Source organism: Sus scrofa, chromosome 6, assembly GCF_000003025.6.
Source record: "Sus scrofa isolate TJ Tabasco breed Duroc chromosome 6, Sscrofa11.1, whole genome shotgun sequence".
Taxonomy (NCBI): domain Eukaryota; kingdom Metazoa; phylum Chordata; class Mammalia; order Artiodactyla; family Suidae; genus Sus; species Sus scrofa.
The window spans coordinates 135,468,071-135,589,966 of record NC_010448.4 but is presented as its reverse complement, the minus strand read 5'-3'; the positions used below and the strand labels follow the sequence as shown (position 1 = coordinate 135,589,966).

Here is a 121,896-nt window from a genome sequence, read left to right as displayed (position 1 = left end):
TGTGATCCCCGGCCTCACTCAGTAGGTCAAGGATCTGGTGTTGCTATAGCTGTGGTGTAAGTCGGCAGCTGAAGCTCTGTTTTGATCCCTAGCCTGGGAACTTCCATATGCTGCACGTGTGGCTATAAAAAGGAAAAAAAAAAAAAGAAATAATAAGACAATATTAATATTAACAAACTTTATACCCTTCACTCAATATCTATCAAATAAATACAACATCCAAATTACACATTTTTAAATCATTTTTATTGAACTAATTTTAATAATGCTGTTTTAGCTGGTGGCAGCTGCCCCAAACCAAAACAAAGCCACTGTGAATGCTATTCAACATTCTCAAAGTAATCCAGTTTAGTTTTGTACTTGGAATATAGTTAAACTTTTGACATCACATAATCAAGCAAATAGCAGTGCATACTATATTATTCAAAAAGACTTTATGCAGGTTTCATTTAAAAAATCATTTGCAAGAGGCTTAGACTTCAGCTTTATCAACAATCTCATTGACAGTCTATACTTCATGCTCTCAAAACAAAGTGTCCTAAAACTAACTCTAAGTTTTTTACTGATATTAAGATTACTAATCAGGGTTATAGGAATTGAAATTTAATATTTTACAGTATAGGAGGCAATAAATTACTAATATCTGCTGACACAAATTCCACTCAAACTAAATACATCCTTGATACATTCAAAAAGACATCTTGTAAATATTAATATGCTAGTTTATATGCTGCAGTGCAAAAGAAGTTGACACCCTAACAGTTTCCTGAGCTTTAGGAAATTAACATTTTTCTGACTACAACTCTCAATTTAAAATAGGCTCTTTATATTATAAGAAGCCATGTCAAAACTATACAATTAAATCAAGTTTTTGAAGAACTGAAAAGATTGGTCAGAGTTATGATCATTTAGGATAATGAAAAAGTTTTCAAAGCAAAAGTATTTACAAAGCTACAAAGGATTCATGGGTTTATATGTAGTATAAATATCAAAGATAACCAACTCATTACCAAATGATCACAATTACCCCTTCTCTTTCAAAAATATTACACCAAAAGACTTTACGGAAAGTTATCTACCATTAAATATACCAACCTGTAGAATACTATACATTTGAACACATTCTTTCAAAATGCCCAGTAAGAAGGAATAAAAGATAAAATATTAAAAATCAAGAAAATAAACATGCTTTTAGGAATGTTTTTGCATGACTATATGTCAGAAGATGTGAGAATGATTTCTCATCAGACCTCTATACCCTCAAAATTACAAAGACCGAGTTTCTACTTCAATTTTTTCTTCTGCTTGTAGGACATCAGGATCAACATGAACAACAGGAGGCCGCAGGATGACTTCAGGCCCTCCACCATATATAGACTGTAGAAAATTCCACGTTTCTTCAGAAATCTGACCAGAATCTGCCCCTAAAATTAAATATATGTAGAAAGAATAGTATTTACAAACTTACATATTCATATTGGAAAAACCTTCACAATGTACCCCCAGCACAAATCTTGTACCAGTATAGTAACTGAGAACTTTGAGAACATGAATCTTCACACTACCAGCTCATACTGTCACAAGTTGCAACACTATGGTCTGCCTTAAAAAGTCAGAGATCCTTGGGAGTTCCTGTTATGGCTCAGTGGTTAACGAGCCCGACTAGTAACCATGAGGTAGACTAGTAACCATGAGGTGGCGGGTTCAATCCCTGGCCTCGCTCAGTGGGTTAAGGATCCAGCGATGCCATGAGCTGTGGTGTAGGTCGCAGACGCGGCTCAGATCCCACACTGCTGTGGCTCTGGCGTAGGCCAGTGGCTATAGCTCGGATTCAACCCCTAGCCTAGGAACCTCCTATATGCCATGGGAGCGGCCCTAAAAAAGACAAAAGACAAAAAAAAAAAAAAAAAAAAAGTTGGAGATCCTTTTCCCTTGCCCCTATAAACAGCCTTAAAACCTTTCTTCAGATAAAAATTAAACACTGACAATTTTTCCACTATCCTACTTCATATATGAATTACATCACTGAACTGGGTAAAAAAAGTGGCAGAGGAGGCTAGTCATGATATATTCTTGACAGTGACAAATCACTAACAAATAAAGGCTTAAGTATTAGTCAAACTTACCTTGCCTAAGTGTGACATTGCCACATTTGGTGATTGCAATTTTAGTGTTATCAATAGGACCTGGAGGATCTAAGTCAAAAGGAAAAACAAATAATCAAAATGTATACTTTTTAAAGAAATGCACCAAGAACTGTGCCTGAAATAACTGAAAGATGTAACTGTATAATCAGATTATTTTTAGTCAGAGTATTATCATTTTTGCCATGCCCACAGCATGCAGAAGTTCCTGGTCCAGGGATGGAAGCCGTGCCACAGCAGCAATATCAGATTCTTACCCACTAGGCCACCAGGAAAGTCCTTAGTTAGATTTTTATAGTCAGTTAACTGTATTCTTCTTTTATTGCTTTTTTATTTTTTAGGGCCCCACCTGCAGCATATAGAAGTTCCTGCTAGGAGTCGAATAAGAAGAGCTGCAGCTGATGGCCTACACCACAGCCACAGTAACACCAGATCCTTAACTCACTAAGCAAGGCCAGGCATCGAACCTGCATTCTCATGGATACTAGTCTTAACCTGCTGGGCTATGCAGGAATTCCCTTGAACATATTCTTCTGAGTTTCTTCCTTTTTGGGTCTTAGTTCTGCCAAAACAGAACCAGGAAAGAAGGTGAGAGAAGTCCTCTCACTCACCATCCAAAATGTAACAGAAATGATTTCTTGGAGTTCCCGTCGTGGCGCAGTGGTTAACGAATCCGACTAGGAACCATGAGGCTGCGGGTTCGGTCCCTGCCCTTGCTCAGTGGGTTAACGATCCGGCGTTGCCGTGAGCTGTGGTGTAGGTTGCAGACGCAGCTTGGATCCCGCGTTGCTGTGGCCCTGGTGTAGGCCGGCGGCTACAGCTCCGATTCAACCCCTAGCCTGGGAACCTCCATATGCCGCGGGAGCGGCCCAAGAAATAGCAACAACAACAACAAAAGACAAAAAGACACACACACACACACACACACACAAAAAAGAAATGATTTCTTAACTGTCCATTGGGGATTACAGGTTAAAAGGCACTTTTTATGCTAAATAAGAATAATTCCTTTGTAATTTAAAAAGAAATTATGCAACTCTTCAATTAGTTTAGAATGTCATTAAACTAAAAACAATAAAAAGCATTGTAAAATGAAATGTTAAAATGCATCTTTTTTTTTTTTTTTTGTCTTTTTGCCTTTTCTTGGGCCGCTCCCGTGGCATATGGAGGTTCCCAGGCTAGGGGTCTAATCAGAGCTGTAGCCACCGGCCTACGCCACAGCCACAGCAACGTGGGCTCCGAGCCGCGTCTGGGACCTACACCACAGCTCACGGCAACGCCGGATCGTTAACCCACTGAGCAAGGGCAGGGACCGAACCCGCAACCTCATGGTTCCTAGTGAGATTCCTTAACCACTGTGCCACGACGGGAACTCCCATCTTTTTTTTAATATAAGGAAAAAAGCTTTATTTGTCTTTCCTTTGAAAGTACAGTGAATGTTCATTATCAAAAACTGGGGGAAAAAAAGGCACAAGAAAGAAAAAAAATACTATCATCTCAGTACAGAAAGATAAGCAAATTGTTTTAATCATCTTTGTGGTCTTTCTGCCTTTGCATACAGTTGCCTTTTTTCTGTTTTAATATAAAGTGTTCAAACTACACATACTGCATTACAATCTTTTCATAAATCAAGAATAGGAGTTTCCATCATGGCTCAGAGGAAACGATCCTGACTAGCATTCATGAGGACACAAGTTCAATTCCTGGCCTTGCTCAGTGGGTTAAGGATCTGGCGTTGCCCTAAGAGTGGTATAGGTTGCAGATGTGGCTGGGATCTGACGTTGCTGTGACTTTGGCATAGGCCAGCTGCTACAGCTCTGATTCGACCCCTAGCCTGGGAACCTCCATATGCTACAGGTGCGGCCCCAAGAAGACAAAAAAAAAAAAAAGAACATCTTATTTTTAAATTAAACAGTTACACAAATTATTTTTAAAGCCCACATAGTATCCCATTTTAACAGATAAAATAATTTAGCCAATCTCATTAATTTTTTAAAAGCATGCTTCATTTTATTTTTTGCTGTACCCACAGCACAGGGAAGTTCCGGGACCAAGGATGGAATCTGCACCACAGCAGTGACAATGCCAGATCATGAACCTGCTGAGCCATCAGGGAACTCCTAACCAATCTTATTGTTGGGAGGATTTTTTAAAATTTTTTTCAATGTTAAGGTTGCAGATTAATTTTATTCAGTTATTTTATTCCTGCCATGGATATGCCGTAACTCATGAAAAAGTTAAAAAAAAATTAAAAATAGGGAGTTCCTTGGTGACTCAGCAGGTTTAGGATCTGGTATAGTCACTGCTATGGCTCAAGGTGCTGCTGTGGTACAGGTTGTATCCCTGTCTTGGGAACTTCCACATGCCACATTCATGGCCAAAAAAAAAGTAAATACATAAACAAATAAAAAATAAAAATAACCAAAACAGATAAACCAGAATGTACAATCCTTGAGGGCAGGAACCTTTTTCTCTCTTGCTCATTAGTATAATCGCAAGTGCACAGAGATATTCAAGAAACATTTGTCAAATAAACAAAAAATCTGCAAAAAAAAAATTCTTTTAAATACTTACCTCCATCTTTACCCTTCACAAAACTTTCCCATTCTCTAAACCACTGCATACTGATGCAATAAAAAGTAGCTGGCGAGTCCTCCTCTTGGAATGCTCTGTTGAGCTATAGGGGGGAAAATCAGTTATCTAAAGTCTAGAATTTGCTTTGTAGTAAAACAATACAACCATTCTATACTTCCGCATCTGGTAAGGCCAATTCCTCACAAAGAACACAACAGATGTACATTGATGCTAAGTTATGTTGATACTAGGATACAGGGTAACACCTATTAAACAATTCTAAGTTATAACTTAAAATTTAGTACACACAAAAGGGGCATAAAATATTAGATAAATGAAAACGGTCAGGGTAAAGTCTTCACAACAATAAATACTGCACACATTTATTAAAAATCTGATGTATAATTCTTATTTAAATATACTATACCCACTGTCTACATCTTACTTCTATTCACTTAAGATATTGGTGGCCATGTTGCTATTATAATGTTGCAATGAATAATCTTGTACATATCATTTCACAGATAATAGACATATATAGAATAAATTCTCAAAAGCAGTGGGACAGTCCTTTTTTTTTTTTTTATTCTTTTGGCTGTGCCCATGGTATGTGAAAATTCCTGGGCCAGAGATTGAACCTGTGCCATAGCAGCAACAACCCACTGGATCCTTAACCCGCTGTGCCGCAAAGGAACTCCAGTGGGATAGTCTTTGAGGATGTTCCATTCTCTCCTCTAGTCATAAGGCCCAAAGAATGGGTATGTGACTTAATCTAGGCTAACTACTAGAAATGGAAATCTTCAGAGGAGTAAACTAATGATTGGAATGGAGTAATTCCAATGTCAATTTGTTGGCTATACTGGAATACTCATGGTTCCTGAACTTGTGAAAGTTTGGTTATTCAATTTTTCTTTTCAATAAATTTCCTTTTTTGTTTAAATTAGTCAATCTGACTTCTACTACTTTCAACTAAAGGAACCAAATTGATTAAAAAATTGATATATGTATATATAGAGAGAAACAGTAATGGAGCCTGAGGAAAATGAAGAGTATGTGAAGGGAGTTTCCTTTGTGGCTCAGTGGTTAACAAACCCAACTAGGAACCATGAGGATATAGGTTCAATTCCTGGCCTCGCTCAGTGGGTTAAGGATCCAGCATTGCCATGAGCTGTGGTGTAGGTCGCAGACACGGCTAGCATCACACGTTGCTGTGGCTGTGACATAGGCCAGCAGCTACAGCTATGATTCAACCCCTAGACTGAGAACTTCCATATGCCTCAGGTGCAGTCCTAAAAAAAGCAAAAAAAAAAACAAAAAAAGAGTATCTGAAAATTATCTAATTGTAATACTGTGAAAAGAAAGTGAGACTCCTGAAACAATGCCATGATGGGTAATTAAAATGCCCACGGTACATACTACCTACAGACAAAGGCAACTAAGTTCCAATCATTTCTCTCCCATAATCAAATCTAATCCAAACTCTACTATTGTACCAAGATCCCTTGGTACAATAGTAGTTTGTTAACTTAACAAAGTTAACAAAGTTTAGAGTTTGTTAACAGCCCAGAATTACCTCCACGATCTGGCCCCAAGATTGGACATCATATTCTAATACTTTCCCCCTCATTTATTCACTTGTTATCCTAGAATCAAAGAGATATACTCCTGTCTCTCAAAACTGTTGCATGGCTATCCATCTTTTTACAGACACCTCTGAGCATCTCCCTCATCTCCTTCAACTCTTTGCTTAAATATCACCTTTTCAATGAGGCTTTTCTTTTTTTTTCTTTTCCAGGGCCACACCCGTGGCATATGGAGGGTCCCAGGCTAGGGGTCTAATCGGAGCTGTTGCTGCTGGCCTATGCCAGATCCTTAACCCACTGAGCCAGCCAGGGATTGAACCTGCAACTTCATGGTCCTAGTCGGATTCGTTAACCACTGAGCCACGAAGGGAACTCCTCAATGAGGCTTTTTCTTTTATGGCTGTGCCTGCAGCATGTGAAAATGCCTAGGCTGGGGATCGAACCATACCACAGCAATGACAATGCCGAATCTTTAACTGCTAGGCCACAAGGGAACTCGTGGGCCTTTTTTTAACTGAAACAGATTATTTTTCCATACAGGTTATCAGGAAATATTGAGTATAGTTCCCTGTACTATACAGCAGTTCCTTGTTGGTTATCTAATGGTTATCTATTTTATATATAGTAGTCTGTATATGTTAATCCCAAACTCCTAATTTATCCCTTCTCCCTCCTTTCCCCTTTGGTAACCATAAATTTGTTTTCTATGTCCGTGGGTATATATGTTTTGTATATAAGTTCATTTGTATCTTTTTTTTTGATTATACATATAAGCAGTATCGTATATTTGTCTTTCTCTGTCTGCTGATTTCACTTAGTATGAAACTCTCTAGGTCAATCCATGTTGCTGTAAACAGCATATTTCATTCTTTTTTATGGGTAACATTCCATTGTGGGAGTATGTACACACACACACACACACACACACACACACACACACACCACCTTTTCTTTATTCATTCATCTGTTGGACATTTTAGGTTGTTTTCATGTCTTAGCTACTGTAAGTAGTGCTGCAATGAACAGTGGGCACTGCAATGAACACTGGAGTGCATGTATCTTTTCAAATTACAGTTTCTCCTAAGAGTAGAATTGTAGGATCATATGGTGACTTTTTAAGGAAACTCCCTCCATACTGTTTTCCATAGTAGCTGTACCAACTTACATTCCCACCAACAGTGTAGGAGGGTTCCCTTTTTCTACACCCTCTCCAGCATTTCTTATTTGTAGACTTTTTTTGTTTCTTTTTGTTTGTTTTTATCTTTGTAGGGCTACACCCTTGGCATATGGAAGTTCCCAGGCTAGGGGTCAAATCGGAGCTGCAGTCGCCGGCCTACTCCACAGCCACAGCAATGCCAGATCTGAGCCACGTCTGCAACCTACACCACAGCTCATGGCAACACTGGATCCCCGACCCACTCAGAGAGGCCAGGGATTGAACCTGTATCCTCATGGATCCTAGATGGATTTGTTTCTGCTGCATCGCAGTGGGAACTCCTCTTATTTGTAGACTTTTTGATGATGGCCATTCTGACGGGTGTGAGGTGATACTGCATTGTGGTTTTGATTTGCATTTCTCTAATAATTAGTGATAATGAGCATCGTTTCACATGCCTGTTGGCCATCTGTATGTCTTCTTTGAGGAAACGTCTGTTCCGGTCTTCTGCGCTCAATGAGACCTATCTTGAATCACCGTTTGGTGTCCAACTACCCCCCCATTGCCCCCCAAGTCACTGTACTCCTGATCCCTCTTATCCTGTTAGATATTTTCTTTTCCAAAGAACTCATCCCTTTTTGATATATCATGTCTTCGTTAATGCCTTCTTTTACTGACCGAGGGGTCCAGTCACTGCTCGATCCAAGCACACCCCTTAGTGCTTGCTGCCTAGGTCGATGCAGGGGGCAGAGTGCTGAGGTCATTATTAGTACATGCCACTTCCAAGCTTAAAGGCTGTGTAGTCATTTCCTGTGGCATCTGGTTTGCTCCTCTAAATCATATCTGCTTTTGATGTTTCAGAAATGCCACTTAATTTCTAGTCTACCAAGGGTACTTATTTTTGTGCTCTATTAGTGTTATTTTTATATACTAACACATTGCTTTGTTTAAAAAAAAAAAGGCATCAGTGGAATAAGATGAAAACCATAGTATTATAAAATAACTTGCAGGAGTTCCCATCATGGCGCAGTGGTTAACAAACCCGACTAGGAACCGTGAGGTTGCGGGTTCGATCCCTGCCCTTGCTCAGTGGGTCAAGGTTCCGGCATTGCCGTGAGCTGTGGTGTAGGGTGCAGATGCAGCTCGGATCCTGAGTCGCTGTGGCTCTGGCGTAGGCTGGCAGCTACAGCTCCGATTCGACCCCTAGCCTGGGAACCTCCATATGCCTCGGGAGCAGCCCAAGAAATGGCAAAAAGACAATAAAATAAAATAAAATAAAACACCTCTGACACTCCAAAAAGTTTCCCCCATGCCAGTCTGCAATCAATCCCTTCCTCTCAGCTCAAGGACACCACTGATCTACTCTGTTTTTCATTTTTTAGACTTCATAAAAATGGAATGAGAAATTACACAGCCATTTTTATGCTTATCTTTCTCTTGGCATGTTCCTGAGATTCATCATATTGCTGCATGCATCAGTAGTTCAGTCTTTCTTGTTGCTTATTAGTATTCCATTGCATAGACATACACATCTTATTTATCCATTTGCCAGCTGATAGACATTTCAACTAGTTCCAGTTTGGGACAATTATAAGCAAAGTGCTATGAACATTTGCGTACAGGTTTTTACAAACATAAGTGTTTATTTTCTGGAATAAATACCAAGGGGTGAGATTGCGAGTCATGTGCTAAGTGTCTGCTTAAACTAGAAGAAACTGCCAAACTGGTTGTCATTTGACATGTAACATTTTATAGTCCCACCAACAGTATTCATATGAGAATTCTAGTTGCTCTATATTCTTGTCAGAACTTGATATTGTCCACTTCTTTATTTCAGCCATTCTAAGAAGTGTGTAATGGTATCTCACTGTGGCTTTAATTTGCATTTTACTAATGACTACTGATAGTGTCCCCCTGCATGGGCTTATCAGTCCTATCTTTAGAAAAATGTCGATTAAAATCTTTTACTTATTTTTTTTTTGTCTTTTTGCCATTTCTTGGGCCGCTCCCGCGGCATATGGAGGTTCCCAGGCTAGGGGTCTAATCAGAGCTGCAGCCACCGGCCCACGCCAGAGCCACAGCAATCGGATCCGAGCCACGTCTGCAACCTACACCACAGCTCACGGCAACGCCGGATCATCAACCCACTGAGCAAGGGCAGGGACCGAACCCGCAACCTCATGGTTCCTAGTCGGATTCGTTAACCACTGCGCCACGACAGGAAGTCCCTTTTACTTATTTTTTTTAATTCTTATTTTATTTTACTTCTTGTCTTTTTTGTCTTTATAGGGCTGCACCCGTTGCATATGCAGGTTCCCAGGCTGGGAGTCAAACTGGAGCTGTAGCTGCCAGCCTACACCACAGCCGCAGCAACGCCAGATCCCTGTCTCGTCTGTGACCTACACCACAGTTCATGGCAATGCTGGATCCTTAACCCACTGAGCAAGGCCAGAGATTGAACCTGCAACCTCATGGTTCCTAGTCGGATTGGTTTCCACTGTGCCATGACGGGAACTCCTCTTTTACTTTTTTTAAATCAAACTATTCATCTTCTTGAGTTGTATGAATTCTTTGTATAGTGTGGGTGTAAGTTGCTCAATGATACATGATTACAACTCACACTGAATTTGAGTCTACCTTTTTTTTTTTTTTTTGTCTTTTTGTCTTTTGAGGGCCACACCCACGGCATATGGAGGTTCCCAGGCTAGGGGTCAAATCGGAGCTGTTGTTGCCGGCCTACGCCAGAGCCACAGCAACGCCAGATCCGAGCTGCGTCTTCAATCTACACCGCTGCTCATGGCAACACCGGATCCTTAACCCATGGAGTGAGGCCAGGGATCGAACCCGCAACCTCAGGGTTCCTAGTCAGATTTGTTTCTGGTGCGCCACAACAGGAACTCCAGGAGTCAACCTTTCCAACTCATGATGTTTCTCTCAGTATCATCATTCATGGTCTTACTGAGTATTTCATCTGCTGAGATAATATCCCACATTACCTGTGATTATGGAACTAATTTTAAACAAAATAAATGAAGAAATGGGCTCACATCCATAGGATTCACTGCCTTTACCATGTGGAATCACCTTAAAGTTGCTAGCCTATTGAATACTGTTTTTGTGGCTGGATGGCAAAACTCTTGAGGGTTTGGTACTGTCCTATATGAGGTGGTACAGGCTCTAAACTGGAAACAACATAAGGTGCTGTTTTTTTTCAAAACCAGAAAACGTGAGGCTAGGTACCAGGTAAAGGAAGTAGGGGAGTTTAAGTTTATTACTTCCAACACTCACAAAAGCTTTGCTTCTCATTGTCACAATTTTGGCCTCTACTAGTTTGGAGGCTACTAGTTTCCACAGAGATACAAGAATGTTTTTACTGGACTGGAAGATGAGACACTCCTCTGGCCATTCTGGGTTCCTCATGACACTGAACCAAGAGGCAAAGGGGATAGGGGGAGTTGTGGGGCTACATAAAGTGTAAAATGACTACTACCCAACAGGAATAAGGAGGATTATGTCTGAAAACCAGATTATATCCACTGTTTTAGTTTCAGAGGGCTGTTACAACAAATTACCACAAACTTGGTGACTAAAACCAGAAATTTATTCTCTCAAAGTTCTCGAGGCCAGAAGTCCAAACCATGGTACAGGCAGGACCATGCTTCTTGTGGAGACTCTAGGGGAGATTCTGTTCCTTGTCTCTTCAACCTTCTGCTCCTTGACTATATACTCCAATCTCTGTCTTCATATAGCTTTCAACTATTCTCTCTGTGAATCTTTTCCCTCTTTATAAATTTTCATTTAGACTTAGGGTCTGTGCAGATAATCCAGGGTGATCTCATTTCAAGATCCTTCATTATATATGCAAAGGCTCCTTTCACAAATAAAGTCAATTCACAGAAATTCTTTTGGGGACACCACCATTCACCCTACTAAAAGCATCATTTAGCATTTCCACATTCAGAGAGTAAAAGCTAGTAAAGAAATCCAAAACAGGCAAAACCACAAAGAGCTCAGACTCTTTAGGAATGAAGGTTTGCATTACTTTCCCAAGTAAACACAACCAACCAGCTGAAGTGCTGGCTGAGAAAAGACGGAATATAGAATGGGTAGCTATCAGCTGTAGACACATATTTCTTCCTTGCCCCATGTACATATCTGTAAACGTGAACTAAATTTGTTAAAAATTACTAGTTTTATTTTTTTCTTTCATTCCTGTACTATTTCATAGAAGGTATGTTGTTAGTGGTTAATCTCATGGTCCATCCTTTAGATATAGAATATAAAAGGGAGATAGTGACTGAATTGACTGAACTAAGGATGAATGGCCACCATCCAGAAATGCATGTCATGACTGACGGGACTTAGGGCCTCCCAAGTTTAGGGAAAGGGTAGGTGCTGCATGTACTGGTACATAAGCTAGCTGCCTCACGTTGATGCCAGGCTCCTCTGCTTAGTCTTTTCGCAGTAAGTACTTTGTCAGGAATAAGTTGAAACTATGCTAAGAGTCCATTCCTCATCAATCTTTCACTTTATTTATATATAACACTATGGAAATAACATCTATTTTGTTTAAAGAGTTATTGTGTCATTATAATTTATTTTGAAGCTCAAATTGCCCTAAATTTGGCAAGTAACAGTCCCTTCAAATTGGCTTCTGTGTAATTTGACACTTTTTCATCATTCTTCAAAAACTTTAATTTTTGGCAAAGTAAGAAGTTTCAAGCTTGTCTTGTAATTCCCCTGCCCTGGTCCTTAAAGTAGCCATTTTTTCAACAACGGCTGGCTCCTTTTACTAGAGAAAGACGTTTAGAAGCTAGATTTGATGAGAGCTAGGTATGCCTAATCAATTTTAGTGGAGTTATTACTGCTCCCAGGCCCTTTCAGTAACAGAGTTAGGAAATTAATTTATGTACATCATTTGTTTCTATATATGTGTACACATACACACATTTACTTTTGTATGTATCACTGTGAGTTTACAAAGATACCTACAATTTCAATCCACTTTAGTTTTCTCTCCATATTTGTAACTTCTTTCTCTGACAATGAGGAACCTGGCTCTGATTATACTTATATTATTTGATCAATTTTGCATATGGAATCAATCCCTCAATTCTACCACTGTCACTAAGTGGTGCCCCCTCACCACCAAATCTCCAGCCAACATGGGTATTCATTCTCATCTTGCCTGGGCTCCAATACCTTTGACAACACCCTATACAGAGCTTTCTTTACTGGCCCTGAAGTCTGACTCTGGGCCACCTTCTTTTCTGGACCTGAAACCCCACCCTGGGCCAGTGCCCCCCCCTCCTACCTCTAGTATGGTAGCCTACTCTTCCTTCTAGATTTCTTGCAAGTCAGCCATTGTCTTCTTGGTCTTCACTGCCTAGTCCTTTTAGTAGTTATTTAAGTCTTTCATCGCCTGTATCCCTACTGTACTCAAAATACTCAGAATGGCTTTTGTTGATCAAACCCTAGTGGATATAGCCATTAGCCATTTATTTAAGCATTAAATGGAATGAATTATTTTTAGTATTCAACTAAAAGTTGCTAAAAATAATTCATTCCATTTATTTAAGCATTAAATGGAATGAATTATTTTTAGTATTCAACTAAAAGTTGCCTCCTTAGGAAGCAAATGGGGCTCAATCACAATAAATACATCCATACTTATACCATAATACCTTCTTATGTATGTGAAAATTTCTTCACTTTAGGCATGAACACACACACAAACCAACCAACCAACCAATCAACAAACCTAAATCTATGAAGAAAAAGTGTGCGTGAAGAGAAGCACATGTCCATAGCATGGAATGTACTGTGTTCATATATTATGTCTGCTCAATAACTTCTCCCCTTCTTTAATTAAAAGAATCTTGGAGTTCCTGCTGTGGCAATGGGATTGGTGGTGTCTTGGGAGCACTGGGATACAGGTTCAATCCCCAGCCTGGCACAGTGGGTTAAGGATCTGGCGTTGCACAGCTGTGGCTAAGGTTGCAACTTCTTTGGCTCGGATCTGATCCCTGGCCCCGGCAACTCCATACCCCAAGGGGCAGCCAAAAAAAAAAAAAAAAAAAAAAAAAAAAGAATCTCAATTTTCTCTTAGACTATAATGTTGGTATGAACATCAATGAACATGCTTCCTAGATGACCCAAACTCACTCTACTAGGATTCTCTACTAGGAATCTGAAAAATAGGAGTTCCCGTCGTGGCTCAGTGGTTAATGAATCTGACTAGGAACCATGAGGTTGCAAGAAAGTTGCGGGTTTGATCCCTGCCCTTGCTCAGTGGGTTAAGGATCCAGCATTGTCGTGAGCTGTGGTGTAGGTTGCAGATGCGGCTCGGATCCCACGTTGTTGTGGCTCTGGTGTAGGCCAGCGGCTACAGCTCCAATTAGACCCCTAGCCTGGGAACTTCCATATGCCACAGGAGCGGCCCTTGAAAAGGCAAAAAAAAAAGAATCTGAAAAATAGTTGGAGCTATATTACTGACAGCAGGACTTTGGAGAGACTTCTTGCTACCTAGATAAATGGATCTATATTAGTCTTTGGCCATAAAACATTCTGTTCTTCTTACTGATTCTGTGACCGACTTCCTGTTGCCTGCAATCAAGGAACGCCTCATAATATATTGACTTTGTGGAAACTAGGCAAAAATACAGAGAGTTCCTCAAGACAATATTACATTTTACGAAGGGGTAGAAGTAGAGAATGCAATCTGGGAAGATGCTTTTAGAAAAACCATTAACTTCAGGAAACCTATCATTTACCACTTTGATAAGCAGATTTCTTGCCAGTGGCAATACATAAAACAAAATTTATTGCTAATCCATAAAAGCAAAAACCCACAAAGGGAGAACTTAGCTCACTAGAACTATAGTGACCCTGACTGGGGGTCTCTCACTGCTATGCATCCAGAACACTTAAAATCTATTACAACTCTTTCATCCAATCATTTCATTAACATAATATAGTTCTTTATCTTATCAGTTCTTTATCTTTATCCTACATCATTTTTATAATTTAAAAAGCATCACTTTTTTTACCCGAATAAAAATTTCCAATTCAGTTTTTCTTCGTTTTTCAATTTTCTCTGCCTCAATTTGGCAAGTGTGACAAATGTACAGATGGTTGACAGCTGGTCCTCCTCCATACCTAAAGCATGAAGAATTTCATAATTATGAGCATTGTGAAGAAGGTGATGTCCTAGGAAATGTCTCTAAGTCTTAGTAAAATGTGAAAAACAAATTATCACAAGGACTTGATTTTATGTTTATCGGAGTCAATGACATTATCTGTTTATTGACTTGCTTGCTTTATCTATATGTCAGGTTTCCCTTATAGCTACATTTGTTGCAAAATATGTTTGAGGCAATAACAACATAAAGTAAAAGAACTGGCTTTCGGGAATTCCCGGTGCAGTTGTGGCTCGGCAGAGATGAACCCAAGTAGTATCCATGAAGATTCAAGTACAATCCCTAGCCTCACTCAGTGAGTTCAGGATCCGGTGTTGCCATGAGCTGTGGTGTAGGTCGAAGATGCAGCTCAGATCCTGCGTGGCTGTGGCTGTGGCTGTGACATAGGCCGGAAGCTGTATGACCCCCTAGCCCAGGAACTTCCATGTACCATGGGTGTGGCCCTAAAAAGACAAAAAATCAAAACAAAAACAACAAAAAAACACCAAACCTGCTATATAGGTTATCCCAAATGTTCTGAGGCAGCATCAAAACCAGGTCTTCAATATAACTAGCTTTTCGTGGAGGAACACCTGAAAAAGTTTAAATGAGTCTTCTCATTCTTAAATTCTTTCATATTACTTTAACTGATTAATCATTGGCATTTTCCTATCATTAAAACCCTCCCCTCAAAGGTTAAAATTAAGTATAGCATAGCTTATGTTCCTAAAGATTAACATATTTCTTAAAACAGAGAAAAATCAGTTAATCAAGATCTTCAAGTATTTAACTAACATAAATATTTACTAAGCCTTGACTACATGTTGGGGCAAACCAGAGATAAAAGACAATCTTTCCTTCATGGAACTTATGAGTTAGCAGGAGAAATGAAGCATTTATGTAAGTAACTATAATAAGAGGCAGGCAAAGATAAATGCCATGAGAGATCTACAGGGAGATCTGGAACAGGAACAGACTTAAAACTAATACAGCCAATCACAAAGGCATAAGTTATATTTAGCAAATAACTACATGAGGCTTTTTTGTTAAGTCCCAACTACATTTTCATAATTAGGAAAAGAGCCAGATACTCATTTAGACAAAAGGGATAAGAGCCATGTATACAATTGGAACTGAATGTCTCTCAGCTGAGAAAAATGATGTGTGATAGAAATGCTCGCTGTATCATAATTGGCTGATCATGCACCTGTCTCTACTATTAAACTAGTGCTTTGAGAATAGAAACAGTCTCTCTGGTATTTTCAGACTTTAGCACAGAGTTTGGAACAGGCACTCAATAAATATCTGTTCTATGAAGAAGCTATACAGACTGCTTAAAATTAGAAGAAAAAGCTAATTTCTGAAACCATAGTGAATTAAACACATTTGAATTGGAATGCAGATGGGGAAATAGGAAATAAATGGAAGAGCAAAATTCTTGGCTCTTTCCTTGTTTGTAAATTATTTAACAGAAACTCCCACCATTACTTCCATTACAGAGTTCCTTACCTCCATGAATACAAAGAAAATCATTATTTGAAATAGGGCCAGGTTCAGCAAAAGTCTTAAATTTATTTAGCCACTGACGAGAAATGTAAAACTGAAGGAGACTTGGTTCCATTATGTTCAACAAATTGGATATCCTCCGCCTCTCTTTTTGTGCTTCTTCACTGCTCTTCCTATTAAGGACAATAATTCATTAAATTAAATATGCATTTTATTCCTTTAAATTATTAAGTGTATTTTTCTGCTTCCTTATTAGATTTAGTAAACATTATTAATACAGTTATCCCTCTGTAGCTGTGGGGAGATTGGTTCCAGGATCCTTGCAGATAACAAAATCTGTGGATGCTCCAGTCTCTTAAATAAAATGGTGAAGCATTTGCATATGACCCAGGCACATTCTCTCAACAGATTTAAATCTTCTGTTGATTACTCATGATATGTAATACAATGCAAATGACATGCAAATAAGGTAAATACAATGTAAATGGTATGTAGATAGTTCCTGGTACACAACTTGAAGTTCTGCTTTTTGGAACTTTCTGGAATCTTTTTCCCTCCCCAAATATTTTCAATCTGCAGTTGGCTGAATCCTCAGATGCAAAAACCATGACTATGGAGGGTGGACTGTACAGTGAATCTTACTAGGTCTTAAATATATACACTTGGTTTCACGTCTTCCACCTCCCAACCATATTATACACACCTAAGGGTGATATTACATCTTAACTACTGGTATCCACATAACTACCGATACGGAATAGATATTCAAATGTTTGTTAATAAACAATAGGTAATCTTCTTTCCTGTTTTAGTACCTAGTACAATCTTTTATAATACTTCCTTTATAAAAGCTATTTTAGGAGAAAATTTGATACTTAATTCCTACTGTCGGTGCCTAACTTTTTTTTTTTTAATGAAAACCAATCTTTCTAAAACAAAATATATTCTTGGCTCTTCGACTAAATGATTTAATGTATTTCTTAACAACTGATCATTCTGCATGCAACCTTTCACTTTATTCTACTTAAATAATGAGATAAGATTAAAATAATTTCTAACCTTTACTCAGTAATCCATTTTGAAAGTCTTAAAGTCACCATTAAGCTTAATCTGAAATGTTCTTTCATATTTGTCAAAATAGCCTGCCCTTGAGAGTTACTGTCTCACCTGTAGAAAAGAACATAAGCTTCTGCATTTTGTACAGTAGATTCTGAAACTTCAGTGACACTCTGATCATCGAATTCATACCAGAGATTATTTAAATTGTTTCGGCAGTAGGCAATATAGTGTCCACCTGAATTTAAGCAGAAAGAATTTAAATAATTTGAGTAATACAAAATCAACGAAAGAAATGAAACTAGAGCACTCCTCACACCATGCACAAAAATAAACTCAAAATGGATTAAAAACTTAAACATAACACAAGGCAACATAAAACTCCTAGAAGAGAACATAGGCAAAACATTCTCTGACATCAACTATATAAATGTTTTCTTAGGTCAGTCTCTTAAGACAACAGAAATAAAAACAAAAATAAACCAATGGGACATAATCAAACTGACAAGCTTTGCACAGCAAAGGAAACCATAAAAACAACAAAAAGACAACCTACATACGGAATGGGAGAAAACAGTTTTAAAGGATGCAACTGACAGGGCTTAATCTCTAAAATATACAAACAACTTACACAATTCAATAGCAAAAAAACTAACAACCCAATCAAAAAATGGGCAGAAGAACTGAACAGATATTTCTCTGAAGAAGATATACAGATGGCCAACAGGCACATGAGAATATGCTCAACATCACTATTTATTAGAGAAATGCAAATCAAAACTACAATGAGGTGCCACCTCACACCAGTCAGAATGGCCATTATTAATAAGTCAACAAATCACAAATGCTGGGGAGGGTGTGGAGAAAAGGGTATCCTCTTTCACTGTTAGTGGGAATATAAATTGCTACAACCACCATGGAAAACAGTATGGAAGTACATCAGAACACTAAATATAGAACTATCACGTGACCCAGCAATTCCACTCTTGGGCACATATCTGGACAAAACTTTCATTGAAAAAGATACATGCACCAGTATGTTCATAGCAGCACTAACAGACAAGCACAACAGACAAGACATGGAAACAACCTAAATGTCCATAGACAGATGAATGGATTAAGAAGATGTGGTATATACACACAATGGAATACTACTCAGCCATAAAAAAACAAAATAATGCTATCTGCACTAACATGGATGGAACTAGAAACTCTCAAACTAAGTGAAGTGAAGTTAAAAAGAGAACTACCATATGATATCACTTATATCTGGAATCTAGAATATGGCACAAATGAGCCTCTCTACGGAAAAGAAACAAACTCATGGACTTGGAGAACAGACTTGCGGTTGCTGAGGGGGGAGGGGGAAGGAGTGGGATGGACTGGGAGTTTGGGGTTAGAAGATGCAAACTATTGCATTTGCAGGGGATAAGCAATGAGATTCAGATGTATAGCACAGGGAACTCTACCTAGTCACTTGTGATGGAATATGATGGATAATGTGAGAAAAAGAATGTGTGTGTGTGTGTGTATGCACACATGTATGTATGTATAAAACTGGGTCATTTTGCTGTGTAGCAGAAAATTGACATAACATTGTAAATCAACTACAATAGAAAAAACAAAAATCTTAAAAAAATTAACACAAGAATGGAACATAAAACTACTTTTATATCCTCGGTTCCTGGCAGATATTGAGATATAGCAAGAACTTTGTTCGTATTTTATTCCAATATGTATCCCCACCACCACCACCAGAGGAAAGGAAAATCAGGACAAAGAACCTCATTTTAAAAAATCCAGTGTAGGAGTTCCCACTGTGGTACAGTGGGTAAGAGAATCCAACTGCAGCAGCTGGGATCACTGCAGAAGCATGGGTTCGATCCCTGACCAGCAAAGTGGGTTAAAGATCCAGTGTTGCCACAGCTGCAGTCCAGATTCAATCCCTGGCCCAGGAACTTTTATATGCTATGGGTGGGGCTGTAACAAAACTAAACAAACAAAAGCCCAGTGTAAAAACAATCAGGTTAAAGTCATTATTTAACTTTACACAAACTATAATTTTCAGCATTTCAAACTTCAGAGTAAAAGTATTCAACTTCCTAAAATTTCGATAGTTTTCTTTTCTTTTTTTTGGCCGCACCCATGGTAAATGGAAGTTCTAGGACTGAATCTGAGCTGCAGGTGCAACCTATGCCACTGCTGTGTCGACATCCTTAATCCACTGCACCCAATGGGGAATTGTACCCATGCATCCACAGCAACTTGAGCTGCTACAGTCAGATTCTTAATCCCCTGTGCCAGGGGAGGAACTACTGACATGTTTTCAATAACCAAAATAAAATAAAAATAAACAATAAAAACCTACCTTTACATTTTTTTTCTTTTGCTCAATCAGCCTTATTTAAAGATCAGTTCAGATGTTTACCTTTCTAAAAAAGTTTTTATTTTTTTATTTTTACAGCTGTACTTGCAGCATATGAAAGTTCCTGGGCTAGAGGCTGAATTAGAGCTGCAGCTGAGACCTACACATCTGAGACCTTCACTGCAGCTTACAGCAATACCAGATCCTCAACCCACTGAGCGAGGCCAGGAACTGAACCCGCATTTTCCCAGAGACAACACTGGGTCCTTAACCCTCTGAGCCACAACAGGAACTCCGACGTTTACCTTTTTTTAAAATCTAAAAACATGTCAAACTTTTATACTTACTACTTGCAGTTCCATGGTGACAAATGACTGACAGGAGATCATAGGTAACAATTTGAGTTGGACTATCTTTAGCAAGAAATGGCTGAAGATCCAGGCCTTCCAATGGAAATGAAACATGGGTACTGATTTTGGTGGAAAACATCAATTCATGTCTGAATCTTTTAAGATGGATGCACAAAATCTTTTTAAAAGAGAAAGGTAGGATTATTTAAAATTCTATTGTTTTATACACTAAATAAAGGAGTCTATTAAATATACATATGGTCAAAATTAAACATTATCCTTCGATTCTGATAACCTGATTCCAGAGATGTTACAATGTGGAAATGATGAAACATAGTACTTTCTAAGTTCGTATCTACTGGCTTTTCCAATTTTATACTTTATACCTGCAAGACCCTACAGTGTTGGATTAAACCATGTTCAATACAGTTTTACTGGTAAAGGCACTTACTTAGTATGCAACTCGGCATTTAAAAAATGGATAATCTTAATAAAGACAGCAACTGGCCAATGGAACCATTCTATTCTTCAACCAATGATAAAAAAATTTACTACACTGTGTTATGTTAATGCCTTATATTCCTACCACACAAAATAAACTGAATTGTGATAAAGCCCATACCTCAGGAAACTTCTGTACTTTACAAAACTTTACTCCATTCCTCAACCTAAGGGGTAAAACAAGGAAACCAATTTTAATAAACTTTTTCCCATATGTATCTACAAAACCTTTAGTATTTTCAAATATATAGTAAAACCTTTTAGAAAACGCAAAGATATCAGACAAAAAGTGCTCACTACTGTCTTATATGCTACTAATTTAAAAATGTATATACTAATAAAACCCTGGAATCCCTTACTGTAAAAAGTCATATAAATTAAGATTATTAGGGGAGGAGTTTCCGTCACGGCTCAGAAGTAACAAATCCATGAAGATGCGGGTTGGATCCCTCGCCTTGCTCAGTGTGCTAAGGATCCAGTGTTGCTGTGAGCTGTGATGTAGGGTCGAAGATGCAGCTCAGATCTGACATTGCTGTAGCTGTGGCACAGGCTGGCAGCTGTAGCTGCAATTCAACCCCTCGCCTGGGAACTTCCATGTGCCACAAGTGCGACCCTAAAAAGGCAAAAAAAAAAAAAAAAGATCATTAGGGGAGTTTGCCTAGCATGCATGTTAAGGATCCAGTGTTGTCACTGCAGTGTCTCTGGTTGCTGCTGTGGTGCAGGTGCGATCCCTGGCCTGGGAACTGCACATGCTGTAGGCACAGCCAAATTAAAAATTTAAGATTTTCAGTAATAAAAATGTAGGGAGTTATATAATTCTTTGATGAAAATAGTCTACTATCTATGGCCTGGCTATACCTTTATAACATTCAGATATCAAGTAAAACTGGGTTTAAAAAAAAAAACAAACCCAATTTCATAGAATTGGCTGAGTCAGGTCAATTAAACACACACACACACCACACGTGTGTGTGTGTGTATACAAAATTTTTGTATGTATATACAAAATTTTTTTTGGCTGCTCTATGTAGCGGCTTTATGTGGTATCTGTTCCCAGACCAGGGATCAAACCCAGGCTATAGCAGTGAAAGAACCAAGTCCTAAACACTAGACCACCAGAGAACTCCCTATGACCTTTCTTCTTAAATATAGAAACAAATAATTTGAGATAAGTAATTTTTAATAATTAAAAATTAGTAATTACCAATAATAATACACATTTGACAGACCTCTACTTCGGATTTTAGGGTAGATGCAAGTTCTTTTTTTTATTTGGCCATCCTGTGGCATATAGAGCTCCTGGGCCTGGGATCAGATCCTAGCCACAGCTGTGAACTAAGCTGTAGCTGCGGCTACACCAGATCCTTAATCCTCTGAGCGAGGCCAAAGATCGAACCTGCATCCTCACAGACACTATGCTGGGTTCTTAAACTGCTGAACCACAATAGGAACCCCAAGATTCTAGATCTTATTAGAAGGCTATTATTTTTCTATTAGATTCAGAAAAATTTTCCAGTTCATTCTACCTCAAACATACTTGCTTTCAGTTCTCCATTTACTTTTCTTTTCAAACTCATCACCAAGAAGACTTTGGAGCCTGAACTTGGAATTTCCTCGTGGTACAACAGGTTAAGGATCTGGCATTGTCACTGCAGTGGTGTGGGTTCAATCCCTGGCCTGGAAACTTCCACATGCCACCGGGCAAAACAAACAATCCAAAAGCCTGAACTTGCTGCAAGATGGAAAAAGGTGGAGCTCTCTGGTGGCCTAGCAGGTTCAGGACCCAACATTGTCACTGCTGTGGCACAGATGAAATCCCTGGCCCAGGGGAACTAACACATGCCAAAGAAACAGCCGAAAAGAAAAGAAAAAGAAAAAGACAGCTAGTGACAAAATCAAACTTTTCTTAACTGTCTTCTTATTCTGCTCTTATACAGCAGGTAACATTAGAGATGGTATAACCTTTCTGAATTTTACACAGATTTGAAACTATGTACCTTTATAGTCACTTTCACTTTGTAAATCTAGCCTGTTAGCATGGTAACCTGTATGAGAATACTGCTATACTTATGATGACAAAATTAATCTATGTAATGAAAATGTATATTATATGACGTAGTCCATATTTACAACATACTTGGAATATGTTTTATGCAAACTTACATACTTATATCTCAAAATACACTTTCCCATCTTAGCTAGTCCTATCAAATTTGTTAAATGTTTTTTTATCTGATTTGTTTTACAGAATAACCGGATTCTTTATTTTTCACTAAGACAAAGCTTCCCGGCTTAATTTTTCTAAGTAAAGTGGGAAATTAATCCCATATGCCCAATTCAAATAACAAGAAAACAACCACTTAAGATACAAAATGTGTACTTTCTGCTGTGGTGCAACGGGATTGGCAGCATCTTAAGAGCGCTGGGATGCAGTTTTGATCCCCAGCCCATTACAGTGGGTTAAGGATCTGGCATTGCTTTGGCTTAGGGTGCAACTGCAGCTCGGATCTGATCCCTGGCAGGAAACTATATATGCCTCAGGGCAGCCAAAAAAAGAAAAAAATAAAATACAAAATGTGCAATTAAAAGCACTGCCAACAACACTTACTTTTTGCATTTTTCACAACTGTACATATTGTCACCTGAAAATAGAACAGATCTGGTCATTCCTCTCAAATTAAAAGCAAGTTGTTTTTTTTTTTTTTTTTTTGTTCTGCAATTCTTCAAGTTTGCCACATGCTGACCTTGGAGCACAGCAACACAAGGCTGACTTTTTTCAGTCTCTGCTCAAGAGTCAGGGCATGATGCTTATCCTGCCTACAACACCCTTCACTTCCCTCTCTTTTTGACCCTGAAGGCCTACCTGTCCATTTATTCACTGAACAAAATCTACTGACTGCCTGTTATATGTCGAAGCAAGATGCTGACACATAAAAGTAGTGAAGAACCTTAAATACTTGGGAGGAATTCACAGACCAATCCAGATATAGAAGCCAGTGTTTTATATTGGCTGAATTTTCTTTTCTTTGAATCCCAGAGCAGATTTAAGCCACTTCAAATACCATATTGTCTAGTACTATAGGAATTTGTATAAATTGTTTTAGGATATGATTTATAGTATTTATATTTATATTGCTATGGTAGAAATTGGCACTGTGGCAATATGGGCAAGTACTATTTAGGCTGCCAGGAAACTTAGCTTTTATGAATACATTTTATATTTAGCCCTAGTAGCATTTTAGATAACCCACAACAGTTTAGTCATAGATGAAAACTATTTCTTATTTCTTACCTTTTAGTTCATCTCTGGCGAAGAAGGCAGCAAGACAATCTTGCAAGGTTACTACTGGACCCCAAAACCAGCTAGGGACACATGAGACAACAAACCTGAAACATTATTGACAGAAAAAAAAAAAAGAAGGAAATGTTCTGCCAGTACAGCAGAAACAGCGGTTTTAACAATCAATTAATACAAACAAAATACATACATACCTCTTCACATATTCCATGAAAAAAGCTATCCACCCTTGTGGAGCATATGCTTCACCACATGATCCTGCTTTGACTATAGACGTTGGATGACTTGATGAATGCAGCTTAGCAAGGTCTTCCTTGCCAGGGATAGGCAAGGATAGATCTTGAAAGGTCTCGAGGGTTACAGACACCTAAAATTGTTTTGTTTTAAGAACAGGATGAAAATAATCCAGCACAAACATTTGAGGATAGATTCTAGATTGCAAAGATCAAAGCAAACTATAAGAAAAAACAAAAAAATCAAACTGCTTTTATAGTAATTAACAATAGCAAAGATAATAATAACAAAAGCAAAATTGCTCTGTACCAGGTGCTGTTCTAAATTTAATCTTCACATAAACCATATGAGGGAACTACTATTGTCCCCATTAGCTGAGGACAATGAACCAAAGAGAAGTACCTCACATTCAGCCACTGAAGCTTGATGATAGCTGTTTTGTTTTATTGTTTTTTGGTTTTTTTGGTCTTTTTGCCATTTCTTGGGCCGCTCCCTCGGCATATGGAGGTTCCCAGGCTAGGGATCCAACTGGAGCTGGAGCTGCCAGCCTACGCCAGAGCCATAGCAACGCGGGATCCGAGCCACGTCTGCGACCTACACCACAGCTCACAGCAACGTCGGATCCTTCACCTACTGAGCAAGGGTAGGAATCGAACCTACAACCTCATGGTTCCTAGTCGGATTCGTTAACCACTGTGCCACGACGAGAACTCCTGATGATAGTTTTTAAATGTAGTCTTAAAAACAAAATGTAGGAGTTCTCTTGTGGCACAGCAGGTTCAGGATCCAGTGTTGTCATTGCAGTGGCTTGGGTTGCTGCTGTGCTCGGATTCAATCCCTGGCCTGGGAACTTCCACATGCTGCAGGTGTGGCTGAAAACATTTCAGGACAATCCCATCTAAATATTTAAATAGCAAAATAGTCTATAGTAAAATGACCCTACTGAAAGCCCTTAGATTTGACTTAAGATTCTAACACACTAATTGAAAACTTACTTTGGGGTTTTTTGAGATACGTCATTCTACATTCATTTGAATTGTATTTATCACTGTACCGAAGTAAAACCATTCTTATGAAAACCTCAAAGAAATGCAGTAATCATGAGGTATTAGGAGATCTCATGATGGCTTTAATACACACTCTTGTGTATGAATCTGATACTATTTTTGTGATCTGAGCCCTAATCTTAACGTGGGAAAATATTTACAAGCCATACCACCAAATCCAAAAGACATATGCACAGCCTTGTGCCTGTGAACAATAACAGTTTCCCAGCATACTAATTACACCAGCCTTGGGAGAATAAGCTTGTGTTACCAATTCTTGTTACTGAGCAACATTATCTCCTTTATATGTGAACAGAGATGAAGCACTGAGTTAACTCTTCCTGCTAATGCACAGCTGTCAAATGACAAATCAAGATCTATCCCTAAAAAGTGTGTTGCTATTACTTCCAAAAAACAAGTTCTACACCTAGAATCAATTTATACTTATGTAAACCTAAAAAATACATGTATAATCATCAATAGCAAGGAGAAGGAATTCACTTTTCACACCATTTTGTCAAATTTTTTTAAAAAGCATTTGATGGAAATTTCCCTCATACTCACCCTATCACAAGTCAGACACTGCACTGAACTAATGATTGTTCCATCAAATATGTCTGAAATAACACTTCGGTATTTCTTGTGCTGTTTTTTTCTCTTTGGAGATGATGCAGATTGAGCTAGAATTGAAAAACAAATACAGAAAAAAAAATTTTTTTTTTAATCAAAGTAGTTCCTTTACCATTTTTTTTTTTCCCGGAATCTTTAACAGCCAAATTTACTATGCTAAAGAAATTTGTCAAAACACTTGTCAAATGCAATACCTTAAGACAAACAAACAAAAAGCACATTCCCAAGAGAAACCATGATGAAAGAGAAAGTGTTCAACCTCCTCATCTTGACTACAAACGGAATAGTTTTGCTTTTATTTATTTGTTTTTGCTTCCAACTAATGCTTTATTTGAAGAAAGGATTCTATTAAGTTTTGAGAGTTCTTTATATATTCTGGATACAAGCTGTTTATCAGTTATGTGATTTGCAAATACTGTCTCCCAATCTTATCTTTTCATTCTCTTAACAGTGTCTTTTACCAAGGAAGATTTTAATTTTTTCTCTTATGGATCATGCTTTTGTTGTCACTGATGTCTTGAAAGAATTCTAACATGAGGTCATGAAGACTCTTATCAGAGTTTTATAGTTCATATTTTATAATACTGGAATGCTCATGCACAAATGGTCAGAATGTAAAATGATACAGCCACTCCAAAAAACAATATATTAAGTGACTATAAAACTACCATAAAACCTAATAACCCCACACCTAGGTGTTTACCCTAAACAAAATTTATGTTCATACAAAAACCTGTATACAAATATTTATAGCAACATTATTCATAATGCCAAAAACTGGAAAAAAATTCAAATATCCTTCAGTGAGTGAATACATAAATAGTAGTATAGGCATATGATGAAATACTACTCAGTAATTAAAAAAAAAAACTATTCAGACATGCAATGTGACTATATCTCAAATGCATTACACTAACTGAAAGATGGCAGTTTCAAAAGTCTACATACTGTATGATTCCACTTATATGACATTCTGGAAAAAGTAAAACAATAGGAATAAAGAACAAATCAACAGGGCCAGGGCTTAGGTAGGGCTAGTAGGATGGTCTAATCACAAAGGGGTAGTAAAAGAGAATTCTTTGGGGTGTTGGAATGTTCTACATCATTTGCGGTGGTAGTAATAAGAATCATGCATGTGTTAAAATTCAGAACTCTACACCAAAAGAGTAAATTCTGTTGTATGTAAATTTGTGCCACACACACAAAAAAATTTTAAATCACGATTGTGTAAAACTATGTTGTCGGTTTTATTTCAAAAAAATTTTTACTTCCATTTGTTTTTAATTTTTATGATTTTTTATTTTTCCATTATAGTTGATTTATAGTATTCTGTCAATTTCTACTGTACAGCAAAGTGACCCAGTCATATATATATATATATATATGTATATATATATATATGTATGTATATTCTTTTTCTCACATTATCCTGTATCATGTACCATCACAAGTGATATAGTTCCCTGTGCTGTACAGCAGTGTTGTCAATTTTAAAAGCTTGAATAATATTTCATAATCAACAATTTAAATTATCAAAGCAAAGGAATCTGAATAACTGAAACTTCTACCTTTTTTGTGTGTGGGTGCCAATCCTGGCCACAAATTGCCTGATTTAGGAGGGCTTGCTGATAAACGTGGATTAACACCTTCATTTGATGGGAGGATCTGTGGTGTAGACAGGTCATTCAAATGGACATCAGTAATATATTCTGTAATATTTAAAATTTGTATTATTACCTTAAATAGTAAAATTATTCCACCTGTCAAATAATGTTAATTTAAAATTTTCTTCATTTGAGATTTTGAACACAATTCACATTAATATATGTTAGTGAAATACTTGACAGATAATAGGCTTGCTAAGGAGAAGTAACAGTGATTTCCCCCCAAGAACTCAATTAATGTTTAGAACACATTACTTTGTAGGCAATTCAGAAAGTGTGCAATGGATATATAAAGCCAAAGAGGATCATATTTGTCCTAATTTAGTATTTAAAAACCAAGAGCTATTTAGGACACCTTTTAAGTTAAAAAACCACATGGGAGAAAAAGAGATTATTCTCTCAAACGAACGGTAATCAAAATCTAAAAGGCAATTTAGGGAGTTTCTGTTGTGGCTCAGTGTAACACACCTGACTAGCATCCATGAGGATTCGGGTTTGATCCTTGGCCCTATTCAATGGGTTAAGGATCCAGTGTTGCTGTGAGCAGTGGTCTAGGTGGCAGGATTTGGCATTGCTGTGGCTGTGGCTGTGGTGCAGGCCGGCAGCTGCAGTCCGATTCCTAGCCTGGGAACTTACACATGCCACAGGTGGAAAAACAAAAAACAAAAAGAAAAAGAAAAGACATTCAGACATAAAAAAGTAGTAAAAAAAAAAAAAAAAAGTATAAATTATTCCACATGCCACAGGTGGAAAAACAAAAAAAGAAAAAGACATTCAGACATAAAAAAGTAGTTAAAAAAAAAAAAGTATAAATTATTTTTTTCTGTGATAGAAGAAAATAAACCCTTTTGTCAGAAAAACACCTTTGGGGGAGGGCAGGGATCAAACCCATACCACAGCAGCGACCCATGACATTGTAAAAACAATGCTGGATCTTTAACCTACTGCACCACAAGTGAACTCCAAAAAAACACCTTTTTTAGAATTAAATTATGAATCAAGAAGAATATAAGCTCTATTAGAGTTATCTTGATAGTTTGCTGCTGAATCCCTAGTACATAACATACGGTCTAGGCCAAGACACTGCTCAAAAAGTAACTAAATGAAGAAAAGACAACTATTCATAAGAGACCCTGAGACAATGATTTCAGGGATTTTTTCCAGATAATGCAAAATAAATTGTTTTCATTACTCATTATCTCAACCATAACTAAAAGCAGACTGCATAATAATATTGAGGGAAGAGAGAGGAGGAGACTCACTCTAGGCCTTTTGGAGGGAATAAAGTTAATGTGATTTAGGCCAAGGATTGGCAAATGTTTCCTGTAAAAGACCAGACAGTAGAAATTTTAGGTTTTTCGTGGCACATATGGCCTTTGTCACATTTTTCAATCAGATCTTTAAAAAAAGTAAAAGCTCAGGGGAGTTCCCATTGTGGCGCAGAGGAAACCAACTAGCGTGCAAGAGGATGTGGGTTCAATCCCTGGCCTCACTCAGTGGATCAGGAATCCCGCATTGCCATGAGCTGTGATGTAGGTTGCAGATGTGGCTTGGATCCTGTGTTGCTGTGGCTGTGGCTCCGATTCAACCCTAGCTTGGGAACCTCCATATGCCGCAGGAGGTTGGAAAAAAAAAAAAAAAAAAGTAAAAGCTCAGAACCCTAATCTAGTTCATCAATCAGTTACTAATTATAATAATAAACTGCCATGGAACAATAAAAAAAAAATTATGTCTCTTAATCAGGCTTTACATGAGGAAGGGCTAGACAGAAGTCTAGGCTAAGTCTTTCAATACTGAAATTTCACATTTATCACCTAAACAGCTTCTAAACATATCTAAACTTCTAAATCTAAGGTCAGTGTAACTTAAGAGCCTAACACATTTTCCTGACTAGAAAGGATTTATGCACTGTACATGGATAAACCACAATTATTCCTGTGGTTAAGAAAATATTTTTCCTCAAAAAGAAAAAGTCTGGGATTCATTCAAAAATCTCAATATATGGGAGTTCCCATTGTGGCTCAGTGGTTAACGAATCCGATTAGGAACCATGAGATTGCGGATTCGATCCCTGGCCTTGTGGCGTTGCCGTGAGCTGTGGTGTAGGTCGCAGACATGGCTCAGATCCTGCATTGCTGTGGCTGTGGTATAGGCCAGCAGCTACAGCTCCGATTGGACCCATAGCCTGGGAACCTCCATATGCTGTGGGTGCGGCCTTAGAAAAAGCAAAAACAAAAAAAAAAAAAAACAAAAAAAACACCTCAATATATATGTTTAATGGTTCCTACTCTTCAGTAATTACAGAAGATAATTTTTTTCCTTTAGCCAAACCCAGCATGTGGAAGTTCCTAAACCACAAATCGAACCTGTGCCACAGCACTGACAATGCCAGATCCTTAACTAGGCCACCAGGAAACTCCCAGAAAATAAACTTTTTATGTTCGTCTGCCACCACTTATGTATTTATTTTTTCTTTCTTTTTTTTTTTTTTTTTTTTTTTTTTGCTTTTTAGGGCTGTACCCAAGGCAAAAGGAGGTACCCAGGCTAGGGGTTGAATCAGAGCTGTGGCTGCTGGCCTACACCACAGCCATAGCAATGCAGGATCTGAGCTGCGTCTGCAACCTACACCACAGCTCACAGCAACGCCAGATCCTTAACCCACAATCCCTGAGTGAGGCCAGGGATTGAATCTGCATCCTCATGAACGCTAGTCAGATTTGTTAACCACTGAGCCATGACAGCAACTCCTCATTATTTCCTTTTTATGGCCACACCTGTGGTGCACAGGGAAGTTCTTGGTCTAGGAGCCGAATCACAGCTGTAGCTACAGGCCTACGCTATAGTCACGCATCTGCAACTTATGCTGCAGCTTGCAGCAACAACGGATCCTTAACCCATTAAGCGAGGCCAGGGATCGAACCCACATTCTCATAGAGACTATGTCGGGTTCTTAATCTCCTGAGCTACAATGGAAACTCCTGTCACTTATTTTAAGATCAGAAAATCTGAACCTTTGATGGTATTATTTATGTGCTTTGAAGAATTAAATACCACATTAAATCAAATAAGTAACCTTATACCGACTACTTAGTACCTAACATGACTCCAATCAGTGGCAGCAATCTAAATCTAATCGTCTACAATTTGGGTTATTCTGCTATCTTGCAGATCCCAACCTAGCCTGCTTTAAATGACATCAAAACTCATATGCAAATATTGCTAAACTCTACTAGTTTTAAAGCCCAGAAGTGGAGTTCCCTTCACGGCTCAGTGGTTAACAAACCCGACTAGGATCCATGAGGATGAGGGTTTGATCCCTGGCCTCCCTCAGTGGGTTAAGAATCCAGTGTTGCCATGAACTGTGGTGTAGGTCACAGACGCAGCTTGTATCTGGCATTGCTGTGGCTGTGGTGGAGGCCAGCGGCTGTAGCTCCAGCTTGGCCCCTAGCCCAGAAATCGCTGTATGCCAAGGGTATGGCCCTTTAAAAAAAAAAGGCAAAAAATAAAAAATAAAAGAAATGATAAAAACAGCAAAAAGTAAAAAATTTTTAAAAATGAGATTAAAAAAAAAAAAGCCAAAACTAACATGTACTTAATGCCCTGTTTTTCTAAATTAGTATGGTTGAACTATAATACCATATACTACACAAAAAATATTAAACTAAAACTATTGCTTATCCTATTTAATTTTTGTTATGTTAAATATAAATTGTGAACATTAACTTTTAAATTAAAAATGTGTTCCAATTTTAGCCACTTGTCAAGCTGATTCCACCACCCTTCCCACCCCTCATCAGAAAATGGTAACATTACAAATATAATCTTAAGTACAGACACATTTTGCATCTTTGGTCTACAAACGAAACACTGTCATCTGCAAATTTTAAAAATTGTCACCTGAAGCTCTGCCGTGTATTTGCACTTTGACAGTTTCCTGGCTGTTCAAGTCAACTGTTTCAGACACAGAGTCTCTATCTTTATCTAATTCTCCTTCAGAATTTACTTTATTAATCTTATTGCACATCTTCTCTTTTTGCCAATCTTTCAATATTTCTGAATTGTTCTCATCATCCTGAATCAACATTGTCGTTTCATTATTATCTTCAGAAAAGCTTCTACAGCCATTTTCATTTTCGGCTTTATCACTGCTGTTACAAGATTCACAGGACTGAAAATCTACGTCTGATTGGCTTTTGTCTTCTTCCATGGTCTCCTCAGTTGTTACAGTTTGAAGATTCTCTTCTACCTCCATGACCTGTTCTTTCAATTCTTCATGAAGCAGATCCATTAAACATCGAAGGAATTCTTGAGCATCCTAATACGTAGGAAAACAAAATGGGGTTAGCAACTGATTTCTAAATGTATAGCATTATACTGAGGAAATACAACTCTGTTGAATGTAAGACATTTGGGGATAAGAAGCACTAAGTTCTAAAAAGTTATGTAGGATTTCCCTGGTGGCACAGTCTGGTATTGTCACTGCTGAGGCTTAGGTTGCTGCTACGGAGGGGGTTGGATCCCTAGCCTGGGAATTTCTGCCAAAAAAAAAAAAAAAAAAAAAGAAGTTATGTAAATAAAAGTAATTAAAAAACTGAAGATGATCTGGAGGTCAGCTTTTAGTATTGCTGCCATTTTAAAAAACTGGAGGAGTTCCCGTCGTGGCTCAGTGGTTAACGAATCTGACTAGGAACCATGAGGCTGTGGGTTCGATTCCTGGGCTTGCTCAGTGGATTAAGGATCTGGCGTTGCCCTGAGCTGTGGTGTAGGTCACGGACGCGGCTTGGATCTGGTGTTGCTGTGGCTGTGGCATAGGCCAGCGGCTACAGCTCTGATTCGACCCCCTAGCCTGGGAACCTCCATATGCCGCAGGAGTGGCTCTAGAAAAGGCAAAAAGACAAAAAAGTTTAAAAATTAAATAAATAAATAATTAGAAGAGTAAAGTAGAAAGAAAATATGGGTTTGCCTCATCTGACAATCAGAATGCAGAGAGATATCTTAAATTCAATGTAAGTTTGGCTTAAAATTTAAGATTTATGGGGAGACCCCGTCGTGGATCAGTGGTAACAAACCCGACTGGTATCCATGAGGACATGGGTTCGATCCATGACCTCCCTCAGTGGGTTAAGGATCTGGCATTGCTGTAGTCTGTGGTGTAGGTCACAGGTGCAGCTCAGATCTCAAGTTGCTGTGGTTATGGCGTAGGCTGGCAGTTATAGCTCCAATTCGACCCCTAGCCTGGGGACTTGCATATGTTGCAGGTATGGTCTTCAAAAGTCAAAAGAAAAAAAAAGTTAAGTTTTATGCAATTTGTACTATACCTCAAAGAAAAATCCTTGATCAACCTGGAATGTTTATTGAAATACAAATCTGTAGGCTCCATTTTGTACCTACCAAATCACAGTTTCTGTGATCCAAGAATTTGCACCAAAAAAATTTAACACATATTGTTTTTTAAAAAAGAAAAATACGTGAGGGCCAGGTATTAATATGAAAAAATATTACATAAAGTTATAATAATTGAAACAGCTATTGGTATCAATTAAAAAAAAAAAATATGGAGTTCCCGTCGTGGCGCAGTGGTTAACGAATCCGACTAGGAACCATGAGGTTGCGGGTTCGGTCCCTGCCCTTGCTCAGTGGGTTAACGATCCGGCGTTGCCTGAGCTGTGGTGTAGGTTGCAGACGCGGCTCGGATCCCGAGTTGCTGTGGCTCTGGCGCAGGCCGGTGGCTACAGCTCCGATTCAACCCCTAGCCTGGGAACCTCCATATGCTGCGGGAGCGGCCCAAGAAATAGCAACAACAACAACAACAAGACAAAAGACAAAAAAAAAAAAAAAAAAAATACAACTGTGGATAATGGTATGAAGGTTCCTCAGAAAACTAAATATAATAAGAGGTTAAAGAGGTTACTATTCTTAGTAAATAAATACATATAGTTGGTGACCCCCAAAAATAAATATACAAAGTAAAATAAACCATAAAGGAAGAAATACAAATAACTATATATTCTTTCTTTTCTTTTTTGGCTGCCTTACAGCATATGGAGTTCCTGGGCCAGGGATCAGATCTGAGTGACAGTTGCAACCTATGCAGCAGCTTCAGCAACACCAGATCCTTAACCCACTGTGCCAGGCCAGCACTGCAGAGATGCCACCGATCCCACTGCACCACAGGGGAAACTCCCACAATAACTATATTTACACCATAAAGCATAATAGCATTCTGCAAATGTTTTAGAGATTAATATTATGAATATAAAACAATAAAGACTTACTTGCTGAGAATAACCCCGAAATGTTGGATTTACAGTTTTAATTCCCTGAAACAGATTAGTAGGCACAACAGATCCTGGCCTGAGGAAGAAAACATTTTTTTTAATGAGAAATTTGTGATTCTTAGTTTTTATTTTAGAAATCAGTGATTAAGAATTCAAAGAGTGAAACTGAGAAGTATCTGTGTTTAAAAAAACCATTCTGAATTTCTTAACATTATGCTTCAAGGCTCATCAAATAGCTTATTTCTAATGTTTTTGATGAAGTATACTTTACTGTTCTACCCCCTAATGAAATGACTGTGTTCTACTACATATTTTTCAAAAATACTTCTAATTACTTAAAATTCCTGGGATAATTAAGATAATTACACACTATCTAAATAAAAACGTAAAACCAGCCATCAAATAAGGAAAACAAAAATGAAAAGCAAACCAGATGTGAGATTTAATCACTTATAATTCTGTACTATAACACTTCTGAAGCTTAGTAAAACTTCAAGACTACTAAGTTTACACTATAGTTTCAGGGCAAAGAAGCAAATATAGAGCAGTTAAAGCTAGTTCTAGCTAGCTTTTTAAAATTAGTTCTAGTTCTGGCTGTACAGAGAGGAACTTAAAAACATTAGAGCTTGTGTCAGTACTAATACCCGATTGGGATAAATGACAATGGAGGATTCTGGATCTTCAGTACTAGAGATGTGACCCAAAAGAACTCATTAAAATCATCCTTTTTACCTAGTATACTGAAATCACAGTAATAACAAATTTTTGTTTAACTTAAGAGATACTCTTTAGTAGAGAATCAAATGTCTCAAAGAAAACTGGGACACCGAGGGAATTTCCACTGTGACATCATGGGATCGGCAGCATCTTGGGAGCACTGGAATGAGGGTTTAATCCCCGGCCCGGCACAGTGGGTTAGGGATCTGGCATTGCCACAGCTGTGGCTTGGGCTGCAACTGTGGCTGGAATCTGATCCCTGGCCTGGGAAATTCATATGCCCCAGGGTGGCCAAAAAGGAAAACAAAAAACAAAAAAACTCAGGCACTTAAGAATACAAGAATGTTGGATTTCTCCTGTGGTCCAGCGGGCTAAGGATCCCATCAATGCAGCAGCTTGGGTCACTGCGTGGCATGGGTTTGATCCTTAGCCTGGGAACTAACATAGGCCGTAGGCATAGGCCCCACCCACCTAAAAAAATCTAAGAATATTAAAGCTTTGGTGAGTGCTTTCTAAGGAGTAAGGTTGGGCAGTTCTTAGGAACCAATAAAAGCAATTTTCTGAATTGTTCTAATACAGAATAGCAAAATATTATAGCAAACAATTATCTTCTAATGCTACACTTCCAGCAAGTAAACATAAGCAGAAAAATAAAATTTACACATCTCTATGGTCTGATTTTAGGATTACGAGAATACTTGAATTAAAATTCAAAAGTTTCATGGAGTTCCCATGGTGGCTCAGTGGCTAACAAATCCTACTAGGAACCATGAGATAGCGGGTTTGATGCCTGGCCTTGCTCAGTGGGTTGAGGATCCAGTGTTGCTATGAGCTGTGCTGTGGATTGCAGACTCGGCTAGGATCCTGCATTGCTCTGGCTGTGGCACAGGCCGGTGGCTACAGTTCTGATTGGACCCCTAGCCTGAGAACCTCCATATGTTGCGGGAGCGGCCTAAGAAATGGCAAAAAAAAAAAAAAAAAAAAAAAAAAAAAATCAAAAGTTTCAGTAACAGAAACTTTAGCAACTCAACATTTTATCTCCAGCCCAGATGCTCCATTTGGATGTTCAATTTCAAATGTAATACGCCCCAAACTGAATGTCTCAAATCCGTTCCTCCTCTATAAATGCACCCGCAAATATTTAATATTTATGATATTCATTGTAAAATATAATAAAGAAAATAAACATGGTCAGTACATACCTGCTTTATGCCACAGTTCTGTCATCAGTTTGAGATAACTTTTACAAATAGCTGGTTTCTTATCTGTTCGGGCTAGTCCTCCACAATCCAGAAAAAATTGTGTCAAAGGTGGGCTATTAAAAAAAAAAAAATGTTAGACTGGAATCAAAGCTTCATACTGATTACTGATGTCTAGTCATTCACTGAACTGACAGCACATAGAGCCCTGTACCTATTATTTCTTTGCTCCCTTTCACAACTTCACATTAATTTCTTTTTTTTTTTTTGTCTTTTGGCTATTTCTTTGGGCCGCTCCCGCGGCATATGGAGGTTCCCAGGCTAGGGGTCCAATCGGAACTGTAGCCACTGGCCTACACCAGAGCCACAGCAACGCAGGATCCAAGCTGCGTCTGCAACCTACACCACAGCTCACGGCAATGCCGGATCCTTAAACCACTGAGCAAGGGCAGGAACTGAACCCGCAACCTCACGGTTCCTAGTCGGATTCGTTAACCACTGCGCCACGATGGGAACTCCACATTAATTTCTTTAAATCAGAAATGACCCACCACAGAGTCCTCATGCTGCCAGATCCAGTTAATACCTTTCATTTCCCTCTCAGCAGCATTTATCACAGGAGATGTACCCCCTTTTCTTGACCAATGTAATGTATTTTCCTACTTTTCTTCCTTATATTTTTAGGAACTCTTTTTCTTCTTTACTGCTTCCTGCTGTTACCAGACACCTAAACATCAGAGTTCCTCAGGACTTGATCCTAGGACCTCGCCTCTCTTCTCTGGGTGATCATCCACAGAACATTCCATCCTACCCCTACTTCACAGGATTAAGAAAAAAGAAAACTGGAATTCCTGTTGCGTCTCAGTGGGTTAAGGATCTGGTGTTGCCGTGAGCTGTGGTGTAGGTCGGAGACGTGGCTCAGATCCCACGTTGCTATGGCTGTGGTGTAGGTCAGCAGCTGCAACTCCAATTCAACCCCGAGCCTGGGAATTTTCATGTGCCACACGTGCAGCCCTGAAAAGACCGGAAAAAAAAAATTACTCAATAAGAAAGAGGAAATAATTTTTCAGGAATATTTACCAATTTAGGTTTTATATAATCCAGATAATTTTCTAAATAGGGGCATTTCAGAAAGGGGGGTGCTTTGTATTGAGAGGAGTGAAGGAAGAGGTACAGCAAGGGATTTATGAGATCCTTTGGCTAGGAGAATTGAATAGAATTGTTAACTCTTTCCCGTATTACTATTAACGCGTATTTCTTTTCTCTACTACTCCTCTTTCTCTGAACATACTACAGTGGCATGGTTTTCTACTCCAAGAGTAAATTTCTTTCTTTCTTTCTTTCTTTTTTGCCTTTTCAAGGGCCACTCCCTCGGCATATGGAGGTTCCCAGGCTAGGGGTCAAATCAGAGCTGTAGCCTTGGGCCTACGCCACAGCCACACCAGATCTGAGCCTCGTCTGTGACCTACACCACAGCTCACAGCAACGGCGGATCCTTAACCCACTAAGAAAGGCCAGGGATCGAATCCGCAACCTCATGGTTCCTAGGTAGATTAGTTAACCACTGAGCCATGACGGGAACTCCTCCAAGAGTAACTTTAAAAAACTATACTGACAAAACAAAACTAATTTATCTACTTACCAATTAGAAAGAGCCTGCAAAGCTGCATTCATATAACAAGTATTTCCAATATTTTTCAAACCTGTAAGACCTATTTAAAAAATCATGTCATCATTCAATAATGTAAAGACCAATTTTATGAGTGTTTACCAAATATGTAACTAGGTAACTATTATGGTTCCCAAACTATGTTAAGGAAACACAAAATACACTATGGAAATATAAATAGCAATATAAACAACTCTGAGAGGTCAGACTTATACCTGTTAATTTTCAGATAATTGATTTAAATACATACTTAAACAGTTAAAATTTCCTTATATCAACCATAAAACAGAAAAATGTGTACTAAATTATATACAGATAGTTTATACTAAGAACTGAGGGCTTTAGTAAAGTGAAACCAGAAAAAGCAAGGATCATGCACAGTTGGCAGCTTACTTTTTTCACAAATACAGTTTTATGAGGCCAAATAATAAAATTAGAATTTTATTCCAATTATCATCTCATCACCTCTAGATTTTGAAATTTTCACACTGTACAGCTTCCTAAAGAAATGAGAGGTGGCATACAAAGGAGTGTTACATAGGAGAATTACTTTACCTCTTGCCTTAAGTTCATCTTCTTCTTCTACCTCTATGTCCAAATCATCAAATACAGCAACCAGAGGAGTTTTTAATGTTGTGTTACTGGGTATTTTAAAGTCCTTGATAACAGAAAAGACAGCAGGCTTGAACAGACCCTTAAGTTAAAATTAAAAAAAAATTTTTCTCATATATATCCACACTCTAAATATTAAGATTTTTTTTTTCTTTTTATAGCTGCACTTGCAGCATATGGAAATTCCCAGGCTAGGGGGTCCAGTCAGAGCTGCCGCTGCCAGCTTATGCCACAGCTTGTGGCAATGCCAGATCCATAACCCACTGAGCAAGGCCAAGGATCAAACCTGCATCTTCAGAGAGACGGGCTATGTTGGGTTCTTAAACCCACTGAGCCATGACAGCAACTCTAATATTAAGATATTTGAAGAGAACTCTAAGAAATCAAAGTATTACCAGTTAGAATAAAATTTATATTTACACTTTGAAAGTAATAAGGATCAGAGTTCCCGTTGTGGCACAGTGGAAACGAATCCGACTAGGAACCATGAGGTTGAGGGTTCAATCCCTGACCTCGCTCAGTGAGTTAAGGATCCGGTGTTGCTGTGAGCTGTGGTGTAGGCCAGCAGCTGTAGCTCCGATTCAACCCCTAGCCTGGGAATCTCCATATGCCGAGAGTGCAGCCCTAAAAAAGCAAAAAAAAAAAAAAAAAAAAAATCAAATTCAGTGAGATCCAGCTAAAAAGACCTAAGTGCATATCCTACATTTTCAGATTTTTCTAACTTTCTATAGAAAAAAAAAAAAAAAAAAAACCACACCAACCTATCTGCAGACCTCTAGAGTCTCTCCTGATTCTTGTTACTAAAGTTACTTTGCATCCTTTAATGCATGGGAAGTAGTTTTAAATAGTAAAAAAAAAAAAAAAAACAATCCCTGCAATATTAATTCCTGAGAATTGGATTAACTAAATTGCATCTGGTGACTTGTTGGTTACATGCTAGTACCAACTGTTTAAAAAAGAAAAAGGAGTTCCCTTGTTGTGCATAAGGTTAAGGATCCTGTGTTGTCACTGCTATGGCCCAGGTTGCTGCTGTGGCACAGGTTCCATCCCCGGCCTTGGAACTTCTTCATGCCAGGGTACAGCCAAAAAGGAAAAAAAAAAAAATTAGACCTTGCAAGTCTTCCTCTAATAGCAGATGATCAAAGTACACTAGATCATGTAGCAACAATCAGTGGGAAGAAGAAACTGAAGAGCAGAATGCACTTAGCATGTGTCCTGGTTATCCAGCTTACTACAGCCTCATTCCTCTTCTACAAAGCATGTATATGCACTTACACCCACTTTACCTTCCTGGCATCTGCAGATACCAGACATTTGGGTAGGCCCAATATTCTCACTTTGTTGTACTGAAAACAGAGCAGTACAGAGGCTTGAAGAAAAAAAATCATTCAAAATCTTACCTCCTAGAAAATTCCTTGAAAAATCTTAATGACACCTGAATGTTTTCCAATATTGTTATTTTATAATTAATGTGCTGCCGGATTGGGTTCAAATGGCATATAAATTTTATACCTCTAAAGAAATCTGTACAAATAACTTTTCTTCTGAGTAGTTTCCTCAACAGTTGGGATCATTAGGAAGTTGCAACATGAAATTAAATTCATGCCTTTTATGTTATAAATATAACTCACCAGAAAATTATTTACAAGCCATCGGAAAAGTATCAGCATATTTATTCAACCAGATTCAGCATTTGTTTTATACATATGTATGCAATTATAATCTATTCAGGTGGAAATGGCAACAGACAGCTGTTCTTTTTTTTTTTTTTTTTTTCTTTTTATGGCCACACCTAGGCATATGGAAGTTCCCAGACTAGGGGTCAAATTGGAGCTGCAGCTAAGGCCACAGCCACTGTCATGACAACACCAGATCTGGGCTACATCTGGGACCTATGCAGCAGCTTGCAGCAACACCAAATGCTTAACCTACTTAGGCCAAAGATCAAACCCACATTCTCAGAGAGACAGCATCAGGTTCTTAACCTGCCGAGTCAAAAGAACTCCTAACTTACTTTTCTCTAGTCTGTGATTATAATCCTCTCAATGCGTATTTTCTTTTTTTTCTTGGCCGCACCCTGCAGCATGTGTAAGTTCTCAGGCCAGGGATAGCGTCACAACAGCAACCCAAGCCACTGCAGTGACAATGCCAGATCCTTCACCTGCTGCATCACAGAACTCCTCAATGTGTATTCTTCTTTGTGAATTATCTGTACTTATTCTTTTGATTATTGCCCTGATAAAATTATCAGTTCCTCATGTGATTAAATTTTTAATTGTCACATTTTTTTAATAGTGTAAGAGGGCTCAGGCAAACTTTTCTTTCTTTCTTTTTTTTGGGGGGGCTGACCCATGGCACACTGAAGTTCCCAGGCTAGGGGTCAAATTGGAACTGCAACTGCCAGGCTACTCCACAGCCACAGCAACGCCGGATCCTTAACCCACTGAGGAAGTCCAGGGATCGAACCTGCATCCTCAAAAAACACAATGTTGCGTTCTTAACCCGTTGAGCCGTAATGGGAACTTCAAGCAAACTTATTTTCAGGGCATTAAAAAAAAAAAAATGAAAAAATCCAAACACATTTCTGAATGATAAATAGGTATCCATGGGACAAACAGTAATGATCATGATTTATTAAATAACTAGTTATTCGATCGAGAAACTAAATATGTAATAAGTAAACCCTGTCTAAAATCTAGTCCCTTTAAGTTACATAATGTGTGAAGCAAGCAAATTTATTATCACAGATCTGCCATCAGAATGTGATATAAAGGCACAAGAGAAAAAATCCAAAAGAATTGATATAAAAAAAAACACAATTATGGGAGTTTCCGTCATAGTGCAGCAGAAATGAATCTGACTAGCATTCATGAGGACCAGGTTCGATCCCTGGCATTGCTCAGGGGGTGAAGGATCTGGCATTGACACAAGCTGTGGTGTAGGTCCCAGACATGGCTCGGATCTGGCATTGCTGCGGCTGTGGCATAGGCCAGCAACTACACCTCCGATTTGACCCCTAGCCTGGGAACTTCCATATGCCATGGGTGCAGCCCTAAAAAGACGAAACAAAACAAAACAAAACAAAAAAACCCCAAAAATTATGGCAAGTTCCCTGGTGGCCGGGGTTCCATTCTTCGTCTGGGAACTTCTGCACGCCACAGACACAGTCCCCCCCACAGCCCTGCCCAAAAAACAAAAACAAATCAAAACCCACAATTACAGAAATGTGATTTCTATAAAACACATGAGGAAAAAACTCACTGATGTGTTAATTAAACCATATGAAGCATATGATCAGAATAAGTTAGAAGCCAATTTTTCTTCCTCTTTTTTTTTTTTTTTGGCTGCACCCATAGTATACAGAAGTCCAAGCCAGGGATTAAATCAGAGCCACAGCAGTGACATTGCTTAAGGACTAGGCCACCAGGAAACTCCAGTAGGGTTCTTTTTAAATTTCAACTATATAACACATTTTTTGGAGTTCCCGTTGTGGTTCAGTGGAAATGAATCTGACTAGTATCCATGAGGATGCAGGTTCAAGCCCTGGCCTCACTGAGTGGGTTAAGGATCCGGCATTGCCGTGAGCTATAGTGTAGGTCATAGACATGACTTGGATCTGGCATGGCTGTGGCTGTGGCGCAGGCCAATGTCTACAGCTCCAGTTCGACCTCTAGCCTGGGAACCTCCATATACCATGGGTGCAGCCCTAAAAAAGGCAAAAAAATAAAAAACAAAAAACAAAAACACAAAAAAACCTACATAACAAATTCTGAAATTATTACCTGAAAATATTTGATATTTTAATTATTTAGATTTATATTATTACCTGGACACTATTTTCCTGTGTTTGGTGAAGCGGTTTTACATGAGGCAATGAAGGCTGAGTTCCTAATTTCCTATCCAAAAATACTTCTTTGCTACAAGCATAACACCATACTCGAAGAGTAGTAAGGTTCACAGTTAGATAATGTTTTGTCTCCTGTTATATAAATTCATGGGAAAGGGAGAAGAGGAAATAAAATTTGTTACAGTTGAAAATATTTCAAAAGATCATAGAAGATAAACTGTTGATCTTTGATGAATAATAATATACTCAAGAGAAGATTTAAACTAGAGCACACAAAAAAAATTTAAACTGCTAAAGCATAACGAATTGTAACAATATCTAAGTCTACTCCAGAAGTTATTCTATTGTCATTTTCACCACTATTCATTATAAAGATAAATATGAGTTATTATAAGACTCTGCTCTGCAGTTAGCAAGTAATTATAATACAAGAAAATAACTGACAATATCAGAGTAACTATTCTAAGAGATCAGAATGGCAAAAGAATGGAAATGACGTGAATCAAAGTATAAACAGCTCAAGCAAAAATGAACATATGATCTTGGATATATGACACTCCAGCCTTTTTGCCAAGTGAAGTTCTGCAAGAGGATAATGCCCTACAGAAAATGATTTGAGTAACTATTTTCTCAATTCTCCCAAGAATAGCACCACCATTCTACATGCCCCAAAGAGAAGTAAATTAACTATGAACAATGATGCTTAATAGCCTTGGTGTAGTCAGACTTGATTCTCTTGATGAACCCTGGTTGAGAGACAGCTGATGCTGTCAAGAACTGTCAATATGAAAAAAATTCTTCCTCAAGAAATTCATAGTCTATAATGGGAGTTCTAGCTAAAACTGTAAAAGAGGCATGCCAGAATTACAGAGGAGCAACAGATAACCAGGGTGAAGTAGAAAGGGGACTCCAATTACAAGGATGTACAGGAAAAGGTCATAGGAATAGAGCCTTGAAGTCAGCCAGGCACTGTCATAAGCCTAGGTATCCACTCTTCAACTTCCATATCCTCCTAATATTCAGGCTATTACCTCCACATATCTTGGGGTACACTTCTTAAATCACTACTCTCTTAATTACAACCTCATTCTAATATTGCTTTTCTAAGGAATTCCTCTCCCCACCCCTTTATAAGCTAAGGTTTAATTCATCATTTTTTTTTTAAAGGGACAAAACTTTAATTTACAACTTGAATTAACCATGTTGTATTTGCTTTCCTTCCCTTTCCTTCATGCTCTCACAAAAAAAATGTCTTGCACGAAATTTTTCTATATACATACCTGAGAATGAATGGTGCTGTGATCTACTTGTGATTCACCACAGCCAACATATGAACATCTATTCTATAATGATTACATAAAAAAGGAAAATAAGTACTTTATAATATGTATATTTACAACAATAGTATTACAATTGTATTTACAATACAGTTTTGATCACATGTTTTAATTTAATGACTAAATGACTTCCAAAGTCAATTTATTTTAACCAAGAGTATTAGGCACAAAAGAATATAACCAGAATATTTCCAAGCTAAAAGATATGTCACCGCTAATAAAAATCAAGTGTAAAATATTCTGGTCATTCACTAAACTGCAAAAGCACCACAGGGTAAAACCCATAGTCTGAGGTCTAATTTTTATAATCAATAATGATCTTTTTGAAGTAGGTTCATTTATGAAATCCTTTAAGTGTATAAAAAAACTTCTAGTTATCCTTATTCGAATATGAAGTTATATAATATCAAACTTAGAGAAGAAACATACACATACCTCCAGACATGCCCAGAGGTTTGGTCCTCTGACTTTACAATCCTGACAACAACCCTATGAAATGAAAATCACACAGAAAACATTACCATTATATTAACCCAGCCAAACACATATGTTCACGAAGATAATACATAAAAAACTGAGATTCATAAACATAGAATATTGCAGTAATTTATAAAAAACACATTTAGGAGAAAAATGATTATGATTTTTTAAAGGCAGGAAAAAAGCCCTCTATCTTACATGAGATTTTTGTATTAAATCTTCTTTTGTTATTTCACCAACTGAATCCAAATGTGGACAATGACTTCGAAAAGCTGACATTTTGTTAGAAATGTTTTCCTGTTTCTCAAGGCTTTCCAAATGAGGTAATACCTATAAGAAAATGGCCAGAAAAGTTAATTTTTAAAGTGCTAGTATTTTTTAAAATTATTAAAATAAAAGATAAAATAAGGGGCATCCATATGAACAAATTTGCCCTACAAAAGAGTCTACTCTCAAATATACCTAGGTTACTTTCAAAACGGAAGTTAATTTCAATGCAGAAAATTTCTCTACTAAGTAATCATTTTACTAAAATTGATAGCTGTAAGTCAATTTAAGTTTGTTTCTCCATTACTTTTGCCAATTTTCCCCCTTCCTTCCATTTCTCTTTTTAGAGGTAAATAAAAGGGAAAAAGTAAGGTTATTCAACTTAAGCATTTTTAATCTCTTATTTTTCTTTTAAAAAGATTAATTCTTAGGCTAGAATAGGAATTGAAAGGAAAAAAATTCAAATGGAAACCTTCATTCTCACACTTAGCAGCAGCCCCTACTGATGGTATAAATGAAATGGTTTGGTATCCTAGCAATAAACTAGGATAGTCACTTTATATCAGAGGTTCTCAACTACGGCACCCCTGACACTTTAGGCCAGATAATCCTCTGTCGTGGAGTGTTGTCTTGTACAATGTAGGATATTTAGCAACATTCCTTCTACTCACTAGATGCCAAAATACCCTCACTACCACTCTGAGCTTTGATAACCAATGTCACTAAGTAGTATAAGATTATGTTCTCTAGGGGACCAAGTCCCAGGTTGAGAACCATATATCATGTGATCCTTTCAACAACCGTGAGATAGGCACCAATATTATTTTCATCTATATAAGTCTAAGAGGGGAAAACCTCGCTGAGACCACATTATTAATATCTGGCAAACCTGGAATAAATCCACCTATTTATCTCATGCGTAAGAGTCAAGGACTCTAAAGTCAAACAGACCTGAGGATACCAGTAAGTGCAGAATGTTAAACCTAACTTACCAGGTATTTTAAGGATTAAATGTGGTAGTACATGCGTGTAGCACATAATACTGCACATAACACAAAATTTTATTAGGCATTTTGTGCCATCCTTTATACAGTTTTTTTTATATAACCAATAGAGTTTCACACCTCCCTCTACTATGAGACAACCAGTTTTAAGACTGAGGTAGTTCCCTAAGCATTTATAATTTTCCTAATATTTTTCAGGAGTTTCCTTGACTCCATTAAAGTAAACAGAAGGTGGAGTTCCTGTCGTGGTGCAGTGGAAACGAATCCAACTAGGAACTATGAGGTGGCGGGTTTGATCCCTGGCCTCGCTCAGTGGGTTAAGGATCCGGCGTTGCTGTGAGATGTGGTGTAAGTCACGGACATGGCTCGGATCCTGCACTGCTATGGCTGTGGTATAGGCCGGCAGCTGTAGCTCCGATTTGACCCTTAGCCTGGGAATCTCCATATGCCTGGGTATGGCCCTGAAAAGACGAAAAGCCAAAAAGCCAAAAAAAAAGTAAACAGAAGGCAAAGTATCTTGCAATCCCAATACACTGAACTTCTTCTAAAACATCACAGTGTACTACAACATTATAAAATTTTACCTATCTCCACTGCAAGCCTTATGAACCACAGAACTAATATATAGCATTCAAGGCATAGATTGTCTTACAAATGGTTTAAGTGAGTGGCTTCCAAGTAAAAGTCTCAAGTCCAATTCAGTAAGAATTTCCAGGTCTTCTCTGGCCTGCACATTCTTACTTATTTATTTACTTTTAGCCACACCCATCGTGTGTAGAAGTTCCCAGGACAGGGATCAAACCTACATCACACCAGTGACCTGAGCCACTGCAGTGACAATGCCAGATTGCATCACAAGGGAACTTGAGGACTGCACATTCTTATTAATAGGGCATTTCATGCCCTTCATTCATCTTTAGGGTTTGAGAACATCATTTGGGAAAAAAAATTAAGGAAGTTTCCAGAAAAAAAAAGTTATAAATATGCTGAAATATTAACACAATAGTAAGCACATTAAACAAAAGGGTTCTATAACATCAAATCAAACAGTTAAGTCCAATAATTACTGCAATGTACAAAATACAAGAAGAATCACACTGGGATATTTAATACTGAATAAGTTTTTATCTCTAAATATTAAAATACTATATAATATTAAGTATGCCATGTCCTGACTTTCAGAGCATGAAGTTAAACTTAAAAAAATTGCGAAAGAGGAGTTCCTGTCACGGCTCAGCAGAAACGAATCCAACTAGGAACTATGAAGGTTCGATCCCTGGCCTTAGCCTCAGTAGGTTAAGGATCCGGCATTGCCATGAGCTGTGGTACAGGTTGCAGACATGGCTTGGATCTGGCATTGCTGTGGCTGTGCCATAGGTCGGCAGCTGTAGCTCCAATTAGACCCCTAGTCTGGGAACCTCCATATGCCACAGGTGTGGCCCTAAAAAAAAAAAAAAAAAAAATTGTTAAATGGAACTACAACAAATAATCCAAAAATGTATATGGAACCCTAAAAGATCCAGAATTGCCAAAGCAATCCCGAGGAAAAAAGACAAAGCAGGAGGCATTACTCTCCCAGACTTCAGACAATATTACAAAGCAACAGTAATTAAGACAGTGTGGTACTGGCACAAAAACAGACATGCAGATCAATGGAACAGAATAGAGAGCCCAAAAATAAACCCAGACACCAATGTTCAATTAATCTTCAACAAAGGAGGCCAGAATATAAAATGAGAAAAAAAATCTCTTCAGCAAGCAGTTTTGGGGAAACTGGACAGCTGCACGTAAAGCAATGAAACTAAAACACACTCTCATACTATGCACAAAAAGAAACTCAAAATGGCTTAAAAACTTAAGAATAAGACATGACACCATAAAACTCCTAGAAGATTACATAGGCAAAACAGAGTCTGACATGAATTATACAAATGTTTGTAAACAAATGTTTGAATTAATTTGTATAATTCATGACTGAATGACTATTTAGGTCAGTCTCCCAGGGCAATAGAAATAAAAACAAAAACAAGCAAATGGGACTTAACCAAACATACAAGCTTTTTGCACAGCAAAGGAAATCATAAAAAAGAAAAGATGACCTACAGAATGGGAGAAAATAGTTGCAAATGATGCAACTGACAAGGGCTTAATCTCCAAAATGTACAAACACACAAAACTGAACAACAAGTCACGTCCAGGCCCAGACGTGACTTGGATCCCGCGTTGCTGTGGCTCTGGCCGGTGGCTACAGCTCCGATTTGACCCCTAGCCTGGGAACCTCCATATGCCACAGGAGCGGCCCAAGAAATAGCAAAAAAAATAATAATAAAAAATAAATAAATAAATAAAATGTGGCAAATGAACCATCCATACAACAGAAACAGACTCATAGACATAAATAGAACTGAGGTTGCCAACGGTGGGGGTAGGTGGGGGGAGAGGGATGGAAGTGTAATTGGGGTTAGCAGTGCAAACTATTATATTTAGAATGGATAAGCAATGAGGTCCTGTTGTACAACAGAGGGAACTATATCCAGGCTCTTGGGATAGACCATGATGGGAGATAATTTAAGAAAGAGAATGTATATATATGTATATCTGAGTCACTTTGCTGTACAGCAGCAAATGGCACATCACTGTAAATCAATTATAATCTTCTAAAAGGTTAAAAAATTTGTTAATATTTTCCATTTTAAATTTACGTATGGGGGAAGGTTTCCTACCCACTTCTCACTTCTTTTTGTGGTTAGATATCTCTTCCCTCTTCCTTCTTATCCAATTACTTCCACTTCCAGCCATAATGGAGTAATAGAGAGACCAGGTATACCCTCTCACCTTAAATAACTAACGAACAAGACAAAAATATATAAAATAATGGTTTTCAGTAGCCAGACAACAGGGAGTGCAAGACAGATTCATAAGAAGATAAAAACTACATGAGTGCCCCAATTTACTGCCTGGAGAGAATTTCTAGGCCACAGTACAGATAGAAGAAAACCCAGAGAGATTTTGGTGGTCTCTTTGAGTTGAAGAGACAGAATTGAAAATTCAGGAGGCCAAAGTTGCAAGAATTTACAGGGCAGTGTAACAGAAGAACTGAACAGAGAGCAAGTGAACTCCAGAGATTTGTAAAGGGCTTACCATTAAGTTTTCTGAGTACTGATGAGTATGTTAATATGATTAAACTACCCTAAGCAGGTGTAAGAACTCCTGGAAAGGAGCCGGTATAACAATTCTCAAAACCAATACAGACCCGTTTTTGTTTCCACCAGTCAGCATTAAATGATTTCATAATACAAAGAGAATAAAAGAGAGTACTCAGGAGGGTACTGCCTCAGTATTGAGGAAAAAAAATGATCCCTAGACTACTTTAGTTCTGCTTTCAAAAAGCTCAAAAGCAAGCATTACAGGATCAAACTGTTCCCAAGGAATTTAACTGTGTCCAGAACAAAGAAGAACATTTAAAGGAATGACAAAAACCAGCACCTGACAAGGCAAGAATCAAAATGTCTAGCATCCAATCAAAAATTATAACACATACAAAAGAAAATCTGACCCACAGTGGGGAGCAAAAAAGAGGCCCAGAATAACACAGACAATAGAATATAGGTTATATACGTTAAGAAGGGAGATGAAAGACAGAAAAAAGACCCAAATCAAGTTTCTAGATGTTAAAAAAAAATATGTATGAGGTGGAAAATTCAATGGATGAGATAAAAGTAGGTAAGACAATGAAAAACAGTAATGAACTTAAAGACACAGCAAAATAAATTATCCAAACTGAAATAGAAATTGAGAAAATTAAATACGAGCATCACTTAGCTAGGTGGAAAAGTCTAAATGTGATGAAAGCTGAAAACCTCTAAATTGAAGCAACACAACCTTGAGGCACAAGATAAACATAAGAACAAATTATACCATGGCATAGCAAGAACAAGTTGCTGAAAACCAGTAATACAAAGGAAATCTTAAAAGCAACCCCCAAAGACCCATAATGTATACTAAATACAATGTAAGCCAGAAGGCACAGGAGCAACATCTTTATGGTTTACTGAAGGAACACTGTCAACCTAGAATTCCTTACCTAGGAAAACATCTTGCAAAAACAAAGGCAGGAGTTCTCATCATGGCTCAGAGGTAACGAACCCGACGAGGATCCATGAAGATGAAAGGATCCAGGATTGCCAGGAGCTGTGGTATAGGGCTGGCTCAGATCCAGTGTGGCTGTGGCTGTGGCTGGCAGCTATAGCTCCGATTCAACCCCTAGCCTGGGAACTTCCATATGCAACTACCATACGGAAGACAAAAAAAAAAAAAAAAAAAAGACAAAAAAACCCCCAAATTCTTTAAACCTACACAAGCTGAAAGAATTTATCACCAACATACCTGTACTGTACAACTTGCATGTATGCTTCATTATTTTTCCATATTCATATAGATCATACACAAATACAGATAAAGAGACATACATGGTCATCTTTGTCAACACTTTACAAGCCATCCCTTTAGGTCAAATATTTCATGGATACACATGAAGTGCATCTACACATGGATGCATACACTGCATAAATTATTCAATCGATTCTTCTAATAATAGACACTTTGTTTTCGTATTCTGCAATTAAAAAATCCATGTAGGGAGTTCTGTTGTGGCGTAGAGGATTAAGAACCCAAGAGAGTGTCCCTGCAGATACAGGTGCAATCCCTGGCCTCGCTCAGTGGGTTAGGGATCCAATGTTGCCACAAACTGTGGCATAAGTCGTAGATGCAGGTTGGATCCTGCACTGCTGTGGCTGTTGACAGAGGCCTGCAGCTGCAGCTCCAATATGACCCCTAACCCAGGAATTTACATCTGCCGCAGGTATAGCCTTAAAAACAAACAAACGAAACAAACAAAACCCAAGTTCCTGTTGTGGCTCAGTGGTTCAAGAACCCACCTAGTATCCATAAGGATGCAGGTCTGGTTACTGGCCTCACTCAGTGGGTTGAGGATCCAGCGTGGCCAAATCTGGCACTGCTCTGAATGTGGCCTAAACTAGCAGCTGCAGCTGATTTGACCCCTAGTCCAGGAACTTCCGTATGCCTCAAATTCAGCTCTAAAAAGAAAGAAAGAAAAAAAAAAACACATATAATGGATGGGCCATTGTATTCATATTTGTATTATATAGGCCAGTTTATAAACAGATTTTGCAGGATTACTTTCCAAAAATGCTATAAGAACTCACATTTCCACTCATAAGGAAATACCATTTCTTTCACAGTAACACCATTTTCTCTTCTAGCAATAGTTTTTTTTTTTCACTTTTGTCATTTGATGGGCATATTGTTATATTTCACTAGTATTTTATTTTGTTTTATTATTATTATTATTATTATTATTGTCTTTTTGCCATTTCTTGGGCCACTCCAGTGGCATATGGAGGTTCCCAGGCTAGGGGTCGAATCAGAGCTGTCTGTAGCTGCCAGCCTACGCCAGAGCCACAGCAACACAGGATCCGAGCTGTGTCTGCAGCCTACACCACAGCTCATGGCAACGCCGGATCCTTAACCCACTGAGCAAGGGCAGGGATCGAACCCGCAACCTCATTATTCCTAGTCGGATTCGTTAACCACCGCACCACGATGAGAACTCCAATATATTTCACTAGTATTTTAATTTGCATTGCCTTGATGCACCTGGCTAGTTCAGTCAGTAGAGCATGAGATTAATTTGCATTACCTTGACAACCTGTGAAATTGAGTGTCTTTTCATGAATTTTATAGCCTTCTAGATTTGCCATTTTATTAAATTCTAAAGACACCACTGAAAAACTGTTAGAATAATTCAGTAAAGTTGCAGGATACAAAATTAACATATAAGAAATAGAAATTTGTTGCTATATACTAACAAAAAATGATCAGAAAAAGAAATTAAGGGAGTTCCGTCATGGCACAGCGGAAAAGAATCCAACTAGGAACCATGAGGTTGCGGGTTTGATCCTGGCCTCACATAGTGGGATAAGGATCCAGTGTTGCCATGAGCTGTGTAGGTTACAGATGCGGCTCAGATCTGGCGCTGCAATGGCTGTGATGTAGGTGGGCAGGTGTAGCTCCGATTCTACCCCTAGCCTGGGAACGTCCATATACGGCTGGTGCAGCCCTAAAATGACAAAAAAAAAAAAAAAAAAAAAAAGAAAGAAATTAAGAAAACAATCCTATTTACAACAGCATCAAAAAGTAACTAGGAACGGAGTTCCCACTGTGGCTCAGCGGTTAACTAATGTGACTAGGAACCATGAGATCATGGGTTCGATCCTTGGCTTGCTCAGTGGGTTAAGGATCTGGCGTTGCCATGGGCTGTGGTGTAGGTCACAGACACAGCTCGGATCCCGCGTTGCTGTGGCTCTGGCATAGGCTGGCGGCTACAGCTCCGATCAGACCCCTAGCCTGGGAACCTCCATATGCCACAGGAGCAGCCCTAGAAAAGGCAAAAAGACAAAAAGACAAAAAAAAAAAAAACTAACTAGGAATGAAGGAGGAAAAAGAACTGTATTCAAAAACTATAAGAAAATGATGAAAAAAACTGGAGGTGACACAAATAAATGGAAAGATATATTGTGCTCACAGACTAAAAGACTTAATATTGTTAAAAGGACTTAATGTTGCTAAAAGATACCCAAGGGAATCTACAAATCCAAAGCAATCCCTGTCAAAATACCAAAGGCATTTTTCACAAAACTAAAAGAAGTAATTCTAAAATGTATATGGAAACGACAAGACTCCAAACAGCCAAAATAATCTTGAGAAAGAACAAAGCTGCAAGTATCATGCTCCCTGATTTCAAAGTATATTACAAAGCTACAGTAATCAAACAGCATTATACTGGCATAAAAACAGACACATAGCTCAATGGAACAGAACAGAGAAGTCAAAAATAAAGCTATACTTACATGTACAGTCAGTTAAAATGTCAAAGGAGGCAAAAATATACAATGAAGAAATGACAGCCTCTTCAATAAAGGGTGCTGGAAAAACTAGACAGCCACATGCAAAAGAGTCTAACTGGATTACTTTTTCACACCATATACAAAAATAAACTCAAAATAGATTAAAGACTTAAATGTAAGACCTAAAACTATAAAATTCCTAGAAGAAAACATAGGCCTTACACTCTTTGACTTTCTTAGCAATATTTTTTTGAATAAGTCTCCTCAGGCAATGGAAATAAACAAGTGGGACTACGTCACACTAAAGTTTTGTTTGCTTTGTCTTTTTAGGGCTGCACCTGCAACACATGGAAGGTCCCAGGCTAGGGGTCGAATCAGAGCTGTAGCTGCTGGCCTACACCACAGCCACAGCAACACCAGATCCTTAACCCACTGAGTGAGTTCAAGGATCGAAACTACATCCTCATGGACACTAGTCAGGTTCGTTACCACTGCACCACGACAGGAACTCCCCCAAAAGTTTTTGTACAGCAAAGGAAACTATCAACAAAATGAAAACTCAACCTACCAAACAAGAGAATATATTTGCAAACAATATATTTGATAAGGGGTCAATATCCAAAATATACAAAGAACTCCTACAACCCAACATCAAAAAAAACCAGTCTGATTAAAAAATAGGCTTTTAAAATTTTTTTTAGTTTTTTCAGTTTTTATTTTATAGTTTAGTTTTTTAGTTTCTAGTTTCTAGTTGATTCACAATGTTGTGTCCATTTCTGCTGTACAAAGTGACCCAGTCATACATATCTATACATTCTTTTTCTCATATTATCTTCCATCATGTTCTGTCACAACTACCACATGTTCTAACACAAAGACTGGATATAGTTCCCTGTTCCATAGAGTAGGATTTCATTGCTTATTCATTCTAAATGTAAGTTTGCATCTACTGATCCCAAACTCCTAGTCATTCCACTCTATTCCCCTCACCAGGCAACCACAAGTCTGTTCTCCATGTCTGTGAAAAACAGGCATTTTAAATAGACATTTTCCAAAAAAGACTTAACAGATATCCAACAGACACATGAAAGGATGCTCAACACCAGTGATCATCAGGCAAATGCAAATCAAAACCACAACAGGATATTACAACTGGTCAGAATGGCTATTTTCAAAAAGCCACAAAGTGTTGGCAAGGATGTGGAGAAAAGAGAGGCCTTATGTACCATTGGTGAGGCTGTACAGCCACTACGGAAAAAAGTATGGAAGTTTCTCAAAAAAATAAAAACTATCAGGATTTCCTTAGTGGCTCAGGCAGTTAAATATCTGGCATTGTCACTACTGTAGCTCTAGTTACTGCTGTGGTGGGGGTTCATTCCCTGGCCTGGGAACTTCCACACGCCACAGGTACAGCCAAAAATAAAAAAAGCTATCATATAATCCAGCAATTCCACTCTGAATTTTAATGAAGAAAATTAAAACACTAATTCAAAAATATATATGTACCACTATTTTTTCTTTTTTTTTTGGTCTTTTCTAGGGCTGCACCCACGGCACATGGAGGTTTCCAAGCTAGGGGTCTAATCGGAGCTGCTGCTGCCAGCCTAAGCCAGAGCCACAGCAACTCAGGATCCGAGCTGCATCTGCGACCTACACAACAGCTCCTGGAATGCCAGATCCTTAACCCACTGAACAAGGCCAGGGATCGAAACTGCAACCTCATGGTTCCTAGTTAGATTCATTAACCACTGAGCCATGACGGGAACTCCAAGTGCACCACTATATTAATGCAGTATTATTTACAAAAGCCAAATCAGGAAAGCAACCTAAGCGTCCATCAAGAGATAAACAGATGAAGATGTGATGTATATAAACAATGGAATATTACTCAGTCATTTAAAAAAAACAATGAAATCTTGCCATTTGCAATAGTATGGATGGACCTAGAGGGTATTACGCTAAATGAAATAAGTCAGAATGAGAAGGACAAATATTGTATGATTTTACTTATATGTGAATCTAAAAAACAAAACAGAAACAGACTCAGAGACACAGAGAACAGGTGGTTGCCAGAGAGGAAAGGGGGGAATGACAAGAAAAAAGTAACTGTGTGAGGTAATGAATGTTGATTAGCTTATTGTAGTGATTACTTCACAGTATACTTTTATATGAAACTGACATTGTATGCCTTAAATAATACAATTTTTGTCAATTATGCCTCGATAAAGTTCAAAATAGATTTTAAAAAATATGACCGTACATGTGAGCATTGTTTCTGAGCTCTGTTATTCCATTAGTCTACATGCCTTGGTGTCAATATTATTATTAACTTTCTTATCATATACTTCTAGCTCTAATTTTTATATAATCAAACACAACTCTTCATTTCATAACAGCTCCTAAGTTTCTAATCTTAAGGTTTCCTCCATCCTAGTTTACAGATCTAAAGCTGCAGAATAACTTTAATTTTTTTTCTAATAAGGCGCTACTCTACCTGGAGTTTAAGACTGGAATCCATTTTTTTAAATTGAAGTATAGTTGATTTACAGTGTTATGTTACTTTCAGGTGTACATACACGTATATACTCTTTAAGATTCTTTTCTCTCATAGGTAATTACAAAATGTTAAGTGTAGTTCCTTGTGCTATACAGTAGGTCTTTGCAGGTTGTCTATTTTATATATAGTGTGAAGAATTCAATTGTATTTTCTTCCAGATGGGCAAGCATTTGCACTAGCCCCATTTATTATATAATATACTAATTTCCCACTGAACTGTAATACCATCTTCACAATTAAAGACTCTTCAAAAGAGGAGTTCCCGTTGTGGCTCAGTGGTTAACAAATCCGACTAGGAACCATGAGGTTGCGGGTTCGATCCCCTGGCCTTGCTCAGTGGGTTAAGGATCTGGCGTTGCTGTGAGCTGTGGTGTGGGCTGCAGACGCGGCTCGATCCCAAGTTGCTGTGGCTCTGGCGTAGACCGTTGGCTATAGCTCCAATTTGACCCCTAGCCTGGGAACGAACCTCCATATGCCACGGGAGCGGCCCAAGAAATGGCAAAAAGACTCTTTAATAGAGGGTAAAGATTTGTCTTTTTAGGGCCGTTACTTAATTTTACTGTTTTAATTTTTTTTTTCTTTTTTGGCTGCCCTGTGGCATATAGATTTCCCAGGCCAGAAAGCAGAACTAAGCCACAGCTGTGACACACACCATAGCTGCAGCAATGCCAGATCCTTAACCCACTGTGCTGGGCCAGGGATCAAACCCATGTCACCACAGAAACAACAACAGATATTAACCCACTGTGCCACAGCGGGAACTCAAAAGCAATCATGAATATAAAGGTGACTGTAAGCATCCAAGTCACGATCCTTAAATTAATGGTTTTGCCATTGGGATATTTGTAGAATTTCCTTCTATTCTTAATTTACTTCCATTTTAAAAATTAGAAATGGCCTTTTTAAAAATTACAGTATAGGAGTTCCTATCATGGCTCAGTGGAAACAAATCAGACTAGCAACCATGAGGACACAGGTTCGATCCCTGACTTCACTCAGTGGGTTAAGGATCCGGCACTGCTGTGGCTGTGGCGAAGGCCGGTGGCTATAGCTCCGATTGGACCCCTAGCCTGGGAACTTCCATATGTTGAGGGTGCAGCACTAAAAAGACAAATAAATAAATAAATAAATAAATAAATATTGAAGTATAGTTGACTTACAATATACATTAGTTAGACAATGTCTTTAGGAGTTCCCTCTGTGGCTCAGTGGTTACAAACCTGACTAGTATCCATGAGGGTGCAGGTTCAATCCCTGGCCTCACTCAGTGGGTTGACAATCCAGCATTGCCGAGAGCTGTGTGGTGTAGATCACAGATATGGCTCAGATCCTGCATTGCTGTGGCTGTGTAATAAGCAGGAAGTTGTAGCTCCCATTCAACCCCTAGCTTGGGAACTTGCATATTCTGTACCTATGGCCCTAAAAAAAAAAAAAAAGGAAGAAGAAAATGCCTTTTTAGCAGCTACTGACGACTTACCATAGTCTTGTTTCATTGTTGATATTATATTAACAGATTTGATACTAATGATGTTGTAATATACTCTATTGGGTCAAAATTATGCTATCTTCAATAGCCTTGAGTCAATTTTACTAATTTCTATTTATATATTACTTTATCTAAATGTATATTTACAAATTATCCATTTATCTTGATTTTCAACTTTGGCATCATGGCATAACATGTAATATTCTCCAGAAGGTTTGCATAAGATTCCATTAAGTTTTCTTGTATTTGGGTATCTATGATTTTTTTCCTTTCTCATTCCTAAGAGTGCATATTTTTACTCTTTTTTAAAAATTTCTTTTTCTTCTATACGAGGTTAATCTAAGTCATTGGTCCTTCAAAGAACCAGCTTTGGGATTTATACTGTCCACTGTTTTTGTTTTTGTTTCTGACTCCATTAATTAGTGTTTTAGCTTTAATCCCCAGGTCCTATTTGGTTTTATTTTCTTAATCCCTAAATATGGGTGCTGAATTATCTTAGTTTTATTTACTAATGCAGGATGATATCTTCTCTAGGATACCAATATAGTAAAAATTAAGAACATTCATGACAGCACATTTTATCTGGATATAAACATCCAGTGTAAAAGCCTTGAAGGTTATGTACTCGAAATACTGCCTCAGAGAGAAGAGGAAAGGGGGACTAAGAAAAAAAACTAAAATAAGTTTTCTGTTCTGCTATTAACTTTCTGGTATTTAACCAACTTAATGAGAATTATTCCATGCAAACAAAAGCTAACAATTTGTATCAAGGCTTTTCACTATTAAATACAACACTACCGAAATAGAAGACCCTTAACGTTCTTTCTAGTTTCCTAGCTTTACTCAGTTAATTTACTATGGTAACAAAATCATTCTTTCATTCCTTCTTTTGATAAAAATTTATTGACAATAGGAGATTCAGATATAGCAGGGTAAGACAGCAGTGGTCCTTGGCTACTTTGATTACCTCTCAAAAGTGTACACCAAAAGAAAGGAGGCATGCGTGCTTTCATTCTGGTCTGAAAATGTGTTCAGGGGAGAAAGATACTAGACATTAGAAAAGACAGGCACATGAAAGCAGTAAAAATAATAACAGCTATATATGAAAACACTACTTGTTCAAATGTAGATCCCACAAAACTCTGAGACTCCTATAGAAGCTTATGGCTCACAGGTTGGAAATTACCAGGTAGCTCAAAAAATTTCAAACTTTGCATGGAAATTGAGCAATTTGACCTCAATTTGTCTTTACCTTTGCCATCTTTTATCAGGCAACTTTTCTCTCCAACTACCCTGTCTGGACTATCTTTTCGGGGTTTTTTTGGTTTGCTTTTTTGGTTTTTGGTTTTTTTGCTTTTTTAGGGCCGCACTCGCGGCATATGGAAGTTCCCACCCAGGCTTGGGGTCAAATCGGAGCTACAGCTATTGGCCTACACCACAGCCACAGCAACGCCAGATCCGAGCCACATCTGCAACCTATATGGCAGTTAACAGCAATGCAGGGATCGAACCGGCATCCTCGTGGATACTAGTTGGATTCATTTCCACTGTGTCACAACAGGAACTCATGTCTGGACTATTTGAAATTTCCTCAGCCATAATGATGATAATAACAACTTAAAAAACCTTCCAGATTGAAATTATTGCATTCATGCTGTATGATGTACAATTTTTTTGGGGGGGGGCAGCACTCAATTACCCTTCTGTAAATTCAGAACTGCTTCTGACGATATTACTTTTAAGGGGATGGGAGGCTATCTTAGCAGGACAATCTCCAAGTTTCAGGTCCCAAATTCTGACCCTGGACTTCCCGTGTGGCTCACAACATAACTACTCGGCGTTGCTTCTACAGCGGCTGTGGCTCAACCCAAATTCTGACCCTGTCATCCCAATAACAATAGCATATATTCAAATTTTAATACTGGAAAAGCATAGGGACCCATGTTATTAATATTTGTTATGTATCAGGACATAGTTGGTAACCTATACTTTTAAATATTGAAAAACTGTGTATTCCATTATCTAGTGTATTCTAAAAAGTAAAGCTATTTATAAAGAATCAGAGTCATGTGACTGGAAAAATATTTATGTCAGGAGAACTGGTGGCTAATTTATTAGCTATATAGAAGATTAACATGAATCCAGGAGTTCCCGTCGTGGCTTAGTGGTTAACAAATCCGACTAGGAACCATGAAGTTGCGGGTTCGATCCCTGGCCTCGCTCAGTGGGTTAAGGATCCGGCATTGCCGTGAGCCGTGGTGTAGGCTGCAGACTCGGCTTGGATCCCGCGTTGCTGTGGCTCTGGCGTAGGCCGGTGGCTATAGCTCTGATTAGATCTCTAGCCTGAGAACCTCCATATGCCAACGGTGCAGCCCTAGGAAAGACAAAAAAAAAAAATATATATATATATATCCAGAAGAAGGTCTATACTAATAGGTAGCAGAACTGCTCAATATTTTTAGCAAAAATCTAGATAAAGACACAGAAGGCAGGCTAATGAAATCTAATTATAAAATTATAAAAACAGATTGTGTGGGTTTTTGGGCATACCCATGGCACATATAAGTTCCTGGGCCAGGGATCTAACCTGAGCCATAGCAGCAACCCAAGCTACTCCACCAACAACATCGTATCCTAAAACCACAGCACAGCAAGAGAACTCCATAAAATTATAAAAATAAGTTTTTGGGGTTTTTTTGGTCTTTTTAGGGTTGCACTGTGGCACATGGAAGTTCCCAGGCTAGGGGTCAAATGGAGCTGCAGGCCTACACCACAGCCACAGCAATGTCAAATTCAAGCTGTGTCTGCAACCTATACTACAGTTCACGGCAAGCTGGATCCTTAACCCACCGAGCAAGGCCAGGGATCGAACCTGCACTCCTGTGGATATTAGTCAGATTCTTACCCTCTGAGACACAATGGGAACTCCCTAAAAATAATTTCTCAAAGAAAAAAAGCTTCTTTAGAAGGATGAGCTAAAATTAACAAAGATAGATCTAAGATTCTATATTGGGATTCAAAGAGTCTTTATGCTTAAAGAGCAAAAAAAGGGTCTCAGGTATTTAGATTCCAGATGCTAGAAGATGCATGAAGCAACAGTGCAATTCTTATTTATCACAGAACAACAGCTTTCAATTAAAGAGTATTTACTCACTGTACTCTTAGACTAAGCAGACTAAGACTGTACTCATAAGACTAATATCTCAAATATTTTATTTCTGAAGAATACTAAAACCTACAGAAAAAGAATTCCTTCCATAGACATTTTTTAAAATTCTGAAAACTGTACCTTATGATAAAGACAAAAAAGTATGGCTAAGCGTAAAGTTCTGGGAGCAAGGCTACCTAGGTTCAAATCCAAGCTCCACTGTGTCCTAGGTTTGTGATTAGGGATGAGTTACCTCTCTGTGCCTCAGTCCCTCAGCAGTAAAAGTGAGATAATTACAAAAATCTACCTCTTGGGAGTTGGGAGGATGGGGGATGTTACATAACACATGTGTCAATACATATAAAGTATTTAGAACAGACTGACAGTAAGTACTCATAAAAAAATGTTAACTATCAGGAGGAAAAATTGAAAGTATGGATGTTTAGACTGCAGAAGGCAAAAAAGTTAAGAGGACCTGATACATGTGTCCCAATTATTTGGATATTATGACCAAAAAAGTGAGATTCTTTTTTATGTAATTCGAGGAAAGTTAGAAATAGCAACTCCAATCAATGGTGAAGATTTTCAACAATTAAATCTATACAAAAATGGAAGATGAAACTTTGGGAAGAGGGATGTTCCCCGTCATTGCTACAAACACAGGCTACAAGACCAACTGTCAGGTGCCTCAAAGCATTCTGCCCCCAAAAGTCTAAGATTCTCTGACTATAGAAAAATTGATTTGTCTGTCAGTAGTTTCAAGCTATGCCACTGGTTCATTACTGCAACTAATATGACTAGTCCAACTGTTTTTTTTTTTTTTTTTTTTGCTTTTTAGGGCTGCACCTACAACATATGGAAGTTCCCAGGTAGGAGTCAAATCGGAGCTACAGCTGCTGGCCTAGACCACTGCCAAAGCAACGCTGGATCCGAGCCATGTCTGTGACCTATAGCACAACTCATGTCAATGCCAGATCCTTAACCCACTGAGTGAGGCAAGGGATCCAACCCATGTCCTCATGGACACTAGACAGATTTGTTACCACTGAGCCACGATGGGAACTTCCAACTGCACTATTTTAAATCTTAGGTTTCAAAAAAATTTTTTTTTGGCCACACTTGTGAATGTGGAAAATCCTCAGCCAGGGATCGAACCTGTGCCATAACAACAACCTGAGCCGCTGCAATGACAATGCCAGATCCTTAACCCATTGCACCACAAGGGAACTCCTCAAAATTATTTTAATTGCAAAAATACATTATTATAAGCTCATAGCTAATTAGATCATAATTACCATAGAATAAAATTGCTACCCAACATAGGCAAGCCAGAAAAACTGACAAATGGAAGTATCAATGAAAAGAATGTAATAAGAAGCAGAAAAGTTTATTTTTTTCTAAAGCAAAACATACTAAGTGTTCATGGAAACTTTTAAACTATAAAATCTGCTCATGACAACTATAAAGAACTATGTTTCTTGTCCTTTAAACAAATATTCTGGCAAAGACAAAGTCCTTGAAAGCTTCACACAGATTTCACAGTCCTATAACTCTTCCCCTAACCATTTTTAATTTTCATTCAAACCATAACACAGAAAAATAAATTTAGTACTAATCTTCTAATTTCCCTCTTCCTAAAAACATCTGTCCTTTTGATCCTTAACAATCTAATTAATGAGAGCCTTATTAGGTCTATTAAGAGAACTACATAAGCTCCTGATTTCTCTACCTGTGATCCATCTAATCAGATTCTACTCTTAACATCGCCACAATAAATCATCCAAAAGCACAGCTGAATCTGGAAACCTCATTCTAAATAAAATCCTTTAATATTTGTAAAGATTAATCAGCATTTCTTATAAAGAAAAAAAAAAAAATCTGTCCCAGAGTTCCCAGGTGGCTCAGTGAGTTAAGAATCTGGTGTTGTCACTACTCTGGCCCTGGCTACTGCTGTGGCATGGGTTCAGTCCCTGGCCTGGGAACCTCTGTATGCTGTGGGCACAGCCAAAAAAAAAAAAAAAAAAAAATCCGTCCAGTAATGGCAAAGTATAGTCAACTGCAGCCTCATCTAGATGAAATAATTGTGACAAACACTAGGGGAAAGGGGAAGAAAAGGGGAGAGAGGAGGAAAGAGAGGAAGAGAAAAAGAGAACAAGAATGAATGAATATAATAGAGTTCCAATAAAGTGCAAACAGCTGATGGTAATTTTCACCCCAAGTCACTTCTGAGCAAGATGGGGGTAATTAAATTAAACAGAACATCAACATTATCAGGCAGTCATTAAAACTACTTAAGCAGAACATGTAAGATCATGGAAAAACAAATGCAACCACCATAATCAAATGAGAACTACTCTAACAAATTTTGTCCATTTTTTTCCTTCGCCAGAATATTGTCGATAATAAAAAAATGAAAATTTATTCTCTAAATAATGCTGCTACTAAAAAATCTGAAATTCCTCCTTCAGGATTTTATAAATAGTCAAAAACTGTAGGAAATGGTCTTATTTGATGTCACATTCAATCCCCTATTTTTATCATATTGCCTTTCTGCAGGATGGTGCTAGACCAGGGGAATTTAGAGACTAACTTAACAAAAACACAATCAAGCATGGGCCAGACACTATTTATCTAGTGGGGCTGGCAGGACAGTTCAAACTCCACCCTACTTTCCCTTTTGAATGACTGGTCATCTACTATCTACCTCATCAACACTTTTCAACACCTTATAATTTCTTTATTCTCCTGAAACAACCAATTTGACCTGTTTACCCTCCTCAACCACAAGTAATTATCTAACACTCAAACCTTAGTGCCATTTCTTTTTCTTTTTTACAGCCACAACTGCAGCATACGGAAGTTCCCAGGCTAGGGGCTGAATGGAGCTGCAGCTGCCGGCCTACACTACAGCCATGGCAACAACAGATCCAACCTGCATCTTCGACCTACACAGCAGCTTGCAGAAACGCTGGATCCTCAGCCTACTGAGTGAGGCCAGATCAAACCTGCATTCTCACAGACTCTGGGTCAGGTTCTTAACTCACTGAGCCACTATGAGAACTCCCCCTCGGGGCTTTAAGTCTCTCCTCACTTTCTGCACTCAAGCAGTTAGCAAATTCTATTGTTTCCTTCTTTTCCCCATCACTCTCTACTCGAATTCCTTCTAAGTCTCCACCTAAACTGAGGCTTTTATTTCACCCCTGGATTATTTAATGAGCATGCCTATTAACAGATACAGTTGACATCTGGCTCCCTATTCTTCAGCTCACCTTGCAGCTGGTACAGATAGTATCCTGACAACTCCCCACCTCCACCACTTCTCTGCTTCTAAGTTCTCCAGCCTATCAGGTGCTTGCCCAATCCTAGCTTAGGTAACAGAAAGTGCTTAAGGCATTTCAAGGACAATCTCAATCAGTGAGGACTTGGAGTAGGTGGAAAAACTCCCCAGCTCCCCTTCATTTGGTAGGACAATTCTGAGGCAAATTGTCCTACAAAAATCTCCACAGGTTTATGCCCCCAGTTGCCCATCAATTGGCTTTTTTCTCTTTCCTGACTCTTTACCCACTCCCTCACTTGTGCTTCCTGGCATTTCACCTGCACCCATGTTATCTCAGGGTCTCCTTACAACACAGCACTTCACAGCAGGTTAGGAATCTGGCACTGTTACTACAGTGGCTTAGTTGCTGCTGTGCTGCAGGTTCAATCCCTCACCGCCCAGGAACTTCACATGTCACATGTCGTGGGGCCAGCCGAAAAAAAAAAGATAGCACTTCAGAGGGCCACGGGGCCATAAAAGTGATGCTACTGAGATCTTGTTTAACCTAAAGCTGCCCTTGGTCTCAATCTTCTCCCCATTACAGTTCATTCTGCATTCATGTGGATCACATACCTTTTCTTTCTTTCTTTCTTTTTTTTGGGGGGGACGTGTCTTTTTAGGGTCACACCCAAGGCATGAGGAAGTTTCCAGGCTAGGGGATGAACCAGAGCTGTAGCTGCCAGTCTACACCACAGCAACGCCAGATCCTTAACCCACTGAACGAGGGCAGGGATAACACCCAAGTCCTCATGGATACTAGTCGGGTTCATTACTGCTGAGCTGCAACACGAACTCCTCACATACCTTTTCTGACTTCATCTTCAATGAAGTCTTTCATCATTTGTCTTTTTCATCTCCTATTACTAACATATAAATCATAATTGTTCTACCTACCCTGTCTCAAATATAATTTGGACTTTTCCAGGAAGGCAATAATCTATTCATTTTACAAATGTCCTCCGATATTCACTGAAAACGTTGCAAAGCTCATTCGTCTCAAATATCATCTCTACCAAGATTCGATCACGTCTCTCATACCTAAATTCCCGATTAAAATAGTCATAAGACACTTTACTGTAGTTGTGTAAAAAACTACCCTACTTGACTACAAACCTGACTCTAAATTCTTTAAGGAAATAAACCATGTTTCATTCTTTTCTTTTCCAAAGAGCTTTTTTTTCCCTCTGGTAGACTTATAGATATTGAAGTCCTTAGCCTTCTAAAGTAACTTTTGAAAGGAACATTTATTTTGATATACGCATGTTTCTTAAGTATTAGTTCTCTTGATATATACTATATTGTACAAAATTTGTGCTCCTTTTTATGGACAAATCAATTGTACTCATCTCAGAGTTTTTGGAACTATCCTATTTGCCAAAATGCTTCTGAAGTCACATGTAGACTTTTTTTAGAAAGTTTTTAAAAATATGTATATATAAAAGCTGTTACTTATTCTTTTATTTTTAGAAATGACTACATTTCATGTTTCTCACCAAAAAATCTTTCACATTTATGTACTTCATTTTCCTTGCAGAGTCCACAGCCTGCCACGTGTTATAGTTCACAGTGCTCCAATATCAATTCCAATTTATATCAAAGATTGTTCAGCAAGATTACTTCCGGCTTCAAGGAAATTCTGATCCATACACAACCTCGAAATGCTTCCGTCATGAGAAAAGACTTTTCTTGGCATTCCTAACTCAAGAGGATTGGCATAAGGCTCAAAGAAGACTGTACATGTGAAAGGTCATTAGAATTCTAATGGCAATACATAAACCTAAGACATCTCCTTAACTCTGAATTTCAAATAAAGATTAGAATAATTATTTACTACAATCCAATGCTATTAAAACTGCACTGTTATTTGCTTACTGGCAGGTTATAAATAGCCAGAAAAGACAAAAAAATTGAAAAGGAGCAATAAACCAAATCAAAAATAAGAAGTAATCTTAAGTAGACTATTCCTCTTGTATACAGCAGGAGGTCAGATATTTTACTCCTGGAATATTTTTTGTACTGTCCTTTTTTCTTTCAACCCTGTCAAAGTAAATAACAGAAAGCCTGGCATAATGTAACAATTACTACCACTTTTTCTTAAAATTAGCATTGTCTTTCAATAAGATTCCTATTTTTTCCCCTGTTTATATTAATAGCATGAAGTCGCTAATAATATTTGCATTAGGTTCAAATCAAATAATCTATTATCCGCATTAGTCAGAGCTTTCCAGATGATATAACTGCCTCAACCAGAAACGGAACTAAAATAGCCTCATCAGTTTTTGAAACAGGCTTTCCTTAAAAGAAAAATAATCTGATTAAACTAAAAAATTCTACAATTCTACATAAAATTCTTCTGTTGAGCAAGAAGTCGAAATGCTTGTGGTTAAAAATTCAGCGTCAGTTTAGAGCCTATGCTCCTGCCAGTCTTTTTCCCCTCTGGCCCAATTTTCCCGGCCTAATACCAATTATATGAGAAAGCAAACCCTAAAAATACGTGAGTGCAGCGAAACACCTAGAATCATCCAACAGTTCCACCTGCAACCTGTAAGTATTCAAATGAAGAGCGTTTTGTAGTAGGTAAATATGTAAGAATAAAGGTCTGGGAAAACACACACCGTGGAAACTGACTCAAACAAAAGCTGCAGATGGCCAGACAGCAAGGGGTAGCCTCTGAAAAGTCAAGATCAAATATTCGTCGGAGAAAAATTCCAGGGACGACAATACCCAGGTCTTCCCGCTGACAACAACGAATAACGGGGCCCCTGGGGCTGTACGCATGGGTCCGATCATGCCAACTGCGCCGCAAAGCGAAACCAGAATCCAGTAGCCAGCGCGCTGCGGGGTTTCAATCTTCTGCGTTCGCCGTGAGGGACTGGCAAGATGTAATGGGGAGACCAAGGAAAGGAGCGGAGCCTCTCGCAGGGACTTGCCTCACCCCTCCTGCCTCCGCTTCCTGGGGGAGCACACCCTGCGGACCCCGCCTCAAATCTACCCCCGACTCATGTCCTCCGCCGACCCCCCTCGGGGTGGGCACCAATCATCCTTGCAGCGCAGAGCACTGGAAGGGCCTAGGCCTTCTACCCGCCCGCGCACCCACCACCCCCACCCCAGACCAAGAAAAAGACGCCGCTACAGCAGTCACAGCGTCGCCGCGCGGGAGTGAGAACACAGACCAGCGCCCGGCCGCAGACGATGCGCCCTTCGGCCCCGCGCCCCTCCCAGCAGCGTCGCGCTCACCTCCACGGCCTTCCCCAAGGGACCCGCCAGCGCGGCCAACGATGGCCTGCGGCCGCTCCTCCACCAACTCTTCTTTTACTCCCCTGCCTGGGAGAGGGGCGGTGTCGCATATACAGCGCCGGAAAACGTTCCGCAGCTCAGCCCACGGGGTCCCCGCCTCCCGCACCGGCCACTTCCCGCAGCAGCCGCGGCTCCTTCCGGTGTCTCCGCGGCCGCCGCAGGCGCCTCGGGCGTCGCGGGAGAGCGGGGCGGGGCTGCTGGGAGAGGCCGCCCCGCCTCCGGGGCGTGGTCACGGCGCCGAGTCCAGGTGCGGGGACCCAGGCTGCTCTCACCAATGGGGCTTCCAAAGTAGCTAGGAGCACAGGAACCGTGTAGAGTAGTTGTAGATTTGGGGCACCTTTCGTTTTTACACGTGTTCTCCCCCTCTTCTAGACCACATTACGACCTTGCATTACAGAAGTTGCATTACGGCTGCCCGATGAATGACCTCAGGTTTCTGAGCTTACACAAAGAAATGTTAGACTACTTAATTCAACGCTTTCCCTTCCTTTCCTCTTCCTTCTCCCAAATTCTTCGGGCCTAGACTCTCTGAAAATCATTGTGTTCCGCTTTCTACGTCTAGAAAGTAGAAAGTCATCGCTTTCATTTTCCCTTAGGCCAAAATCAAGATCAAATCAAATATTTATTGAAACCTTAGTACCTGCTTAGTGACTAGAGCATTGGAAGAGATCTCCCTTCTAATTCATGGATCTGTTAATATTCTCTCAAGTGATTGATATGCAAACAGTAAAAACAGTGAAATTAATATAAATTAAGTGTTAAAATTGCCACCTTCGAAGTATCTGTTTACCTCTAACTTTTTGGTCTCTCAAATGCGCGCTTTTCTCAAGTGTTATGTAAGATGCTCAAAATCCATCTGAAACAAGTAGAAAATATGAGAGGTTCTAATTCTCTTCATTTGGTAAAAATGGAAGAAAGGAATCTTTGTCAACATTCTATGTAGGGACTGATACTAAGGTCTCAGTTTGCATCATAAATGTTCACCTATCCTGAATTCACTGAGTATCAGCATATTTCAAAATATTGCAGTCTACAGGATGTCAGCAATGTGGTTAAATTTTTAAATCAAATATCTAAATGTTTTTAAATATTTATACTCCTCCTTAAAGAGATAAGAGAATGATGGAGTTCCTGCTGTAGCTCAGCGGTAACGAACCCAAATAGTATCCATGAGGACTCCGGTTTGATCCGAGTGGGTTAAGGATCAGGTGTTGCGGAGAGCTGCGGTGGATGCAGCAGACGCGGCTCGGATCTGATGTTGCCCTGGCTGTAGTGTACGCTGGCAGCTAAGCTCGATTGGGCCCCTAGCCTGGGAACTTCCATATGCCACGGTGCTGCCCCCAAAATAGACCAAAAAACAAACAACAACAAAAAAAAGAGATGAGAATGATCATGAAAATCATTTGTTTCCTGATGTTTTGAAACAAAGTGCTATCTGAATTAAAGGAGTCCTATGGGGTTTTTTTGTTTATTTTAAGGGCCGAACCTGCGGCATATGGAAATTCCCAGGCTAGGGGCCCAATCAGAGCTGTAGATGCCAGCCTACACCACAGCCACAGCAACTTGGAATCTGAACATTGTCTGCGACCTATACCACAACTCGCGGCAGTGCTAGATCCGCAACCCACTGAGGTCAGGGATCAAACCCGCATCATCACGGATACTAGTCAGATTCATTTCCACTGTGCCACAACAGGAACTCCAGAGTTGTATGGGCTTATTGGAAAAAAAAGAAGAAACAAGTGTATTAAATTTTGTGACCTTTGCTCTGATAAGTGGCTGTCAGCAATATACTAAATACAAAAAAAATTTTAGTGTTTATATTTAACCTATGGCCTCATAGTAAAAGTGGTGTTTCAAAAATGGGTAAGAACTGCTTTTCGAAAGAAACTTGTGCAATGAAAAGAGCATTTTGAAAAAAGAGGTTTGAAACTATTTCCATTATTAAGTAATATTGCTGCCAAAAGTTTTGTCACCTATAGAAACTCATCTTTATGTTAAAAGACACCATTAAGAAATTAAAAGTCTGAGTTCCTGCTGTGGCTCAGCAGTTAATGAGCCAATTTGTCTCTGTGGTGGGCGTTGCCAGTTGGCACAGTAGGTTAAGGATCCACTGTTGCAGCAGCTGTGGTGTAGGTCATAGATGCGGCTGAGATTCGATCCCTGGCTCAGGAAACTTCTATATGCTGAGGGTGTGCCCAAAACTGAAAAAAAGAAAAAAGAAATGAAAAGACAAGCCAGCAAATAGAAGACATTTGAAATATATATAGCTGGGAGGGATGGGCTGGGGTTTGGGATAGAAATAATGTAAAATTGTGTTGTGATGATCATTGTACAACTATAAATGTATTAAAATTAATTCAGTTTAAAAAAGGAAAAAAGAAATATATATAGCTAATAAAGAGCTCAGATGTAAGTATGTGTATGTATATATGCATATGTATTTCCGTGAATCAGTGAGACAACTAAATAGACAAAAGGCAAAGGTCCTTGCTCCAGAAATTCCTACGTTGAAACTTTATCAAGGCATGTTCTGTTATTGCAGAGTTCAAGCAAATTTGTTTATTTTTAAATTTTATTTATTTATTTTTCTTTTTATGGCCACACCTGTGGCATATGGAAGTTCCCAGGCTAGGGGTCAAATCAGAGCTGCAGCTGCTGGCCAACTCCACAGCCAGGGCAAACTGGATACCAGCCACATGTGCCACCTATATGTAGTTTGCAGCAATGATGGATTCCCAACCCACTGAGTGAGGTCAGGTGTCAAACTTGCAGCCTCACAGAGACTAAACTGGGTCCTTAACCCAGTAAGCCACAATGGGGATATCTATCACTCATTTCTTGAATTTGCCATCTTACAAATTTGTAATTTTTTTTTTTTTGGTCTTTTAGGGCACACCCATGGCATGTGTAGGTTCCCAGGCTTGGGGTCTAATCAGAGCTGTAGCTGCCAGCCTACGCCAGAGCCACAGCAACGCCAGTTCTGAGCCACGTCTGTGACCTATATCACAGCTCATGGTAATGCCAGATCCTTAACCCACTGAGCGAGGCCAGGGATTGAACCTGCAACCTCATGGTTCCTAGTCGGATTTGTTTCTGCTGCGCCACAATGGGAACTCCTTTTTATTTATTTTTATTTTTATTTTTTTTGTCTTTTGCCATCTTACAGTTCTCTTTAAGAGCAGAGTTCCTAGTTTAAAAAAAAAAAAATATCCCAAGAGTTCCCGTCGTGGTGCAGTGGTTAACGAATCCGACTAGGAACCATGAGGTTGTGGGTTCGGTCCCTGCCCTTGCTCAGTGGGTTAACGATCCGGCATTGCCGTGAGCTGTGGTGTAGGTTGCAGACGTGGCTTGGATCCCACGTTGCTGTGGCTCTGGTGTAGGCCGGTGGCTACAGCTCCGATTCGACCCCTAGCCTGGGAACCTCCATATGCTGCGGGAGCGGCCCAAAGAAATAGCAAAAAGACAAAAAAAAAAAAAAAAAACCCACATAATGGGTTTATTATCTTCACCTGGGTATATGCATACCTAGGAGCATTCAACCAGAGGATCAGAGGCATGAAAAAACAGAGCAGCTCCAATGACAATTATGTGGATAGAATGGAATGGAAGTTTCCAAGAGAGAAAACAGAGGTTTGGGTCAACTTGATATCATTTAAAAACAAGAACAAACTAATATTGGCTGAAAGGCTGAATTAGAAGATTTTCGATGGACCAGAGGAGGACGAATTTTTTTTTTTTTTAATGGCCACATCTGCAGCATATGTAAGTTCCCAGGCCAGAGATTGAGTCTGAGCTGCAGCTGTGAACTATGCTGCAGCTGCAGCAATGCTGGATCCTTTATACCACTGTGTTGGGCTGGGGATCAAATCTGTGCCTCTGCAGTGACCTGAGCTACTGCAGTCAAATTCTTAACTGACAGCACCACAGCAGGAACTCCAAGCAGGAAGATTTTTTAAGCAGAGAGAACAGCATAGGCAAAGGCACATCAGTAAAAGCCCATGTCCTAATTTGGGTACCTGAAAGGAGTCAGTCTCACTAGAGCAAAGACTGAAGGCAGAGAGTAACAGAATAGACTAAACACAGACTAGGTCATGAGTGATCTTGTCCGCTAAGTAAACTTTTCCCTCTAAAGATCCACAGAGAGGCGTTCCCGTGGCTCAGCAGGTTAAGAACCTGACTAGTATCCATGAGGATGCTGGTTTGATGCCTGGCCTCACTCAGTGGGTTAAGGATCTGGTGTTGCCACAAGCTGTTGTGTAGGTTCTGGATGTGGCTGGGATCTGCTGTTGCTGTGGCTGTGGTATAGGCTGGCAGCTGCAGCTCCCATTCCACCCTAGCCTGGGAGCTTCCATGTGCCTCAGGAGTGGTCCTAAAAAGAAAAGAAAGAAAGAAAGAAAGAAAAAAAAAAAGAAAGAAAGAAAGAAAGAAAAAAAAGATCCATGGAAAAAGGAAGCAACATGATGAGATTTACATGCGATTACTTAGATAGCAATGATTAGCATAGATGGGAGGCAGGCTATTGCAAAATCCAGACAAGGAAAGGTAAGGGCCTGGCAGTGGAGATGGCTATGAGAGCTATTAGGAGATAAAATCAGTAGACTTTCAACTGGCTACACAGAGGATCAGACCTAGGAATTTTCCTCTTTTTTCTTACCTGGATTATTTTGATGGTTCTATAACAAGTTTTTTTCAACCCTTGTCTCAGTCTACTCTAGTACAATGCATACTTCTGAACACAGCTCTTTCTAAAACACAAAACCTATCATGCATTTTTTCTTTTTTTTTTTTTCTTTTCTTTTTAGGGCCGTACCCACAGCATATGGAGGTTCCTGGGCTAGGGGTCTAATCCGAGATGTAGCTGCTGGCCTCCGCCAGAGCCACAGCAACGCCAGATTCAAGCCATGTCTGCAGCCTACACCACAGCTACTGGAATGCCTGATCCTTAACCCACTGACCTAGTTGGATGCATTTCCATTGAGCCATGATGGGAACTCTCTATCATGTAATTCTTTATTGACCCTCTGTTGCCCCAGCAATTTATTTTCTCACCAAGGGTCTAGGATGAGATGAGCTATTTGCCTAGAGGCTAATATCTAAGAATCTTGCAATTGTCTGAACCAGAGGGGATCTTTTCAAATTGGATGACAATTTGGCACCTGCTTCCCTGGTCCTAGTCCTCTTCAGCTTTAGTACAACCCATATTTACTCCTCCTATCTCATCTTTTATTATACCCCAAAATACACCTGACCTCAAGCTTCTCTAACCTACATCCCAATCTCCTAAAAGGCAAAACAGTTGCTTATGTCTCTCCTGTTTAGTGCTACTTTCTCTAACCCTAACCTTCAGAATGCCCTTTTGTCTTTTGCTCTTTTTCTTAAAAGTGAGTTCCACTCACCTCTCAAGAATCACCTCCTAAGAGATGATTTCTTCAGCTTTTCCAAGCCACATGGGCCCTCCCTCATTTCTATGACATACTCTCTAGTGATATCATACTGCCAGTTTTAAATTATACAGTGTAATGTCATTATTATTCATTGCAATAATTTTTTCACTTTTCAGTCACCTGATGAACTAGGAACAGAGGATTTTTCTTACTTATCCTGGTATTTCCAGCATTAAACACAGTACAAAGACTTCCTGCTGTGGTCCAGTGGGTTAAGGATCTGAATGCAATGGCTGGGGCTGCTGGAGGGGCTAGAGTTGGATTCCTTGCCTGACGCAGAGGTTTAAGGATCTGGTGTTGCTGCAGCTGTGGCATAGTTCACAGCTGTGGCTTTGATTCAGTCCCTGGCTCAGGGACTTCCATATACCTCGGGCAAGGCCACAATAAACCACAGTACAGAGCACAATGTAGGAAATGGACAAATCCATAAATTTGCTGTTGAAAAGATGAATAAATGCGAAAAGATGAAAGAAATATATATACATATATATATATATAATTTTTTTACCACCTGAAGCATATGGAATTTCCCAGGCTATGGGTCAAATCAGAGCTGCAGCTGCAGGCCTGTGCCACAGCCATGGCAACACGGGATCTGAGCCATATCTCCATCCACACTATAGTTTGTGGCAATGCCTGATCCTTAACTGACTGATCAAGGCCAGGGATCAAACCCACATCCTCAGAGGGACAGCATCAGGTTCCAACCCACTGAGCCACAATGGGAACTACTATGATATATTTTCTAACTTGGGGAAACAGTACATTTTTTATACTTTTGAAAATATTTGTTATTTAAATATATTGGCAGCAGATGCAGTCCTTTTCATTTTAATTAATTAATTAATTTATTTATTTATTTTGTCTTTTTGAGGGCTGCACCCACAGCATATGGAGGTTCCCAGGCTGGGGGTCTAATTGGAGCTGTAGCTGTCAGCCTATGCCAGAGCCACAGCAATGCCAGATCCAAGCCTCATCTGCGAGGTACACCACAGATCACAGCAATGCTGGATCCTTAACTCACTGAGCAAGGTCAGGAATTGAACTCGAAACCTCAAGGTTCCTAGTCAGATTTGTTTCCACTGCGCCACCATAGGAACTCCTCGTTTTTTTAATTTTAGGAATAGCACATGGTTTTCCAAACTTTTGGAATGTTGTGAGATCTAAATGTACAAAATAGGAAATTTTAATTTTATTGCTCTTTAGATTAAAGTAAGTTCAAAATAAACTGACTTACCAAAGCTCTTACTAGAAAAACATCCATGTTGTTTGCTCTTTGTTTTACATGTTAATGTAAATACCTCCCAACAGAACTCACACCTTTATTGGAGCAGTTCGGCATTTTGATAACTACTGAAGCAATGCAGGGAGAGCATGTTCTGGCTCATTCTCTGCCCTCAGATCTCTGACTTTTATCATTTCATAATCTCTTTAAGCCTTGATTTTTTGACCTAATAAATGGCCATAATAATTTTGGAGCTCAGCAGCTTTATTGAGATACAATTCACATACAGTACAATTCATACATTTAAAGTATACAATTGAGGAGTTCCCGTGTGGCACAGTGGTTAACGAATCCGACTAGGAACCATGAGGTTGTGGGTACGGTCCCTGCCCTTGCTCAGTGGGTTATGGATCCGGCGTTGCCGTGAGCTGTGGTGTAGGTTGCAGACACGGCTCGGATCCCGAGTTGCTGTGGCCCTGGTGTAGGCCGGCGGCTACAGCTCCGATTCGACCCTAGCCTGGGAACCTCCATATGCCCAGGAGTGGCTCTAGAAAAGGCAAAAAGACCAAAAAAAAAAAAAAAAAAAAGTCCCATAACCTTCAGGAGTCCTCTCCGTTTCCCCTCTTTCCGTCCTGGCAACCACTCCTCTACTTTCTATATAGATTTGCCTATTCTGGATGTTTCATGTAAACAAATTCATACAGTAATGTAATATTTCATGACTAGCCTCCTAGTATATTGTCAAGGTTTACCCATGTTATAGCATGTATCAGTACTTCATTGCTTTTGTAGCTGAATAATACTCTATTATACAGATATACCACATTTTATTTATCTGTTCACTAGCTGATAGACATTTGGCTTTTTTCATTTTTAAGGTATTGTGAATAATCCAGTATGAACCTTCATGTGCAAGTTTTTACATGGATGTTGTTTAGGCATAGAATTGCTGGGTAATGTGGTAATGCTATGCTTAACATTTTGAGGAATTAAACCTGGAGTTTTTTTTTTTTTTTTTTAGGGCTGCACCTGCAGCATATGATATGAAAGTTCCTGGGCTAGGGGTCCAACTGGAGCTGCAGCTGCCAGTCTATGCCACAGCCACAGCAACACCAGATCCAAGATGCATTTGCAACTTACACTCAGCTCATGGCAATGTTAGATCCTTAACCCACTGAGTGAGGCTAGGGATTGAACATGCGTCCTCATGGATACTAGTCAGGTTCGTTACTGCTGAGCCTCCATGGGAACTCTAAATCTACAATATTTGGATTGCCTGGAATAGATATTCTATATTAGCATCTATAGAATATTCTGAGTTCTAGATGCCTTGGTTGGCTTATTTCTGACTTGGAGAAGAGTCGTGTCAAACACTTTTGGGTAGGTGATAAGAACAAAGATACAAGTAGAATTCCTGATGTGGTGCAATGGGTTAAGAAACTGACTGCAGGGCATTCCCATCATGGCTCAGTGGTAAGAAAGCCAATTAGTATCCATGAGAATAAAGGGTTCCATCCCTGGCCTGGATCAGTGGGTTAAGGATCCTGTGTGGCCAGTATAGGTCATAGACAAAGCTGGGATCTGATGTTGCTGTGGCTGTGGTGTAGGCCAGTAGCTGCTGCTCTGATTTGAACCCTAGCCTGGGAACTCCTATATGCTGTGGGTGTGGCCCTAAAAAGACCAAAAAAAAAAAAAAAAAAAAAAAAAAAAGAGAGAGAGAGAAAGAAAGAAAGAAAAAAAGAAAAAGAAAGAAAGAAGTTCATTGCAGAAACAGGTTGCTGCAGGCATGTTGGTTCCATCTCCAGTCCTGCACAGTGGTTTAAAGGATCCTGCATTGTCGCAGGTACAGCATAGGTTGCAAATGTGACTTGGATTCTGCCCCTGGCCCAGGAAATCCATATGCTTCAGGATCAGCCATTAAAAAAAAAAAAAAGAACAAAGATACAAGGACCAGTATATGCCTTATGGCATTGTGTAGATTTAAAAGGAGTCCCTGAATTAATTTCTGGGGACTCTGCCAGGTTTTAGCAGTTAATGGAAAAGGTAATTGGATGTATGATTTACCTAAAAGAATTCATTGACTTAGGTAATGGAATTGGTTTTGTCAAAGTGTTAGACTTCCACCAGGCTTAATGTTGTCACTTGGTAAGTGCTGTTTCCACCAATAATTAATGAAGTATGTTGGTCATGTATTGTCTTGGAGTGAGCAATAATCCTAAATATCTGAAATAAAATATCAGATATACTCAATAGGTGTAGTTAAATTTGACTTTAGTGCTCTCAACATGTGGCCCACTTCTAAAAGCCGGCTTTTTTTTTTTTTTTTGTGGGTCCCTTTTATGGATTCTTCAATGACTGCTCCCCTACCCCTGAAGATTTTTCATTGTTTCATTTCCTAATACTTTGAAAAAAAAATCTGTGACTAACCATTAGATGGTCCATTTAGCTCCTGATTTCAAGATACAACCTTTAAGATAATTCAAGCCTGCTCCATTCTATGGCATAGTTTGGCATTCGCATGGTTTACAGGAAAACTTTGCTTGCAAAATTGCAAGTACAGGTCACTTACACCACAGCCCTCTCTCTCTGCTCTGTCATCAAAGCTCCTATGGATAGTCTGTTGTCTTAAGATTTTTCCAGGTGACATAAACTACATGGCACAGAGACCAAGCTGTCTGGGTTTCTTAAAGCTCTTTTATTTGGCTGAAGGTGGGGGGAGGATGGAATAAGCAAGCACTATTCTCTCTCCACTCTTGTGGAAGGAGAAGGAAAAATGCACAGCACTCCAGAAAATTGTCTCCTAGGCATTTCCATTCTCCAATCTTGTTTGATCAATTCTGCCATATCATTCCCTGGAGACACGTGAGGATTGAGGATTGCTAAGTAGGCTTCACATTCTCCTAGCCTGCCCCATGAGGATGATTCAGCATCCTTTTTAAAAGAATGTTTAGGGCACTTGGCCTCTGCATTTCTCAGCTTTGGAGCTTCTACCAAAAGGCATGGAAAAGTCCCACTTAATATGTCATATATCTTAGAAATATGTGCCTGGGAATGTTCTAAGTTTTTATCTATTTTTTGGTATCATGGATGGATCCCTTTGACATTCTGGTAAAGTCTATGGACCCCAGTCTGAAAGTAATGTTTCTATGTGTATAACGCAAAATATATAGGATTACCAAGGAAGCGAATTACATGGAAATGGTTTTATCCTCGGACCCCCAGAGAAGGACAAGAAACCTAAGTGAAAACTTACATAACTGCAGTCTTTACAGATATTATTACTTTGTCTTCTCAACATCCCAATGAAGAAACTGAGACATAATGAAGGTAAGTACCTTGTTTAAGACCATGCCCCTAGTAAGCAGCAGAGAAAGAATTCAAACTCTAGCAGTGTCTCCACAGTGTTGTTTCAATACTATGCACATAGGATCCCCAAATTCATTAATGGTTGATGTAGGAAGTACTTCAGTATTTGAATAATAGTAGCAACTAATATTATTTCATGATTTCTACTCCCTGGTTTGGTGGGCATTACTTGATGGCTTTGGTTATCTGGAGGAGGGACAGAACTTTAGAATGAATCCAAATCCCGTTTTTGTTTTTTTGTTTTTTCCTCTGGGCCAGATTAGCAGAAGATATCAAGTTCCAATATGAGACTGTGTCCATCTGTTGCTAACATCTATAGGGGCCACTGTGTCCCATGGTTTAAGCTATTTGTTTAGTTTTCTTTTGCTTCTAATTAATGGCATCCTACCTGATATACCCACTAATGACTAAGACTGAATAGTCTGTTAACCCAGGAGAAGAGAGGCTTAAAGCAAATTACATTGATATGGAAAAATAAATAAAATACGGTATTTCTTATTCTCTTGTTAAAGAGTAAAATGCATACCCAAATGTGTAATAACATAGTTTCATCAAGGTTATTGTGGAATTAAAGGAGGTAGTGCTCATAGAAAGTTGCTTTAAGTGGTAGTCATCATTATTGCTATTACGTTATTACTATTCTTCCCATTAGGCTGAAAGTTTGGAAGTTTTGGGAGGTTTCCACAAATGTTTGGAAGTTGTGGGAGGAGGCAGCAGAGAGGAGATGCTGGAATAAACAAACTAGCCTTACACATTCTAAGTTCTTCAAGTGTCAAGAGCACCATTTACTTCATAAATGCACAGTATTTTCACATAAAACTCAGTCTGTGCATTTTTACCTATTATTCAGCTAGTAATATCACACACTGGTATTATCATTCTCACTGTTTTCCTTTTGAGTAAATGGAAAATTTGAAAACTAACAGAAAGTATTGTTCATTCTTGTTCCTCAGATAGGAATAGTAACATGTGCTCTCATGTTTTAACTATCCTTACAAAATTATTTTGGTTTTCCACTGCAAATATGCTTAGAAAGTGGAATTTTTAAATTTGCGGTTCTGAAGGAATGTTTTGGTTCAGAACTGCGCATAGAAACAACATATTGTTTTGTATTTTGTTGCTTTCCCTCCTCAACCCCATTAGTTTACTGTGTATTAGACAGAACCTCAAAGTTCTGAATACCTTGCCTCCCCCTTCATAGTTGACCATATTCACATATTCTTTGGTAGCCTAATTCACTCCGAAACGTGTAGAAGAGCCAAAGAGGAATTTAAATGAACCCTTAAAATTCACCACTAATACAGGACTGGAATGCCTCAATATTAACTTAAGTGGTTAGGGTCTGTGGTAGAAGTTCATCTGTGATCTGCGATTCTGGGCATCTAACCATATATACACATACTCACACTTTTTTTTTCTTTTTCTTTCTTTGTTTTTGTTTTTGCGTTTTAGGGCTGCACCCCCGCATATGGAGATTCCCAGGCTAGGGGTTGAAACGGAGCTACAGCTGCCGGCCTACACCACCGCTCACAGCAACGTCAGATCCTTAACTCACTGAGCGGAGCCAGGGATGGAACCTGCAATTTCGTGGTTCCTAGTCGGATTCATTTCCCTTGTGCCACAATGAGAACTCCACGCACATTTCCTTTAACAAGGTATGAGCATATTTTCTTTTAATAATGTGTATAAGTGATGTATGGGGGAAAGACCCCATAATTTTCACTAGATTCCTGGAATGGTCCTAGAGCTCTCAAACCACTGGAACTTCATTCAATACTAGTTCTCGACAGCCCCATAAAAGGATGCAATTCTTCCATTCTACCTATTACATCCACCTGACGAGGCGGGAGCCTCTACCCGGAACAAAAATGGCGGGAGGTGCTTCACACGCAGCCCCTCACGCAGAAAGGCGAGGAGGCCTCCGCCACTTTCCCTCCACCTTCCCACTCCTGACCCCGGAAGGACTCCCCCCCCCTCCCCGGGGCCAGGCTGCGGTTCAGCACCGGGGCTGCGGCGGGGAAGCAGGCGTGGGCCGGCCGCGCTCGGCCTGGAGCGCCAGGTACGGGGAAGGGAGGGCCGGCTGGGGTCGCGGCAGCTGCGGGGCCGAGGCGGCTGGAAGGGAGCGTCCGGGAGCGCTCTCTGGATTCCGAATGCTGGTGGAGGATCGGAAAGCCGGACGGAGGCCTGCCCGGGAGCGCTGAATCAGGGTGGGCTGGCCACTGCTCGGAGCCCGAGCAAGGGTCTGGGCGGCCGGGCAGAGAGCGAGCCCCTTTTTCTGGTCCTCTTGGTAAAGAAAAGGAAAGCCTGCCGAGGAGAGCGCGGTGGGGGTGGGGATGGCCTCCGGCAGGTGGGGCAGCTGGTGTGGTCCAAGTTTCTGCAGGAAAGACTGGGGTTTGAGCGGGGAGTGGTTTTGGATGAAAAAAAATTTATGCTTTCTCTGAAGGTGCTTTTCCAGAATAATTTAGCATCGAGAGGTTTGTGGTGTATCGGAGCCCTTCTGTAAATGAAGTTGTTCAACATTTATTTTCTGGAGAGAGGACTCCGAAGGTCTATGCATGTGCAGACCTCTATTATTATTCTTTTATCATTAATGTAAGGAAGCATTTTTGCTGTGTGTAAAGTATCTTCTCAAAGTTTGGTTGTGTAGATTGATGCTTCACGTCAAAATTTGGGGATTATTTCAGACTTTCACACTTGCTTGGATTATAAAGTCCAAGTTGTAGGATAGAATTTTAGGATGTTTAAAAAACTATTTATGGCATTTTTAACTCTTCCGTGGCTAGAATGGAGAGAAGCAAGTAATTTTACAAAGTATGGTATTTTTGTTGCTGTTTTAGGTCCCACCCCCCAAAAATTCAAATAATCATTACACTGCCTTCATGTTTATTTTAATTAATGCTTATGAAAGCAACTGAAATGACCAGTTTTTAAAAGCTGTTTTTAATGATTAATTTGGAATCACTTCCTTGGTGATTTTGAATGAAAGGGAATGAGGTGGTTAGAATGCAAAAATAGATATTTGTCAGAATTCTTCTAAGAAAACCCTGCAGCAAATCGAAGTGTTTGGTTTATTTTCTTTCTCCTCTGCTTGGAAACTCTGTTATGGAGAAAATCACTTTGGATGAATTACCCTTATTATCTTTTTTTTTTTAATTCAGTAACATAGATAGCTTTAATGATCCAGAATCTATTTAGTTATTAAATATGTTTCTCAAAAAAAAGTCAGGTTTTCTGGGGTGGGGTGTGAATGTGCTTTTCTCTTCCTCCTTTTTTGTGTAACGTTTAAAAAGAGTAATACATGGGGACTTAAAATCAATACTGCAGAAGCACTTATAATGAAAAACAGTGGTTCCTTGCCCAACCTCCCCTTGGTCTCATTACCCAGAAGACCATTTTTCACTTGTTTAAATGGTACTTCATGGTTTCCTTTTATATTTGTCAATTATATGTCTATTTCTCAGTTTGTTGGTTGAAGTTAACATACTTCAATTAGAACTAATTGTACTGAGCTGAAAACTGTAATTAGAATACGATTGAGGGGGATTAAGTTTACACTCCTCAGGTGTCACTAATAGAGACTAAGATAAACTGTCAGTAGCAGTAACCCACCTTTGATGTGAAAGGAAACTACTACTTAATCAGTGGTTTTGATAGTTGTCTGGAAAAAATGGGAGTTATTAACAGAACGGATTAGTCTTCCAGAGTTTAGAAGAAGAGAACAGAAATACATGCAGAAATAAAAACCTTTAAGAACCTGTAGCACATAAGCTTTTATGGAGGAATTGTTGGTAAATTTTTTTTTTTTCTTTTTCGATTGTAACCTGCAGCATATGGAAGTTCCTGGGCTGGAACGGGGTCGAATGGGAGCAGCTCTGCAACCTACACCGCAGCTTGCCGCCACACCAGATTCTTAACGCATCGAGTGAGACCAGGAATCAAACTCACATCCTCACAGACACCATGTGGGGTTCTTAACCACAACGGGAACTCTTGATACCAAAATTCTTTTTTTCCCCTTTCTTTTCATTTTTGGCCTCCCTGCAGCATATGGAGCTCCTGGGCCAGTGATCAGATCTGACAGTTGCAAGGCAGGATCTTTTAGCCCACTGGGCTGGGCTTGGGTTTGAACCTGTGTCCTGGTGCTGAAGAGACGCCGCCGGTCCTGTTGCACCACAGCAGGAACTCCCCTTGTTGGTAATTTTTGTTTTGTATTGAAGTTTGTACACCACTATACAAGGAGAAGAAATACTAAATTTGGTGGGCATAAGCTTTCTAGCTAGTGGAGAAGCCTACCCTTGTACACCAGAAATAGTTCTTAGGCTTTTTCCTGTCCAGTATGAAATACTCCTCAGGACCCATTAAATTTGTGCTCACCACACAGCCTTTTATACTTAATTCAACTCCCTACAATGTCTTATTTCAGAAAGGGTATGTTTTGATAGCATATGAAAGTATTCTTGGAGTTCTTTTGTGGTATTGTGGGTTAAGGATCTGGCATCATCTCTGCAGTGGCTTGAGTTGCTGCTATGCCATAGGTTCAGTCTCTGGCCTGGAAACTTCCACATGCCTTGGGCATGGCCAAAAAAAAAAAAAAAAGGTTTCTTTCATTAGATAGTATATTTCTTTATTATAAATGAGTTGTAAACTAATTTATTTATTTTATGTGTGTGTGTGTCTGTCTGTCTGTCTGTCTGTCTGTCTGTGTCTTTTTAGGGCCGCACCTGAGGCATATGGAAATTCCCAGGCTAGAGGTCTAGTTGGAGCTGTAGCTGCCAGCCTACACCACAGCAACGCCAGATCCCTAACCCACTGAGCAAGGTGGGTATCATCCTTATGAATACTAGTTGGGCTTGTTACTGCTGAGCCACAATGGAAACTCCTGTGATTTATAAATCAGCACCATGTGAATTTGTTTAGTGTGTATCCAGCTGTGTGCACTATTGAATTTTTGGCTCTACAAAACCTGATGCAGACCCTGAGCCATCACATTTCTATTAAGGTTCTGCTACCTTTTAAGGCCTCTCACAATGACAGCCACCTCCTGGCACCTGACTTTTCTTTCTTTGGTTTAAATAGAAATAGGCATTAAAACAATACTAAAATTCCATAGCATGTATGTAACATTTTTTTCAAGGGCTTAAAAATGGGGCAGTAGAAGAATAAATTCTGAAGTTCAGTGAGCTCTAAGGTTCTTTTCTAGCCCCAAGAGCCTTGCCCCCGCTGTTATTTGAAGAAAATAAGTGGGAAGAAAATATTTTAGGTTACTATTTAAGACTCAAAATGTTTATATAACCAGAAAAGAGAGAATCTAGAACCTGCAGTTTTCTAGGGAAAATTTACTACCTGAGCTCAAAGTTCAAATCTAACTGATTTTTTTGGAGGGGGTGACCTCCTTTGGTGATTAATAAATAAACTTTTAGCTCAAGTAAATTTGGCTTAGAATGTTATTTTCTTTGGGTTAGTGTAATATCATTAATTAACTGAAGAAAATTGATAGAGTTAAGTTTTCAATTTGTGTTTTTCACTTGGTGGAGTAGCCAGAAGTCTTTGTGGCTAATGCATTTTTATGTTTTACTTAATGAAGGTTAGGAGTCATGTCAGAAGAAACAGCAAGCGAATCACAGTTTTCCTTGAAGACCGCAGCACTGAAGGTGTTTGATCTTCCTCTGTCTTGGTACTATTCTCTCTGCCAGGTAAAAAAAAAAAAAAAAAAAAAAAAGTGAAAAAAATATGAAGTTGAAAAATAAGTTTATTGCCCAGAGTGCATTGTGTTTACAGTATTTAAATTTCATTTGAAGTTGTATTTATTTATTTATTTATTTTTGTCTTTCGTCTTTTTAGGGCCTCACCTGCGGCATATGGAAGTTCCCAGGCTAGGGGTCCAGTCAGAGCTGCAGCTGCCGGCTTATGCCACAGCCACAGCAATGTCAGATCCGAGCCATGTCTGCGACCTACACCACAGCTCATGACAACGCTGGATCCTTAACCTACTGAGCAAGGCCAAGGATCGAACCCTCAACCTCCTGGTTCCTAGTCGGGTTCGTTTCTGCTCTGCCACAGTACTCCACGAACTCATTTGGGGTTTTAAATGGTTCCAATGTCTGCTAAAATAGTTTAAAACTTTCTTCAGTTTTATTTATTTCATTTTTTTTGGTTATCATATTCATAACTCTTAAAAGGGGATTGTATTACTTAAAACTTCCAACTTTAAGTGAATTTACACAGTCTGTTATAATTATTTTCAGAGAATTATGTTATTCAAATACACTTGTTCTCACTATTAAAATCCTTTACGAGTTCCCGTTGTGGCTCAGTGGAAACGAATCCAGCTAGTAACCATGAGGTTGTGAGTTCCATCCCTGGCCTTGCTCAGCGGGTTAAGGATCCAACATTGCCATGAGCTGGTGTGTAGGTCACAGACACAGCTTGGATCCTGTGTTGCTGTGGCTGTGGCGTGGGCTGGCAGATGTAGCTCCCATTAGACCCCTAACCTGGGAACCTCCATATGCTCAGGTGTGGCCCTAAAAAGCAAAAAAAAAAAAATTCTTTAATTTTATTTTATTGTGGTAAAATATACATAACACAGAATTTACCATTTAAAAACCATTTTAAATGTGCAGTTCAGTGCATTACGCACATTGACCCTGTTGTGCAACCAGCCTTCAGAACTCTTTTCATCTTGCACAACTGAAACTCTAGAGCCACTAAACAGCAGTTCTATTTTTTTCTTTGGTTGTGATCATTTTGTTTATTAATTAAGGTATAGTTGATTTACAGGGTGTGCCTCTTTCTGCTGTTCGGCAAAGTGACTCAGTTATATATCTATATCTATATGTGTATATATATGTATATTCTTTTTTTTTCCTTCTCTCTCCCCCTTCCCCTTGGCAACCACCAGTCTATTCTCCATGTCTGCGAGCCTGTTTCTGTTCTGTAGTTAGGTTCATCTGTGCCATATTTTAGATGCCACAGATAAGTGATATCATATGGTATTTGTTTTTCTCTTCCAGATTTACGTCTATACATTCTTTTTTATATTACTTTCCATCATGGTCTGTTGCAGGAGATTGGATATAGTTCCGTGTGCTATGCTGTAGGACCCTGTTTATCCATTCTAAATGTATTAGTAATGCTTCTACTAACCCCAAGCTCACAGTCCATCCCACTCCCTCCTCTCTCCCCCTTGGCAACCACAAGTATGTTCTCTATGTCTCTGAGTCTAAACAGCAATTCTTAATTCCCTCTCCCACCAGCTACTGGCAGCCATTCTGTTTTCTGTCTCTGTGAATTTGCCTTCTTTAGGTGCTTCATAGATGGAGTTACATTATTTGTCTTTTTTCTTCTTTTTTTTAGGGCCGAACCTGCGGCATATGGAAGTAGAGGTCAAATGGGAGCTGCAGCTGCTGGCCTACACCACAGCCACAGCAATGCTAGATCTGAGCCACATCTGCAACCTGTGCCACAGAGCTTGTGGGAACACTGGACCCTTAACCCACTGAGTGGGGCCGGGGATTGAACCTGTATCCTCATGGATACTAGTTGGGTTTGTTAACTGCTGTGCCATGAGGGGAACTCCTTTAGGTCTTCTATTGCTGCATCTATCTCTTTGCTCCCCAGTCCCACATTCTCCGCCCCTACTGTTCTGTTCCCTTCATTCGAGATTATAAAGTTGTGTATTTTGAGCATTATTTCATTAAAAAAATGCTTTATAAATATAGATGTAATGTGGGTTGTTGAATATTTCCCTCTTTTTGAGTTTTTGGGTTGTTTCAGCAGTTTATTATTTATATATAAATCTTTGTCCAATTTTAGATTTTTATTTAGGTAGATTCCTAGAGATAAAAATATTGAGTCTGAGTGGTATTTATTCTTTTATTTGTTCATGTTATCATACCATTTAAACATTTAAAAAGACTAGCAACAGGACATAGCACTCACTGTATGTAAAGCACTGTTAGACATTTTATATTAGGTATATTTATAAACTCATTTAATCCTTACAATGATCCCGAAGTAATATTACTCTTGAAATTTAGCATTTGAGTAGCTAATAGGAGATGTTTCATATTTCTCAATTCCTGTCCACTATCTATGGGTTATCATTTGGATCACTTAAATATCTTTATCTTTCAGTGACTCTTTATTTAAATATCAGCAAAAGCAATTATATATTCTTTTTCCTCCTTTTTCAGCTGTACCATGGCATGTTGAAGTTCCTGGGCCAGGGATCGAATCCAAGCCACATCTGCAACCTAACAATGCCAGATAGCACTGTGCTGGGCCAGGGATTGAACCGGCAACACGACAGAGGTGAGTCAGATCATTAACATTAGCACCACAGAGGGAACTCCTGGAGGTCTTAATTTCGTTTTCTTATTTTTTTATTTGTTTTTGTAGTAAATACCGATTTTTGTATTTGATCTAAGAAGCATTTTTTTTTTTTGGATAATGTGGTTATGGCAGTTGTATAAAGTATAATGAAAAGTAAGATGTTCTTAGTTATAGTGCTATTTTTAGAATTTATTTTATTATTGAATATTTAGCATCCAAGTTCCAGGAACTGTTTTTTTTTTTTCCCCGAATCTCATTTGGTTGCTATGAACACTGGAGCTTTGGTTTCATAGGGAAAAACATAGAAATGGAAAGAAACAAAGATTTGGCAATGCCTGTAATGGAGACATTACTTAAGAGAATAATTCTTATAGTTTGTGAAGGGAAAAAAATCTGAGGCGCCTTTGGAATGTTCCAATTTTTCATGATAGTTTTGGAAGAATTGAGAGATTTGGAAGAAAAGTAGAGTAGGAATAATTTAAAATTTTTTGTTAGATCACTGTCACTGAGGCCAAATGCTAATGGCAAGTGGAAGTAAATCATCTGGTATACCAGAAAATGAACAGTTATTTTGGATTTATGTGTAGAACCAGGATTTTAAAAACAGCTTTATTCAAGTAAAATGGATACATGTTAAATTGTATGTATTTAAAGTGTATGATTAAGTTTTGACTTATATGTGTGTATGTCTATGAAAGCCTTGCCTTAATCACAGTCATGAACATATCTGTGATCCCTTTTGTCATCTCTGTCTTTGACTCTCCCTGTACAACTCCTCTCCTCTACTTTTCCCCAGGCAACCACTGATTTGCTTTTTGTCACTGTAGATTAGTTTGCCTTTCTACAATTTTATTTTATTTTTAAAAATTTTACTGGCTTGTAATTGACTTAAAAGTTGTGTTAATTTCAAGTTATATCAAGATAAATCAGTCATACATATACATATATCCATTCCTTTTCAGAATAGTTTCCCATATAGGTTACCACATAGTACTGAGTAAATTTTTCTATGCTATACAGTAGGTCCCTGTTACCTGTCTATTCTGTATATAGTAGTGTGTATATATCAGTCCTAACCCAGTAATTTGTTCCTCTCCCCTCCATGTTTCCCTTTGGGTAAACCTGAATTTGGTTTCAAAATATTTGAGTCTGTTTCTGTTTTATGAGTTCTATTATATCATTTCTATTAGATTCCACATATTAGTGAACTCATGATATTTGTCTTTCTCTGTCTGACTTCCTTAGTATTGTAATGTCTGTGTCCATCCATGTTGCTGCAGATGGCATTATTTCATTCTTTTTTATGTCTGAGTAATATTCCATTGTATATATGTACCACATCATCTTTATCCAGTCCTCTGTTGATGGATATTTAAGTTGTTTCCATGTCTTGGCTGTTATAAATAATGCTGTCATGAACATTGGGTACATGTATCTTTTTGAATTATCGTTTTCTCTGGATATATGCCCAGGAGTGGGATTGCTGGATCATAATAGTCTATATTTAGTTTTTTAAGAAACCTCCATACTGTTTTCTGTAGTGGTTGTGCCAGCTTAAAATTCCCACCAACAGTGTAGGAGGGTTCCCCTTTCTCTACACCCTCTTTAGCATTTGTTGTTATTATAGATTTGTTAATGATGGCCACTCTGATGAGTGTGAGATGATACCTCATTGTAGTTTTGATTTGCATTTTTATAATAACTAGTGACTTTCATGTGCTTTTTGACTTTCTGTCTTTGGAAAAGTGCCTGCTTGATCTTCTGACCATTTTTAAATTAGGTTGCTTTTTTCTTTTGATTTAAAGTTATATGAGGGAATTTCTGTCTTGGCTCAGTGGTTAACGAACCCGACTAGCATCCATGAGGACATGGGTTCGATCCCTGGCCTCACTCAGTGGGTTAAGGATCTGCCGTTGATGTGAGCTGTGGTGTAGGTCACAGATGTGGCTCATATCCTGCGTTGCTGTGGCTCTGGCATAGGCCAGTAGCTATAGCTCCAATTTGACCCCTAGCCTGGGAACCTCTATATGCTGGGTGCAGCCCTAAAAGACTAAATAAATAAGTAAATAAAGTTGTATGAGATGTTTACATATTTTGGAGATTGATCCCTTGTTGGTTGCTTCATTTGCAGAGTTTTTTTTCATATTCTGTGGCTTGTTTGTTTTGTTAATGGTTTCCTTTGCTGTGCAAAAGTTTTTAAGTTTATTTAGGCCCCCTTTGCTTATTTTTGTTTTTATTTTCATTACTCTAGGAGGTGGATCAAAAAAGACATTGCTGCAATTTATGTCAAAGTGTGTTCTGTGTGTGTTTTCTTCTAGGAATTTTATAGTATCTATCTGGTCTAACATTTAGGTCATTAGTACTTCCTGAGTTTATTTTTGTGTATGGTGTTAGAGAGTGTTCTAATTTCATTTTTCTACAGGTAGCTGTCCGGTTTTCCCAGCACCACTTACTGAAGAGACTGTCTCTTCTCCATTGTATAGGCTTGCCTCCTCTGTCGTAGATTAATTTACCATATGTGTTCTGGGCTTTCTGTCCTGTTCCACTGATCTATATGTCTGTTTTTGTGCCAGTACCTTTACTGTTTGGATGACTGTGGCTTTGTAGTATAGTCTAAAGTCAGGTTGCCTGATTCCTCCAGCTCCATTTATCTTTCTTTATAATTTTTATATAAATGGAATCTTACAGTATCTACTTTTTTTTTGGTCTGGATGTTTTTTACTCAGCCTAATTATTTTGAAATATATACATGTTCTTGCATGTATCAGTAGGCAGGTTTTTTTTTTTTTTTGTCTTTTTGCCATTTCTTGGGCTGCTTCCGCAGCATATGGAGGTTCCCAGGCTAGGGGTCTAATTGGAGCTGTAGCTGCCAGCCTATGCCTGAGCCACAGCAACGCAGAATCCGAGCCTCGTCTGCGACCTACACCACAGCTTATGGCAATGCTGGATCCTTAACCCACTGAGCAAGGCCAGGGATCGAACCCACAACCTCATGGTTCCTAGTCGGATTTGTTAACCACTGTGCCATGACGGGAACTCCTCTTTTTTTTTTTTTTTTTTTTTTTTAAATTACTGAATGGTGTTCTACTGTATGGATATAACAGTTTGTTTTATTGTTCACCTGCAATGGACTTTTGGGTTTCCTGGTTTGTTTCTTTGTTTGTTTTTGCTTTTTAGGGCCACACCTGAGATATATGTAAGTTCCCAGGCAAGGGTTCCAATTGGAGCTGCAGCTCCCAGCCTACACCACAGCCACAGCATTGTAGGATCCAAGCCGAGTCTGTGACCTACACCACAGCTCACAGCAACACCAGATCTTTAACCCACTGAGTGAGGCCAGGGATCGAGCTCACATCCTCGTGGATCCTAGTCAGGTCCATTAACTGCGGTGCCATGAAGTTCCTCCTGTTTGTTTTAATTTTAAATAAAGTTGCTAAGAACACATCTGTACACATGTTTTTATATGTCTTTGTATGAATATATGCTTTCATTTTTCTTGGGTAAATACTTAGGAGTAGAAAGGCTGAATCATAAAGTAGGTGTATATATTTAATTTTTTAAGAGAATGCCAGCCTTCTTCCAAAGTGGTAATACCATTGTTATGACCAGTCTTTTTAATTTTTGCCAATCTAATTAGGTATGTAGCGGAATCTCAGTGAGGTTTTATTTTGCTTTTTTCTAAGGTCCTATAATGTTGAATGTGCTTTCATATGCTTATTTGCTATCTATATGTCTTCTTTGTTGATAATGTCTGTTCACAGCTTTTGTCCATTTTTAAATTGGGTTTTTTGTTTTCTTAATAAGTTTTGAGAGTTCTTTATATGCCCTAGATACAATTTTTTTGTCAGATAAATGATTTGTAATTGATAAATGATTTGTCTTCTCCTAGTTCATGGATTGTCTTTTTATTCTCTTAAGTTTTTTGTTTTTGTCCTTGTGGGGCCACACCCGAAGCATATGGAAGTTCCCAGGCTAGGGGTAAAATCGTAGCTGCAGCTGCCAGCTTACAACACAGCCACAGCAACACCAGATCCAAGCCACATCTGTGACCTGCATCACAGCTCATGGCAATGCTGGATCGTTAACCCACCAAGCAAGGCCAGGGATTGAACCTGTTGTCCTCATGGATACTAGTTGGATTTGTTACCACTGAGCCACAACAGGAACTCTCCTTAATAGTTCTTTTTAAAGAGTGGAAATTTTAAATACTAAAGTCCAGTTTGTTGGAGTTCCCCTTGTGGCTCAGTGGTTAACGAACCTGACTAGTATCCATGAGGATGTGGGTTCGATCCTTGGCCTTGCTTAGCAGGTTAAGGATCTGGCGTTGCCATGAGCTGTGGTGTAGGTTGCAGACTCTGCTCAGATCTGGTGTTGCTGTGTCTGTGGTGTAGGCTGGCAGCTACAGTCCCTATCTGACCCCTAGCCTGGGAACTTCCATATGCCTTGGGTTGGCCCTAAGAAGACAAAAGGCAAAAAAAAAAGTCCATTTTGTCAACTTAAAAAAAAGTGGGGGTGTCAGGTTTTTGGTGTCATCTCAGAGAAATATTTGCCTATCAGGGATCACAAGGATTTTCTCCTATGCTTTCTTCTAGAATCATTATAGTTTTAGGTTTTATGTTTATTTCTATGATCCATAAGTTTATTATTATTTATGGTGTGAAATATAGATTAAAATTCAATTTTATTGTATATCAATATTCAGTTTTTTTCCAGCAACCATTGTTGAAAAGACTATCTTTTTTCCACTGAACCGTCTTTGTACCTTTGTCAAAAATCATCTGTATGTGTGTGGGTCTGTTTCATTACTCTCTCTTCAGTTGCATTGATCTCTTTATTTCTTTATGCCATTATGGCACTGCCTTGTTTATTGTAGCTTTTTTTTTAATTACTCAATGAATTTTTTTACATTTATTGTTGTGCAATGGTTATCACAACCCGGTTTTATAGCATTTCCATCCCAAACCCCCAGTCCATCCCCCATCCCCCAACCTGTCTCATTTGGAAACCGTAAGTTTTTCAAAGTCTGTGAGTCAGTATCTGTTATGCAAAGAAGTTCATCGTGTCCTTCTTTTAGATACCACATATAAACAATAGCATATGATGTTGGTGTCTCACTGTCTGACTAATTTCACTTAAATCATGATAATTTCTAGGTCCATCCATGTTACTGCAAATGCCGTTATTTCTTTCTTTTTAATTGCTGAGTAATATTCCATTGTGTATATGTACCACATCTTCTTTATCCACTCCTCTGTTGATGAGCATTTAGGTTGTTTCCATGTCTTGGCTATTGTATATCAGGTGCTACAATGAACATTGCAGTACATGTATCTTTTCAAATCATGGTTTTCTCTGGATAGATGCCCAGGAGTGGGATTGCTGGATCAAATAGTAATTCTATTTTTAGATTCCTAGGAATCTCCATACTCTTTTCCATTGTGGTTGCACCAATTTACATTTCCAACAACAGTGCAATAGGGTTCCCTTTTTCCCACACCCTCTCCAGCATTCATTGTTTGTAGACTTTTTGTTGTGAGCCACACAGGAAGTCCTGTTTGTAGACTTTTTGATGATGGGCCATTCTGGCTGGTGTAAGGTGGTACCTCATAGTGGTTTTCATTTGCCTTTCTCTAATAATGTGATGTTGAACATTTTTTCATGTGTTTTTGGCCATCTCTATGTCTCCTTTGGATAATCATCCGTTTAGATCCCCTGCCCATTTTTTGATGGAGTTATTTGTTTTTCTTGATATTGAGCTGTAGGAGGTGTTTATAAATTTTTGAGATTAATCGTCGCTTAATTTGCAAATATTTTCTCCCATTCTGTGGGTTGTCTTTTTGTTTTGTTTAGTGTTTCCTTTTATGTGCAGAAACTCTTAGGTTTAATTAAGTCCCATTTGTTTATTGTCATTGCTCTGGTAGGTGGATCTGAGAAGATAATGCTGTGGTTTATGTTGGAGAGTGTTTCGCCTATGTTTTCCTCTGAGTTTTGTAGTGTCTAGTCTTATATTTAGGTCTTTAATCCATTTTGAGTTTATTTTTGTGTATGGTGTTAGGAAGTGCTCTAATTTCATTCTTTTACATGTGGTTGTCCAGTTTTCCCAGCATCATTTGTTGAAGGGACTGTCTTTTCTCCATTGTATATTCTATATTGTAGCTTTATAATAAATTTTGAAATCAGGTAAGGTTAGTCTTTCAGCTTTGTTTTTCTTTTGAAAAATTGTTTTGACTATTCTAGATCATTTTCATCTCCATAGGAATTTTAAAAGTCAACTATTAGTTTTTACAGAAAAAAGAGCTTGCTAGGATTGTCTTTGGGATTTGTATTAAATCTGTTTATCAGTTTGGGCACAGTTGACATCTTTGAGTCTTTCATAAATGTTATATCTCTCCATATATTTAGGTTTTCTTTATTTTCCCTCGGCAGTGTTTGCTAGTTTTCAGGATACATGTTTTTCACATCTTTTGTCGGATTTATCCTTAAATTTTCATATTTTATAATATTATTGTAAACGATTTTTTTTTTTGGCTGCACTGGAGGCACGTGGAAGTTCCTGGGCCAGAGATTGAACCCTCATCACAGCAGCAACCTGAGCTGCTAGTGGCAATGCTGGATCCTTAACCCACTGTGCCATAAGAGAACTCCCTGTAAATGATATCTTTAAAATTTCACTTTTCAATTATTTTTTTACTCACATATGAAAATTGATTTTTGTATATTGATATAATATCCCACAACTTATTAAGTTCACTTAGTTCTAATAGCTTTTTGTAAGTTTCATGAGGTTTTTCTACATAGATGATTGTGTCATTTTGTTTGGTTTGTTTTGCTTTTTTAGGGCCACACCTTGACATATGGAAGTTCCCAGCCTAGGAGTCCAGTCAGAGCTATAGCTGCCTATGCCACAGCCACAAGCAATGCCAGGTCCAAGTGTCTGCAACCTACACCACAGCTTGTGGCAATACAGGATCCTTAACCCCTGAGCTGTGTCAGGGATTGAACCTGCATCCTCATGGATACTATGTTGGGTTCTAAACCCACTTAGCCACAGTGGGAATCTGATTGTATATCTGATTGTATATTTTTAAATGGTAATGAATAAATGTTTTTGTTAACGACTATTACATTATAAAGTTTATATTGGAGTTCCCATTGTGGCACAGTGGAAATGAACCCTGCTAGTATCCATGAGATTGTGGGTTCGATCCCCTGACCTCGCTCAATTGGTCAGGGATCCGGCATTGCATTGAGCTGTGGTGTAGGTCGCAGACTCTGCTCGGATATGGTGTTGCTGTGGCTGTGGCATAGGCAGCTATATCTCTGGTCGGACCCTTAGCCTGGGAACTTCCATATGTCTTAGTTGTGGCCCTAAAATTTTTTTTTAAATTATATGAAGTTTATATTCAATTTTTATTTTAAGAAATAGTTTTATTATAGAAAACTTTAAGCATATGCAAAACAGAATAGTTTAACGAACCTCTTTATATCTGACACCCAGCCTCAACTGTTATCAAAGCATGTTATTTCCTCTGTTTTCCTATCCATTTCTTTCTCCATCTGCCAGTGGATCCTTTTGAGGCAAATCCAGTACATCATATTATTTCATCTGTAAATGTTTCATTATATATCTCACTTCGTAAAGTAGAACTGCCAAAATAATATGTCCTTCCAAATAATAGTAATTCCTTAATATTATCAGTATTCAGTCAATTATTTATATTTCTTCTATTCTATGGATATTTTTTGTTAGCTTTTATTTTGTTTGATGGAATTGAAATAACCTTTAAATCTCTTAGGTATCTGTCAACTCTTAGATTGCTTTTATTTTTTAATTTTAATTATTAAATAAAAATTTTAAAGTAAAAAAATTTTGTTGACGTGTAATTGATTTACAATATCATGTTAGCTTCTGGTGTGCAGCACAGCAATTCAGGTATATATTCTTTTTCAGAATGTTTTCCCTTATAGTTTAGTATAAAATATTGAGTATAGTTCCCTGTGCTATAAGAATTCTTTTAATCTGTAGCTTCACTCCTCATCTTTTTTTTTTTTTTGCTTTTATTTTCTCTGTGGAAGTAACCATGTTCTTTATTGTGATAGGATAATCTTGATTATATTCTCTCTCCTCTGTACTTTTTATGAATTGATAGTTAGATCAGACTATCATTTAGATTCAGTTTGTTTGTAAAGCCAAGTTATAGGAAGTATGTAATGTCTGATTGATTTGCTTTTTGTGACATTAGCAGTGTTTGATAATTATTGCTAGATCTGCTAATTTAAGAGGTTGCAAAATGGTGACATCATTCTATATTTCCTTCTTAATTTTTTAGCTAAAATGTCTCTATAAAGAGAAACTTTCTGTCACTATATAGTTACCTTGGTACAGTCTGCATAGAAATGGCAGAATAATAATAATTATTATTTTTTTATTGACCAGATTGCAAAATAATGAAATGGCTTCCCTAGTATTCTTCAGAGCTGATCAAGGAGAGTTTCAAATTTTTTTTTTTTTTGCTTTTTAGGGCCGCGCCTGTGACATACAGAAGTTCCCATGCTAAGGGTTGAATCAGAGCCACAGCTGCCAGTCTGCACCACAGCCACAGCAACACAGATCTGAGCCACATCTGCGACCTACACCACAGCTCACAGCAATGCCAGATTCCCCACCCACTGAGAGAAGACAGGGATTGAACCCACATTCTCATGGATACAAGTTGGATTCGTTTCTGCTACACTACAATGGGAACTCCCCCGAAAATCATTTTGCTCTCACAGATTTAATTATAGATGATGGGTTAAACCATTACATTAATTTATCCCTATTTATGCTCAGATGAACTCATTTTTGGCAAGTGAGAGCCTATTCAAATTGGCTCCTTTGTGCTGAAGATACAGTCTTGAGGACAGCTTCCTTGCTGTCTAATGTGAGAAGATGTTACAAGCTCACCTCATACTTTTCATGCCCCATACCTGGAATCACCCATTTTAGTGTAAAATGATATTTAAAGACAGCAAACTGTGCACCATGGATCAATTCAATTTAATTGAACAGTTGTGCAAAGGAAACAATCTTAAAATTCTTCCAAAATTCACTGGTTTGAATCAATTGGAATTAGCAGCTGCATTGATACAGCCTTATTTTCTAAAAACTTTAAGTATAGATTCACGGGAAGTTGTAAAAATAGTACTGAGAAACACAATAATTTGTTCCCTTTTGTTGTGGTGTTCCATAGTATGTATATGGATATACCACAGTTTGTTAACCCTCACTTATTGAGGGACATTTTGATTGGTTCTAGGTTTTTTTTTTTTTTTTTTTTTTTTTTTTTTTAATTTTTTTGGGCTTGCCTGCCTCATGTGAAACTTCCCAGGGCAAGGAATGGAACCTGTGCCTCAGCAGTAACCAAAGCTACAGCCGTGACAACACCCGAATCCTCAACCTGCTGAGCAAGGTTGTTTCCAGTTTTGATTATTATAAATAAAGCTGATATTAACACTTGTGTGTAAGCTTTGTGTGGGCATAAATTTTCATTTTTCTGGGATAAATGTTGAGGAATGTGACTACTGGATCAAATAATGCGATGTTTATTTTTTATTTTTTTATGGCCACACCTGCAGCATATGGAAGTTCCCGGGCCAGGGATTGAACCCAAGCCGCAGCTCTGGCAGTGTTGGATCCTTTAACCCATTTTTCCCGGCTAGGGCTTGAAAAATAGTGCCTCTGTAGCACCCCATCTGCCTAACCCACTGTTACTCCAGATGTTTATTATTATTATTTTTTGGTCTTTTTTTGCTATTTCTTGGGCCGCTCCCGTGGCACATGGAGGTTCCCAGGCTAGGGGTTGAATCAGAGCTGCAGCCACCGGCCTAAGCCAGAGCCACAGCAACTCGGGATCCGAGCCGCGTCTGCAACCTACACCACGGCTCACGGCAACGCCGAATCGTTAACCCACTGAGCAAGGGCAGGGACCGAACCCGCAACTTCATAGTTCCTAGTCGGATTCGTTAACCACTGGCGCCACGACGGGAACTCCCAGATGTTTAATTTTTAAAGAAATCGTCAAACTGTTTTCCAAAGTGGCTGTCCCATTTTAAATTCCCACTAACAATATATGAAAAGTTGTTTTCATATCCTCACCAGGATTTGATATTGTCATTAAAAAAAAATGTTTTTTAGCTGATAGAATAGGTATGTCATAAGTCATAGTAGAGTGACAGTGTTGGATCCTTAACCTGCTGCACTACCAGGGTAACTCCCCTTCTGTACTTATGTAGAACTATTCTGTAAGGGAGAGTTGTCCCTTCTTCCCCTTATTCCTTTACTCAGTTGTTGATTTTTATCAGTTTGGATATTTATTTTGTTTGTTGGTTTATAATCTAATACTGTTACTTACTTTGTTGCTCAGATTTTTCCATATTTGGTCGTTGGAAGCTCTTTTAGGTTGGTTCCTATGTCCTTTTGACACAGCTGACATACTGCCTTCTTTTTCTTTCTCTCCAGGTTCATTTTGTATTTTCTCTGTCTTGGTCCTGGAATTATCCACTTCTCTGGGGAGCTTTGGCAGTTTTTAGTCTCCATATTTAGTTCTGTTTAGTCTCTGGCAATTAGAAACTAATCTGGTTGCAAGGTGTGCACTATACTACTGGGACATTGCTATTTTAGGCCCTTTTAAGAAGCAGAGCTGGGAAATGTGTGAATGCATACTGATCAGTTTATTTACATATGACTATATTCTGAGTTTGTCTACCTGTATATATTAAAAAGCAAAACATGGGTTCATATTGATACTTCTTTTTAATTTTTATTTATTTATTTATTTTTTGTCTTTTGTCTTTTCTAGGGCCACACCCACGGCATATGGGGGTTCCCAGGCTTGAGGTCTAATCGGAGCTGTAGCTGCCGGCCTACACCACAGCCACAGCAATGCAGGATCTGAGTTGAATCTGTGACCTACACCACAGCTCACGTCAATGCGGATCTTTAACCCACTGGGCGAGGCCAGGGATCGAACCCACGTCCTCATTGTTCCTAGTCGGATTCGTTAACCACTGAGCCACAGTGGAAACTCTGGTTTTTTTTTGGTTTGTTTTTTTTTTTGATACTTCTTTTTTAATCTGTTATGATTATATAATGGCTTTCTTTCTTTAATTTGTTATTATGGTAAAATGTATTGATTAGTTTTTGAATGTTGAACCAGATTTTAATTCCTAGGATATACTCCGCTTGGTCAATACATATTATGTATATATGTATACATATATGTATATTTATATATTGCTGGATTTGATTTGTTAATATCTTGTGAAGGATTTCTGCATCTATCACTGTTACTCCACAGTTTGTTGTTTTTTTGGTAATGTTTTTGGTTTTGATATTAAGAGTAATGCTGGCTTTATAAAATGATTGAGAGCTGTTCCTTCTTTGTAGGACTTGATATTTCTTCCTTAAATATTTGGTAGAATTTGTCTTTTCATTTTCTTCGTTAGAAGAGTTTAACTATATATTCAGTTTCTTTAGTAGGTATGTAAATATTCATTCTGTTTATCTCTTCCTGAAAGTTTTGTCTTTGATAGTTTCTCTTTTTCAAGGAATTATTCCATTTTATTAAGTTGTTGAAATTATAGGCATAGAGTTGTTCATTGTAATCATTTTTTATCTTTTTCGTACCTATGAGGTCTGTGGTGATGGCCCCGCTTTCATTTCTGATTTTGGTAATATGTATCTTTTTCTTTCTTTTTTTGATCTGGCTGGCAGGAGGTTTAAGAGTTTTATTTTTTTTAAAAAAATAAACAGCTCTTGAATTCATTGAGTTGATTTTCCATTTCATTGATTTCTGTCTAGTCTTCACTACTTCCTAATTTTCTGCTTGCTTTAGAGTGGATTTGCTATTCTTTTCCTAATTTCTTTTTTGCTTTTTTTTTTTTTTGCATTTTTAGGGCCGCCCCTGCGGCATATGGAGGTTCCCAGGCTAGGGGTCTACTTGGAGCTACAGCTGCTGGCCTATACCACAGCCACACAGGATCTGAGCCGCGTCTGCAACATACACCACAGCTCATGGCAATGCTGGATCCTTAACCCACTGAGTGAGGCTAGGGATCGAACCCGACACCTCATGGTTCTTGGTCAGGTTCGTTTCCACTGCACCATAATGGGAACTCCGTTCTTTTCCTATTTTCTTAAGGTCAAAGCTCTGATGACAGATTTGATACATTCCCTCTTTTTCTTTTTTCTTTTTTTTGGCCAGATTTTCAGATAGTTTGAAAAAAATTGGTTCATTTAAAAAGTCTGGTGTTCCTGTCATGGCGCAGCCGAAACAAATCCGACTAGGAACCATGAGGTTGTGGGTTCGATTCCTGGCTTAGCTCAGTGGGTTAAGGACCCGGCATTGCCATGAGCAGTGGTGTAGGTAGCAGATGCAGCTCAGATTCCATGTGGCTGTGGCTGTGGCATAGGCTGTCAGCAACAGCTCTGATTAGACCCCTAGCCTGGGAACATCCATATGCTGCGGGTGTGGCCCTGAAAAGACAAAAGACAAAAAAAAAAAAAAAAAAGTCTGATTTAATCATTCCTGCATTTAAAAATCTTGCTATAATTCAGACAGAAGATTGAGTAGCATGAATTAATCATTAGTTGTTCAGCATATATTAATGAGGTTGAATTATTTTGTGCTCTTATGAATTTTTGGGTATTGTTTACCTGAGAACTTCAGAGCGGTAGATAATAAATTACTACATTTTTGTGAGTTTGTTTTTACGTTTCAAATTGGGCTAGCTGTCACTGAAAAAGGGAAATAAAATTATATTGGTAGTATTTAGAACTAGAATAATTTTAGTTCTTATGTCTGTTTTAAACAAATAAAAGACTTTTTTCAATCTAATTGAATCTTTTCTAGATCAAATTTTCACCAGTGGCTAAAAAATTATTTGTGGTAACTGCAGTTAGTGCTGTATCTGTAATTTTTCTGGCTCATCACTTTAAGAGAAGACGTGGAAAGAAAAAAGGAAAAATATTACCATGGGAACCAGAACACCTCATACTTGAATACACTAAAAGAACAGCATCAGACAAAGGTATGTAGAAAGAGCTTAATTAAGTCTATGAAGAAAATTTTATATGTAAATCACAATTGGAGTACAGTGATTTCAGTGTTTTAGTCTCCAAATTTTCTTTCCTTAATATTTAACTCACAAGTAATAGAGATTAATTTTAGAAAGATTAGAAATAAACATAAGCACCTAAAGAAATTAAAATCACTTGCAGTTCTACTACCCAGAAATAACTATATAATACTTTGGTGTGTATATATATATATATATCCATTTATGTTTGCATTTAAATATTGAAATATAAATTCATACCTTTTGTAATCCACTTTTAAAATAGTTAACATTATGTAAGAATTAAAAACAAAATTATGTAACAATGTGTTTCTAAGTCAGAAAGTATATCTCTATGCTGTCTTTTTTTTTTTTTTTTTTTTTGCCACACCCATGGCATATGAATGTTCCCAAGTCAGGGATGGAACCCATGCTGCAGCAGGGATTCAAGCCACTGCAGTGATAACATGGGATCCTTAACCTGCTGTGCCACAAGGGAACTCACTATGCTATCATTTTTAATATGTATTTGGTGTTAATTTAGTGTACAAATGTACTCTATTTAAGCAGTTCCCTCTTGTTTTTTTTAGGTTGTTTTTCTTGTTTTGCACATATTTATCTGATTATTTCCTAAGTATATATAAGGTTCTAGAAGTAAAGCTGCTGGCCTTTAAAGGATCTGTAGGTTGAAGTTCCCGTCGTGGCTCAGTGGGTAACGAATCCAACTAGGAACCATGGGGTTGTGGGTTTGATCCCTGGCCTTGCTCAGTGGATTAAGGATCCGGTGTTGCCATGAGCTGTGGTGTAGGTTGCAGATGCAGCTTGGATCCCACGTTGCTGTGGCTCTGGTGTGGGCTAGTGGCTACAGCTCCAATTAGACCCCTAGCCTGGAAATCTCCATATGCCTCGGAAGCGGCCCAGGAAAAGGCAAAAAGACAAATAAATAAATAAAATTAAATAACAAAAAAATAAAAAAATAAAATAACAAAAAAAAAGGATCTGTAGGTTTTGTTATGTGGTGCATGTTATCAAGTTGTATCAATAAAAATAATTTGAGAATATTGGATTTTTTGTTTTTTTGAATTTTGTGCCAGGTATAGTGGCTATTACAGCAATAATGATGCCTCTCAATTACTGAGGTTTATAGATCTTAGGTGCAGTACTACATAGTATGTATTTACTGTGTTAATTTAACCCTTATAATAATCCAATGAATTAGAACTATAATCCTATGTTATTGTTCCCACTTTATACATTAAGAAAATTGAGACATGGAAAAGTTATGTAAGTAACTGCTCAAGTTCATATAAGTAGTAAGTGCAGGACTTTTAATTGAGGAATGTCTTAACTGCTCTATTAAGGTCAACTAAGACATAGTGTCTGCTCTGGATATTAGGGTAGGTGATTAGGGGAGACGGACATATAAAAGACTAATTACAATACAGTGTAATGTGGATAAAATTTAGATGTAATCAGGAGAGAAATGCTTATATCTTGTTATAATTTGAGGCTTTTTAGTTGCAGCATGTGAAAATTCCTGGGCCAGGGATCGAACCTGAGCCACAGCTATGACCCAAGCACAGCAGTGACAATACTGGGTTCTTAACCACGCAACCAGGGAACTCTGTGGCCAGTATTTTTACACTGATTACAGTAGACCCTCAAATACCACATTGATTAATTAGATGAATGTTTTAATCTTTATTTCAGTAGCAGATTTTAGCAGTGTTAAAAACATTATGTAGGATTTCCCTACATAATGGCTCGAGTCACTGTAGTGGGGCTGGTTCATTCCCTGGCTTGGGAACTTTTGCATGCCACAGGCACAGCTTAAAAATAAAACATATCATTATTTAGGGAGATGCAGATCTTAGTAATGGCATACATGTAATAATTTGCTATGGGGAAATTGTCTTAAAATTGCCCTCTGAATGAATGTATAAAGTTTGAAATTTTACTTGAAATTTATTGGAGTTATTGATACTTTAAATGTTTATATGTTTGTTTGGTAGGTTCAAGTTGTTCCAGTAGCAGACAGAATTTGACATTATCTTTAAGTTCTGCCAAAGACAAAGGATCTCAGTCTTGTAACTATGCCAATGGAGGACTCTTCAGTAAATACTCAGGTTCTGCACAGAGTTTAGCCTCTGTAAGTAAAGAAAATATTTTATTAATTTTTTCTTTTACTTTTATTTGTATATCTATTGTTATCTATTGATTTAAAAATCATACAATTAGCTAACTCATCATATAGAAAGAACCTTAAGAAATCTGGTTGATCCTGTTTTCTTCAGGCAAGTAAAGTTGTCCTTTTGCTAAATATTCAGCCAGCTTTGTTCCAGGTTTTTTTGAATTAAGTGGTATGGTCCCTTGGGGTCCTGTGAAGATGAGGTTGGTATGGAAGTTTCAAAACTAAATATTCTACAAAAAGCTGGAAGATGCCGCCAGTCATGGTTCTAGGTCACAAAAATCACATGACGGACCTGCTTATGTAACAATGTTTGGCTTGCTGAAGCCAAATATGAAATTCCTCACTTCTCTATTTACAGCATTAATATAGTATTGATTGGCAGGTGAGGAATGAAGTTAATATTTGTTTAAATCTATTGTAGTTTTAAAATTATTTTTAAAAATAGATATGATATGCATTTCCTGCTGAATAAAGAAGAGGCAAAAAATGTACACTGAAGAATATACTACTCCTTAATCCCATCCTCAGTTTGCCCCCTCCCTCCTTCAGAGGATGAACACTGACAGTTTCTTATGTGTTTACTTCCAGGGAGAATATGCTGCTACCATCATATATATTCATTAAAAAAAATAGTTTATAGGAAGTTCCCATTGCGGCTCAGTGGATTGAGAACCCGACTAGTATCCACTGAATGTGGGTTCGATCCTTGGCCTCACTCAATGGGTTAAGGATCCAGTGTTGATGCAAGCTGTGGTGTAGGTCTCAGATTTGGCTAGGATCTGGTGTGGTTGTGGCTGTGGTGTAGGCTGGCAGCTGCAGCTCTGCTTTGATCCCTTGCTTAGGGAAACTCCATTTGCCTCAGATTCAGCCTTGGAAAGAAAAAAAGTGGGAGTTCCCACTGTTGCTCAGTGGTTAGCGAACCTGACTAGCATCCGTGAGGACTTGAGCTTGATCCTTGGCCTCTCTCAGTGGGTTAAGGATCCAGTGTTGCGTGAACTGTGGTGTAGGTCGCAGACTCCGGCTCGGATCCCACATGGCTCTGGCTCTGGTGTTGGCTGGCAGTTACAGTTCTGATTGGACCCCTAGCCTGGGAACCTCTATATGCCACAGATGCAGTCCTAAAAGACAAAAGGACCAAAAAGAGAAAAAAGTATAGTTTATAGAGCACCATAATCTGTTCTGTTACTTCTATATTTTGTTGGAATATATATGCTCCATTCTTTCTTTCTTTCTTTTTTTTTTTTTTAATGGCTTCACTCAAAGCACGTGGATCAGACCACAGCAGTGACAATACTACATCCTTAACCCACTGAACCACAAGGAAATTCCTTAGCTGCTCCATTCTTAAATGCTTAAAAATATACCAAATTTTAAAAGGCTCTTCTGTGGTAGGAACCTGGGTCCAAGGCATGCAGACTTTTAGCTCCTTTGAGAAAGTGAGCAGAATAATGAAGTACATTCTCCTTCTATCATCTGGTCTTGCTCGGTGTCAGAGAAGTACCTGTTCTGAGTTTTCTCCGCTGAACATTGAAGCTGTTCTTGACTAGGATAGAGAAAAGGAGTTTCATGATAATAGTATAAGAAGTCTTTGGAATCACTCTTTTTTTTTTTGTCCTTTTTAGGGCTGCACTTGCAGCATATGGAGGTTCCCAGGCCAGGGGTCTAATTGGAGCTGTAGCCACCAGCCTACATCACAGCCACAGCAACACCAGATCTAAGCAGCGTCTGCAACCTACACCACAGCTCATGGCAACGCTGGATCCTCAACCCACTGATCGAGGCCAGGAATAGAACTTGCAACCTCATGGTTCCTAGTCGGATTCGTTTCCGCTGCGCCATGATGGGAACGCCCCTAGAATCACTTTTCTGTATGTATCTTAGCTGACCTAGACATTCCACCGCCATGGCTGGGAACCCAAATTTCTGTCTCTTCATGAGTGCCTAAATGAAATTTATCACAACAGGAGTGGAAAAGGAGAGGATGGGTCCACAAACTTGGCAACTGGATATGAGAGATGTGGGAAGAGAAGTTAAAGATGACTTCTTGTTATCTAGTTTAAGAAATTATGGAGGTAAAAGGACTCTCAGTGAACTTGGGAGGAGGAAGAGTTCGTGTTGTGGAAAGATGTTGGGATGCCAGCAAAGAGCCAGGTGGAGTCACCAAATAGGCAGGTGGAAATGTGGGCTTAGATTTCTCAAACGAGGACAAAAGTGAAGTTCAAGATGTGGGGGGGTCATTTGCATAATGGTGGCAGAACTGATTGGCTTGGTGGACCTTGCTAGAGAAGGAAGGGTGGTAGAGGCATTTCCATTTTTGTTATTTAGCAGAGAATCAGCATTGTCCTAAGGTCTAAAAGGAAAACAAGCTGGTTACCCAGATTAAAGTAGGTGTGGGTAAAATTTGTAAGTAAATAACGAAACATAACTGCCTCATTTTGGATGGAAATGATTTATGTTCAAAATACTGTTCTACTTGTACATTTTTGGGCAAACAAGGCTTCGGAATACTTAGGTTCCTATGACTCCTAAATTTGATAGAATATAATCAGATTTATTTCTTCAGGTAGAAAGAAATTACATGGATTGTTTAACCAGGACTAGGATTTATATAAATAATTTGTAATATGAAAGATCATAAAATACTATTACAAAAGATTTTTTTTTCTGATTTAGGATTTTTTAATATTAAAAATATTTTTTGTTATTTTTTTTAACAGTTATTTCCCCCAAAATATATATTTTTTAAACAAAAGAGATTTTGAAGTAACATCTGTCCATCTTAATTTTAGGTCCAGAGTGTCAATTCTTGTCATAGCTGTGCTTGTGGCAATTCTAACTCCTGGGACAAAGCAGATGAAGATGATATTAAACTTGTTAATATCCCTGTGACCACTCCTGAGAACTTATACTTGATGGGTAAGAATAACATAATAAAGTTTTAAGATGCTGTACTCACATTTAATGTGAAACTGAAGAACAATGAATTGTTCTAAGGGAAGCAACTATAATTCTGAAATGTTCTTATATCTGTTGAATCTAGTCTATATAACATTACATGTTATATTAGTTTCCTGAGGCTGCTGTGCAAATTACTACAAACTTGGTGGCTCAAAACAACAGAAATATATTGCAGAGTTCTGGAGGCCCGAGGTCCGAAGTTGTTATCATTGGGCCGAAATCAAGATGTCATTTGGGGAGTTCCCGTCGTGGCTCAGCGGAAATGAAACTGACTAGTAACCATGAGGACACAGGTTCAATACCTGGCCTCACCCAGCGGGTTAAGGATCTGGCGTTGCCATGAGCTGTGATGTAGGTCGCATATTCAGCTTGGATCTGGCATTGCTGTGGCTGTGGCATAGGCCAGCAGCTACAGCTCTGATTCAGCCCCTAGCCTGGGAACTTCCATATGCTGTGGATGCAGCCCTAAAAAGACAAAAAAGATGTCTTTTGGGTCATGCTCCCTCTGGAGGCTTGGAGAAGAATTTTTTTTTTTCTTTTCTTTTTAGGGCTGCACCCACAGTATATGGAAGTTCCCAGGCTAGGGTCTAATCAGAAGTGTAGCTCTGCCCTACACCACAGCCACAGCAATGCCAGATCTTTAACCCACTGAGGCCAGGAATCGAAACCCACATCCTCATGGATACTAGTCGGGTTCGTTACTGCTGAGCCATGATGGGAACTCCATTGGAGAAGAATTCTTTCCTTGCCACTTCCAGTTTGTGGTGGCTTTAGGTTTGTGGTCATTCAACTCCAGTCTCTGCCTTGCTGTTTTCTGTGTATCAGATCTCCCTCTGCCCCCCCCCCCTTCTTTTTTTTTTCATTAGTTTATGTCTTATTAACCAGTATACAGTTATGTGTCTTCTGGTTTGTTGAAACAATAGGTCAGACAGGCGTTCCCGTCGTGGCTCAGTGGTTATGGAATCTGACTAGGAACCATGAGGTTTCGGGTTTGATCCCTGGCCTCGCTCAGTAGGTTAAGGATCCGGCGTTGCTGTGAGCTGTGGTGTAGGTCTCAGACGTGGCTCGGGTCCTATGTTGCTGTGGCTCTGGTGTAGGCCAGCAGCTACAGCTCTGATTTGACCCCTAGCCTGGGAATCTCCATATGCCATGGGTGCGGCCCAAGAAAAGGCAAAAAGACAAAAAAAAAAAAAAAAAAGTAGGTCAGACAATATTTGCCACAATAATGTTTGTGAAAGTGGCTGGCCATAAAAACTCCAGCACCACATTTATATGAAGGGCACTCCTGGTAGTTCCCTTCATGGCTCAGGGAAAACAATCTGACTATTATCCATGAGGACGCAGGTTCAATCCTTGGCCTCTCTCAGTGCGTTAAGAATCTGGTGTTGCTCTAAGCTGTGCTGTAGGTCACAGATGCATCTCGGATCCCATGTTGCTGTGGCTGTGGTCTTGGCCCGCAGCTGTAGCTCTGATTTAGCCCCGAGCCTGGGAACCTCCATATACTGCAAGTGTGGCCCTAAAAGACAAAACCAAAAACACAGGGTACTCCTGACAAAGACAACTGATTTTGCCGTTCTTTATACACCTCATAGTATTTCAGCTTAACCATCTGTTTCTTACGCTTGTTCTTCTTGGGAGTGGTGTAAGACTTCTCCTTTTTGTTAGCACTACCACAAAGTCTCAGTGTAAGATGAAGAGTGGACTCCTTTTGAATGTTATAGTCAAAGTACGTCCCTCTTCCAGTTGCTTGCCAGCAAAGATCAGTCTTTTTTTTTTTTTTTTTTTTTTTTTGTCTTTTTGCCCTTTCTAGGGCTGCTCCTGAGGCATATGGAGGTTCCCAGGCTAGGGGTCCAATCGGAGCTGTAGGCACCAGCTTTCGCTAGAGCCACAGCAACGTGGGATCCGAGCCGCATCTGCAACCTACACCACAGCTCACGGCAACGCCGGATCCTTAACCCACTGAGCAAGGGCAGGAATTGAACCCGCAACCTCATGGTTCCTAGTCGGATTCGTTAACCACTGCGCCACGAGGGGAACTCCCAAGATCAGTCTTTGCTGGTCAGGAGAAATTCATTCCTGGATCTTGGCCTTTACATTTTCTGTGTATCCAAGGGTTCGACCTTGACGGTGCTGGTCTTCTCCGTCAGGATCTTCACGAAAATCTGTATCTTGGCAGCGGTTCCACTGCAGAAAAAAAAACCTGCCTCTCTTTTATAAGGATGGTTGTGATTGGCTCTAGAGCTCACTAGGTAATTTAGGATAATCTCCCCATATTAAGAGTCTTAATTTAATCACATCGCAAAGTTCTTTTATGGTAACAGTTATAAATTCCAGAGACTGGGGTCTGGTATCTTTGGGTGGTCATTATCCAGTCAGTCATACTCACTTAAACTAATTTGTTAACTTTTATCTAATGAGTATATTAGAATCCACTTTAGTCTTTTATCTAGCTATCATTTGTAATCTTCCTATGTCTAGAAAAGATTTTAAATAGAAAGAGACCAGTGTTTACAACTAGACCATGAGCATGTCGAGAAAGTCTCACTAGAGCCGAGGAGGAGAACCAGAGACCTCACCCCAAATCAGATTCAAATCCTTTTTTAAATCCTTTCCTCTGTTCTTCTCTATTTCAGGCTATATTCCTTTTTAATGAAAATGCATACTAACTGAAAAAAACAATCTTTTTTCTCCCTTTTTTTTGGCTGCCCCTTGGCATATGGAGTTCCTAGGGATCAGATCCGAGCCACAGTTGTGACCTAGGTGGCAACTGCGGCAACTCCACCGTGCCAGGCCAGGGATCGAACCCAGCATTCCCAAGACCCTGCTGATCCCATCCTGTGGTACTGCAGCGGGAATGCTAAAACCAAAAAAATTTTGATGTGGCCCTGGCCAGTGAGCAGTAAGGGGATGATGAGTTGGCAGAAGGACCGTATGCCTCTGAGTGCTTTGCCACACTCTGCAGTAGTTAAAGACTACATTTGGGAGTTCCCGTCGTGGCGCAGTGGTTAATGAATCCGACTAGGAACCATGAGGTTGCGGGTTCGGTCCCTGCCCTTGCTCAGTGGGTTGATCCGGCGTTGCCGTGAGCTGTGGTGTAGGTTGCAGATGCGGCTCGGATCCCGTGTTGCTGTGGCTCTGGTGCAGGCCGGTGGCTACAGCTCCGATTAGACCCCTAGCCTGGGAACCTCCATATGCCATGGGAGCGGCCCAAGAAATAGCAACAACAACAAAAAAGACAAAAAAAAAAAAAAAAGACTACATTTGCAGTGGTCTCACAGGAGGTATTCCAGCCTGTGGGGAAAGATGTAAAAGCTCTTCTGTTATCTTTTCCAAAGACTTCTGAGAATTAAGCTCACGGTGCTTCCAGATTAACTATGCCTAGTAATCCTACATACAATTTTTGTAGGACTATTGAGAGTTAAGATTGATGATAAATAGAGCAAAACCAGAGAAGCCTCAGGGAGTCTCAGTGTCATAGAATTAGGATCGGTGGGAGCTCTTGTTTCAATTCCCACCTATTGTTACTGTTTCCTTTATAGTATTGTTGACATAAAAAAACATATTGGGAGTTCCCGTCGTGGCGCAGTGGTTAACGAATCCGGAACCATGAGGAACCATGAGGTTGCGGTTTGATCCTTGGCCTTGCTCAGTGGGTTAAGGATCCGGCGTTGCCCTGAGCTGACGAGGTTGCAGACGAGGCTTGGATCCCGAGTTGCTGTGGCTCTGGTGTAGGCTGGCAGCTACAGCTCCGATTAGACCCCTAGCCTGGGAACCTCCATGTGCCATGGGAGCGGCCCAAGAAATGGCAAAAAGACCAAAAAAAAAAAAAAAAAAAATTGGTAACATTTGAATTCTTGTTACACAGTGGCAGATAAGTGAGTGTATAAGCCATGTTCTGCTGTGAGGTAAGACACAGTATATCCTGAGAGGCAACTTTATTATCTTTGGACAGCTCTGCTGCTAGAGAATTCTTTCTTATATTTAGTCAAAACAATTAGGTGGATACAGAGTGGATGAAGTGAGAAAAGGATGAAGGATTTAGAATTAAATAGCTAGGGAAAAGGAAATCTTTTAAGTGTGTACATTTTTTAGAAGGAAGATTCAGGCAATGATTCTTCGCTACAGAAAATTAAGCAAGAAGGAAAGGCCTCCATTTCATTTAAAGAACATCTTATTTCTTTAGAGTTGTAGGTTCTCCAGATAATTGAAGAGATGATTTTATTTATTTATTTATTTATTTATTTATTTATTTATTTTTGTCTTTTTGCCTTTTCTTGGGCTGCTCCCGCGGCATATGGAGGTTCCCAGGCTAGGGGTCGAATCGGAGCTGTAGCCACCGGCCTACGCCAGTGCCACAGCAACGCAGGATCCGAGCCATGTCTGCGACCTACACCACAGCTCATGGCAATGCCGGATCGTTAACCCACTGAGCAAGGGCAGGGACCGAACCCTCAACCTCATGGTTCCTAGTCGGATTCGTTAACCACTGTGCCACGACGGGAACTCCTGAAGAGATGATTTTTGAGGACAAGTTTTCTCTAAATATCATACCTTAATGTCTTAAGAATGACTTGGTCAGAATCTTAAGCAGCTTTTAAAGATCTTTTACTTTTCCATGTCTAGAAAAGTTGAGATTTTGAAATACTTTGGTTTTGTTCGAAGTACATAATTATTTTTGTAAGCCTTTTTCTTAACTTGGAGAAATATTTACCTGTATTCCCATAGAAGCAGTGATAAGAAATTCCTGCTTGGACTGTAAACACTTTATGGGTTCTTATATGTTTTTAAACCTGGCCCAGCACTTTATCCATCCAATTTTAGTATGTGTGCTGTCAAAGTGAGCACAACACCAGCAAGTTGGTGTCATGGTGGTTTAAGATACTGTTTTGGTGGAGAAAAAGATGGAAGACTTTTTTCTAGACTTCCACGCTTTCTTCTTAGCTTTACTCTCTCCTTCTGAGAACCCCTTATAAACCTGATAGTTTTGTAGTTTCTTATCAACCAGTTTCTATTTGCCCATCAGTTTTCTTTTTAAATTGGTTTTTGTTTGTTTGTTTTTGACCTGTGCTAGCAGCATTATAGAAGTTCCCAGACCAGGGATTGAACCCACGCCACAGCAGTGGCAACATCGAGTCCTTAACTGCTAGGCCACTAGAGAACCCTGATTAGAGTGATATTTTGCAATAGTCATGTGATAAAAATTAGCCATTATAATTGGGACTTTTGATGATACTGTTTTAGAAAAATTTCACATACCATAAACATTTAAGTTACTTTTTTTGGCTCTTTTTTAGGGCCGTAGGTGTGGCATATAGACATTCCCTGGTTAGGGGTTGAATCGGAGCTACCTCTGCTAGCCACAGGCATAGTATTGTGGGATCTGAGCCTCGTCTTCAGCCTACACCACAGCCCTCAGCAACAGGGCTTGGGGTTGAATCGGAGCTGCAGTTGGCAGCCTATACCCCACAGTCACAGCAATGCGGCCTACACCACAGCTCATGGCAACACTGGATCCTTGACCCACTGAGTGAGACCAGGGGCAAAACCTGCATTCTCATGGATACTAGTCAGATTGATTTCTGCTGTGCCACAATGGGAACTCCCAAGTTACATTTTTCTAAAAAGGGAAAACATATTGGTCATTTCTCTTATTGTTGGCTGACTAGAACTGTAGACCAGGAATACATTGGGAATTAAGATTCTACCCTGAAATGATGTGACAATAAAATTATTAGTGCCCAAATCATAGTCACACTGTGCTATTGGTGTTAACTGTATGGTGTTAACTTCAGACCCAAGGTGATTTTTCTCCTGGCATTGATTTCACTTATTTAAAATTCTTCTGTTCTTAATCTCTAGGTATGGAATTGTTTGAAGAGGCATTGCGTCGATGGGAACAAGCTCTAACCTTTCGAAATAGACAGGCTGAAGATGAAGCCTATAGTTCTATTAAGTTGGGTGCAGGAGATGCCATTGCTGAAGAAAGTGTAGATGTGAGTGTGATTTATTTGGGAATGATCTTCATAATATGGGAAGAATTTAATTTTTTTTTTTCTTTTGTCTTTTGTCTTTTTAGGGCCACACCCACAGCATATGGAGGTTCCCAAGCTAGGGGTCAAATCAGAGTTGCAGTTGCTGGCCTATGCACAGCCACAGCAATGCCAGATCTGAGCCACGTCTGTGATCACACCACAGTCATGGAAACCCTGGATCCTTAACCCACTGATCGAGGTCAGGGATCGAACCCGCATCCTTATGGATGCTAGTCAGGTTTGTTAACTACTGAGCCACGACAGGAACTCCTGAACTATTTTTTAATGTTGATTCAGTGTACTTGATTTCTTTGGCATTTGTTTTGTTTTTTATTTTAATTTTGTGGCTGTACCTGCCTGGAAATTCCCTAGCCAGGGATTGAATCTGAGCTACGGCTGCAATCTATACTGCAGCTGTGATAGCGCTGGATCTTTTTAACCCACTGTGACCAGCTCAGGGTCAAACCCGAGCCTCTTCAGTGACCTGAGCCGCTGCAGTCAGATTCTTATCCCACGGCACAACAGCGGGAACTCCTTCTGTGGCATTTAATGAGACTGTTTTTTCCCCTCCCTTGGGATTGTGTCCAGAAGTTTCTTTTGAGTTTTTTCTGTTCAATTAGTTGTTAAACCCCAAACTTGAAATTCATCAAGTTTTCTGATTTTCCAGGAACATGTAGAATTGAGCAGATATGATTTCTAAAGGAACTTTCAAGTCTGTTTTGTTCTTTGGGTTTAATTAAGTGCCCTTATATTCTTAAAAGTCACGTAGAGCTTAATTGGTATTTATTAATCATCTAGGCTAATGATTCTCAAATTTGAGCATGCATCAGAAGCCTCTGAAAGGCTTAATAAAACAGATTTGAGAAGTTCTCTTGGGGCGCAGTGGCATTAATGATCTGGCGTTGTCACTGTAGCAACTCAGTTTGCGTCTGTGGCACAGATTTGATCCCTGGCCCGGGAATTTCCACTTGCTGTGGGCATGGCAAAAAACCCCAACAAAACACAAAAAAGATTTGAGAACTCTGTCCCAAAGGGTTTCTAGTTCATTTCTTTCTCTTTTTTTTAATCCTTATTTTTTGGCTTTATAGGGCCATACCTGTGGCTGGGGGTCGAATCTGAGCTGCAGCTGCCAGCTGTGCCACAGGTATACATAGCAACATGGGGTCTGAGCCGTGTCTGTGACCTACACCACAGCTCACGGCAACACCGGATCCTTAACCCACCGAATGAGGCCAGGGAACAAACCTGCGTTCTCATGGACACTAGTCGGTTTGTCACCCGCTGAGCCACAGCGGAAACTCCGACAATAGTTATTTTGTATCCCTGACTTTCTTTGCCTTTCATTGAAAAAGTGGAAAATGTTTAGAATTTTAACATTAGAATCTAATACTTGCTGTGTACTTTTTCTTTCCTTATAGGATATTATTAGTACAGAATTTATACATAAACTTGAAGCTCTGCTTCAAAGAGCCTATCGTCTCCAAGAGGAGTTTGAAGCTACCCTGGGGGCATCTGAGCCTAATTCCCTTGTTAATGATATTGGTGAGATATTTTATATGGTTTTTATGAAATGTATGATTTTATTCTTTTATATTCTTGGACTCATTTGCTTAAGTATATTCATATGGTTACATACTTTTTTGAAAACAGCCAAGAGAAAAACAGTTCTATCATATTTATTGTTTTTTTTTTCTTTCAGTTTAATTTTTAAGTGAACTTACTGATATAAATTCAAGTATCTTCCATAGATGGGATTGTGACATTATTTTAAAATTATATTCTAAGTGAAAAAATCCCAGTTAAAGTGTTAGACTGAGGAAAAAATAATAATATAAAAATAGGACAGAGATGCACTACTTCAGAAATGGGCATGTAGTTCATGACATACATTTAAAGTATTTTAAGTAATTCTATTTCTTGACCCCATTTTAATTGCATGCTACATTTTGACATAAATGGTCAACGTATATATTATTATATACCATTACCTTTGTTTCCTACTTTAAAGAAAAAAGAACTTTTTTTTTTGGTCTTTTTAGGGCTGCAGCAACGGCATATGGAAATTCCCAGGTTAGGGGTCAAATCGAAGCTACAGTTGCCGGCCTACACCACAGCCACAGCAATGAGGACCTGAGCCATGTCTGCGACCTGCACCACAGCTCACAGCAATGCTGGATCCTTAACCCAGTGAGCAATGAGTTAGGCCAGGGATCGAACCCATGTCCTCATGGATACTAGTCAGTTTCATTCCTGCTGAGCCACAGTGGGAACTCCAAGAAAAAAGGAAATTTGAAGAGACTTCTTAAGTGAAGGCTTCCAAGGGAAGTATAATTAAAATTGCTTCCTTGACTTCTGTAAATAATCCAAAAAATGAAGTAAAATAAAATTATATTTTTTTGTTAAAAATAATTTAAATCTTGGTATTCCTGTTGTGGCGCAGTGGAAACGAATCTATCTGGGAACAAGGTTGCAGGTTCTATCCCTGGCCTTGCTCAGTGGGTTAAGGATCCGGCGTCACCGTGAGCTGTGGTGTAGGTTGCAGACGTGGCTCAGATCTGGTGTGGCTGTGGCTATGGCTGTGGTGTAGGCCGGCAGCTGTAGCTCCCATTGGACCCCTAGCCTGGGAACCTCCATATGCTGTGAGTGTGGCCCTAAAAAAAAGAAAAAGCAGCAACAAAAAAATTTAAATCTTTTTATTTGAGGAGGACTTTTGTTTTTCAGTAAAGTAAAAAAAATAAGGAGTGTTAAATTTTCCCACATTTATTTCTGAACATAAAATTCTGACAATGGCTGCATCTTGAGATGTTTACATTTCATGTATTTAGAATTTAGGTAAAAGATTTCATTAGTATTAGAAGTATGAATTTCTCTATGTTGTAGTGAGGGTTATGTTAACCTCTTTGCGTTCATTTTGGTCTTTGCTTTTTCATACTATTACTGTTACCAAAAATTATTCATTAGACTTGAGTTTCTCTGTTCTGCATAGATATACTATTTTGACATATGAAGATTGCAGGCCAGAAAAAAAACAGAGAGTATTCATGTTAACAAATAGAATTTGTCAAAGCTTTCTTTTTTTGTTTTTTGTTTTTGGCCATGCCTGTGGCATGTGGAAGTTCCCCGACTAGGGATCCAGTTTGAGCCACTGCAGTGACAATGCTGGATCCTTATCCCTCTGGGAACTTATCCCAAGAGAAAACTAAAGTTTTCTTTTTATATATTTTTTACACAGTTTTTTCTCTAACTTATTAGAATGTCATTTATGATAGTAAGTAGGAGAAAGAATAGAGAGAAGGATTTTTAAAAGAATTCCAATGTAAACATGGGAATGGAACCACTAGAAATGGTAGCAAAGTGGTTTAAGTGGCAAGGAAAACTACGGTGCAGAAAGAGGTAGGAAAAAATTATAAATGTAAGGAGGGAAGAGGAAGAAATAGAGCCTGAAACTTTTAATGTTTTATTCTAGGAATGGAGGCTTTGCCCTCACTGTTCCAATCTTCTCCTTGCAGTTTCTGTCTAGCCTCATGATAGGGACCATGTAGATGTGTAGTTCTTGTACTGTACATGTTAGTGTTCTAATATGCATCTCAGATTGCGTTCTGTTTGGCATGCCCAATTTTTTTTTTTTTTTTTGGTCTTTTTGCCATTTCTTGGGCTGCTCTAGTGGCATATGGAGGTTCCCAGGCTAGGGGTCCAATTGGAGCTGTAGCCACCGGCCTACGCCAGAGCCACAGCAACGCGGAATCCAAGCCGTGTCTGCAACCTACACCACAGCTCACGGCAACGCCGGATCGTTAACCCACTGAGCAAGGGCAGGGACCGAACCCGCAACCTCATGGTTCCTAGTCGGATTCGTTAACCACTGCGCCGTGACGGGAACTCCCAAAATTTCTTTTTTTGAATGACCGTAGTGGTTGGTGGAATCCATCTGTGATTTCTTTAGGTTATCCAGTAATAAAGATTTCTTGGATACTTCCTAAAGGGTCTGCTTTGGGTTTTCATTGCATCTGAGCAAAGACGCTTAGGCAGATGGTTTTATTTCTGGAGGACTTCAAGTTTTTTCTGAGGAAATTGTTAGTTTGGATCTCTAAATCGATAGTATTTCTTTTTTCTTTTTCTTTTTGTCTTTTTAGGGCTGCACCTTCGGCATATGAGAAGTTCCCAAGCTAGGGGTCGAATCAGAGCTGTAGCCACCAGTCTATGCCACAGCCACAGCAGTGCCGGATCTGAGCCACATCTGCGACCTACACCACGGCTCACAGGCCAGGGATCGACTCATGGATACTAGTTGGTTTCGTCACTGCTGAGCCACGATGGGAACTCCCCCCGATAGTATTTCTAGAATGGGACCCATAATTAATCCATACAGTTGGTTAGCTTAGGTTTATAGTAAGTTCTAGGTCGTACCCATGTCTTAACCTGAGCTGTTAATGGCTACTAGACCAGCTGGCTTTTCCCTGCAGCCTAGCAGTGCCTTGGCCTATTATAGCCCTGGAGATTCTAGTTGACATGAACCTGTTATATTTTGTTCCTTCTTGGGAATTATTTGGATGTTCTTTTATTATTGCAAGTCTCCATTTTAGAACTGGACTGTAAGAGCTGAATCTGTGGCCAGGGCTCTAGTAGGGGAATAGCTCTGTTATATCTGTTATTTGATATTAATCAAAAGTGCTTAGGGAGTTCCTGTTGTGACTCAGTGGTAAAGAACCCAGCTAGGATCTGTGAGGATGTCGGTTCGATCCCTGGCCTCGCTCAGTGGGTTAAGGATCTGGTGTTGTGTCTGTGGTATAGGCTGGCAGCTGTTGTTCCGATTAGACCCTAGCCTGGGCCCATGTGCTGTAAGTGTGGCCTTAAAAACCAAAAAAAAAAAAGTGTTAGATGTCAGTTAACTCTCATTCTCTAAATCCAAATTCATTTCATACATTTAATTTATATTAAGGATAGGAAACATAATTAGCAGTCATAAATAAAGAGAAGTTGACAAATGCCTTCAGAGGCTTGGCGGGGGGGTGAACTTAAACCAAGTATTGATCTGACTTCAGCAAATACTTCATTGTTTTGGAATTTGTTTTGTCTTATTTGGCAAAATTAATTTTTTTTTTCTCTTAAGGATTTGATAGGTTTTCAAGGTCAAAAGATTGCTTAGCTGTCGTCTAATTTATCTCCTTTCCCTCTGGACCTAATGATCACATAGCTGTGATTATTTGCATGTTACCATGTTCCATGGTCTTTCCTAAGGCCTGTAGTTTCTTCTCTGGGTCGGACACTATTCTGAGTAAAAATTACCTACTCTAATCCTTACAAAAACTTTCATGAGATAAATATGATTATCATCCTCATTTTCTAGATAGGGAGGGAGGTACAGAGGTATTGAGTCACTTCCTCAGAGTTACGTAGCTTTTAAGTGACAGAACTTAGATTTGGACCCAGGCTGCTGGCTTTGGAGTCACTAAACCACCATGCTGTATTGTCTTACTCCTTAGAAGACAGACATATTCTTTGAATGAGGGTTGACTGTGAACTCTGTGGCAGAGTTCCCTGGAGGAGGTGTACTCTTGAAGCAGAGAGCCTGGAATTCCCACAGCTGCTGAAGGAAGGAACCTTATTTCTGGTGGTGGTGTAATTTACTGAGTGTGGATCTTCCTCTCCTTGAACATTTTTTCCATCTTTCATATCTGTGGGGGGCTCTGCAGTTAATTCATGCATCTTTCCCTTCTTTCAGGTCCTCTAGGCAGTCTAGACAGATTTCACTCATTTCGTAGAGGGGGGTTATCGAGGCCTAATTCAAGAACTAAAACGTGAACTAGCCTATTTACCTGAGGGCAATGGGAGAGAGGCCACAACTGTGCCAGCTGAATTTAGTGTAGTGCTTTAAGGAGTTATTCTGATGGATCACCCATTGGCTTATATCTGCATAATAACCAAAAATACAGACTCAAGATTCAGACTGATGGAGTTCAAATTCTGGCCTCACCACTTGTTAACTGTGCGATTATATAAACTGTCTAAGCCCCAGGTGCTTCATCTGAAAAATGGGCATGTAGTACCTATTTAACAAGGTCGTTATGAGAATTAAAGTATATAACACATTTAAAGTCCTAGGAACAGGGTAACAATTTTTATTGACTTGGAGTTTGGGACTACTCTGGAACACTCTGAGAAAGACCATCATTTTTACCTCTTAAGATATTAGGCTATAGTCTTATAGCACCTGCCTGATCCTACATTGGCTAATTTCAAGATACTCTTTAAGATTTCTGGTCTGTTGCTATCCTTTCCATATTTTCCAAAGGTTGCTGTAATTTTCTTTAGTAATATTTTTTCCTGGTATTTTTAATGGGCCTTTAGGAAGGAGAAGTACATGTTTATGCTCCGTCCTCTATATTGAACTGGAAATTCTGGACATTATAATTACAGAGCCTAAGGACTGCATTAATTCTGTAACATTGTTAATATTTGCAAAAACTTTTTAAGTTCTTTGTTGTTAGATTTTTTTTTCTTTTTTTTAATGGCCACACCTGCCCCAAATGGACATTCCCAGGCTAGGGGTTGAATTGAAGCTACAGCTGCCAACCTACACCACAGCCAAAGCAATACAGGATCCAGGCTGAGTCTGTGACTTAACACTGCAGCTCTCTGCAATGCCGGACCCTTAACCCACTGAGCGAGGCCAGGAATCATACCTGTGTCCTCATGAATACTAGTCAGGTTTGTTACCACTGAGCCACAACAGCAACTCCAACAATGTGTTTATTAAAAGTAAATTATATCTGTCCTTTTTAGCAGATCCAAAAAACTTTTGTCTTGTGAGTATCATGAATTATTTGGTAAATGTTGGTTGGTGAAGTCAATAACAGTTTAAAAAAATGTGTGGTATGATTTTTTTTTTTATGATTCCCTCATCCACTATGTAACAAGTGTTTTTTCACTTAAGGAACAGTGTAAGCACACATTGTTTTTTTTTTTTTTTTTTTTTTAATTGCATACATTATTTATTTATTTAAATCTTTTTAGGGCTGAACCCACAGTGTATGGAGGTTTGCAGGTAGTAGGGGTCAAATCGGAGCTGTAGGTACCGGCCTACACCACAGCCACAGCAACACAGGATCCGACGCACATCTGTGATCTACACCACAGTTCAGGGCAATGCTGTATCTTTTTTTTTTTTTTTTTTTTTTGTCTTTTTGCCATTTCTTGGGCCGCTCCCGTGGCATATGGGCTAGGGGTCTAATCAGAGCTGTAGCCGCCAGCCTACACCAGAGCCACAGCAATGCAGGATCCGAGCTGTGTCTGTGGCCTACACCACAGCTCATGGCAACGCTGGATCCTTAACCCACTGAGCAAGGGCAGGGATCAAACCCGCAACCTCATGGTTCCTAGTCGGATTTGTTAACCACTGCGCCACGACGGGAACTCCCAATGCTGGGTCTTTAACCCACTGAGCAAGGCCAGGGATTGAACCCGAGTCCTCATGGATGCTAGTTGGGTTCGTTAACTGCTGAGCCCTGACAGGAACTCCCAAAAAAATGTGTGGTATGATTCTAATACTGGAGTGTGGTGATAGTTGTACAACCCTATACATTTACTAAAATTCATTGAGTTGTATGCTTAAAATGGGGAAGTTGTATGTATGGTTTATAAATTATGCTTCAATAAAGCTATTAAAAATAATGTATGATTCTGTTAAGTTAATTTTAAGTAATTTTTTATGAATTTGAAATAGTGCAGGAGTTCCCATTGTGGCTCAGCAGATTAAGAACCCAACTAGTATCCATGAGAATGTGGGTTTGATCCCTGGCCTTGTTCAGCGGGTTAAGGATCCAGCATTGCTGCAACTTTGGGTGTAGGTGGCAGATTCGGCTTAGCTTTATTTGGTGTTGCTGTGGCTGTGACTGTGACTGTGGCTCCTATTTGACCCCAATCCTGGGAAATTCCATATACGGCAAACGTGTCTCTAAAAAGCAAGAAAAAAAAAAAAAGAGGAAGAAATAGTTCAAAATGGCACATTTACTGGAGTTCCCATTGTGGCTCAGTAGGTTAAGGCCCCAGTATTGTCTTTATGAAAATGCTGATTTGACCCCTGGCCTCATTCAGTGAGTTAAGGATCTGGCATTGCCGCAAGCCACATCGTAGGTCGCAGATGCAGCTCAGATCTGGTGTTGCTGGGGCTGTGACGCAGGCTACAGCTGCAGCTCTGATTCATCCCCTGGCCTGGGAACTTCCACATGCTGCAGGTGTGGCTGTTAAAAAAAAAAGTGGGGAACCCCCACTTTTACTAAGAATGTTAAATATTGCAAATGTCGAAGATTTCTTTAAATTTCATTAAAAATCTCTTAGTTTCAAAATTGATGGACCCGGTGAATTATAAACCATATTGACTCTAGGTGGTACCACTTCAGCTGGTAACCAGAAATACTATATCAGCCAGTATCCAGTGAACCATGCTGTGGTTCATGCAGTGAACCATACTATTGTTTATATTCATGGGAACTTCTACAAGTCGTTTTGGTGATTATTGTGCTGTTATTCTTACTTTTATTGTTAAATTTAGAATATTTTTTATATTCTGTATGATTGTCATCCAAGTGGTCATTAATCAAATGAGATAAATAAATACTGAAAAGAAGTTCAAATAACTGTTGATACTCCTGCTGTTAATTTAGTATAGAGAATCCTGGAAATATTGGAAATAATGCTGAGAAAACAGGATTGAAGCAGGAGTCCATTTATTTTAAAAGTGAAAATTCTTGAAACCTGGCTCTAAAATCACCACCGCTCTAATGCACCCTTAAGCCAAGCTATCGTCTGTGTTAAAATAGGAAATAGTGCTTGCTTTGGCAGCACATATACTAAAATTGGAACATTGTTGAGATGATTAGCATGGCTTCTATGCAAGGATTCAGGTGTGAAAGAAAAGTTACTACTTAATGAATCTAGGTGAGATTATACTGGTGTTCATTGTATTGTTCTTGAACATTTTTCAGTAACAAAACTAAAATTACTTCTAGTGTAAAACAACGCCTGAGTTCCCGTCGTGGCTCAGTGGCTAACAAATCCGACTAGGAACCATGAGGTTGCAGGTTTGATCCATGGCCTTGCTCAGTGGGTTAAGGATCTAGGCGTTGCCGTGAGCTGTGGTGTAGGTTGCAGACCCGGCTCAGATCCCGCGTTGCTGTGATCTGGCGGCTACAGCCCCAACTGGACCCCTAGCCTGGGAACTTCCATATGCCGCTAGTGCGGCCCTAGAAAAGCCAGAGCCAAAAAAAAAGATCAATAAACCCCCCCCCAAAAAAAATAGGAAATATTCTTGAAAGACCCTTGTTGGTCTGGTGGTTAGAATTTGGTGCTTTCACTGCTACAGCCCTGATTCAGTTTGTGATCTGGGAACTGAGCTCCCATATCAAGTTACTGCAACCCCTCTCCCCCCGCAAAAAAAGGGAAATATTTTTGATATTTGGGAAGGAAGTGATAGTGATACAAAAAACTTTCCTACAAATACTTTGTATTTTTAAAGCATTCTTAAAAACAGACCTTTATATTATAGTCATTTATTGTGCTTTGAAACTATGCTTAAGAAAAGAAAAAAGCACAATAGTTGTAAAGCATCTCTTTACATTTATTCCTGTATGAAAGTAGCTTTGGGAGTTCCTGTCGTGGCTCAACAGAAACAAATCCAACTAGGAACCATGAGGTTGTGGGTTCGATCCCTGGCCTCGCTTAATGGGTTAAAGGTCTGGCGTTGCCATGAGCTGTGGTGTAGGTCGCAGATGAGGCTCAGGTCTCCATTGCTGTGGCTGTGTATAGGCCAATGGCTGCAGCTCCGATTCGACCCCTAGCCCTCCATGAGCCTTGGGTGCAGCCCTAAAAAACAAAGGCAAAAAAAGCAAGTAGCTTTGAATGAGGCAGAGTTTGATTTATGTTTTAAGGCATTAATTCCTCGTATAAAATGTAACCACCCTATTTTCTCTACTTCATCTTTTGTCAGGCCTTGTATTGATGTTCCTTAATCGTTATGAATTGGTGAATCATTACTAGATATAGTTCTTTGTTTTTACACACCAAAAGTTTACTCCTGGCTTAAACAGTATTTATTTGTTCTATGCCTTGATTGTTAAATGAAATGAAGATTTAAATTAGTTCACTAATTAAAAAAATAGTTTTCCTTCTTCCCAGACCATTTAATGTTAAATGCAAGATATTGAAATCACTAGAGGGCAGCACATTTTATCTGCATATGGGATGTCTATGACTCATAAATGCCATTCTGTGCTGCTTGTAGCACTGGGAGTTAAATTTAGGTCACAACTCTCTTTCTGGCATGTTTCATACACACCTGCTACTGTAACTCATAGTGAGACAGAGCCAGGAGGTTGTACACAGAGACTTGAAATGACATTATTATACATTTTCATTTGTATTATGATTATTTATAGTTTCTGTTTTTCAGATAATTGTTAAATTATAATTTTGTTATTGTAATTTTTGAAGGCTCAAACAAAATCTCCAATATGATTTCAGTTGTAGATAGTATAGCTTAGTGGTTAAGAACATAAGCTTTGGCGTTAAACAAACATGGTTTCAAATTCTGGCTCTACCACCCTTACCAGCTATGAAACCTAAGTAAGCGCTAACCTTCCTTAGACTCATCTTCGTCATCTGTAAGCTAGAGGACTGTATTAGAATCAGTTCATAAAATTGTGAAGACAGAGTTCTCATTGTGGCTTAGCGGGTTAAGAACCAGATGTAGTGTCCGTGAGTATGCGGGTTCAATCCCTGCCCTTGCTCAGTGGATTAAGGATCCGGCATTGCCGCAGGTTGTGGCATAGATCACAGATGCTGCTTGGATCCAGTGTTGCCATGGCTTTGGCATAGGCCTACAGCTGCAGCTCCAGTTTGACACCTAACTTGGGAACATATCCTGCAGGTGTAGCCATAAAAAGAAAAAAAAAGAAAAAAGGAAAGAAAGAAAAAAAAGAAAAAAATTGTGAAGATGAAATGAGATAAAATGTATATTGTATTTTAACATAGGCACATGGTAAACACTTGGTATCATTTTGTATATATTCTAGCATTTTTATGAGGCCTGTTCTAAGACTTAAAAATGCATGGTTCCAGGCAGATGATGTCACATGTTCATAACTTGTTTTACAAGGAACTTGTTTTACAAGGATGTTGTTCAGTTGTGCTCTTGACACATCCTTTTTTTTTTTTCTTTTTCTGGGAATTAATATTTTTTGCTATATTCGTGGCATGAGGAAATTCCCAAGCCAGGAATCAAACCTTCGCCATAGGAGTTACCAGAGCCACAGCAGTAACAGCACTGGACACTTAACCCACTGGTAACCCATCAAGGAACTCCTGGGAATTAATTTGGTTTTTCTCTGGTAGTAACATAAATTTATATTTCCTGAAACAAAGTACTTAAGCCATATTCAGGGTTGTTCATTTGGCAAAGTTAAAAAAAAAAGATGCTCTTTATAAATCTACTTTTTTTCTGCATTAGAAAAGAAAACTGCCATCTGAAGGACAAATGCTTTGTAGGAATATTTTTCTAGATGCAACTAGGGTTGTTGACTTTCCTTGATCTCATGTGCATAGGAGGAAAACAAAAAATTATAATGGATATACATCTTGCCAGCATATCCAGTTATTTAGTAAGTTCTGTCAATTCTCCCTCCATAATATCTTTCATCTGTTCTCCTTCCTCTGCAAGGAAAAACTCAGAGCCTAAACTCCCTCTACAAGGATACTTCTTTTAACTTTTCTTTCCCACCTCCATTCTTTCCTATACTTCCAACTGAAGCATTCCCAGCCTATTTAAGAGCTTAAGATAAGAACTTAAAAGTGTGGAGTTCCCGTCGTGGCGCAGTGGTTAACGAATCCGACTAAGAACCATGAGGTTGCGGGTTCGATCCCTTACCTTGCTCAGTAAGTTAAGGATCCGGCATTATTGTGAGCTGTGGTGTAGGTTGCAGACTTGGCTGGGATCCCTTGTTACTGTGGCTGTGGTGTAGGCCAGTGGCTACAACTCCGCTTAGACCCCTAGCCTGGAAATCTCCATATGCTGTGGGAGCGGCCCTAGAAAAGGAAAAAAAGAGAAAAAAAAAAAAAAAAAGTAAACAGACCTAGTTTGGGACATGCGGTTATCTTTGTTTGTCTGCTGCTGTTTTTGCTGAAAATCTGAAATCTGTGAAATTCATCTGGAGACTCATATATCATGAGTATCAGGTAAGAAGAAGATATGTATGGTACTGTTTTCTGCCTGATTATTTTTCCTTAATCAGTAAATAATTTTGTAAATTTTGAAAAATGGCTGTAAATCATAGTAGTAAAGATGTTTGCTTTAGTATTTTGATTCAGAATACATATCTATGTTATATATGGTTTTGTACATATCAAATGTTACACAATAAAAGTACATATATATATATTTTAGGAGTTCCCGTTGTGGCTCAGCGGTAACAAACCCAACTAGTATCCATGAGGATGTGAGTTCGATCCCTGGCCTCGCTCAGTGTGTCTGGGATCCAGCATTGCCATGAGCTGTGGTGCAGGTCACAGATGAGGCTCGGATCCCACATTGCTATGGTTGTAGTGTAGGCCGGCAGCTACAGCTTGGATTTGGCCCAAGCCTGGGAACTTCCATATGCCATGGGTGCGGCCCTAAAAAGACACAGGAGTTCCCATCATGGCGCAGCAGAAATGAATCTGACTAGGAACCATGAGATTGTGAGTTCAATCCCTGACCTTGCTCAGTGGGTTAAGGATCTGGCGTTGCCTGAGCTGTGGTGTAGGTTGCAGACATGGCTTGGATCTGGCATTGCTGTGGCTGTGGTGTAGGCCGGCAGCTGTAGCTGCGATTAGACCCCTAGCCTGGGAACCTCCATATGCCACGAGTGTGGCCCTAAAAAGCAAAACAAACAAAAAGACACACCAAAAAATATATATGTATATGTTTTTCGTATTAAACAGAAATTTATGTTATTTCAATTATTTTGGAAAAAAATTTAGACTCTAGTTGATCACAGCAACTAATGAGAGATTGGTAGACTGTGGGATTAAAACCTAATACCAAGTTACAGAGTTCCCACCTGGAGCAATGGGATTGGCAACATCTTGGGAGCGCTGGTGTGCAGGTTTGATCCCAGGCCAGGCATAGTGGATTAAGGATCCAACATTGCTGCAACTGTGGCTTAGGTTGCAGCTTTGGCTTAGATCTGATCCCTGGCCCAGGAATGCCATATATACCTCAGAGCAGCCAAAAACGGGAAGAGAAGAAAAAAAAAAAAAAAAAAAAAAAAGAATGGCTCATACTTCAGGAGCCTTTTCTCATCATCATATCATACACAGTATACATCGTTACATCGTTTGGTAGTTTATTTCTGTAACAGTGCATTCAGGAATTAAAGATTATTTTTTGTTCACTTAAGTTAGGCTATTAGGGCAGGACCAAATTGCTGAGTTTACTTTTTTGGGGAGGTGCGGGGGGAGCTGCACCCTCGGCATACGGAGTTTCCCAGGCTAGGGGTCAAGTAGGAGCTGAAGCCACCCGCCTACACCACAGCCACTAGATGCTAGTCAGATTCATTTCTGCTGAGCCACGACAGGAACTCCCTAAATTGCGGAATTTAATACCATTGTAAAAATAAACCTGATTAATGACAAATGAAGCATGCTTACATTTTTTTGTTTTTGTCTTTTTAAGGCTGCACCCATGGCATATGGAAGTTCCCAGGCTAGGAGTTAAATCAGAGCTTCAGCTGCCAGCCTACACCACAGCCATAGTGACTCGGGATCTGAGCCATGTCTTCGACCTACACCAC

The 121,896-nt window shown here is 39.1% G+C and overlaps 2 protein-coding genes across 7 annotated transcripts in view; one reads left to right on the top strand and one right to left on the bottom strand.

Moving 5' to 3' along the window:
• USP33 (ubiquitin specific peptidase 33) lies at positions 225 to 65,595 on the bottom strand. Of its 3 annotated transcripts, none has more exons than XM_021096451.1 (25): positions 65,366 to 65,561; positions 63,622 to 63,823; positions 43,623 to 43,754; positions 43,380 to 43,433; positions 42,888 to 42,950; positions 41,587 to 41,739; positions 37,704 to 37,806; positions 37,122 to 37,191; positions 35,479 to 35,595; positions 33,561 to 33,639; positions 31,183 to 31,600; positions 27,190 to 27,330; positions 25,556 to 25,671; positions 23,906 to 24,078; positions 23,706 to 23,800; positions 23,022 to 23,055; positions 20,535 to 20,580; positions 19,910 to 20,090; positions 17,309 to 17,435; positions 16,145 to 16,314; positions 15,147 to 15,228; positions 14,507 to 14,615; positions 4,719 to 4,821; positions 2,127 to 2,195; positions 225 to 1,424 (listed from the first exon to the last, which is right to left on the bottom strand). In XM_021096451.1, the coding sequence occupies exons 2-25, from the start codon at positions 63,649 to 63,651 to the stop codon at positions 1,267 to 1,269; spliced, it is 2,823 nt and encodes a 940-aa protein (XP_020952110.1). In that variant the 5' UTR covers positions 63,652 to 63,823; positions 65,366 to 65,561; the 3' UTR covers positions 225 to 1,266. The 3 variants fall into 3 exon arrangements, 2 of the variants coding, with proteins under 2 accessions (XP_020952110.1, XP_020952111.1); XM_021096452.1 differs by having other exon boundaries at positions 23,706 to 23,776; XR_002345137.1 differs by lacking the exon at positions 63,622 to 63,823 and having other exon boundaries at positions 14,507 to 15,228; positions 23,706 to 25,671; positions 35,483 to 35,595; positions 65,366 to 65,595.
• Positions 77,400 to 121,896, top strand: part of MIGA1 (mitoguardin 1) — an 89,159-nt gene continuing 44,662 nt past the window's right edge. For 2 of the 4 annotated variants that reach the window (XM_021096450.1, XM_003356422.4), the window contains exons 1-7: positions 77,400 to 77,522; positions 81,048 to 81,156; positions 96,688 to 96,865; positions 98,905 to 99,041; positions 101,873 to 101,999; positions 107,901 to 108,034; positions 109,492 to 109,615. In XM_021096450.1, the coding sequence (XP_020952109.1) occupies positions 81,058 to 81,156; positions 96,688 to 96,865; positions 98,905 to 99,041; positions 101,873 to 101,999; positions 107,901 to 108,034; positions 109,492 to 109,615 (799 nt within the window). In that variant the 5' untranslated portion in view covers positions 77,400 to 77,522; positions 81,048 to 81,057. Of the gene's footprint in view, positions 77,523 to 77,548; positions 77,671 to 79,507; positions 79,658 to 81,047; positions 81,157 to 96,687; positions 96,866 to 98,904; positions 99,042 to 101,872; positions 102,000 to 107,900; positions 108,035 to 109,491; positions 109,616 to 121,896 lie in introns of those variants that run through there. The other 2 variants (XM_021096448.1, XM_021096449.1) reach the window with 2 other exon arrangements.

Bases quoted from the DNA above. Each gene is read 5' to 3' on its own strand.
- USP33 (XM_021096451.1), bottom strand. From the start codon at position 63,651: ATGAAGTACATAAATGTGAAAGATTTTTTG. The intron at 23,801-23,905 runs GTATGTATGTAT...ATAATGTTTCAG, and splicing joins TTCATGGAATATGTGAAGAG to GTTTGTTGTCTCATGTGTCC. The intron at 4,822-14,506 runs GTAAAAAAAGTG...TCCCCCCTATAG, and splicing joins AATTGGAAATTTTTATTCGG to CTCAACAGAGCATTCCAAGA.